The sequence below is a fragment of the Falco rusticolus genome, chromosome 5 (genome assembly GCF_015220075.1).
Source record: "Falco rusticolus isolate bFalRus1 chromosome 5, bFalRus1.pri, whole genome shotgun sequence".
Classification (NCBI taxonomy): Eukaryota; Metazoa; Chordata; class Aves; order Falconiformes; family Falconidae; genus Falco; species Falco rusticolus.
This window is the reverse complement of record NC_051191.1, coordinates 724,444-868,622: the sequence shown is the minus strand read 5'-3', so window position 1 is coordinate 868,622 and position 144,179 is coordinate 724,444. Positions and strand designations below refer to the sequence as shown.

Sequence of the window (144,179 nt, the reverse complement as noted above, 5' to 3'; positions counted from 1 at the left end):
AGTTGAATGAAGTACAAGCAAGAAAAGCAGGACAGAAAAAAGGAATCCTTTTTAAATTCTGTCTTCAGTAAGAGCTAGTGCACACTCATCACTGCCCAAGACTTTAGCCCTCCTAGGATCTGTCTTTTAGACACGCATAAAATTAACTTATTTTCTGGTGAGGTTGGATATATCATTGCTGCCTCAACTAAAAATTTTGTCCAAGATCAACCTGAATCACATAATACAGCTGTCTCAGCTTTGTACCCAACCTCATGAACTTATGAGCTGAGGCAGTCCTTCACAGGCTAAGTGTCCAGTAATCCTTACTCCCATACCTCCACAGGAATAAGACTCTCACATAGTTACCATCATTATATTGCCACTAGTTCAAGATATCAAAAGCCACACAATCACTGAACGGAGATAACTATAAGTTTCTAGCTTTATGCAAGCATTAGGAACCACATCTATTCAATTGACTGTCACCCTTAACCAGCTATTAGCTCTAGAGAAAGTGCAATAGGCAGAATGTGTCCACATGAAGCCATTAGCAAACTACAAAGCTACCGCATACTGTTTATACTGTTCTTGCATAGGCAGGAAATTAGCCTCGCTAGGAGATACTTTGAAAGTTTTCTATAAATAACATTGATTCTCCAGGAAGCAAAGATCAGAAAAAGGCTGTGGGTGCTGAAATGACTGTTCTGAATTCAACCACAAATACATTCCACCTTATCAGAGATGGAAGCCTCTGTACTGCTAGCACAAACACTATCCTTTTGTACTGATACACTTTTACACCCAATTCTACGCAAATGCATAGGTATCATGGATATTGGCATTTCAGATCAAAAAGGTGGTTTAGGCCTAGGCTGCTATGGTCTAAATATCTCCTCACCCCCTCAGATGAGTGCAAAAGTGGAGAATGACAGAGTCAATAAGCAAAGGGCATGGGGTGATGTGAAAGGAAGGAATCACAAAATCAACAACACAGGGCTTAGGTGGGGTGACCTCCAGCATTTACAGGTAAAGCAAGGAACTGCCTGCAACGCACCATTACAGAGAAATTCTCAAAATCCTTTTTAGTAAATCAACAAGCTGGATTGCCTCACTGAAGTGTCTCTATGCTAATGCACAGTGTGCGCAATAAATGCGATGAGTTCTAGATCTGTGTGCAGCCGCAGAGCTACGATCTCACTGGGATCATGGAGATGTGGTGGGATGTCTCCCATGACTGGACCATTGCAATGAAGTGATACAGGTTCTTTAGGAAGGACAGGCTGGGAAGACAAGGGAGGGGAGTTGCCCTTTAAGTGAGAGAGCACTTGGAGTGCAGGGAGTTCTGCCTGGGGATGGATGATAAACCTAAGGGAGCTGGCTGATGTCATTGCAAGGCTACACTATAATCTTTGATTGGGAATCCCAGTGGTGACTGGGAGAAGTGCCTGAAGACTAGAGGAAAGCAAATGTCACTCCTACTTTCAAGGAGGACTCCTGGAACCACAAGCCAGTCAGACTCAACTTGATCCCTTGGACGATGATGGAGCAGCTAATCCTGGAAACCATTTCCAAGCACATGAAAGAAGACAATCATCAGGAAGAGTCACCACAGACTCAGAAAGGGCAAGTCATGTTTGACAAACTTGATAACCTTCTATAATACAATGAATAGCCTGGCAGAAAAGGTGAGACCAGTGGATATGATCTACCTAGACTTCAGTGGGGCTTTCAATACTGTCTGCCACAAGATTCTCATAGAGAAACTATTGAAGCATGGGCTGGATGAGCAGTCAAGGTGGGCTGAAAACTGGCTGAATGGCCAGGCCCAGAGGGTGATGATCAGCAGCACGAAGTCTAGCTGGAAGCCAGTAACTAGCAGTTTACTCCAGCGGTCAATATTGGGTCTAATCCCGTTTACCATTTTCATTAATGATCTAGATGGCGGTGCAGAGTGTACCCTCAGCACGTTTACAGATGACAGAAAAGTGGGAGCAGTGGCTGATACGCCAGCGGGTCAATGCTGCCACCCAGAAGGACCTTGACAGGCTGGAGAAATGGGCTGACAGGAACCATCTCAGGCATTGTGAAGTTCAACAAGAACTGTGAAGCCCTTCAGCTGGGGAGAAACAATCCCAGGCACATGCCGGGGCCACCCAGCTGGAAAGTACCTTTCAGAAAATGACCTGAAGGGAGAGCATAAAGAGGATTGAGCCAGACTCTTCTCAGCTGTGGCCAGTGACAGGACCAGAAGCAATGGGCACAAACTGAAATACAGGTGATATCATTCTAACATCAGGAAACAATTTTTGACTATAAGGGTGACTGAGCACGGGCATAGGTTGCCCAGGAAGGTGATAAAATCTCCCTCCTTGAAGATATGCAAAAGCCTGGTCATGGGCAACCAGCTCTAGGTGGCTATCTGAGCACAGGGGCTGGACCAGATGACCTCTAAGAAGACCCTTCCAATCTCAACCATTTTGTGATACCATATTTATTGTTTCCTGCATTCCCCCTCTGCTTCACTGAGATATTGGGAGTATGTGTCATTGTGGTGATACCTTCCATTTCCTCAGCTGCACAGATATTTCGGGACAAATTTCCTCTTGGCATTTGCACAGTAAAGCCCTGAGTGTCAGGTTACAGCACCACACAGATGAGTAAGTACAGACCTGCCAGATGTCTAGGTTTGATCGAAGCAGTTCAAATTTCAGCACTGCTTCCAGGAATTATCATCTCAAGGACTTCGTGACCCAGAAATGAACTTTTGTATTTAATAGTCATCGACATATTTTTCTTCTGTGAATTAATCCAATCATTTTTGGAACACAGAACACATGTAAATCTTTAGCATCCAGCGTCCTGTGATGAGCAGTTCCACAGCTAAATAGCATGTTATGATGAATTATATTTTGCATTTGTTTTGAATCTACCATGGGCTAGGTGGCTTTGACAACCACTAATTCTTGCACAGAACAAGGATGGAAGAAGTTCCCTATGCAGTTTGTGCCATTCACAGCTTTATACATGCATAACCCAGATCAGTTCTCTCACTGAGACCAAAGAGCCTGAATGAGGATTCAGTAAACTGTTACTCATACAGGAACCATTCCATTCCTTGATCGGAAAAACAGCCATCTATTAGATAGAACATTTCCAGTGTTGCTATATTCTTCTTAAGATAAAAAGATCAATTAAAAAATGTTCAAGATGTCAGTATACCATAGATTTATACAGTAACATATCCATTTAGTGATGAACAGTTCAAGAAAGAAAAGAGCACAAGCAAAGGACGTTGCTGAGAGAGGATGATGTTAATTGCATCTAAGCTTCACAATGGAGCATGATGGCTTTAGAGCTGTGAATAAGCCTGGGAAATGCAACATTTCTACACAAGGCAGTGGAAAGGACTCTTGTGACAGAAACAGCAGCTGCAAAGAGAAGAACAAGCAGCATCCACAGAATTTGTTTTAACCATTCATGAGATAAGTCACAGCCACAGTGTTGATGTGCAAGACGATGGAAAGAAGAAGTTACAGCTGTAATACTCAATGACTTTTCCACTGCGTGTACAAATAAAACATGAACATAGTGAATAAAACATGAACAAAGTGAATTTTTGGTTCTCCATACATAAAAATTCGCATTATAGGCCTTTTTCATCAGCAGATATATCAAATGAGAACAAGAAAATGTGTTTCTCAATCACTTATTTTCAGAAAGAAGGCAAAAAGCCTCCAGATTTTTAGGAGAACATTCATAAAACCTCCTTGGCTATACCACAGCACACAGGAACATGCCATTTACAAAAATGTGGACTACTCTGGTCTTGCTTAAAATTTGGCAACCACTCAAAATTTGCTTATTCTGACTCCACAAGAAAGGCTCTTATAAAATCTCCATGTTTCTTGTCTTTTCAGACTGCTACCTTCATCAGTTCTATGCTTTTGCTGTTTGCCAAAGTAATTGAAGCCTGAAAAATAGCACGTTAGCATGGAATAGCAGCAGTCACCAGATTTTCATGGTAACTATCTCCAAAACAAGTTCATATTATTCAAAGATGTATTCATCAGCAGGAAATGCAGACCTGACAGCAAATATATGGTGCATGAAGCTCTTCCAAATAAACAATGATTTTAATTTGCCAAAGATAGCTCAACATATTACAGCAATATCAGGAAGCAATATGCACACTGATTATTTTCAGCAACATCCGTAAGCAATGTGCACACTGAGCATTTTTGCCCTAATGAACACTTTCAGGTCAAATACAAGAATTGGAATAGCAAATTAAGTCCTCAAAACAGAACAAAACCTCAGGTTCACCTCTGATATTTACAGAGGAAATGAAAAAAAAATTACAAGATTGAACAATAAATACAATGCTAAATACAATGATTATTGCAGTGAGTGTAGCAAGGCTGATAAATGAGGATGAATTACATCAACTTTTTTATTAGCCCTTTCTGCACTAACAGAATAATGTGGATATGCTAACCTGACACATTTGTCTCATCTGTGAATTTTTCAATTAGCAAATAAAAAAGAAGGAATGATAATAATTTTGCCATCAAAAGCAGCCTTTAGATATTTTTTTTAATTCCTAAAGAGAAGCAATCTGACAGAAACAATGCTAAATGGCAAATTACTGTCATCATAAATATTCTATTAAACTCTTCTTGCAGCCCTAGCATTGTAAAACCTTATACTTCAAATCTGAGCTTATTTTTTTGTTTATGACTGAATTTAATAAGTATATAATTTCTATATGGATTTGCACAATCTAGACTTAGCCCACAGCCCATTAGCGTTGTGGTGCACACAATTAGTACTACGCTAACTAATTTTCACATGCATCAAAAAAGCCCCTGTCATATATTGATTTAACCTTAACAAGTTAGGGCATATTTGTTTTCTCAGATTTCTGGCTTCACAAAGGGCAAACTGTGCCTGATTAACCTGGTAGCCTTCCACAATGGAGTGACTGTATCAGTGGACAAGGGAAGAACAACGTATGTAGATACCTTGGCTTCTGTAAGGCCTTTGACACAGCCCTGCACAACATTCTTGTCTCTAAATTGGAAACACTGACTCTTCCATGGATAAGGAATTGGCTAGATGGCCACATCCAAGGACTTATGGTCATTAGCTCAATAGCAAAGCAGAGATCAGTAACAAGCGATGTACCTCAAGGGTCTGTGTCAGGACAAGTACTGTTCAATATCTTCATTAATGACATAGTAGGATTGAATGCACTCCCCACAAGTCTGCAGATGACACCAAGTGAGTTGATATGCTTGAGGGAAGGGATGGCGTACACAGTGGCTTTGACAGGCTCGAAGAGTGGGCCGGTGTAAACCTCACAAAGTTCAACAAAGCTAAGTGCAAGGTCCTGCACCTGGGCCAGAGCAATCACCAGTATCAATACAGGTCAGGGAATAAATGGATTGAGACCAGTTCTACAGAGAAGGAGATGGGGATACTGGCGGATGAAAAATTAGATATGAACCCACTATGTGTGCTTGCAACCCAGAAAGCAAATCATATCCTGGGCTATATAAAGGGAAATGTGGCCAGCAGTTCGAGGGAGGTGATTCTCCCCCTCTGCTTCGTTGAAACGACACCCAGAATACTGTGGCTAGCTCTGGAGCCCCAGCACAAGAAAGACATGGACCTGTTAGAGAAGGTCCAGAGGCAGGCCATGAAAATGATCAAAGAACTGTAACACCTCTCGTATGAACAAAGGTTGAGAGAGTGTGTTGTGTAGCGTGGAGAAGTTATCAGGGAGACCTTCTTCCAGCCTTCCCATATAAAGGGGGCTTGTAGGAAAAAATGAGGAGACACTTTTTACCAGGGCCTGTATTGACAGAATGAGGTACAACAGTTAGATTTAGCCTAAATGAGGAATATATCTTTTATATGCTTTTGTTATGAGGGTGGTGAGATACTGAAACAAGTTTTGCAGAGAAGTTGTGCATGCCCCAGCCCTGGAACTGTCAAGGTCAGGATGGATGGGGCTTTGAGCAACCTGGTTAGTGGATGATGTCCCTGCACACAGCAGGAGGGGTTAGACTAGATGATCTTTGAAGGTCCCTTCCAACCCAAACCATTCCATGATTCTAAGACAGGAGCAAATACTGAAGGACTGGAACAAGGACAGACTTCATGATGCAACGAACACTAAGTGCTGCAGAATCTGTATCCTCTGGGCACTAAGCAACTGATAGGGTTAGATCTCTCTCTGGGTCTGTGTATCCATCAGGGGGTCACTTCTTGACTAGAGAATATAAAATTCTGCATTCGGTCATGGGCTGGCCAAGCACTGAGATATCTGGAAGTGAGGTTATGCTCTGCATATCATACCTAGCGGCAGAGTCAAATGCTTGCCCTCAGAGCAGATATGATAACAACTGGACATTGAGTTATTTTCAAACTAAATCTTGGACATCCTTTGAAAACATAAGTTTTGGGACAGAGAGGGGCATGATGGTACATCTCACCCCCTCCCCTGGGCACTCGGTGATCTCAGAAATCCCCATAAGGCTTTAGCTTCTGTGTAATGAGTTGGGTGGTTAAGCGTCCCTTGACCACGCTGGCAACTCTTGCACAGCTGAGGTAGGAAACTGCACTGGCTATAGCAGAAGCATTCCTTACCTGGACACCACCACCACCTGACAGCCTTGAAAAGCCCTTGACAGGCCTGCGATCACTCGTCACTATGACTGAGTGGTACAATACCACCATCAATGGAATTTTAAAAAATAATTCCCTTGATTATGAGTGTAATTGCAACCAGGACAGAAATTAGCAATTACTGAAGCCAATCATCTCCAAAGCTATAAACAGCTGTCCTAAGTGAGGAGGCCCTTTGAGGTAACCTGGACTGCAGCAGGCTGTGAACAGCATCACTCCCTGCGCAGGACGCCTTTTGGAGCTCACACATTCCCAAGTCTGTGACTAGGGAGACCACGACTAAAGGCTGATGACAGGGCCTGGGCTGACTTTTCTGCTTGTTGAGGCTCAATCCTTCCATGACTAAAAGCTGATGACAGCGCCTGGGCTACCTTTTCTGCTGGTTGAGGCTCAACCCTTCACTTATTGAGAAATGCAAAGGCATTCAATGTGAGTATTTCACCAGACTTGAGGGGATTTTTTAATAGGAACATGCCTTTGTATGTATCTCTATAGTTCTATCCCTTTGTGCCTGTGTGGATGTATGTGTGAATTGATTTAGGTACCTCATAATAAGTTTTACCATTTTGAATTGATAGATAAGCCACTTCTATTCTAAATACTATTTTATCCACTTTGCAAATGATAAATTAGTCAATCATTAAGTGCTGCTAAAATCCTATGATCAACCTTAAACTGTGAATACTCCTTATATCCTTTAGACATAAACCATTGACCAAGTCTGAGACTAGGATTTGATCTAGCCGTATCTAAACTGTAAGAGTTTAGAAAGCAAGGAGGTCCAACTCTGAGCCTCGTGACTCAACAGGAAGATTTTTCCATTATTCCTTACATTCTTTAGATATAAACCATTGTCCGAGTATGAAACCCTTTCACATCTTCAGTCTGTGTAAATCATTCCAGTTTAGTTTTAATATTATTCTTTTTTGTGAAAGTAGTAAGTAGTAGGTAATAGAGTGAACCTTATCATCAAACTTCATTAAGTTGCACTCCCAGAAGTTCCTATTAAAACTATCTTGCTCATACCTTTGATAGTGATTCTTTAAGCAACTTAATCACTCATTCATGACAAGGGACTGCCATTCAAGAGAAAGTCTCCTTTTCTTTTACTCAAGTGCTCTCTGATGAAATAATTTTGGAATCTCTGTCCACAGGGTCACAGGTCAGAACTCACATATCCATGACTGGACACAATTAATCTCAGGATGTGCAGATACATGTGCATACAATGTTGCTATAAATATCTACACAATTACAAGTAAAAGCCATGACCTGCTATACAAATCTAATTACTTCAGTGGTTTTATCATCCTTTGGCCAGTGTCACAATAAATCACTGCCTGCAGTTTTTGATTGTGATGTACCTGAAATGAAGTACATTTCTCCCAGCAGTGTTTGCAAGGAGTTTCTGTTGTAAGTCCTGTAAAATCAAGCTGAAATCTAAGTTAGTGAAGACTTCAACAGGAAAATGGGCAAGATTTGCATTTGCCATGATCCAGATCTGAGGTCTGTCTGTAGTCTATGTTCCTCTACAGATATTCTGTTCTATATAGTTAATTTTTAAAAAATTCCATTTGCACCGTACCAGTGAAAAAGATAGCTAATTAGTTTCTTAAATTAAACTAGCTCTGTAACAGACATTTTAGAGAAGTTGGCTATGTTCAAAATGCTTCACAGCCTCCCTTTATGACTCTGTCCAAAGCCAAAATCTGATTAATTGCATAGTAGAAACCTTGAAAAATCTCCAGACAAACAGAAAATGGAATATGCCAAAATTGGTCAAATCAAAAATCTTCCAGTGCACACATTTCAAAATAGTTCAAAGCACAATTTTTTATCCATAAAAAGACTAAACCAAAGCATAATTGATCAAACAAGAACAAGACTTATCTACAGCTACTTTCAACCAATGTTATCAGAGGCAGAAAATGAAAGCTACAATAACAATACAAGGAATTTTAACTTCATTTCAGTGGGGCAAGCAATAGTCCCACAAAGAAATATTTCTCTAATAAAATAGGAGTGAAATATTTTTAATACTTACTAGCTAAAATTAACTTTTAGCTTCAAAAGACTTTTTAGTCATGGCCAATCCATTGACATGCTATATTCTATCCACTACTTTGTGGGGAAAGATTAGCAAAATACAACTGCAAGAAGTTCCGCAGAAGCTGCAGAAAACAAGGCTTTAATTTGATGCATGACGAAAAATGAGCAAAACAGTCTTCCCACCTAAAATGACTAAGCTAAAGACAGTGCAGTATATTTGGAAACCTCTGACAGATTGAAAATCAATGCCATTCAGCAAGACCAGACCAAGAAATTGTTGCCTGGCTGCTGACCCCAAAATTCAGATGACTAGCACAAAAATACACAGAATAGAGAAGCAAAACTAAACCTTTGATTATAATGTAAGCAGAGACTAAGGCTTATGAAATTTTTCAGCCACTAACACACAGTAAATCATTGCAAAAAGGACATTTTTGCTGTTTAGTGATTTTCTTAAATATGTTAATAGCTTATAAAACTTCAACTATCTTTGCTTCACTGACACTTTAAAAAGAGTTCTGATAATTGTAATTTCTACTAATCATCTAGGTTCAAAATCTTTGCTCACATTCATCGTGTGTCCCAATTTTTTTCATGAAACAAGAGTCCAAAAGCACATGGGCTGGACATGAGCCCTACCGTGTATGAATGTTGAGAGATCAGAAATGAAATGCAAATAATTAATGAAAGTCCAAGAATTTTTAGTCTATGACTAAGGGATGAGATTATTCAACTCTGAGGTTGAGATTGACTTCCTTTAATAGAATGCATATATTTGAAATTTGAGCTTTGCACATGAGCCATAACTGTGGAAAGGAAATTTTTGCTGTGACGGAAGAGGAATATGGTGATGTGACTGTTGTTTGTAGGATCCTCACCAGCACTGGACATATTTTGTTACAGATAAATTACTGTGGGAGGGAAAAATAAGGTATTATCTGAGAGCATCTATGAAGGTTTATCTTATGGGAAGTACAACTGCTGGCCAACATACTGGCTAACATACTGACAACACAAACTTCTGGAACACTCAGTCCCCAAATATTCAGTCCTACACCCCAACTGATGCATGCAAATATAGACTAATTTTAGCTTGATAATAGACGTGTGGGGACAATATTCATTAAATGGCTGAGGCCATACAGCAACAAGAATGACTAAGTGCCACTTCACTGATCACAAAAAGCAAAAAAATGAATTAAAAGTCTCATTGTAAAGTATATTTGCAGGAACCAAATCTCACTTTTTACCAGGAAGGAAGGAGGATGTCAGACCTCCTGAAAGTATTAAATGCAGGGTATCAAATACCCAACCACAAACTCTTCAGGGAAGTCACCACACTTTGAATAATAACAGAAGTCCAGAAGTCTTTCATATTAGTCTCTTACATTTGCACTGACAAACAGCTCAGATACTACTGTTTAAAAGTACTTGTGACTGAGAAATCAAGTGCTACAGTCTGTGTGGTGTGGGATTATTGCCTGACTACCCAAGAAAAAGCAATGCTGTATTCTTCTATACCAACACATGCCTTCTGTAACCAGTGGTGTTTAAAGACACTGGCTGCATCAAAAGCAATGGCTGATCATTCAAGCAAATTCAAAGAAAATTGCTAGGCAGCCTACAGATGAATTTCACAACCTAGATTTATGCACTAGGAGGGGGAAGAAAAAAAAAGGAAAAAATAGATCAAATCCAGGCTTGCTATTTCTATGCACGGGGGAGGAATATCTCTGCTTTCCTCCTACTCTTCAGGGTGAGAAAAGTAAACTAACTGCAAGGTACTCTGTCACTCATAGCCTCATTCATAATAAATCAGACACATGAAATTCTCACATGAACAGCTGCAAACTTTCTGAACCAGCAGTGAGTGTGGCTTTGCATACAATCGCAAGACTTGGTATGTACCGCCAACTGATTAAACCATTCTCACACAGGAAAGAGCAAGAAGTGCTCACAGGCTGTGTCCAAGTTACAAATAACCCTAAGAAGCAAGCTTCGGAGTAGCCAGCCTCCTCATCTACATAGTAAATACCACAGTGATTCAAGTAGCTCAGTCTAGAATGAAGGCTCAGAGTGATTGGGGTTAAGATGATAGCGGGGATTGCTCTTAAAGGTTGTACGGACAAGACCTCGCTAATATCACCTCACATGTCACAGTCTGCCACTTGCCTGTGCCAATAGACTTGAAGCTTCCCAAGTTCAGACACTTCTCAACACCATAGTCTAAGGCATCCTGTATCCATCCTTCCCATCTTGCAATATGAACACTAACCTAAGAAACTGCAAAGTGGCCTTTACCCGTTATTTTGAGGCAAAGCCTGTCTCTGCAAGCATAGCAGGTGAATACTAGAGCCCAGTGTTGTAGTCTATACCAGCATCACACAGAAGAAGATCAAAAGTGAACTACTAAGACACCAGAAAGGATGATCTGATGCCTTTCCCTGCTCCGATGAGCTGCTTCAACTGCAAACAGATGCAGCGGCACTTGACTGTGCATAACCACTGGTCTAAGACCAGGTCTCTACTACTACCAAATCTCAGGATAGGGAAGGGTGATGTGGCCTCTATGTCAGGCCCTCACTTGACCACACTCCAGCCCTTCAGATGGAATCCTATCCTCCCAGTCAGGCTTGCCTCCTTCTCCTCTATGCAAAGCCTCTTGGCTTCCACAGTACCAAATTTCTTTGGTTCTCACACCGCTTTGTTGACCACCCCCACATATCAAGTGGGCCATGGTGCACACTGAGCAGTGGTGTGGGGACACTCTATTCCTGAGGCATGACAGTGCACAGGCAAACAAGGCAATGACCAACCCATATGAAGGGCTCATTTTCCTTTCTGTTTAAGAACTCAGCTGAGACAAAGCTTATATTAGTATTTTCCTTATTAAACATCTGGGTAATTCTCCGCCCCCCCCCCCCCCCCCCCCCCTTTAAGAGACCTGTCTACAAAAGGGCCACATGTATTTCAAATAAATGTTTTCTTCCCTGTGATCTTGCAGAGCCTATTGCACACTTCCCGTTCTAGCAGGTGCTGCTGTGAGTCAGTGGACAGGCCCACTACTGCTGTAGGTAGCCAGCCCCTGGTATGACACAGTGTTATTCAGTGACTGAAGTGAATGCCAGATCAATTCCAAGAGACTGAATTACACTGGCAACACCAAGTAAAACAATAAGGACCTTGTACACAGTAGTCCTGTTCAGAGAGTGCAAGGAAAAGAATAAAATTGTACCCTTTCATTCCTAGAGTTGGAACATCACCCACTGATGTGGTAGGAAGCTTGCCAGAAAGCCAACTGCTGCCAGTATTGATAACACCAAGGTAAATGCACATTACAGCAAGCAGCTGTGCTGCTGGAAGCACTCAGTGTTGCACCCTTGGTGCCAAAGACTGTTTTTCTCATGAGCACTTTGATACACATACCCTCTTTGGAAAGAGACAAAAGCATGGAGGACTTGGCACATTTGTGGTGAACATTAACTGAAATATTTGACTTTATTGTGGCTTGTATCTTACTGATAAGATCAGCTAGTGTAAATGAACTAGAAAGTCTTCCATATCATGACCACAAGCAGTATAGGAGCTAAGTAAGTGTACTGTGTTTACAGTGACAGCACATCGAGTATGACGTTACACTGCTCACACAGTAATGCATTTACTGAAGTTATTTAAAGGTTTTCTGGTAACTGCAATGTCATTTCAACACTAGAGTTAGTTATGCACAGTCACTAGAAGTTTACCATTAGGAAGTTTATATACCATAATGCGTTTCAAATCACTTTTATAATGTTATATCACAGTATTTGACAGTGCCATAATTTTTATTTTTTTTTTTTGTATCAGCATTGTGGAAGATCCAAGACAATCATTACTGGGAGCAGCAACAGGGATGGCAGGCACCTTGCCAAGCTGGAAGACTGAGGGGAGAAATGCTGCAGCAAAATATGACAGCAGGGCATAACCCTCCGGCCAAATGGGCCCCCAGCACAAGTCTTGTCTTGGGGCAGGCACCACTCATGCCTTCAGCAGTCTAGTGAAGGACCACAGGAAATAAACACACCAAATTCAAGCCAGAGGCATCATGGGCAGTAAGAGGAGTTCTACAAGAGACGAGAACAGGAGTAGGGAACAAAGACTGGAGAATATCCCATCATACCAACAGGTATCTGGTCTAATCCAAATTGGGCATCTTCTGAACTTGTTGCAACACAACCCTCATTTATCTCCAGCTACTCTTGCAGCATATGGAGCATCAGCTCACCTTGGAGTCAGCACAGATACGATACATAGACAGATTCCACAGGCTTTGTTTACATTTAATTTACTAATGACAAAAAAGAATGAATTTTGCTATTGGTAGATAAGGACTATCACATTGCTTTGTTACTCAATTTCTGAGATCAACTATATACCTCAGGCCCCTACATACTGCCCTTCTGGCATGTCCAGGAGTTGTATTCAAGGTAAAAGATTTTAGAATTTGACTGTATTTTAAAGAAAGGAAAATAAGTCAAATTTGGCAGAAGTGACAAAATAAATTCAGAATTTGGACAGAGAATATGTGGAGTCTATCTTTAAAAAAAAACAACAAACAGATGCAAACTTATGCTTTGAAAATTATGGATGGGGATTAAACGCTTCCATTCCTGTTATTTGCTTCACCCTTGATTTGTCATTGGTGGTTAAAAATCAATAATTATTATGAAATTAGAACAGGGTTAAAATATTGCATGATCCTAGCAGCATACTGTTAAACAAAAACTTGCAAAAATAATGTGTTTGATACGATAATTTGTGGAAATATTCATACAGTAAAATTTATTGGGACTAAAGTTGATTCAATGATCAAAAGAAAACCTCAGTAGCCCCTTGCAGTGACAACAGACTAGTCTGAAACTGTTAAATACTCCTTTTCCCCAAGAAGATTAATGAAGTTAACACCAATCCTACTACCTTAACTAAGGAAATAAAGGCCTTGCCATGGTCATTCTTGACAAAGGCTAATTCAATTTCAACAGATATTTTAACAAAATTACTGACTAATTAAGAGCATTACTAACCAGTACTCCTTTATTTTCCTTTGAGAATGTTAGTAGATTGAAATTTTTTTCCAGTTTGAGAGCGGTGATAAATAGATAAGCAGCTAATTTAGAGAGACATCCTCTTGGTAGTTGGAATGGGAAGTTTTACACTATTTCAGTGGCAAGCTAGGATCTGCTATGTGATAACTTAGCTATTACCTTTCAGTTACTTGACTAGAATAGCACTAGAATGCTTGCAGAGACATAGGAACCCTGATTGTCTGTCCATGATTTTAGCCACTTGCTAATCTGGTGAGTGCTTCTTAGAATAATTAGTTAAGCTTTTTTAAATCAAAGGCATTTTCTTTACAACTAGTGCAAAAACGTATATGGACAACAATATGTTCTCTGGAAGAACTAACACCAGGTCTTCTAATCCTAAAAATATCTGTAAAAAAGTGGGAAGTTTATACCTTATAATTGTTGGCAAACCCAATAAGATATTTTCTCTATAACTGCCAAGAATATATCTAGCACAAATGCTGAACCCATATGAATAACTGCCTATCCAAGAGCCAAGAACCTTCTTCCTTACTAAAAGCAGTGTAGATCAATTCACCAATAAATGAACAGACAGAGAGAGGGAAAATTATGTTTCTGGATTATGATTTACCTTGATGCCACATTTTTAAATTCCATTCCAGGAATTTACACTTATGTGCATCACTGTGTGTATTTGTATCTTCAAAAAGTTGACAAGATAAACATTATGGCACAATTAAGGAGACCCAGAAAAATTAAATTAGAAGAGAAAGCTCTAGACACATGCAAAATGCATCGTACCTGGCCCTGTAAACCCACTGGTGCTGTACAGTATTAACTCCAGTTATTGAAATACTTAAAAATTAAATAAGAAGTGAAGTAATCCCAAGACAAGCAATACTACCCAGGTCACAGTACTGGCCTCTAGCTGGTGAGCAGAACCACTTCTGTACGCATTGTAGTGTAACTGGGATGGTCTAAGCTATAAGAAAGTAGCATAAGGAGAGATAGTACCTTCTAGTAGACCAAACATTATGAAGTAGACCATATTAAGTAAAACAACAGCCCATTTTTCCTATTATATCCAGAGTCCGTGTATTTCAGCCACTCTGAAAACATTGATTCTTCCTGACGCTTGTTTTCATGCACTCAGTGCCATTTGATCCTCAGCCATAAGGGACCTCCTTCGTAAACCTACATCCCCTTGCAAGTTCATCACAGCCAAGTGCTACATCACCACAGATCAGTGGCTCCATCCAGGTCAGCTGGCCCTTAACCCTCCTCCTCACAGATTTCTTCAAGGTAACCTTGAAGCCAGCACCCAGGAATTTAGGCTTTATGCTGCACCTCCTTAGAAACCAGCCACAAGTCCCACATTAATTGTTCAGTTGGGTTTCTTTCCTTAAAGGTCTGATCAAGTGAAAGCTTTGCCTTTTTAACAGAAGCTGTTTAATCAGCTGGATACTGCCAGAAAACATCCTGAACATCTCCTTCAGTTTCCAATTTAGACACACAAAGTGCATCATCAGCTATTCAGCAGGAAAGAGCAGGAAAAAATATTTGGGCTTTGAAGTACTATAGTAATCTTATCTGCTCTGTTAACATCTAGACATAGCAGTATATGGCAAAGCAGTGCACCCCAAAGATTATGAGAGGGAAAAGCAGGCAGGAGGAATACAGGAATTTCAGGAAAGGTGGAAGGCAGGATCTCCAGAGAGACAGCCCTTCTTTTGAGCAAATTCAGATTTTTTTTCTGGCCTTTCTTCAGGAAAGCATCATTTCAAGCAGCCTTAGTTTAAATTAGAGGACCCACAGGACCAAAGGATCCAGACTCTATTACTGTACTAGAAGTATACCCACCACTAGGTGTCAGGCCAATTTAAGGTATTATATGTAAAAATTTCTTTATATAAAATCTTGCTTTCATTCTACTTTATTCTAACTATATAATGGAAATATTCATATATACGTTTATAACCTACACATACACATGTAACACTCAAGCTAACTTTAAGGGAACACGCCTAATTACATTTGCAGAAAAGCGTACTTTCAAGTACCCAGCACTTTTTTGAAACTCAAGTGGAGCACCCTGCTTTTACAAAAGGCACATTTCACAGAATCATAGAATAACTTAGGTTGGAAAAGACCTTTGAGATCATCGGGTCCAACCCTTAACTTAGCATTGCCAAGTCCACCACTAAACCATGTCCTTAAGTGCCACATGTACACATCTTTTAAATACCGCCAAGGATGGTGATTCAACCACTTCCTGGGGTAGCCTGTTCAAGTTCTTAACAATCCTTTTTAGGAAGAAATTTTTCCTAATATCCAATCTAAACCTCCCCTAGTGCAACTTGAGGCCATTTCATCCTATTGTTTGTTCCTTGGGAGAGGAGACCAACATCCACTTCACTACAGCCCCCTTTCAGGTAGTTGTAGAGAATGATAAGGTCTCCCCTGACCCTCCTTTTCTCCAGACTCAATAACCCCAGTTCCCTCAGCTACTGCTTGTAGGACTTGCTCTCTAGACCCTTCAGCCAGCTTCGTTGCTCTTCTCTGAAGATGCGCCAGCACCTTGATGTCTTTCTTGTAGCAAGCTGCCCAAAATTGAACATGGGATTCAAGATGCAGCCTTACCAGTGCCAAGTACAGGGAAAAGATCACTTCCCTAGTCCTGCTGGCTGCACAATTTCTGATACAAGCCAGGATTCTATTTGCCTTTTTGGCCCCCTGGGCACACTGGTGGCTCATACTCAGCTGGCTGTCAACCAGCACACCCAGGTCCCTTTTTCTACCAGCTGCTCTTCCCCAGCCTGTATTGCTGTGTGGGGTTGTTGTGTCACAAGTGCAGGACCTGGCACTTCTTGTTGAACCTCCTACAACTGGCTTCGGCCCATGAATTCAGCCTCTCCAGATCCTTCCTACTCTCCAGCAGATCAACATTCCAACCCAACTCTGTGTCATCTACAAGCTTACTGAGGGTGCACTTGATCCTCTCATCCAGATCATTGATAAAGATATTAAATAGAACTGGGCCCACTACTGAGCCCTGGGGAACATCACTTGTGTCCAGTCGCCAACTGGATTTAACTTCATTCACCATAACTCTTTAGGCCTGGTCATCCAGCCCATTTCTTACCCAAAGAGTGTGCCTGTCTAAACCCATCTTATCTAGAGGCCGTGGAGATGATGCACCTTCACATACAGAGAGCAGCGAACAAGCTTAAGTCCATGGACAGTACTTAATCTTTTTAAAATTAAAAGCCCCAACAGTTAAAATATGAGATGAAAAGGTCAAGGTAGAATACCTGCCCAGCCACTTTTCTTAAGCAATGAATCCATTACCACCACAGAGCCCCTGCTGGCTAGAAGATAAAAGTAGATGGACCATTTATCAGCATTTTGTCCAGGAAAGAATCATGTAATTGTCATATCACTTCTGAGCAGGCCCTGTCTGAGCACTTTGTCATTCAAATTAACACCACCCCCTTTACAATCACAGGGCTTAAAACACATAGAACAGGGATGTAACCTAAGGAAAAATATTTATTCAGAGTATTATGCCTTCAATCATAAATATGCATGGGCTCTTAAAAAAAAAAAAAAAAAAAAAGAGCTGGTTATGAAGTCTCCTGTAATCAAAATTTAATTCCCCCTCTCTAGGAGGAGTATGATGAGACAAAACTGAATGTGGAAAAACGGACCTGACTGACTCAGTCAGAAAAAGCTTGCAGAGGAGAGTCCCCCGGCCATACCTAACACAGCTTCTGCAGGCTCACCAGTGATGTAAAGCACTGCAAATAAGATCATGGGAGAGCAGGAAGGGAAGGGAAAAAAAAAAAAAAAAAAAAAAAAGGGTGGGCAGGTTGGAGCTGGGGTGGGGAAACCTTACACTGAACAACCAGAACTACCAATGGTCCAGGGAAAAGGAACTGTTCCAGAAGACCACCTTCCTTTCCACCAATGCAGAAAAAACAGCCTCCTTCTATCAAAAAAGATGACACTTCAGCTCTGAAATATGGTTGTACCACACTGCAACATACAGTCCTTTCACAACTAACCCAGAGTCTCTCTGTGTTTCCTGATCTCTCACCCTATAAGCATCACAGAAAACCCAAATCAGTGTAAACATCAATGCTGGGAGGGATGAAGAAATGAGGGAACTGCTACAAACTGATAGCAAGAACCAGCTTGAGATGGCTGATATCAAGGACAGACTGAAATTTTATTCCAAGTACAATGAATATAGCCAAGAGGGGGAAAGGGCCCAAATGATTCTCAGCAGAGCTATCAGAGATGACTGATAACAGAATGCAGAAATGGTCCCTTTACAACCCAAATCAACCTGGACCTCCAAGATGGATTTAATTTCTGAACTGAATCTTTTGAGTGGGATGAACCTCAGACCTAGACCCCAGCCATAACCTAGACAAAAGTTCTTGGGGGGGCATCTTCTAACAGCTTGCCCCTTTCTTCAGGGTCCCATTTGCAGCCCTACTCCAACAGAAGCTCTAGGATTTGGCGCTCTCCTAACCCTAAGGATGGGCACAGCCAGAGCATTAAGCCAAGAATCCCAGCAACAGCTCAAACCTGATGTTCTCAGGCAGAGATCTTTTGGCAACCCAGCCTTTCCTTTGGCAGCTCCCTTCAGCCCACAGCAAGTGGAACTCGAGGCTTTTCTTTGCTCCAAACCCTAGCCAACCCTTCTCTCAGCCTCAATCCTCAGACTCCAGCCCTGGCTGAGACCAAGGCAATAGGTCTGTTGGCAGCCTAAACCTTCTCTCGGTGCCCTCTCTGCAGTCATACTCTCAGCTGAACCCTAGACTTTGTCCTTCTCCTAACTCTGTGCTGTGAGCAGTCATAAAGGTGGCCTGGTTAGAAAGAAAAAGTATTACTGAACAAAAGATGTCTGCTGAAAAATACTGACAGAGAAAACCCAGCCAGCCTGGGAACCAGAAACATCCTTGAAAAGTACAGCTGGCCTCTCTGAATTAGAGAACTGAGCACCTAGAACCCAGAGACATCCTAAAACGCCATCAATAAGTGCAAAACCCAAGAAACTGTAACAGCAACTTACTTGAAAAAGTGAGAACAGGCTAGGAAAATAAAAATTGGTCTGAAAAAACAAAACCCTCTATTAGCTGTTCCAGGTGAAAAAAATAGACATTAATAGCATCTATTGGCTGCTTGAAGCAGTGGTATCCTACACCCTCTTATGTCTCTATGATACAAAGAGGACTTAATTTTTATCCAAAGTAGATCTTTTCACCGAGAATGTGCAAGTGTGCTACACATACTTTTCCTGAACTGGTTGAAGTCTCCACACAAACTTTCTGTGAGATCTTGGACTACCAGTAAGCATGCCTGACTGACTCCAAACTCCACAATGCACATCAGCTTTGCAGTGAGCTTGTTACATTATCAGTCCCCCTCCAGGCCCACCTCTGAGGTCAGTTCAGTTTGTTCTCTCACTTCTAAGATGGCTGGGTCCCCCTCTGGGATCAGTTTGTCCTCCACTCGGATGCTTTTGCCCCTTCTGGAATGTGTTTAAGGCACTTGGTACCATGTGCATGTATAAGTAATTTGCCATACGTATATCTGCTGTTACATTGTTGATAAGTTTGCAGTAACCTGTAATAGCATATACCTATTTGATTTTGCTATACAGTTGATTTCTGCCATACTATTTGTTGTTTCTATATTACTGATTGCTGGTAGTCATTTGTAATAGCTTGATATTTATATTCCATTTATTGATCATAGGTACACTTGCTAGTAAAGGTTTTTGTGGTATTTGCAGTAATTTGTAATAAAGTAGTGAAATTTAGAGGATAAAAAAACTCTGTCCTCATGCATTAAAGAATCCTACAAACCTACAGTCATGATCACTGCACACCTGCAGCCCAGGTACCCCTTCAAGCTGTGACATGCTGTCATGGAGTAACCAGACCCAGCTGCTCTGCAAGGAGAGCTGAGCCAAGAGCCGAAGATGAAGACAGGCAGCGTTCACCTCCCCAGCAAGAGCAGAACAAGTCTGGGCCAGAATTGCATCCAGAGATTGATCCCAGCAGATGCTGTCCAGAGATCACCCAGCAAGCCTATAGCAATGAGGCAGGTTCAAGACCAACCCAGGAAGCCAAGCCACAGGCCCAAGTCAGGATCAAAGAAGTCTGAGACTGGAAGCAGACACAGCAGCTACACAGCTGTAACATAGGAAAGATGCAGGGGCCAGCAGTAAAGCCACAGCTTAAAAGCAGCTCCCAAGAGACAGCTTCAAAGGGCATTTCTGATGGGGCACTGGGGATCTTATAGGTTCATAACAGCTAAGCAGAACAAAATTGCCATCTGAAAAATCGGGACGGTCAGAAACATAACATTAAGTAACTGCCCCATATCTAAGAATGCAATACATGTTAATATACACATACTCCTCCTGAACAGGAAAAAGGCTGGGGGATATTTAAGCCAAGTAAAAACCAACTAACCTAAGTCTGGATTCCTCATTTTACATCATGAACATTACTACAGATGTCAGAAAGGTATATGAGGCAATAAACTTCTGCAAGCATTGTTTATTATTATTGTATATCAAATCCACAGCAGAATTATAGCCCATTCTGCCTGCTTCAAGGCTGCACAGCTACAGGCGCATGAATATGTGGTCCTAGCTGCAGAATGATGTGCAGGCCTGGGGAATATTTAGAGGCACATGGCCTTGGCTATTAAACTGGGTTGTTTTTTTCCACCACTATCAGTGCAAGGCATATGTGGAAAAGAATCACAGGTGTAAAGGCTAGAAGCGTGCAACATGCTATGAGCAGATCTTACTAGTAGATCTTTGACAAATAGCTAGCACCAGTGCTTTATGTCTGTGATCATAAACTGAGAAGGAAGGCAGAGCTGCATTTCTGCATGCATTCTGTCAGAAAATGTATGGTGTATACAAATTACATTTTTGCCACACAATTAGTACTGGAAGCACAGAAGTATAAAGAGGTAGAAAGGAAAACCGATAGTTTGAAGGGATACATGCCTTATGGACTTTATTCAGTTGATTATAGACAAAAGTCTGAGGCTTTCCTAGCACATACCACCGAAGGCTAAAACGGCTACTTCACCCTTAGCTTATGCTCATCAGGGCACTATATATATTATCATACAATTCAAGAAAATGGCTGCAATCATATTTGCTCCTAGAATTCACGAATTGACTTTACTTTTCCCTGCTCAGGAAGAATGAGGACAGAGATACCTTCAGATATTTAAATGAAGGTTTTGAAACTGAAAGTAGAATCACTAAATAAAAAATGTGTAAGACTGGAGAAAGGCTTGAAAGGGGGAGGAAATATGCATGCAAAACATTAAAAACTGTGCCAAGAAACCTCAAGATGAGAAGGCTCAGGGGGAGTCTTATCAATGACAGATAATTCCTGATAGGGCAAAGTAAAGACAACAGAATAAGGCTCTGCTCAGTGACAGGATGAGCAGCAGTGGCACAAACTAAAATACAGGAAATGCCATTTAAACACAAAAGTGTTTGCTTGGATCACGGTCAAACACCGCAATAGGCTATCCGGAAAGCCTTCAGTTCATGAAGATGCTCAAAACCCAATTGAACATGGGCCTGAGCAACCTGCACTAAGTGACCCTGCTCTGAACAAGGGTTTGACGAGACAGAAGAGCTGAGGTCAGCAGGGACTTCGGGAGACTGTGATTCTGAGATTAATTACTCTTGAACTTGTAATGTAATAACAACACTAAAGCCCAAAACAAATGTATAAAACTCAAAGATCAAAAAGAATCATCTTCCAGGTCCATCTTACATACAGGTAAAACTTAAGCTCAGTGAAAAAGCAGAACTCATAGTGCTACATTATCTAGTTAGGTCTGTAGGAATTAGTTGTCACAACTGGAAAAATACCAATACAGTATCAGAGAAAGGTTAGTATAAACATACAACCTCTATAACAATTCCCTTTTTTGTTGTTGCTGTTTTTTCATGTAAGAAAGTTCAGGATCAGATTGTGTAAACTTAAAAAACCAGAAGTAATAGTTCAACTGCCACAAGAGGTCAGCTCACAATATTTACAGTTTTGTTGAACATGCCAATATGAGCAGTTTGCTTTGCTTTCCTGACTGCCCCATAGACTTCACAAAAATCAAATTTCAAATGAAGATTAGCAACAGAGGGGCAGTCTACTTCTCCCTGTTACCACCTCCCACTCCTGTCTGAACAAAGGTAAAAGCAACCTGTGCTGACACCTGCATACAGGAGAAGTTCTGTTCTGTGTATTCCAAGATAACATGAAAAAGATATGGAAATGTTACAAACACAGACTGGCTTCAGAAAAACTAGGAATTTTTCCCAGCCACTAGACATATAGTCATGTGCACTTTGGATTTTACTACCATTTATTCACAAGAAAGGCAAAACTGCCTGTGACTAAGTATTTTATTAGCTGTTCAGAAGCTCTCTGTGCCACTTAACATAGCCACACTGACATATGTGGAATCTCAGCACCTTCCATTAAGGCATCCAACTTCAACAAAGCATCAGCTTATCATCTATGGTCTGCTACTGAAGAGAAGGGAAGAAATACCATCATAGGATAATTCAGATTGGAAGTGATGTTTAATTCTTGGAGCAGGAGCTTGGACTGCAGCAGTCCGTTCTGAGGTTCAGCCAGGCTGGTCAGGGCTTTGTTCAGTCAGGCTTTTAAAGACACAGACCTAACAACCTCTCCAGGCAACCTGCAGTACTGACTCAGCTCATGGTGAAACAATTTCTTCTTTTATCTAGTCTGAGCTCTCATTTCAGTTTATGCCTGTTGTCCCTCATAGTCCTACCATGCACCCCACCAAAAAGCCTGTCTCCACCTCCTCAAAGGTATTGGCAGGTTGCTGTTAGGTCCCCCCACAGCTGTCTTCTCTGGATTGAAGACATTCCTTCGGCCTGTCCTCACTGGGCAAGTCATAGTCCCTGAACACATTGGTGGCTTAATGCTGAAAACTGATCCCACTTACTTGGACACAGCCATTAAGTTTCTACTATATGTTCATAGACCCACCTGTGGCACAAACTGAGAACCATTTCATACAGTAAAGGTATAATAACCAAATAAGAGGATGCAAGCAAACACCACTATTTCTATTCCAGATGTAAAAGGCAGAAGAGAAACAGATTACATGGGAACAGGCATATGAAATCAGTGGAAAAAGAATAACTCATTTAGACACATTTGGAGTCAAAAAAATAAAGTTACATTATGCAGACAATAGCTTTTTGGCATAATGTCCTCATAAATCTTTGCTTCTGGACATCACAAAATGGGGCTTGAGGTTTTTGGTACTGCATTTTGTCATTTGGGACTCCAGAGTAATTATTCCTGATTCCTAACCTGTAACCCCCAGAATATCTTTCTGAGATGGCATTTTGCCATGCCTAACCAAGTTTGTGTTGCTCACAAACAGTGTGAAATGGGAATTTTCTTTAGTGTGAACAAACCACCAGCTGAGAATGAGATATTGAAACCATTGACTCCTTTGTTTGGGTCTGCCAGCCTGCTATATGCATCATTTTTAAGAGGAAAAACGAGTTAAAACTCCTCATGAATGTGAAGTATAGCTAATGCTCAGTTGACACCTAGTGGTAATTTCCAGCAAGATTAAAGGAATAAAGTGTCGCATTCTCAGTAGTTAAACCCAGCTATCAGCCTCCTAAGAAAGCGCCGCAGACAGTTAAAGTGACTGCCTCTTCACAGAAGGCAAAATGAAAGAAAAACAAAGGTCAAGAAAGAATGCCATTGGCAGTAAGGCTCTGCTTGGTGAGATGGGGAGCTCACTGGGAATAAAACAGCACAGCTTCCAGAAGGCTTAAGGGCAGCTCATCACGGCAAACTCCAATAGTAAAGGAAGTAAAAACACAGTATCACTTAGATTTAAATGTCTTGAGACTCCCACTTGCATAGGTACAGCCAGAATCAGAAGTGCTAGACCAAATCCATATAATATACAAATCTGCTTCATAAAGAGTAAAGTCACCATATAGCCAGGTTATCGAAGATTTCCAGCTAGTCAGCTCCCATATATATATATATATGGGTTAGCACATGCAGACAGTTTACTAAACACTCTCTCCTCTCCCAAAGAATACAATAAGAAAACATGGGAACTATTATCATCATCTGTTCCCTTCAAGTCTGATGGCAAAGGACCAAGATTGTACATGACTCTCCTGAAAATGCTAAGTCAAGGTAAAGTACTGACAATTCTATAACTGTTTGCAAGACTATTAAGCTAGTGTTTATGAATATGCTGAGCAGAGCACATTGCTCCTGTCAGCTCCTCCTACATCTAAGGACAGTAAGGAGGCACAGCTCAGAACAGAAATCAGACAGTCCCATGATGTGCACTCCCTCATACCACAGTCCGTATACTGCCTTGCTATCACCCCATGCTCTCATGTGCAGGCAGCACTGCTGAACTTCTTGCATGTGTTCTGAATTCCTATCTCAACTGACTACTACATGGAGTTAAAACAACATTCAATTACAGTAGACTCAAATCTATCATTGCACTCACTTAAGAAGTTTCTATATGGTTCAATGCATCCTTCATTCATGCATGACATTACATCAATTCCAAGAAACTATAGTGATATTCATTATACATTGGACGATGAGGCCGTGGAAATTGTTACATCAAGTCAGAAGACTGACTGATCTGGAGTTACAGCCTGTGGCACACAAGAAATGCTTCAGAGAAAAGAGTAAAACACTTGAGCGAGACTTAGGAAAAACTGATTTAGAATCTATTCCACAAAGCACAAATCTTTAGACTCCAAAAGCAGCTTAACCACTTTAGCTCTGGGGATTCTGAGGAATAACCTGTGCTCCTTTAACTCTGCTACACATTTGTACTGTAAGTCAATGAGTTCTACAGCCCTACTAGGATATTACGAAGCCAGTATTTCCTTTTCAGACATATCACATATCTTGCTTTTCATTGTAGGGCTAGAGTAATGGCTGTGCTTAAGCAAATGAAAATAGGTCACGTGCAAAGAAACAGGAGAGTGTCCTGCAGGAGATGTTGTGTGGCAACAGCACAGGCCACACAGTTGGAAAAAGTGACAGGAGATCAGAAAAAGAATCAGAGCACTTCTGAGTCACTGTGTAGGTAGGTACACAAACTTATGCAACGAAAATAATTGTGCAGTGTTCCCAAGGAGGTAACAGTGAATACTATTACTATCTGGAAGAATATATACATTTTGCTTAGTAGATTCAAGATTGATTGCAAGAGTCTTTGCATAACTTTATCTTTGTTAGCACTCATGGAGTGTTTTTTGCTCTGTACTTTAACCACTCTGTCAAGACTCTGCCCAAAAGTATGAGTCCAATAAACATACCATCGTGCTAAGAAATTTCCTTGCTGCTTTGCTAAGGCAGATGCTATGTTACTACTTATGACACTGCCATCATCAATGCCTAAGCCACACCCCAGACTGCACTGACTCAGTGAACAACATGCACAAATTATTCTGGGCACTATTTTAGCTTCAATTTACATGTTTACATTATTACTTAGATATCAGACTGCCCTTAGGAAATACATTGTCCTCTTCAGGGGGAGTCATCTCCAGTTCCTTGGGTATCTCTGTTGGGTCATTGCAAGGTGCACACCAGGTCCCCAGAGTGCCTCCTTGGGGCACATTCAGCAGCCCCTTGTGCAAGGAAGCAGCTCTGAGGATGAGATGATGCACAGAGGTCACAGACCCAACAACCACTTTGCATGCAACCACACCAGAGATGCAGCCACACTACAGCACGCTCCAGTCCTCCAAAAGGATCATGGAGTGCCTCAAGTCTCACCATACCTTCCTAACACATCACTGTGGCCAGGCACCACACATTTGCCCACAAAAAAAGCAAAACATTAGTGACATAACCCAGATGAAAGAGCAACAAGAAGCCTTCCGCAAGAACCACAACTTCATGTCCCTCCATGTAGCCAGTGACCCAAGTAGACCTCTGCAGATTCATGACTGATGCACAAATTTGAAATCACTTACAAGAATATTCTACATGGCTGTCCAAAACCGGTTAGTTGTTTTCCTGGGAAGAAGCTGAGCTAATTAAGGACACTAGTATTTCCTGAGCAACAAAGACCGAAACCTTGTCATTTGCATACACCCGAATAAAAGTGTTGAAAAAATAGAAAAAAAAAAAGCAACCAGATCTTAGTCTATTTCAATACTGCATAGGATTCAGGTCACAAAAAGTGAGGCAAGAAAGTGTTAAGAGTAACAAAAAACACTGGAATAATTGCTTGAAGGAAGTTACCCTCACACCAACTGTATCACACAAACTGTAACACAATACCAAAGCATCAAGTGGCAAAGCATTTCAACTGCAGGTATCCCTAGCTGTAAAGTATCAGAGTACACTGAACATTTTTTCAAGAAAAAAATTTTAGATTAGTCTTCTTGAAAGTCTATACTTAAGTATGATTTCACACTCAAATGAAAGCTAGCTTCACTTGTCTTTGCCCAGAGTTCATGTGCTGTGTTTGTGGTTCCATTTCTGCAAGCTTTATCAGCCTGATGGGGGAAACACACCATTATATTCCACACCAGACTAACAATTTCCATTTTAGGGGAATTGTTTTATGTGATGCCATTTTCTTTCAGCCTGCTTTGGATGTTATGTTTTCCTGGTATACTCTCTACTGACTCTCCCTTTTATAGTTTCTGCAAGATGCCTCTCAATTTTCTTCTGTTATTAACTCTGTCTCTCAAGACTTAGGATACACAGCTATCATTGCTTCTGCTCACACCTATGAAATATAAGATCCAGGAAATCACAAAATCTTTGAGTAGTTGCAAGGAGGTTTATTGAATATTCAAACTACAACAAACACTAATACATACTGTACAGGCTACACAATGCTCTGTCTGCACAGGCCATAACACCTGGGAAGCTACATGACAAAAATCAAGATGTTGCAACCACCACCACACAGTGGCAGAAAAGTTACACCAAGCTGGTATTCCTGTTCCCCACAGTCCTCTTTCTAAAGACTGAGAAGGGGTAGTAACAAAGAGAGGCTAAAAATGGCTAAAATCAACTACTTTACATGTGTTTATGGTATGCCTCTGTTCAACACAGGAGGCAGAAATGTTTCACTAAGTGTTAACAAGCTGCACTGGCCAGGAGCATAGCAGCAGGTTCTCAGAAGATACGGGTAAGACCTGGCATGGCATGGCATGCAGGTTGAAGTCATGGCCAAAGAACAGGACCAGAGGAATATAGGACAGGCCCTGCAGAGAGACAAGACTTACCAGAAGTAGGCTGACACTTCTTGAGCCTCACTTAGCGGCTGAGTAGTCAGGGCTTTTTTTTCTTTTCCTGTCACACACAGAATGAGGAAGAAACAGAAACCAGAGGAGTACTTCCCTGTGTTATAACATAACATCTTAGACCTAAACAGTCCAGGAGTACAGCCCTAACCTGAACAATTACAGTTTGGTCCATGAGAGTCCATTTTACAAGAAAAATGGAATTCAAGCTCACATGCAAAAAAAAAAAATAAATCTCTCTACTCATCTAGTCTTCTCTGTTTCAGTTCTGACTTCATCTACAAAATGAAAAGGGAAATGACTTCTTGCTTACATGAAATCACCTATCCAAAGAGAAGATAAATATCTTGTGGTTTTTTTCTGTTATATTTTTGAAGGACTTGCATCTGCAGTGGTTAAACTCTTCTCACCACTGGCCAGCTGCACCTAAGGCATCCTGTTATATGGTCCCATTTCAAATCCCAAAGTATTAGCCTTTCAGCCACAGCTATGCACTGCCAAGAAGAGGTGAATCTGCCTGACATGCCTGGATGCCATGTGAACAAGCTCTCAGCAGATGCACTATCACTGTGATTACTCCCATCCTCATCCCGAGTCCCAGAACCAGAGGCAATCAGTCCAAAGAGATAGATGAGGTCACCAACTACAGTGAAAGCTGTGGTGAGTCAGAACAGAAAGAGTGGGGTTTCAACCCACCAGTTGGGAAATGCAGTCCCACAGCCTGAGACAGATTTGCTGAGCATGGCTGTGGTATAAGCATGGCTGTCCCAGAGAACTTAGCCTGACAATCCTGTCAGCTTCCAGGAGGGACTCAGCCTGTCAAGCCCAGAAGCTATAAAATGGCAGAGGCCAGCAGAATTAGTCTTGCTGAAACTGCAGGGCATCTACCAGCTTCAGGAAGCCCCAACTCATCCAGGATCCTTTGTCCCAGCCAGCCAAGCTCCTCAGGCTGGTGTAAGAGTGACCACATGTGTGCATGCATACCTGTCTTCCCCCGAATGCTATACCTTTTTCCCTTCTGCATCTATCAGCTCAACTGAACATAGATTGTACCTGACTGGTTACTACATTGGGTAAGAATGCTATTAAAGTCAGAGGCTACATAACTGCAGATGACTATTCCCAGAACTGAAAAGCACATCCATTCATAATTCAATACACCAAAAAGCAGCATAACCCCCTGGGGGTAGCATTCATTAGTTTGGTGAAGCCATAAACTGTTTCACATCCTCTGTGTTCTTCAGCAAAAAGAGGCTGGTTGCTAATTAATTGAACTCATCCTGCATGCAGACAAAACTGTTACTCCTCACCTGTAATCAAAGTTGTTCATCAAGTCAATTACTATTAAGACCGGAATTTAAATAAAGATCCAGCATCACCATAGACTTGCTACTCCACCAGTTAGAGGCCATTAGCAGTGGATTCCACCATGGATGAAACAGACCCACCACCCTAGCCTTTGCTGGCACTCTGGTCCTGAAAAGTGACTCACGGGAAGAGATATGAGGAACACCCCTCAAATGTCCTGTGAAAACACTGGTTCACAAACCCAGAGGGAGAAGTGTCATGAAATCTTCCATCAAACCCATCCATAAAGCCTACACATCAAGAACTGCAGTTATTGACTGGTGGCCAACATTCCCAGTATGAGCATCCAGCCAACTTAAAAAAAAAAAACCACCCAAACATATATATCTACAGATTGATCTGTGAGTAGCAACTGTCAGACCAGAACTACTGACAAAACTGAAGTCTCAGCTTTCCAATATCAGAATGAGCTCTATTAAAACCTCTGCAAAGCTCACAATTGTATATATCTTCACAACCCCAAGGAGTGTATAACAAGCCAATGGAAGGTCCACACCTTTGAAGTCTGAATATCAACATCAGAAGTGCTGTTAAAGGATGGTTATACTTCCCAGCCTTTACAGAAAACAGTTTACTTTACAACAGCTCAAAGGGCTGCAACTTTGGAGTTACCCACCTCATAAGCTCACTTTCAATCTACAAGTACGTAGATTACACTTCATTTCATACACACAGGATAACATCACCCTGAGAAATGGCAGTGGAGGGGTGCAAAGAAATAGACTAACTGATTACGGATAGTCATTGGAATTAGTGAAGAGATAAACATTACCAAAACAACAACCCTAAAAGTGCTAGTTACTAAAGGCCATAATGGGATCAACTGAATAATGTAACAGAAGACCTCCAGCCAAGTTATATTTCCAAATTTCAAGAAGTTTAAGAGGTGGACCAGTTTGAAAGCTAGGACTGTGGAATAAAGCACTTTGAGAAGACCCTAGCAGTAACAACTGGCTGAAGAACCACGTCTGTCAGAGGTGTCTGTTAATAGCTATGGAGCCTAGGGCAAATGGTTACTCAGAGTATTTCCAGGGAGAGGAGGATATAACACTAAAAACTGCAGACACCACCCAGCCAAGAGAGACCTGGGCTTGTGTTGTGGAGACACACTCTTTTCAAACAGTGCATAAAACACGGCAAGCTATGGCTGGTAGAGGGCAGAAGTGGAAGAAACACACTCAGCCCCAGCCAAAAGGAAGAGAACAAGCTGTTTAAACCAGCTGAAGATGAGGTGGCCCTTGGTTGTGGTCTTCATGGTTAGGCAGGACAAGCCATCCACACTCACTGATGAGGCATTAGAAAGAGTGCAGAAATATAAGAAACTTCCCAAACAGGAAAACATTAGAGAGGTGATCCAGAGGTAAAGTCCTTTGCCACTTTTCCCATGCTCTGATAAAAAAAAGCCATCCAAACAACTACACTTTACTATCAGAGTTCAGCCTTTCTGCCAGTCATCAAGACAAGACTGCTCAAGTCTATAACCCCTAATTACTTCTGTAGATATTATTTATATCTTCACCAGATTTTCCCAGGAAAACCGTACAATATAGAGGCTTACCGGGACCATCTTGTTCTTTTCATTCTCTCTAGTCTAACTAATTAACACACTGAAGAAGACTTTTGACAAACTCTACCAGACTCATGAAGACTTAGAAGAAGCTGTCATCCCCTTCAACCAGTCCTCCAGGGGTCTACCACCTGCAAATGAACAAAGCTTGGGAACAATGTTGCAAATGTTGGGCTTGAAATGCTTAGATTTCAAGCTGGTTCCTTAATTCAGCCACCTCAGAAACACTAGCACAGTATTTTTTGTTCTTTACCAACACAAATGGGAAGGGCGGGAGGCATTAATCCAGGCCCCAAGCTGTCAGCTCAGGAATCTACAATTACTAAAAATTATTTACTGAAGAATCTACAAATGATCCAGGTCAGCACACCAGCTGTACACAATAGGATGGAACAGGCAGAGCGACTGCAGCTACCCAACATTTAGTTGAGATGGTTAGAAGATACCTGAAATCTTCCGTTGTGTATCTGTGTGGGTTGACCCTGGCTGAACACCAGTTACTCGCCAAAGCTACTCCATCACTGCCCTCTTATGGGTTGATATAAGAACACTCAAGTCACTCATCACAGGCTAGAGACTCTACTCAGGGAAATTAACTGAACTTATTGCCAATCTAATCAGAGTAGGGTAATGAGGAAAAACCCCAAAATCTTAACACACCCTCTCACCACCCCTCCCTTCTTCCTGGGCTCAACTTCACTCCTTATTTTCTCTACCTCCTCCCCCTGAGCAGTGCAGGAGGACAGGGAAGGGGGGTTAGGGTCAGTTCATCATGCCTTGTTTCTGCCACTCCTTCCTCCTCAGGGGAAGGACTCCTCACAGTCTTCCCTGCTCCAGCATGGGGTCCCTCCCACAGGAGACAGTCTCCATTAACTTGACCAACGTAAGTCCTTATCACAGGCTGCAGTTCTTAACTAACTGCTCCAGCATGGGTCCCCCACAGAGTCCTAAGTCCTGTCAGCAAACCTACTCCAGCATGGGCTTCTGTCTCTCCACAAGGCCACAAATCCTGCCAAGAGCATGCTCCAGCACAGGCTTCCCACAGGGTCACAGCCTCCTTTGGGCAATCCACCTGCTCTGGTGGAGGGTCCTCCATGGGCTGCAGGGGGATGTCTGCTCCACGGTGGACCTCCATGGGCTACAGGGAGACAGCCTGTCCCACCATGGGCTTCAGGGCAGCACAGCCTGAAGGGGAATCTCTACTCCAGTGCCTAGAACACCTCCTCCCCTTCTTCTGCACTGATCTGGGTGTGTGCAGAGCCGTCTCTCTCACATACTCTCAACTCCTCTCTCCAGCTGCAGTTGCTAGTGTGCAGATTTTTCCCCCCCTTCTTAAATATGACATCCCAGAGTCACTGATGGGCTCACAGCCTTGCCCAGCAGCAGGTCCATCTTGGAGCTGGCTGGCATTGGCTCTGTCAGACACAGGGGAAGCTTCCAGCAGCTTCTCACAGAAGCCAGCCCTGCAACCCCCCCTGCGACCAAAACCTTGCCATGCAAAACTAATACAACTGATCATGGGGTTTTGTTCACAGTACTAAGTTCATACATTAGTATAATTTGCTTTCCCTGTCTCTTGTACCTTCTACAGGGACACCTGTCATCCATGTGAAAAACAAAGGATAAGATGCCATCTTGGTATTGACTACCAGCCAAAATAATAAAAAAAAAAAAATCAACTGAGGAATCTTGAAGTAGTAAATATAGCCTTAAACAGTAGGAATCCCATTGATAATGCCGCCACCAACAGTAAAGACCCAGTTCATTTGAACAAGTGTATCATAACTCCCGGGATATCTGATGTCATGCAGTTTTCCAGTTGTGATACATGAATGCAAAGGATGGAGGTAGACATCTGTTTTTATACGTGACCAGACAGAACAATTTATTAATCTCTGCTACATTAACATGTCATGTCTTTATATATGTCTAGATGTTCACACACCAGAGGTTCTATACTAGAGCAGGGGTCCTCAAACTACAGCCCATGGGCCGGATACAGCCCCCCAGGGTCCTCAATCTGCCCCCCCATATTTACAGAACCCCCCCGCCAGGCGTTGGGGGGGGCTGGAAACCAAGCAGCTGCAGATGACTGCCTGCCCCTTCATCCATGCGCCGGCCCCCTGCTTAAAAAGTTTGAGGACTCCTGTACTAGAGCATTAGTAGTCCCATCTGAGTCTAAAAGGATAAATACAATCCAATCCAAACTGGGTTATTAGTTACTAATAAAAAAAAAAAAAAAAAGGAGGAGCAGGTAATAACTCTTTTACATTCAAAGCACTCAGCCTCAAGAACAAGCCAGCTGCTACAGAAGTCTGGCAGATTTTATAAAAAACATGAAAATGAAGCCTCAAGGGAACATAAGTGCCTGGAAGTGAAAGTCATCTGGAATTTAAGGAGGAACAAGGGACATGGAGCTACAACAAAAACCTTCAATGCTTAACTAGGACACACTGAAAAAATTACAGTTGAGATCACTTAAAAGACTGAAAGGAAACCTTTTAAAGTATAAATCCAGGTTACATTTTAGCTCTAGCCTTTCCTTTCTTTCAACTTGTCTATAATACCCTGGCCTTAAGCTTGCTAAGCAGTTGACAGTTATTTGAGCCGGTTGACTAGAAAAGAACTAACACAGTAAAGGCTATAAAGGCAGCAAAACAGCAACTATCTTACACACATCTCAAGTGGTCTGCATTCCAGCATGCAGCTAGAGAACTCAACATATTTCAGGAGAAAGGCCTGGCCCCCAATTTTCCTTAAAGAAATCCACAGCTTTTTTCCATTTACATTCAATGAAACTGTAACACATAACTTGTACTTGCGCATTCTTATATAAAGCGCAACACAAGAAAGTCCAGAGCAGCAGTACAGCTGCTAAGAGCACAAAACAGCCACAAGTTTAAGGTCAGGATTTGAAAGTTGCATTAATATGACTTCATCAATGGCCCTAGTTTTAATTTACAACTGGCATTTCCAATCTGTATAAACTACAAAGATTGACCTTTAAAAATCTTTTGCTTAAGTCTAGCAATTGCTACAGCTTTGAAGTTACTGCAGAAACTTGATCACTAATATAAACTGAAATATTGTACTTGCATTCATACCATTTGCAAGATAAAAGAATCTTGTCAAAACTGCAGGAAGCCAGCAATGATGTTTTAAATCTAGAAAATATTTTTTAATTTTTTCTTTGTGCCTGAATCATGGCTTCTGCAGAATGGAAAAATAACTTTTGAGTGAAAGTAATCCATTTAATGCAGCTAATTTTTGTTTTAGTCCAGATGTAATGCATTCCACACATGCCAAACTGAGTCACTATTTCATAAAGCTATCTCATAGTCATGTTTGTTTTCCCGTGCTTCAGAGAGGGAGAAAACTAGCTCACCATTTAACAAGCACAGTCCTAGTTAACAGACTATAATTAGGATACTAAGACAATAGCTTCTTTGTGCATAAAAACTTAAGAAACATTGAATGATGACAAGAGCAACATACAAGCTTAAGACTAACACACCTAATAGACCACAAACAGTTTATCCAGGGCCACATGGCTTCAGAGGCATTACTAAACATTGTTTCTTAAAGTTTATTTTGAGAAGTTAGCGACCTGTAAGCCAACTATTTAATGAACATCATGCATGTCTATCAACCAGACATTGCAATCTAAGCAAAAGCTTCAAGTAAATCCATAACCTACCATAATCCTCCAAAACATATTTGCATAACTAAAGCGCAGTTCAAGTAAAGAGTTAGCTCCCTTAACACCTACACATTTAAAAAGTATATGCAAGTCCTTTATGTAACATATTCTACTGATATTATCTTTCTAATTGAGAATTATTTTAAGAAGTGATTACTAGCTTCCTACCAATACATCATTGTCTTGGACGAGCCACAGAGATACCAGAAATATTACCAGACCTCAGGAAAATTGCACCAACCACAAGTGAGGACACACACAGAGCAAGAGAACCTTCTTATCTCCAAAGAGCAACCTCTCACTATAAGGCTTGGAAGGAAATTTGACTTCCAAGTGCAGTAAAGGTTTCTTTTAAACAAACCCACAGACCTGCACCCACAAGGCAAAAGCACTCAGGAGTGCAGAGCATATGTCACCCTTAGGCAGGGTGAGCTACAGCTTCACCTCAGCTGCCACACAGCAGCCTTCAGATCCCCCCTTCACCTTCCCTGACCCCCCACAAACCCACCACACGAGGAAAGGCTGACCACCCCAAATGCCACATGAGGTGAGGAGGTACCTCAGCTGCTCAGGGAGCTACACATTAAGAACACACACTGACTACAGTTCTCTCTCCCCCCTTCACTAATGGTACACTATACACCTTTACTTTCTTCCTTGACAACGTCGAAAAAAACACAGCAACACACTCCCACACCACCCCCACTACACACTCACCCCCATACCTCAGCCGCCTCAGCCTCCAGACCCCTTTATAGCAGGGGAGCACGACGGGGCGGAACCGAGGCTCCAGCTCTGCGACTCTATTGGACAGCTGTGTTGTCAATCACCAGAAACTGGCCAGCTGCCAGCGTGCCTGGCCCCTCCGCCGGGCCTTTGAGCGAGTGACGTGAGCGCCCCCTAGGGTCAGTGGGCCCGTGCGCCCGCCCGCCCGCGGGGGCTGGTCCGCCACCGCCGCGTCCCCGGAGCGGCGCGGCGGGAGGGGCGGGAGGCAACGGGAAGGGCGGCCCGAGCAGGCGGGTGACGCCAGCCGGACAGACGGCCGTCCTGCGAGCGCGGCGGCAGGACGGGCCGGCGCCGCCTAGTCCTCATCCCCGCCGCCCGCGGCGGCTGGCGCACGGGGTGAGGTGCCCGCCGCGGAGGGCAGCGGGTCGGCCATGGCCAGCGCCGGCCCTCGGGAGGGGGAGGCGGCGGCGGCGCGGGAGGAGCAAGCCCTGAGGAAGCTGGTGGTCCGGCTGCGGAACGTCCAGGAGAGGGAGCGGCTGGAGACGCTGGTGCAGACCCTGAGCGACCTGCTGGAGCTGGCGACCCGGCAGAGCGGTGAGGCGCGGGCGGCCCGGCGGGGCGGTGAGGCGCGGGCGGCCCGGCCGCACTGCCCAGCCCTGCCCTGCCCCGCCCCGCCCCGCCCGCGGATAACGTGGCCTCTCTCTGTCCCCCCGCAGCTCCGCGGCTCTTCAGCGGCCAAAACGTGCATGTGCCCTTGCTGCTGGTGGTGGACCTGTACCCGGGAGCGGCGGGCGTGCAGCAGGTGAGGGCGGCGCGGGGGGCCGGGGCCTTGGCGCCTTAGGAACTGAGCACCGCCGTTCTTTCCCGAAATAAAAGTTACCCCTCGGCTTGTTGCTTTCTTTTTCGCTTGCCCTCCTCTGGGCCACTCTCTGGAGTGCCGTTGGCCTGAGCAAGGGCGCTGTATCCGCTGGCGTTTAAAGGGCCCGGCTGTCCCAGCGCTTTGCGGGCGCCGCTCGTCGCGTTTCTGTTTAAACGGCAGAAGGCGGTGAAGTAGGAAATAAAAATTCAGCGATGCGAAAACTCTATGGCATGGGCTTCTAAATTACCAGTAATAAATCAGGTAAATTATCTCGTATATTTCCGATGTGTCAATATTGAATTTTGCCGCGGTTAGACAGGCATCGTAGAAGCAGAATTCTGTAATATGAATTCATACCTATGCAGCCCTATCCTAGAAGGAGGGTCGCACTAGTCCCGTTTTTTTAAGGGGTGCGTGTGTGTGAGTCTGTTAGCGAAGAGTCGGTTCTGCCGTGTAAGGTTCTGCTTGGCAGCTCCTGTAACTCAGCATCGGCCCGTTTAGCTCAGGTGCGGCACTTGCACCATTTGATTTGTACTTCAGGTACAGCTGCCAGACTTGTATGAAACAGCTCCTTCCTGGCAGGCATGTATTAACTTTCTGATTACGTTATGCTTGAAGGATGTTTATGAGCTTCAGATTTCTCTGCAGCTTGCTTTTTCATTATTATTATTATTAGTTAAGCTCATTTGTATGTTTACAATATTTTGGGCATCTTTTTTTTTTCGGTTCAACTAGAAGGCAAAGCAGAAATTATTTCGCAAACGCCTCTCAAATAATAGTATATTTTACGTGGTTTTTTTTCCTCTAGTAGGCTTTGGATAGAGGGCAAAAGCATGAAATTAAAATATAGAATTGTACTTGTGTAATGATTCATCTGGAATAACAGTGATCTCGGGTTTCCTTTGAGGACTAAATATTTGTGCACAGTCTGAAGTTTTAACTTATTTTGCTATTCAATTGTCAAGCTATTAAGAAATATAGAAGGATGAATTGGCAATTTTTTTCAAGATAAAGCGTATCAGGTATATAACAACTTACAAAACCACCGCTCAGACATTAGGTGATGAAGTAAAAAAGCATGAAATCCAGCCACAACCATTAAGTCTGAAATGACAGCATAAGATTCTCAGAAGTGCATAAGGAAGATAGCAAATGTTTAATTTTCATTTTAACTGTGTTAAAATGCCTCTTATTTTATATGGAATTTTAAAATTAGTATTAGTCTTTGTCTACATTTGCAGTCACACAGTGTTTCAGTTTAGAAGTTTTCAAGCTACTTTGCATTATTATGTTGTATTAAATTGTAAAATTCATAGTCAAGGCAAAGCTCTAATCCTGTTCCTCATAAAATGTCATAGGCTGCTCTTCCTTCACATTAAATTACGGTATTTACAAACATCCACAATATGTTAGTAGAGCTCTGTCTTCTTGCTTCATTCACTGCATTTTTTTTACAGTCTTTGTGAATACAGAATTCTCACTTTATGGCAGTGGTGAAGTAATGTAGTCCTGATTTCAGTGTGGTCTCTCTACACTACTAATGAGTTTTCATTGAATAAATGGATTAAGCAACCTCTTTTGCTTTTACTATTGTGATAAAATTGACTCGCATAGGAGAATAAATACAATAAGAGACATACCTGAAGTGAGGATTTTCTTTCTTTCCCCTCCTTAACTGGTAAACAAAGAATCATGTTGTGCTGCTATTCCACTGGCTTGTACAGGGTACATTTGCTTGGTAGATCGATATTGCAAGTACCAGTACAGGCATAAACCCTGAAAACTTCTTTAGAAGTAGGAAAGTACTAGACTGGAAAGTCAGTAGTACCTTAAAGTAAAATAGAAGTCTTTAAGTAAATACAGTGGTTTCTTTCTGCAGTTAACTCTGGCAATGATTGGAGCAGCTTAGAAACTTTAGAGCAAAATATGTTTACACTTGAGTAAAGAGCAGTCAGCAGAGCCTCATTGTCTCACATAAGAGGTGTGACCTAATGTAATATAAATTCATTGCATGCTAGAAATGAAAAGGGTCTGATTAAAAATAACAGTTTCAGTGCTGCAACCAACTGTTTCTGTATATAGGGACCTGTTGAATTGTTTATAAGAACGTCTTTGTTTGCTGGTTTGGGTTGTTTTTCTTTCCCTGTAACCCTTAGGATTTCTGTTATTTAAAGGACCCTTATTTTCTTATGTCATTATTAAACAGATAAAAAGCTTTCTGTTATCTCAGGTCATGATTTTAATATTGTGAAATAGACCACATGTCAACAAGTCAGGTGTTTCCATTGTGGTGACTCCAAGTATTGACAAACATTTATAAGAACTGTAGATCCAGAAAAGACCAATCTAAAAAAAAAGTCATTAAGCTAATTTTCATCAGGTTCTAAATTTTACAAGAACACTTAGGTGGCATGAACTGGGACTTTTAAACTAAAATCTTTTCTAATCAATACACAGTGTATGAATTAATGGTCACCTCTACAATATCTTTGCTGTGCAGATTTGAAATTTATACCTGATTCGCTGTCACTGGTAAACTCTGGTTTGCTTGGATCATGGAAAATTAGGTAATTACATATCATCTTGGGGAGGACTGGTGGTTGCTAAGACTATTCTTTGCACCTGTGTTTAGTCAGGACTCAGTTACACAGACCAGCCTAATGTTCCTGAATGTCCATAGTAATTGGTTTGCAGTCTCATGTAGAGCAAGCCAGCTTGCTATCCAAGCAAGAGAAGAGCGTGGAAATTAGGCCGTGGTCAAGCTCAATCTGCAGACATTAAGGTTGTAATTGGCTAAAAATATCTGGCTCCACAAATCTAAATTGAAACAGAACTACTGCAGATAGTGTGGGTGTATGCCATATAAGCAAGTAGGTGAAAGATAAAAGCAGAATTTCATGCTCAACAAAGCTTTCATGAAAGCTGTCTAGATTCAAGCCTGTGCTGTTCCTATAGATGTCCTTACGCTACCAGAGTTGCAATTTCTGCTTTCTAGTCTTGAAGACTGTAGGGTTAGAGATCATGCGCTTTCCATGAACTTTGCAGTTAAACTCTTTGGAGTTTAACTTTTTTTAGTTTAACCATTTGCTTTCCTGTTGGTGGCTGCCCTGTCTTGACCCCTTTGCTTTACATAACTCTCCTGCCAAAAACTTACCCAGTTACACATACAGGTTTTGAGCCATAGTTAGATTATCTACTGTCTTGACCCTGTTCTTAAAGCGCACAAGCCTACTTCCATGGTTTTTTTCATTTTTTCTGTATGGCCAAGGGAACTTATATACCTCGTTTTAATTCATTTTTGTAAAATCTGCTTCATCTTGACTTTTGACATTTCACAATTCACTTCTCTTTCAATACAGCAGTGTTTTCTTGCTCATCGGTCAATCCTTTGTACAAATTTTGCTTACTGCATCTTCACTGAAGTTCATTCAATCATATCAGCCTGCAGGCATTCTTAAAGAGAGCAGATTTCTCCAATATGGAAGAAGAATATTTTTCAGTTTTGGCATTACTTAGAGATGTTTGATAGTCAAAGAATTTGCATAGGATAGAGCAGGTAGTTATTAAGAACAAATGCATTGGGTTTAGTTCATCATTCATTCCTTGTGATCTCAAAACTTTCACTGCCTTCATTACATTTTGAAAGCACACAGTATTGAGGATTGATGGTGAGAATATGAAATATATAGTATTGTTTAGGTATCTCATCCTCATTTAAAACACTGGACACCTTTAAAAACCTATCCTTGCTTCTTATAGTTTTCTATTAAATGGTAAATTCTCATGGAAACACCTGGTCCTCAATAAAGCTGGACTGCCTTTAATAGTGCAATGGTCTTCCCTGGCCCATGATGACATACTATGAATCACGTTGTATTTTTCTCTGTCAGCATCTCTTTCAACTGTGTCTCCTTTATCCTCAAGCAGCGCTGAAGCATACTGAGAGTGAAGTGTTCCTACAAGCAATGCATTTGGAATCACTAGCATATCTGTTTTACCTCCATCTTTTAAATTTTTATGCTGTTTGTCTTCTCATGTGTTAATTAATTTTCCCATATTGATTTAACTAGATAATTTTTCAGAACATGTTTTCCAAAAGCCAAGAATATTAGAAGACAACATTGAAGATCCAAACAGAATCTCTGTTCTAAAATAGCTGTATTTTTGTTTTACAGATGGGTTGGTCACTTCTTTGTAAATTAATAGAAATCTGTCCGAGTACTCTTCAGAGCATAGCTCCTAAGGATGTTGGGAAGGACTGGGAAGTATTGGGTGTTCACCAGTAAGTATTTTATATGCAGAGAGTGTTCAGGAATGCTTGGTTATCATGGCAGCATATATATGCAATGAAATATATTTATATAAAGTTATTACATCAGCTTCTAAATGTTGGAAGATTTTTGTAGGTTTATTCAGCCTTCAAAATGGGCTCACACAAGCAAGGATCTTATCTGTGCATATAAATACCTGGTGGAGAAAGTAAAAGAGGCTGAGCCAGGCTCTTGTCAGTGGTGCCCAGTGACAGGGTGAGAAGCAATGGGCATGAATTGAAATATAGGAAATTACACTTAAAAAGTTTGCTGGGGTGGTGGTGTGGTGGTGTCATTGTATGGTTGGGTTTTGTTTGTTGTTGTTTTTTTTTATTGTGAGGTTGGTCAAACACTGGAACGAGTTGCCCAGAGAAGTTGTAAAGTCTCAGGCCTTAGAGAGATTCGGAACCTGACTGAACATGGCCCTGAACCCCAGCTTAGAGCAGGGAGTTGACGTAGGAGACCTCCAGAGGTCCCTGCCAATCTCAACGATGCTGAGTTTCTGTGCTTATCAAGGTCTTCCATTTTAATAGACAGATGCAGTATTGCCTGAATTTGTCTGTGTGTGTGTGACTGTTCTTTCCAAAAGTGAGGAACTACATCCACAAGCCTAAAGTAATGTAAATGGAGAAGAGGAGGTTTTGTTGGTTTTACAGTGGTTACAGTACATGGTCAGTAGGGAAGTAAACTCCCTTGAAAGAAGTATGTGAAGTTTTTGTCAGAAAGCGAAAGTGATCTTGGTTGCTTTTCACTAGCAAGGAATAAGCGCACTGAAGATGTACAAGCTAGTTACAATTTCTTTGGCAGCTTAAAGGCTTGATAATTGAGAGTTATTCTGTGAGCTAGAGATGCTGCTGTTCATTCTTGGGTTCCAGAAAAATTACACTTTTGGGTGGGTCTTTCCCATAGCCTCTTCAGAGCCCACATAGTGTCTGCAGTTGAACGAAGCATCCTTTTCAAACTCAATCTTCACTGAAGATCTGATGATAACATTACTGTCCACAATTCCTTCCCACTACCAATATTTTAGCCAACTGTGTTTCCCTGTCTGGTATGCTGACAGTTTTCCTTGCTGTGGAGAAACTTGTTCTTAGTGGGAGAGTGGGCTCAGGCATTTCTGTCAGTGCCAAAGACAGAGCAAGCCAGCTAAATTATATCTCGGGTTCCTTGTAGGGGGATTGCAGTAGTACTGCAGTGTATCGGTATCATAATGAATACATGCAGTTTGCAGCAAGGCAGGAAACAGTTATGGTAGAGAACAGGTGGTCTTATTTTTTTATTTTTTTTGCAAGAGATTTTCAATTTTATTTGTGTAACTATTTTAGGAGAACAGCAGTCTTGAACTAGAAAAAGCATTTTTTTCATGTGTCTCAACCATGAGCCAACTCAACCATGTTAGTTGTGTTTACAAACAGTACTTTCGTATTGACTTAGGTGTTCTTGACAGACAGTGTGATAAAGAAATAGTCACTGTCAGTGTGAGGAGAAAGGAAAGAAATTCCTTCAATGTGTTTGCAACCTCTCTGCAAGGTCAGAGACTTCATGAGATGTTCTGTAATCTCTTACATTAAACTCTCATACAGTAGATAATGTTTAGAAAATTTTACACCCTCACTCTTAATTATACTTGAAATATGAAGTTATATGTAGGGAATTTTCTCCTTGTATTAGACATGCTTTAGTGTCTATTTTACCTTGCAGTATACTGAGCAAGCTCCTGTCTTTATATATTAGCACTTGCCTGAAACAGATCACACTCTATAAAATGCCTGCTTCCCAAAGCAGAGTTCCTTCTCCACAGCAGAACTCATGAGTCATTGGTAGATGAGGGAGAGACGTTTAATGGCTTCAGAGCATTTGATAACTCGGTGGGCCACAGCTACTTATGGAGCAAAGAGGTGAAGGAATCTTTACCTCATGTACAGTTTCTATGCATGTATGCATGTGTGCACACACCTGCACCCACACAATAAAATGCATTAGGAATGCTTAAGACTAGAACACTTTAATTGGGAAATTAAAGTAGGTTTAAGGGTGTCTGTTCAGCTACTCTACCAGCTTGGTTAGGGTGGCTCTTTGTTTTCCTTGATTCATCACCCTACTGCTTAGTCCATACGTGTGGGCTGTATGCTGGGACAAGAATTTGCCTCAGGACTGAAAACCCAGATACCACCATCTGTCCTTGTCTGTAGACTTAATAGTCCAAAGTGTGCATACAGAAGTTTCAGTGAAGTATCTATTCTCCATTTAAGAAAAACACCCCTGCATTTAACTGGATTTTGTTTTCCATTCTTACAATCATCCCACACAATATTCTGACTAACCTTAGATTTCTACAGTGGTTTTGTGTTCATGAGAATGTAAGTATGTAAGGCATGGTTTGTGTGAATAGATGAGATATCTTTTATTGGACTTACAATATCCTTTACCTTTTGCAAGACAGGAAATAATAACAGTGTATCTCCCATCAGACTTTGCCTCTTATATGTATTTTGATTATTATAGTTACGACACTAGTGCTACAACAGAAGGGAGAGAAACGAGCAACACCATAATATGAAGGGAAAAGAAAGAAAACAGTGATACATTCATTCCAGTTTATAAAGTTATACTTTAGCAAGGCAAATAACCTCATTGCTAGAGCTGGGGAATGAAATTTGGATGAAACTTTTAAGTGTTGCTTTTTATTTTTCAAGACATGTCAAGAATATCTAGTAAAGTGTCACGAACTACTACACAATCTATTTTTATTAGATATTATATATACCAAGACTCACATTTGAAGATTGTTAAGATTGCAAGGCCAAGCTCTCCAAAATCATGAAAATAAAAAAAAAAAAATGAAGGCTTCTTCAGGGTTTTTTTATGTAAGCCTGTCCATTTTTATTTAGTTTTTAATCACACGGTCAGGGGTTTTTTCCCCCTTTTGAGATATGCTTCATTCAGTGCGCAATCAGTGCTTACTCATATTCTGTCATCGACATCATTCGATGTTTGGCCTGCTGCCATATTTACTGTATATTAGCGATACCTCATGTGAAAACTGGCCTATTCATTTTCTTCTCAGCTTTTCTTAGTGCTCATCATTATTGTCTAGAGCTTTTAAAATGTTGTTTATTGAGAAGGTTTTACGGATTTGTAGTCACTGTTTTACAGATGGTAGTTTGAGCAAAATATGTTAAGAGCATGAAATGATTTTTGGGTGCCCAGTTTGATACATGCACTGGATTTTTCAGAGTACTCGGCATTTTTTGTCTCTTCCTGTTTAAAAAGTCAACTTTGACTGTGATGCAGCATTTCAGAGTTTAATATCCATGGGTCTCAACTCCACCCAGAAAGTAAGAAGTGTAGAACTGGTAGTCTATGAAATCTTTCTTTCTAGTGATTTCACCAGTGTCACATAAGTGCTGTTTGGTAGAAACTTAGATAGTGTAGAGTTCTTCAAGTTGTTGCTCAAATTCTTTAGCTGGGAAACTGCTGTTGCTCTTCCAACAAACCCTTGATTGTTCACTGTAGCTTAGTGCTTGCCGCAAACAGAACGTTGCCATACTGTCCATATTCTGCTGTGCTCCACAGCCGTGCTTAATGTAGAGTAACCCCACCCTGAATGAGACTTGTCCCCTGTAGAACAAATATATGAAACTAATTAAAACTTAGTGTGAAATTTATCAATTTTACTTCATTATTTTAATGAGGTGTGATAATAGTTAAAATACCAACATTATTGCATTGTTAACTTGAAAAGAACAGAAACTGAAATACAAGTTTTAAAAAAATAATTAATTGGGAATTTTTTAAGCTTTTGCTGATTTCTGTAACTATTTTTGGTTTTAAAGTAAATGTTTGATAAAATTTTTGTGTGTTCATATTTCTGTAGCCATAACTTTTTCCTTTTTTTTTTAATTTTAGGCAGATTCTTAAAATGCTTACCATTCACAAAGGAAATATAAATCTCTCAGTAATAGGACTGAAAGCATTAAATCTACTCCTCATGTCAGGTATTGAGTGTTTTACTTTCCTGCTTTGTCTAAGCCTTTAAAACACAGACCTGTGGTATAAAATATGTGACTGTACATGTTGGACCTGATTTTTCTCTCTGTTTTACTCGGGAAAATAATATGTCATTTCTACTTGTATACAAAATAATATTGCTTTGCACTTTTTTTTTAATCCAGGTAGAAATGATTCTCCAAATTGCAAGGCTGTGAAGAACATGACTGATTAATTTTGCCAACTTGTTATTAGCATAGACACAAATACTTGCTGTTAAGCAGATAAATAAAATAAGGAAGAAGTTATTTTTCCTTGCCAATTGATAGTCTGGCTTGCTTGCTTTAGTACTGATTAGTACTTTTGAAAACAGTAAATCATCTTGGACATTTCTGTTATTCTGCTCTGCAGAGACCTGATCTTACGAGGTACTGAGAACTTTTCTTGTGGTGCTGAGATTCTTGATCTTCCATTGAAATTAAAGAGAGACCCTAAGGGAGAGATTCTGCTAGTTTTAATCAAGCTAGCCTATAATATTAGCACAAATTATTGTTAGAATAGGAATATTTCCATTGACTGTAACCAGCTTTGAAATCAGCCTTATTTACAAACTAAGGATTAGACTTGACTTTAGGTAGTTAAAGATAATCCAGCTGTCAAAGTCCACTCTACTGCTATAGGCAGCAGAGTGAGAACTGGCACTTTCAGAGGATGGTCATACTATTCATTTGTCTATTTTCGAAGACAGTTACCTCTTGAACTTGTTTTCGTTTCCCTTTTGATTGTAGAGAGGTTTGGAGGACTAGCTTAGACTGGATGCCTAACTTTTTATCTGCTGAAGTTGGGTAATACAGGTCTCGTTATAAGTAGTTACACTGTGTCATTAATAATAACAATAATAGCAAAATCTGGCTATTACTGAATAACTGTAATGAACAGCTTCTTTCCTTTAAATGTGAGTATTGTAAAGGATCCTAAACTGCTGACTGGATATTCTGTAAGAGTTTATTTGTTGAATACCGCTCCTCCCCTCAGTGGTTGATCAACCAAACTCTCATTTCAACTACCTTCAGAAAAATATTTGAAATTTTACCTTGTCAGAAAAATCTCTTAGTATGCTTTACTTTGATACCTCTGTAAACTTGAATTGCACTGTAACTGAAGCTGACAGGCCAGTGTGAATGCCATATAGAAAGATCTTATCTTAAAAAACAAACAAAAAAAAAACCAAAACAAAAACCACAAAAAAACCCAGATGCAGCTGAAACACTGGAACAGACATTATGAATTGTATTGTTATTGCTGTAAGCTCGAGAAATTGTCATGAATACGAATCTTTTTGCCTATACATACTACAGAGTAATATTTTTATTAAGAGGTTTTTTTATGTCATAAGAGAGAAGTGAGATTGGCTTTTCAGTTCAGTTTCAGGCTGAACAAATGGCTGAGAGAGTGAGAGTAGGGCTTTGTGATACACAGATGGACCGATTTCACATTTCACTGTAGCTGACAGGTACATTTCAAATCCCCTCTTGTTTTCTTCAGGTAGTGTAGTCCTGCCTTCTTTCTTCCATCAACCTTACTACTTAGCAAAACTTTCCAGCATGCTATGACTGCAAAAAGGGGGAGTATTTTGATGGGTTAATTTTCTGCCAGTTCAGTGAGTTGAACTGGCTCATTGAGGGGTCAGACAAGCACCAAAGCAGTGCAAGGAGGGAGCAAGAGTGGAGAGGAGAAACTGTCTTTTTGGCAGCAATCTTTTAGAATATCTCAGTTGTGTTGTGAAACACTACCTTAAGAGATAACTTCCTCATGGGTTATGCAAAACCTGAATTTGAGCAACGGAGCAGATTTTAAGGACAGTATTAAAGAATTTTGGATTTTAATGGTCGTGGTTTTAATGTTTTATGTTTTATTTTATGAAATGTTTTAATGTTGAGTACAGTGCTTCAATAAAAATGTTGAGAACTAATCAGTGCAACATATAATCTCTTCTGCATTTTAGATGTAATTGCTTTCCTGCTCTTAGAGGAAGAGGTAGATGTGTTTTCCTTGGTATTTAATGCCATGCACAGCTTCCCTAAAAATGAAGAGATCCAGCAACATGGGTGTAAAGTGTTACACAAACTGTTTGAGAAAGGTATTTTTATCTTGTAGTTTATTAAGTTAGAAAAATATGTAAGTTGGAAGGGGATGGCAGACGTTTATTTAAATGAAATAATTTGTGCATTTCCAAATTCTGGTTTGTGTATCATATCTGTTCTTTGAATGAGTTACCACAAAACAGGTTTTCCAAGCAATATCACAAATTTTCTAAATTAGAGCAATGAATACAAAATTTTCAAAAAAGCAAAATGTCTCTTCATTTCTGACTCTAGAGTTAACTGAAAAGATGGGATTCAACATTAGTAACACTGGAACAAAGAGCAGTGACATTTTGTTTTAATTCTCAAATGAACAGGATTGCTTATTTAGACTGGCAAATTTTAGTAACATGTGAACGGTTCTAAAAAAAGCAAAATGTTTGTACTTTTGAAATATATGTGATTCTGCTTTTGATCTGGACAATGCTAAAAGATGAGTCTGTAACTGTATGATATTCCTGTGTTTCTTTTGAGAAATGAAGTTACCATGTATTGAATTTCTGCAAAGTTTTCAGAAACTGTGCGTGTAACAGCCAGAAGTCCCATTGTTGTAGCAGCTTGGCTTTGCATTGAGTTTCTTGCTTCAGAATAAATATTGAGGAGTGCTAGCGCTTTTACTAAGTCCGCTGTACTCCTTTGCTTCAGAGATAGTCTTCAGTTCTTCAGACTTGTTCTTTCCAGCACTATTTTGTATTGTTTTTTCCAAGTCTTCCTCCCACACATGTGTGCCTGGAATTATCTTCTGCATTCCCTCCCCTCTTTCGCTCACCCTAAGTACTTTTGTCCTGCTGTATTTTCTTTTCAGGCTCCATAAGGGTCTGAGCTTCTTAGATTTTCTGTGCATTGTTTTTTATAAGTGCCTGATTTTTACAGACCTACAGACTGCTCTGGGTACAGACCTGCAAACCTTCTTCTTGATGGCAGTGCTAAAGTAACAAGTTCCTAGGCTGCCACTGGCTACTTTTTCCTGCCTCTGATCCACCTTGTCAGTTACTGTAATGCGAATGTTTGCCTAGCCTTAGCTTGAAATAGATTCAGAAAATGGTTCTGCTTATGAAATATAAAATATGTAATTATTTTTCAACCTGGATCTGTTCCCTTATCTGGTTCATTGCACAGCCACGCAGTTATGTCAGTACAAATGACAGGGGGTAAGGGTGGAAAAACCTTAAGCCATTATTACAATGAAGGTAAGGTATTATTAAAGTGTGGCTGTAATCTTTATGAAAGAACTCCATTATCAAAAAAAGTTAAGAAGTTAAATAAAATCATGGAGTATGCAAAGTGGCATTCAGGCAAATTTTTTTCACTGTAAGCTTAGCCTTTCCTTCAGTTATATACTGTCTTGGTGAGGAACACCTGAAATTTGCTCTCTGAAAAAGGCTGAAAGGCTTCTTTGAAAATACTGATTCACAGGGAAGCGTTTGAAGTCAGAACTAAGTTACATAAAGTGTAGGCTAGAAAAAGGTCTTTATAAAAAGGAGTTGTAACTGGAAGATGATGTGTATGGAGAGTACCTTATATAAAGAAACTTGATGAAAACAATTGTCTTTTCTCATGTTGTACCAGAATATGAATTATTTCCTCAAAACATACTGTATCTCTCTTGCTTTTCAAATTAGTTCCAGAAGAGCAGCTGACTGAATTTGTTGAAAGCAAAGATCATATGGTCATACTGAAAGTATTTAAAGAGTTTCCAGAGAAAGAAGAGGTGATTCTTCCTGCACTTTATTCATTACATTCCTTAGCTGGTCCACGTAAGTGCATTGTTGGAAATTATTTTCATCTTCCGTCGCATACATCAGCTCACCTCAGTTTGTGGTAATCTTTCAGTGATTGTAAAAAATCAGTAAGAACTGGTTGGGAGCTGCCAGACAAAGAACTTTCCTGTTTTCTTTGGGAAATGCTGATTTGCAATTTTTCATGGGAAATTTTCATATTCAGCCATTCTGATAAAACTGAAATCTCTCATAAAATAACAGAAAGAGACTTTCTTCTGCTTGGAGTAAGTGGTAACAAAGATGCTTGTCATGGTTGCAGGGGTCAAAGTTCAAGACTGCCCTGTCTCTTTTTAATATTTGAAAAATAAGATGTATTTGTTGACTAAATAAACCTTCAGTGAGGCTCGGGTAGCAGGTAAAGAACGCTGTTGGCAGAGGCTGTTCCGCAAGGGCAAAATTGCCGATATGAATCCAGTGGCCAGGACTGAGATGGTATCTGGGCTCAGACAACCCCTCTGATGGTTCAGTGGTGGCTGCAATGAGGAACATTGTTAGCACTCCACACATTATAGGGTCTTATGATATTGTGCAGATCCTCAGGTGTTGTGCAGTAAGACTAGAAGAAAATGTCATTGTGTCTTGTCTTCCGATAATAGCAGTCCCTGTTGTGGGCAAAATCAGGTCCTGAGAGCATGCTTGATGATTTGTGTCAGTTTGTTGACAGCAATTTGATCTTGTTGACACAGAGGTAGCTCTTGTCAGCTTCCTGCTGGTAGTCGCAATTTTGGCAAGCGTAGAGCAGGGTCCTGCTCTCCATGTCTTCCACGAGGTACATAACGTACTCTTGCAAACATGATTCCTCACAAAACCTTACTTGTACATTCTGTCTGGGTCTATATGAATCATGCTAGCCCCATGTATTGCGCAAAATAACTAGTGTCCCACATTTCATCAGACTCCAAACTATTTAGTTTCTGTTTCTCAAAATTCTTGCTATTCCAGTTTGTGGTTAAAAAGTGTTCCTTGAGCCAGAAGTAGTTTTATCTTAGCCCAGAAGTTATTGCCATTTTCTAAGGAAAAGGGTGCCATATTTTAATTGCTTTTAAAATTAGTAAATACAAAGTGTAACTAAAGAACTCTCATTTCTGATAAGAAAGATTGAAAATAGAGAAGCAGAGTTAGCTTGCCCATGAATGTGCACATGAATGCACTTTTGCCAGCATTTATACTCTTGGTTTGTGACATCCCACAATACCTGCAAGAAAATGTATTCCTTTAAGGCCACATGGAGAAAATCATTCACTGTAAGTACACGCTCTAGTTTATCCAGTACTAAAATGTTTGTCTCCCTATACCCTGAAGTTCACATCTCTATTCCAAATGATTTACATCAAGGATTTGTACTTCACTATGCCTTCTTTCACTAGTCTGTATCTAGACTTTCTTCCAGCTTATATGTCGCAAGAAATCGAAGGGTGAGAGTTTCTTCCAATGCAACAAAGAACTCTCTTAAATCTCAGTGGTTTTGATGGAATGAGAAAATGCTTTGCTGCCAACTTTCCTCCAAAGTCTATAGCGGAGTGATGGGTCCCAGAATGTTAGCCATCTAAATGGTAGCCATAGGCAGCCACCCAGGTTTTTCCTCTATTTAATGGGGAGAAACAGGTACCTCGGGAGGAAATTTACCTGACCCGAAGGGAGGTAGGTATCTGTTACAGGTGGGATGAATCACCATATGGAGTGCTCTGGTCTCTTCATCAATTGTTGTGAGAACCTAGACGACCAGGTGTTGGTGGTTAAGATTAAATGAGCTTGTTCAGGGAAATGGTGGCTTCCTGCAAATGTAGCATTGCTTGGTTCTTGCAGGATTTAAACATGCAGTTAATTATTCTCTCTCCGTAGTAAACAGTTTTGGAATCCTGAATATTTTAATGTGTTTATAACTGCCACCTGTGAAATGATAACTTACTTTCAAGTGATGCAATACTGTTTTGTGGATCATACCTTTAAAAAGGTGTTTTCACTTGAGAAAGATGTGAAGAAATTGCTGTCATCATAAAGCATTGTGAAAGGTACCTTCCTTCACTATCAAATAGAATGCTTCAGAAATGCTTCCTGCTCAGAGTTTGCTTTTTCAGCTTACAGAGTGTCATTATTTAATATTCAGAGACACATTATTTTGAAGATATGCTGCTTTAAAAAGTCTAATTATCTTTAATAATACAGTTGCAAATATTTCTTTTAAGTTGTATACAGGAAAGCCAAGCTGTTGAAAGAACAATTAAGAAAGTCTATGGACCTCAGCAGAGTAATGCTACCTCCCCTGGAGTCAGTGACAGGACTCCCTTTCATTCACTGGGGACAGGATTTTGTCCAAGATTTTTTGGGGTTCATATTTTGTCTCCTACCCTGCATAGACATACTGGAGGGATGTTTTCATACACTGCGTTTTAACTACCATAATGCCTTTTTGCCTTAAATTACTGTATGTGGCATCTCTCTGTCCTCAGGAGGAAAGGACGCGTTCTGTCTGTTCACTGGCTCCTGTGAACGTCCGGTCAGTTTGTGTATCTGGCCTGTGTAATAGGCAGGAAAGAGGGTGAAAGTGACCAAGCACTGGCACAGGTTTCCTGGAGGGGGTGTGGAATCTCGATCCTTAGAGATACTCAGAAGCTGTCTGGCCATGGTCCTGGGCAACCTGCTCTAGGTGGCCCTGCTTGAGCAGGGGGTTGGACAAGACCTCCAGAGGTCCCTTCTGACATCAGCCCTTCTGTGATTCTGTGAAATAGAGAATTTGCAACGACTTTCAAAATATTGCAGGAGCATTGGATGAATGTTTCTATACCCTCAGGACACAATAGGCATATGGTAGAACTAATTTAAATGAAAAGAATAACTTGCTAAAATGTCCCCTAACATGAAAGGAAAACTTATGAAAACATGATTAAATCAAATAAATGACATCTATCAGAAAGAAAAATTCTAAACTGTTTCTTAATTTTATGCCCTGGGAATATTACTGAAACACTGTAAAATGTTTACCTGCTCATAATAATGTTATAAACACCATTTATAAGATTGAATTAATATTTATAAAAAAAAAAATGTTCAGCTTTAAGAAGAAAGTTACATAGAAACAGTTTGTGAAGAATTCCTGTTACGTGGCCTGATATAGAATGGAACAAATACATAAATGTTAATGTGGACTCTGAATTAAATTATTTCCAAGTGTTGGTTGTCGTTAATGTCTTCTATGGCAGTACCAAGAAAAAAAGTGCCACCTTTCTCTTGAGTTTCAGGGCAAAAACTGAGACATAGGCCCAGTTTTCTAAATAAATCTATTTAAATGAAGTCTGAATTAGAATCCAATCTTTTTTTTTTTTCTTAAGAACTAGAATCCATGCTTTTTTTTTTTTTTTTTTTTTCCTTAAGAAGCAATTTTTGTTTGTTTTTTTTCTCTAGCCAGCAATGTTGAAGTGCTCATGTCTGGAAATGTTCGCTGCTACAATGTTATAGTGGAAATGATGAAAAGTTTCCCCAGTAGTGAAACAGTTCAGGAAGTGAGTTGCTGTTTGTTGCATAAGCTTACATTGGGTAAGTTCCCAAAGTTGTTTGTAGTCATCAACAAGTGTTACAAGTAACAAGAGAGCTACTATTCCAGTTAATCCTCAGGGTGGTGTATAGCTCCATGTCTCTAAAGATGTAAACATACTGAGGTAACACAGGCCACAGTCAATAACGTATCATTTTGCGGTAAACTTTAGTAACAGTGACAGAAGCTGCCATGAAAGACTGGGTGTGTGTGGGGTGTGGAATGGGAAAAAAAGAGCGGGAGAAGTATGAGATGAGAATGTGGGATCAATAGATCCCATTCTATTTAAAGTTACTATAGAAAGGAAGAAAATTCCTTCAAGATTTCTTTTTTTGAAGTGGCGATGCTGAATGTGTGAGAAACAACTGGTGCTACAGAATTACCTGGGGAAGTACTTTCCAAGACTCTTTCCTCCTTGCAAAGCGTTTACCTTCAGAGACCTATGCTGCGTTCCTGCCCAGCTGTGGTGCCTGTCTTGGGGCCCTCTGTGCTGCAGCAGTGAAAGAACGACAGGATTCTGGACTTCCCTTGACTTGGGCAAAAGTTGTCTGGGCTTATGTGGGCTAGCGTCACATCAACAGAAAGGATGGCAATGTCAAAAAGGGGTTTGCTGTGCCTCTTAGCAGCTCTGTACTCTTTTGCCACTATAATCTGATCTGCATTTGCAAGGGCCATGTAATTGAAAGTTCAAGTGAAAATAAATATGTTTTTCCCCCAGCTGCATACAAAAACACTGAGTAGCTGCCTGAGCAGCCCCTGCTTCCTTGGCAGGTTCTACTTCATCAAGGACTCAGCTAAGGTCTTTCTCATAAGCTAGATTTCCTGATTCTTGCAGGTGGTGGCCTGAAGCTACTGCAGATGCTGGTACCAGTGCACGAATCCCCTTAATCAAGTCAGTCCCATCCTTTCACCATCTGTTTCTGCTTCTGCAGGCAGATATTGTAGAAAATAAAGATCAAACTTGAGTGCAACCAAGAGCAACTTGCAGTTCCCCTTCAGAAAGCCAAATAAAAATTTCAAGCAAATGTGGTGGCCGCTGAGGTGGTATTTGCAGTTTTTTGCCAGGAGATGATGTTACCCTTGGCTGGTTTCCTCTGCAAGGCTAACAGAAGATAAGCAGGGAAACTAAGCACTTGTGGGAACACAGCAACTCTGTTGACGTGCCTTGGTCTTACCCTAAGTGTAACCAGCCTGGTTTCAGTCACATGTTTGTTGTGTGTGTATGCTGACCAACAAGTAATAGTGGTGGTAAAGCAGCCACAAGATCTATTTCTTCTTTCAGCATAACAGATGCCCTTTATCTTAATAAGGAGCCGCTTCAGTAGAGTTACGGGAAGAGGTGTCCACAGCACCACACAGTTAGGGAAACAGATGTGAAATTGCTGGGTGCTGCTGGAAATAGTGTGGAAGATTTCCATATAGCCAGTGTGGCTTCCCAAATTATTCTGATGGACACCATCTTCCTAAATCCACGTTAACAGGCAGTGAAATGGTAAAGTCAGCATCTACAGCCTCCAAAATCACTGTCATGTATTCTTGCTAGTCTGGTAATGACTATATTAGATTTGACAGTCATCAGTATTTTGAGTGATACCTGGTTGGCCAGCCACAAGCCTAACAGAATTACTCATCACGTAGGTTAAGATTATTAACTTTGTGAGGTAACAAATTTGCACAAACATACCGTTTCCATTAAAATACAGCAGGAAACGGCAATGCTGATATAACATGACCGCACTACTACAGGGTAAGAAGAAAAATACTGTTTCCAATTGCACTTGTAATAGATTTTAAGGGCAGGGGTTTGGAGTGATGCATTTGGAAAAGACTTGTCTTAAAGTCTATTCTTAAGCATTCTGTTAACTTGGTCTGATTTAACTGAATGATAAAACATTGGAAAAGAGGTACTTATCTTCTGGTGAAAGATCTAGACATTGAAGGTAGTCAGCACCTGTAGGACTCAGGACCAGAGCTGAGGGAAAGAAATGAAGTTGGTCGTTCTTCTGTATGTAATTCCCATATGTGAGCATCAAAACTATAGACTTATTAATTTCATACCTTACCTAAAGGGTTTGAGAAACACTGATACAGATTTTAAGCTGACCTTTCACATTGCTAGTGTGATGCTCATTTTTACTAATCAAGAATTAAACGAAATGGAATATCAAAACAGAAACCATAGCTATCAAACTGTATTTTACAAAGTGAGTGTTGCTGTATTAATTTATGCATAATGCTTGTTTTTACAGCAAATGGGGAAGTTATTTTCATTTGCTTGCTTTTTGCAGAATTCCTTATATTCAAACTATAATATAAAATACTGTACAGCCTATAATAGAAGTTATACTTTAAATATATTTATCATCACAAAGTAGTTCTTCCTACTATTCCAGAATGCAGGTATTCTGTATTTATAATGCTGACCTTGATCTGTTTAATGAGGAGGGCAAAAACAGAGAGCAAAACGTGGTTAAACCACTTGCTTGATAGGACAATTCAAATCATTGCAGGAATTCAAGACCGGGACTGCATTCACTTCCTGACAGGAAGTCTGCAAGTGATACACTGACTATTTTTCTTATTTTGATGACAGTGTACAGTTCCTTTTGCATTAAACCTCAGTCTTTTGTAAAAATTACAAAAAAACTAGGTCCCAGCTGTTTTTTTTATCCTTGACCTCTTCTTTCTATAAATAAAACATTATTGTGTCAAGCCCTGTAATAAGAAATCCAATGTTTGCCACAAAGTTTGTGCATTGTGTGCTGAGAAACTTGTTAGATGTGTGTAAAGCTCTAGATATTCATGTTTATATTCATTTAATATTTTATGTATTTTCAGGAAATTTTTTCAATATCCTTGTGTTACACAAGGTTCCAGAAGTCATTGTGAAGGCTGTTAAAACATACCCTGAAAATGGAAAGTTACAAGCTGCAGCTCTCAGTTGTTTAGCTCTTCTAAGTGAGTAAATCTCTTCCTAAATACATAAATAACTTACCTCATTTATTTGTCCATTTGCTAATCTTTTCTATACTGGTAATATCTTATGGTGATTTTGAACTCCATTTCTTTAACATGAAAGCCTCAGGCAAGATAGGTTTGACAGAAGTAGATTTCCCACATGCTTATAGTTTGTTGTTTACTGCAACGTGGTTGTGTTCCTATCATATGCCCGACATCTTCACAGTGTTCAGAGGTGGTATATTATGTTGACAGATCTTAACAAAGCAACCTGTTTATTCATAGGCAAATACTGGATAATCCCTACTTAACATAAGATCTCTAGAGATAACAACACTAATGTGATGCTGTGTTTGCCATGTGTGACAGTACTCATTATATCGTGGCAGTTGATAGCAACACTAAATCAATGCTTGTGCTTGAGTTCTGAAATCAATTAAAAGATGTAAACTTTTCCTTGAGTAAACATCAGGTATTATTCTGAAAAAGAAGTTAGTGGCAAAAAGCTAAGAATCTGATCCTCTTTGTCTTTGAGTAATTGTTCCATAAAAAAGTCAGTAGAAATGGTGTTTAAGAGTCCTCAAAATAGCAAAGATTAGAAATCAATAAATGCTCCATTAAGCCTCAGGTATTATGGTCAGTATTGATACATACTTTTTTCCTTAAAGCTGAAAAATTGTAGGTATAAAATGATTTCTTTTAAATTCTCTTGCTGTTACTGTGGCCCGATATTTGTGTCTTAGCAACTGCAATTTGCATTTCATTTTTTAAGGGCACTGCTTCAGAGTGTAGATGGCTGTGTGATAAGTGGTATGTGCAAATTAATCACTCATGTCTGTGATACTCTGTATGTAAATACACAACAACAAAAAAGAAGTATCTGCAGGTCTTTTCAGAGCCCGAGTATTGACTGATCTGAAACTATGTACCTAATTTACTACACTGTAATTAAGGTTTTTATTCTCCTTTATAACCTTAAAGATGTTTTCGAAGTCTGTCACAGAGTTTATGTCTAAAGACTTCTCCCTTCCCAGAAAAGGCTAATCCTTCCACTGATTTTTGCACATAGGCAATGTGAGCACCTCTGTGATTACTAAGTGGTTTGTTTTCACAATAAGAATTTATTGTAAATATTTTATATTTCAAGCTGAAACAATATTCTTAAACCGAGACTTAGAGGAAAGAAAAGAAGAGGAGGAGGAAGAAAAATTGTGCTGGTTGGAAGCATGTTACAGAGCATTAGAACTGCACCGAAAAAACACAGATGTGCTGGTGAGAATTTCTGGATGATGGGGGTATGGAAAGACAGCATTGTGCATTAAATACAATGTCTAGCAACATAATTTTTTCCTGTATATCCTTGGTCAAACAAGGCCTTAAGGACTAGATTAGATTTAGAATAAATCTTAACCGTTCTTGCCTTTCTTATCTTTGTTGAAATCAACTGGTTTCAGTTACTCCTTTGGATCAAATGTAGGTAGTTAAGATGAGGCATATTACCTGAAACTTTGGCCATCCAAAGATTGTTGTTTATGTGGCTTCTCTGTATACAACAGCAAAACACAGCAGAAGAATTAATCTCAGCCTAAAATAGATATCAAAATGAAAATCAAATAATGAGAATGTGGCACATGTTTGTAACTCAGGCCTATCCCAACTATAAAGAATGTGACAGTCCACATCTTTTTGTATTTCTACGTAAAAAGCACATTGTACCTTTGTCATGGACTGAAAAACAGTCAAAGTATTTACATTTTTTCTTATAAAGGATTATTTTCGTAATTCTTTTGTCTCCTCTTGGTTTATATTTAGGAGGCTGCATGCTGGGCTTTGAAAAATCTGTTTCTGTATCAACGCAACCTTCATGAGAAGATTGGAGATGGAGATAATCAGTCAGTGTTAATATCTTGAACTGTATTTTTGGAAATGAAAAAAATGAAAGCCTACTATTAGGCCATTTGGAATCTCATGTTTCAGTTATTTTTGGTGTTTTCAAATATTTGAAGTGCACAGTGATCAATAGTACTTGGGAAAATTTCTTTCTTAAAATGTTTGCTAACCTTGACTCAGGCAAAAATAAAGGGTCAGAATACAGTCTCATAGAACTAATTTTTACAGTTCACAAGGAATATCCTCTTCAGTTGCCACAAGGATGGGGACAATTAAAGAATGTAAGAGCAGGGAAAACAGAGAAGATTAAGGTATCTAGTACATAAGGAGTATAGAAAGGCAGTGCTCATTTTCCCACAAATCAGATGAAAGGGCATAGCAGAGGGAGTGCTGCATCATCAGAGAGAGTCTAGACGTGGCTAAGACACAGACTTTCAATTTAGTTACAGTGTTTTTCAGAGTTGCTTAAAATTTTAATTATTTAAATTTTAGTATGCCTGTTTTGTCCCCCTTTCTGCATGTCAAGTCACTTGGAAAGCATAGTTCCATTGAATTCAATGACATTCGGAGTAGGTTAATATGCATAGTTTTCAAAGGGCTTTCTTTGTAAAGGAAGTAAAACTGTTGCTCTGGAAACATGTTAGATGCCAAGTACAATCACCTGAAGATTGAATTATATTGCTTAACACCTTTTTAGGAAACTGAAATACAATTATCAAGTAACTGCTATAATATGGTCAACGTGCAGCTATTTGTTTCTCTCTGTGAAAGGTTCCCAATAGACAGAGCAGTGATGCTCTCCATGCTGATGCACTCCTCTTCAAAAGAAGTATTTCAGGCAGCTGCTAGTACCTTGGCAATTTTGTCACAACAAAATGGTAAGGGAATTTAATTGTCTTTACCTTCTAGTTCAGCAAAAGGTTATTGCTGAAATAGTAAAGAATACAATACAGTATTCTCTATGGTTAGAATATTACGCAGTTGTGTTTAGTAGAAAGTCTATTCCTTGCTTTGAAAAAGCTATTGTTGGCTAGTATCAAAGAGAGTATGTGGAAGTGAAGAGCTCTTTGCCAGTTTATGTGTTGCAATTGCTATTTTTTGGAGCAGGAGATGGAAAAAGAGGGTGTTTGCTTTGTATGCTTGTTTAAACATTTATCTCATGTTTAAATTTCCTCAGGAGCACTGATTGTTGAAAATCACATGAGTAAGGATTACAACCCAACAAATACCATTTTCTTGCTTAACAGAGGGGATTTGAGCAGTCCTGTTGACTGCAGTAAATCAAATTGTGTAGAAAGTTAAGCATGTGCATAACAGTTTTCAAGATTGTTGCAGTCCTGATTATGTCCCTAATACAGTTTCCTAACTTTTTTCAATTTACAGACCCCCTCAAAATTTTTCAGTGGAGATGTGGACCCCTGGGTAGAATATTTAAGCCTAGTGAGAGTTGGCCTGCTTCTATTAGATACCTTTCCCAGAACCCTTTGAAATGGTTATGGACCTCAAGTGGTTTGTTGGCTGCATGTTGAAAACCACTGGCTAGATAGGAACAAAAAGACTATCAGTTAATTACTGTTCTCTAGGTGAGAAAGCGTTGTTTTATCACTAGGTTACTGAGCCACCCAAGTACAAAAAATGAAGAGGTTTTATAGTTATTTATGGGATTAATATGTATCTATATCAAGAAACAGATCTCATAAATGTATGTGTATTGTTATCATATATTATACCAGGTTACCGTATTCATACCACATTACTGGCAAGTGGGTCTCTGATTGCTTTTGGAAGGCTAAAGCAAATTTTTATTTTGCCTTTTTTTTTTTTTCTTTTTTTTCTCCCCTAAATAAATGCGGTTACACCAGAATTGAAAGAAATAAAGAAGCTTAGTAAAACACTCTGGCACAAGGCAATATTACTTGACTTAACCATTTGAAATCAATGTATTGAACTGGGAATGGCAAGAATTGGTGGTAGTTACCACGATAATGTAGAGTATTTTTGTAGTATTCTGAGCTGTATTGGTTACATTATAGCTACAACATGTGCTTGGGTATTTTAATTTTTAAAGAATGAATTAATGAAGTAAATAGAGTGAATAAATATAACTTCCATTTTTGAAACCTTATTTTGGACGTCAGAAACTTGCTTGGCTTGAAAGTTTTAAATTCTAGCTCTCCTACATGATCACAGAGCGCAATTAAGAAGAAAAATTGTTTAAGAATTAACATTTTTGAAAATAAAAGCAAAGATGTGCGTTCTCCTTCCCTTAAGTTAACTTTATGTAAGTAAAACCAGCAGATGTATTTAGACTTGTTCAGGAATTACAATGCTTTGATTAAGCTACGCAAACAGAAGTCAGCTTCAGCTCAAATTGTTTTCCATTCTAAATTATACTTCTATAATGTGTGTGTTTGATGAGGAAAAAAAGTGGAAAAAAGTTAGCAGTTCTGTTGTTTTTGAGAAGTATACATAAAGAGAAAGAGATATACTTACAGGATGGTTGCTGTTTTGTGTTTTAGTAAGTATTAGGAAGACACTTTTGGGGAAAGGCATACATATGAATGTTTTGGATATAATGAGGAAACACCCGCATTCTCCTGAAGTGGCTGAAAGTTCCTGCAGAATTCTGAATTGTGTTTTTGAAGGAAGGTAATGTACTTAGAAATATGTGGCCACTTCCAAAGTGAAGGTTTGTGAAATTCAGTGCTGTATGTGATTACATATCTATTATTGATTGCTTCATATTAAAATTGACCACAGGCTGACAACCCTGTTGAAGACATTGAATTTGGTAAGCCCCATAGTCAGATGCCCAGATGGATATGTGTAGGGAGCTGCATATTCTTCCCTTCATTGTTCTTGAGATGGTTTCAGTAGGCTGTCACTAGGTGGTCTCCCCCTCCTGTTAGCCATGCTGAGTTCTGCTGAGTGCCAGGAAATTTCCCACAATATTAACTCTGATTATTACAATAACATTATGTTAATATTACTTTTGTGTTGGCTTTTGCAAATACTCTAGAACAGAATTGGAAAATCAAACTTGTGACTCATAAATATGGGTATACAGGGTGGGAACATGATTCAAAGTGTCCTGCGAAGTTTTGTCAGCCTTCCTTGAAACCTTTATATATGCTAGGCTATCTGTGAAAAAATGACAGACTCAAGATCTAGTCACAGGATTCCTTATGAATAATTTTATTTTGTAAAGAAAATCTCGGAATTTCCATAACCTTGTTCACAGGAGTGAAAAGTATTATAAAATGAAATAATAAAATAACCTTAAAAGTGAATTAGTGGCCTCTGGCTACTGTTGTTTCTAGGAATGCTAATGACATTGAGATTATATTTTTTTTTCTTTAAGATTAGAACCTAACATGATTTATACTTTTCTGTTTGTTCTACAAGAATCTGAGTATTCATTAGTACTTCATGACAGTTGCAGAGCACTAAATCAAGGAAGATATGTCTTTTCCCCTCTCTGGACTGGAATCAAAGTGAAATACATGAGTCCACTACTCACCCTGAATTAAATACTGTGCTTTCTGTGTATCACTGTTCTGGACTGGATTGAAAATTACCTCTCAGTAGTCTAGAATGGAATTAGGCTGAATAGACTGAATTCATGGAATGGCATGAAAATGATGTATTTGCTATGATGAAGAAAATTGCCATAGTTTATATTTTGTAGCTTAAACCAGATTTAAAGTGTCCTAAAGAGTTATCACACAGTGTTCATTAAGAAAACAAATACATGTAAAGTTATGTAGAAGAAATGCGTTCTTTTTTTTTTTATTTTATAAACAATATTTTCAGTTTCCCTCATCTGGATGTAATGACAGTAGCTGTATCAGAAGTTGTAAAAGCCATGAGGAAACATGAAAAATCACTCTCTGTACAGCTGGAAGCACTTCGAGTCCTTTTACACTTTATGATGCCTGGTAAGTCATCAAAAAATATAATCGGTGTGGCATCATACACCAAATGAGAGAACAGAAATTAGATAGCTGAGTTTTAATTTTCCTTTTCTAATGAGACAGCCTTTAATGGAACTCCAGAAAATTTACTGGAGTTATGTACGTAGGAGAGAGCAGCTGTAGCTCTTAAAGAACATACAAGGTGGAGGAAAACTTGAGATGTTGAAGGTAACAGACCAAAATTATCACTGCTGATTTCCTCTTGGTTTCATCCGTGAAGAGCTAGCTCCGTTACTTCTGAGGAATTCAGGGAAACAAGTGTAGATTTATTGCTGTGATTGTGTAGTTTCATCACAGATATCCTTTAAGTGAGAGCAAAGTGATCGTGACTTCAACATTGTTGTACCACAAAATACAATTGTTTTAACGGTATCTCTTGGAAGGAACATAAAAATTGGCCCTCTGACACCAAAAAAACAGGCTGTGATTTAAAAATAGGAAATATATTATTATATACTATTTTCTACAGAGAAGAAGCCAAACTGACTAGCTTAGAGAATTCCTTTCAAAAAAAAAAACCAAAACCAACTCTTTAAGGGCAATCTACAGTGTGGAAAAATATATTCTTGTTAGTTCTATACCTTTAATAGAATTAGGGGAAAATTTTAACTCTTCTTACCAGTTTACTGCTGTGTATCCTGGGTTTTTTCCTCTGATAATAAATATGAGAGTACAGACATGGGGTACTGATTTTTTTTCAGAACAACTTTTTGCAAGTATCTCTCAGCAGTTTTACAACTGCACATTTTTTTCACATTTACAAAACCAGGTACTCCGAAACTAGTAACTTGGCTAATATGCAGACTGATTGCAAGTTTTCAGTTTCCTTCTATTCTTTGAATTATAATCCTGATTTTTTTTTCAATAAACAGCAGGATTATGACTTGCCTACATGTTAGAAAACATATATCAAGGTAGGTTTTTTGTCAGTATCCTGGAAGTGAGGCCCTTCTAAAGTGTAATCAAACAAAAAGAGTGCCAACTAGATGCTGGAACTTGCAGGTTAATCAGGGAATGAAAAGTAGTTCATGGGGACAATAGTAACTGGAACAAACATAAATGCTGAAGTGACTTTTACAGGATTTCTGGGTACTTTCTTTAGTGCCACTTGACTGCAGGTGTCAATACCTACAAGAAATGTAAATCTGAAAAGCCTTTCTCTGTTCTTTTATTTGTACTCACATTTAACGTCATCTGTGGGTAAAATGTCACCTATGATGTGCTGCCAAGTGAGAAAGCGCAACAAATTTCTCTGTAGTGTCTCCTTTCCAGAAGGAAGAGGCATTCTGAAGTAGGTATCAGGAACAGCAAGAAACCCCATAGCTCAAAGTAATATATTGCAATATACCTTAGGCAAAATTTTTTGGCGTGATTTTGCATTTTCACAGTAAGCAGTGAGCAAACGTGGTGAAATCATCATTTCAAACAGAATGTACTCACACTGCAACGTAAATCTGGAGGGACTCCAGTCTCTGTAATTACAGCATTCTGAAAAAGTCATAGGATCTGAAGTATGCCCTCTGAGTCACCTGTGTCTTCAATTTGATTGTTATATTGGTGTAATACTGGGGAGAATATTAAATCTGTTCTGCTGAGGAAGGCTGTTTTCCATTGTTGCAGGTACAAAGAACGAACACCAGAATGGTTCTTCCAGAGATGTGGGAGATGCTGCTTTTGCACTTACAGTAAAAGTCATTAAAAGCCAGTGTCTGTTGGAGGGAACTCATTCGCTGGTGCTTAATGCTTTGAACAGGGTATAGTTAAAGCTTCATTCTAATGAATTTTACACTTGCATTGGTAAATCATTTGTAAGTTTTAGTTCCACATTGATTTTTCCTATTGATTTGATAGAATTAATCTTAACTCCTGAGTTTCATTCACTCAGGATTTTGGGTGATTTCTTCTTATTTTCTGTTCTAGAGTGTATTAGATGATCCTTTATACAGTAACTCTAAAGGATATTTATAAAAACAAGGCTAGTATTTTTTTCAAGAATACAGTTTGTGATTTTTTTTTTAATGGACTAGTTTATACGTGAAATGTGTCCTAATACCTACATCTCAACTACACATGGAACTTAGTGGTTCTTTAATATGTCTTTCATGGATACATACTCCTTTACTTTCAACAGAACAGTATTTCTCAGTTGTCTCCATTCTTTTCACTGTTTAATTCTATGACTTTTTCCAGCCACTGGAAAACAGAATGATCACAGTGCCTTGAAGGAGAAGCTGAAAAGTTAAGGGCTGAAGCAGAGCCAGTCTAAACAAAGGAAATGCTGGGCACTTTGCACAGCAAATTAACCCTAAATCCTAGTGATAGGAAAGGTTTAACTTCATGGCTTTCAGAAGAATCCCACCTCTACAAGGTTTGCAAGTTTCACATGACCACAATCAGCATGTAGCAATTCACAATTTTTTTTTAATGGACTAGTTTATACGTGAAAAGTCTCCACAATTTTAGGCTTCCTAAAAGCTTTCAGTCACGACAGTTATGTCTCTTACATTTATTGTAAAAGTCAGAGCAAATAATGTATCAGCAAGAGCGCTAGAGTACCTAAAGGACATTTCTTGACCTGAAGATACAGGATATAGGAGTGAACAAGGGAGGCAAAATAATTCTTACTTCAGAATGTATTTTAGTCTCCAATGTTTTGTGACCATCCTGATTGCTTTTTCTGACCCAGCTGGTTTGTGTTTTGGGGTGCTACAATATCAACCAGAAGGGCTAGAAATTAACAAGTTTTAATGAAGAAATATTAGAGAAGGAGTAAGGAGGAAGATGGGCATGTCTCCACTGCAATATTTGCAAGTCACTGTGACAGCTATGCATGCTTTCAGATCTAGGCCTCATCTGGGTTTCCTCCATCTGGGAGTGGGGGAAAACTGGGAAAAATAATCACAAATAACGTGTTGAATTGCTCTATAATTAAAACCAAAGCTTTTAAAATCTTGATGGGGTGTGGTAGTAGGTATGTTGCCTCATATCTTTTTCTTTTGGCTTTTTTTTTTTTTTTTCAGTTGTCACCATGTTTATCCTTGTGCCGGTTCTCAAAAAAGCCAATTTTTGTTCTTTTTTACCCACAAAGGAAGTACATTTTCTCACTTTCCTTACACTAGCAAAATGATGTGAATTTGTAACAGTTGAACTAAAACTTTGAGGGGAAAAAAATCACGCTCTCCATTAGAAAACTAGCTAGGGAATATTTTCAGAATCCCAGGTGGAAATCTGGGGAGGTTGAGTGGCTAAAACTGATAGTTGAAAAGGAAACCTTTTTGAAATTGTGGTTATCATTACTTATTGTCACATCAGCTGTAATTTCATATACCTGAAGAACAATTGCTTGTTCTGAAAGAACAACTTGAAGAACAAGCAACTCTTCTGTTACCATTGTAAGCAGAACAAACTTGATCTCATTTTCTATTCATTTCTCCATTAGTTTATTGGAAATCCTAGCATTCAGAAGCGTGGATTAAAACTACTGGCTTCTCTAGCTGAGTGCACGGGTGCACTAGAAATTTTAACCCAGCAAGGAGCTACTGACACTGTGCTTCATACCCTACAGATGTATCCAGACAAACAAGGTGGGGAAGGTATTTTGTTAGTAGAATGTGAATGATGTAGTAGGAGGGTCTGATTAACCATAGAAGCTGTAACCTATGTATTACACTCTTTAATACTGGATGTGATGTAGGTTATGTGGCAAGAAAAGGCTGCAGTACTGCTTAGTCCTTGGCTTCGTTCACTTTAGTTATGCCTGGCCCTGTGACAGCTTATGCAAGTAACTTTCTGGAATATTAGTAATATAACACTACTTAGGTCATGGGTTTATTCCACTCAGAATGTCTGAATAATCATCATTATTAATCTTTCTTCTTTTTTTCTAGACATACAGTGTTTGGGTTTGAGTCTTCTACGCTCTTTGATTACAAGAAAGATTTTGTGTATTGCAACTATGCATGTCCTGTCAACAGTTCTAGTTTCTACTCTACGGCGATTTAAAGAGGTCACTGAAATCCAGATGCATGTATGTGTTACTTCTGTTACAAAGATGAGAGTGAAAGGAAAAACCTCAGAAAATTATTTTTATGTAGTTATATTTGAAATGTAATTCCTTATTTTAATTACTTCATTTTGATTTTATTGCAATTAGTAGATTCATATAAGTCTTTATAATTAAACAAATATGTTTGCCATAGAGATGGTTTTCTTGGAGGCATATATTCAATCCAGAATATGTAAGTGTATGTTTAGATGTTTGTCTAAGACTTCTGAGATCTGCAAACTAGAACAAACTTCTCAGTCATGGTTCATCATTCAATCAATCTATAACCATTTAATGAAGTAACCATCATTATAGTATTGATTGCCCTTCTTTGAAAAATAATAGTAAATAACTTAGTTCCCAGCCCTGTCAACAGCAATAGGCTTAGTGTAGGAAAGCTGTATTTAAGAAGGGTATTACTGGAATACTGTGTCAGACTTTGGATCAACTTCTGAATATGGAAGGAGAGTTTTTATTCTGTCATCAAACACAAGTTCAGTCCTCCTCATGTGAAAGTTCTACTTCCTCTGCCTCAGAAGCTTTCCCTGTTTGTTGCCAATTTCTTTTTTCTAGCAGAATGAGACTTGCCTGTGTGAGTTTCTGTACTTCTGTTTCAGATCAATATGAAAATATCACAAGTACAGCCTCCCTTCTTTATTGTTGTTCCCCCAAGCCTTCCAAGCTTAACTTAGCCACCCATGTGGAGAGAAATCAAAATAATATGGTAGAATAAGGAATTTGCTTAAACTGATTTAGTCTCAGTTAGGTTTGGACAGAGTCTGCAATTTATCCAGTTCACCCTTCTAGGTGAACTTAACTTCCAGAATCATGCGATAATTTTGAATTTCTTTTTAGCTTTTGGATACAGCTGTTAAGCTTTTCATTTAGGCTATATATTTTTTTGGCATTCAGGGATTACAGAGCAACACATTGGGACAAGGGATGCATCTTAATCTTGTATTCTTAGAAGGAGATTGTTTCTTCTGTACATTTTCAGGAAATCATGAGTACATTTGTTGCTGCCAGGCAGGATGTTGTCAGGTGCTGTGGTGCATAATTTGGCTTTTCAAAGTGTCAGTTAATATCTGTTTAAGTGAGTCAGCTAAACAAGCATGAAACTGTAGCTATATAAAACCAGGTGGTTTTGTCTTCTCTCTTGATCTTTTCCAATTTGTGAATTGTTGCATGTTTAAAAGGAAAAGAAAAATAACTAAAGCACATATCTTTTGGTTGAAGTTTGAAATTTTTTTTCACAACTTGTTTTAAAATTACACTTTTTGACACTGCTTATTTCAATCCTTTCTTTGTGTTCTTAGGGATTTCATGCAATCTTGTCAGTTCTTGGTTTGTCACCTTGTTTTGCAAAGCTGCTTGTACATGAGTCATTTGATGCAGTCATTTTCTACCAGATGTCTATGTGTTTCACTGACCAGCGAGATCAACAGGTATCTTCTCTCTTTTGACAGCTCCACAGCTGAAAAATTTTGGTGCTTTTTTTGTCCTAACTTTGATTGTTTGTCTTCCTGTTCAGTTTCAAAGCCTGTGTTGTAAATGTTTTGCTAAAATAGCTGAAAATGATGATTTAAAAAATGTGATGCTGGAAAAAGCATGTATTGAGAACAACAGTATTATGGCTGAATGTTTACTTCTACTGGGAGCTGATATTAATAAGAAGACAAAGACAAACTCTTTGATCTATCAGGTAATGTATGGAAATATATATAGTTCTATTGCTTTAAAATGTGTCCTTTTGGGTTCCTTTCTCTCTCATAAAAACATACATTTGGCAGAACACAACAGCAATACCCAGTACAATCTAACTATGACCTGATAGCGTGATTGCTACTCATAGTGACTTCAGGCTCGGTCTGATGTTCATTGGAACACCCTTAACTTTATTGAAGCTCATGGGGTCACTGTCACCTACGATGTGCCCACACTGCCAGTTCGGTTCTCATGCACGATCACTTTAAGTCCCATGCTTTCTGATTGTTTACCCTGTTCACATGCAAACCTGGATTCAATCAAGTACTGACTTAGCCTTAGCTTTGGAGTATTTTTGAGGAAGAAGACTTAAGCTCAAGCTTTGCAAACTCCCAGTCATTTTTTCAGCTCTAATCAGGCATAGATGGCATCAAGCCCATTAGAGCCCAGTCCATGAGCTGATACTCCAAATTCAGTTCTTTCCAAGCTCTTCGAGGCCCAAGTACAGATGGACCAGCAGACAACACTGTGTGTGCTTAGTCCCACTCTGTTCTAGACCTGCAAAGAAGACTTTGCCCAAAATGTCTTCCCTGCAGTGGTGGATTTTTTTTTTTTACTTTGTGTTGTACTTAAACTTGAATATATTACTATATATTGAATATATATATATATATTCAATATATGTATACACTATAAACTTGAATATAATCATTAGGTTTTGTGCTGATTTAACTGTTCTAGTTAGAGTTCTGACTTGTTATCAACACAGCTGAAGGAATATAACATCTTAGAATGCCTGCAGTCACACTGGCTGCAAAGAGCTTTATCCAGACAGTGGCCACATCCAGAGCAACTATTTGAAATATGTTGGTGTCTTAAATAAGGCCGTAGGCAAACATCCCACCTGGATTCAGCCATGCCAATGGAGAAACTGCTCCTACCTGCTTATAAGTGCTTCTTGCTAAATGTGACTGCCTTTAAATTATTTTTTTTGAGAAATGTTGTGTATGAGCACATCTTAATTTTGCTTCAGTGTCAAAGTTTTAAGCCAGGGGTCCTCAAACTTTTTAACCAGGGGCCAGCGCGTGGATAAAGTGGCAGGCAGTAATCTGCGGCTGCTTGGTTTCCCCCCCCAACCCCTGGCGAGGAGGGCCGGGGGGGTTCTGTAAATACGGGGGGCTGGATTGAGGACCCTGGGGGGCCGTATCCGGCCCGTGGGCCTTAGTTTGAGGACCCTTGATTTAAGCAGTCTGAGAGAACCCCACCGGCACTGCCTGAAGTGAATTAGGGAGTGTTCATTTCTTCTGGCAGAGCTGGCTGGGTAATAAAGCACAGCTGGGCTGGAACCGGCTGTCCGTCCATGGAGTGTGAGGTAGGCAAATCACTGTTAGCAAGCTACAGTTTGCTAAGAAACTGGAAGTATTTCTAAAAAATATTTGTAATATTCACAGTCAACCTGCTCTGTGTAGCAATGCAGGCTGAGAGATGGAAAAGAATAAAGCTGACTGAAGCCAGTGAACCTGAGCGGGTCCCTAGCACTAGGCAAGGCTTGATGAATCTCACCGTTGTTGCCTGTTCTCTCATATCTGGATGACATGGCAAAATAATCCCTAAGTGTCTTTTTACAACTGAACAGATAAACAAATGGAGTTGCCATTGACTGCGTGCAGTAACAAAACTACTTAAATTACCATTCATTTTTGCCTGGAAATTGTGTGCACTCACGGCAGAAATTACAGTTACAGAACTCCAGCATTTTTTATCTTTTGAACAAAGACTTCAGGAAAACGGAGGTTGGTACTCAGATGCCTTAGGCAGGCATATGCTCTGAGGTGTAGGGAATTGTGTAATTGAAAAAGAGGCACGATCCTAAAAATGCAATGCATTTGCATTTGAGGCAAATCTCTTAATGCAGTTTGAGCTGTTGTTTGAGTGCCTTGCATAATTTTTTTAATTGCTTTTCTCTGTTAGGTTTGTGAGAAAGGCCATAATCCTAAATTGGTGGAATTGCTATTAGCCAATGGTGCTCGAGAGCAGGATGTTCGGAGTGCTTTAACCATCAGTATAAAGAGAGGAGATAGCCAGATCATCAGCTTGCTCTTAAAGAAGCTTAGCCTTGATGTTGCCAACAGCAGTATATGTCTTGGAGGATTTGGTATTGGGAGACTAGAACCTTCCTGGCTCATTCCTTTGTTCCCAGATAAACTTACTCCATTAAGAAAACAAAGTGAGTATATATAGAATTTGCTATATGAAATGTGTTAATATCTCTTGGAGGTGCTATATGTGTTTTAGATCAAGACCTTTGGTTCAGGATCTCTTCATAGCATTCAGCTGATTATAGAAAGATTGCTAAACCTTGAAAATAGATTATTTTTTTAAAGCTATTTGGATTTCTTGGTGAGTATGCTGTCTTTTTGGTTTCTTATACATGCAGATGCAGGTTCTGCACTGGCAAGAATGGTGCTTAAATTCCAGATGAAGAATATTTCAGAGGATAGATCAAGAGCCTCCTCTGATCTAAACTTCTGTGAAGATGGAGTGGATAAAAACTATGATTGGAGTTTCATTTCTGACCCATTAGTGGACAGTGTTTTTCCTTTGAGTGATGATATTGATAGTGAAGGTAATTGCTTTTCTTTTCTTTTTTTATAATCCCCATCTACTGTACCAAGGCTAGACCATAGCCATAAATCAGTTGCTTATTTGTATTTGAGATAAAACACTTCCCATGAAAAAAACCCAACTTTTCTCTAAAAATTTTGGTTTTGATAACATTGGTAAATGGTTTATGGTGAGTAAGTATGTGCTTTATCCACTAAATTAGGACCTTAAAGCATTTTATTCAGTTACCTATTTAAAATCAGTTCTTCATACATTCAGTTTCTTGTAAAGAGAGAGAGGGATTCGTCCAACCAGATTTAGATATTGGCTGTTTTGATGTCTGCCTTTAAATAAATTTCCTTACTGATTTGTCCTCCTGTGATACTGTTTTGTACTAGGAAGTGAAGGTTCGCTTTTTACAAAAAAGAAGTCCAATTCCATTGCAGTGGCTGACTTTCATTGTAGGGAAATGGCATTTCTAAGAAGTTCTCCTACTTTGCCACGACATTCCTATTCTGTGGTAAGTCAGATTCTTATTCATTCCAGGCTTCTTCTAAGTCCATCTGGTTTACCTACTGCAAAATTGTTAATAAACAAGTGTCAGGAAAGGTCATGTAACCATATGGATTCTTGTCTCACTGCTACTATTTAGCATTTTGTTCTATTGCTGTGCTATTACTGTGCTCCAGATCATCATATAGATGAGAGTTTATTTCAGAAAAATTTTATAATCAATAAAAAATACATGTTCTTGTGAATTGCTCCTATTTCCAGTCTGACGTTCAAATGCAGACACTGAAACTGTGGGCCTATTCATAAAGACTTAACTACCCCTAAGTGAAGCTAATATTCAGAGTGCTACTGTGATCAGTGAAGAGAGACCAATTCCATAAGATGACATAAGAGGACAAATGTCCTCTGTGACCTGTTATTTTTAGTTGAAATGTATGGTTTCTTTGTGTTTCCCCTCAAAGAAACAACAATAAAAATAAACTTACTGAGTTCATATCATTTCAGATACCTGCATATGTCCATAACTGTTTTTTCTCTTCTGGGATTTTCCAGGGACCTGGCTCTGATTATGAACCATTAATGAAACAAAGAAGAAAATTCTTCCCTTCAGATGAATCCCCCAGTAAGTGAACTATACAGTTCAACATACATAACAGATTTTTCATCCTTAATGCTTTCACAAGCATAACATGCAAAAATTTTAGTTGGATTATATATTTGTTTACAAAGAGGAGGAGGATACATTTTGGAAATACTACAGTGGAGTACAAGTAATGCATATATAGGAAATTTCCTTTTTTTCCTGGGCTTCACAAATAGTTTATGTAGAATTAAACAGGCAATGATATTTCATGAGGGCCCTTACTAGCTTTCAAAACCTACTTCTGTTGTGCAGTGCATGTGTCCATCCTCTTCCCTACTGTATTACAAATTTCTGTCTCTTAATAGAAGTCTTCACGGATTTGAATCTTAACCAATATCCATTCACTGTCTTCTGCATCTTTCATCTCAAGCTGATTAATCTTAATTTTACTTATGTGATAAAATAAATCATGCTATTTTCCCATGTTTTTGTTTTAATAGAGGGCATCTCAAGATTTTCACCACATATAAGACCATCAGACAGTCTTTCTTCATTGATCTCAGAGAAAGAATATATTAAATCACTAGATCTTTCATCAAATGAGCTGGAGAACATTGATGCCATCAGCCAGAATAGCTGCTTAACTAGTCACCTGGAACATCTTGAGAAACTGGAGCTTCACCAAAATGCTCTTACAAGCATTCCAGAACAACTGTGTGAAGTAATTCTGCATATATAATTTTATATAATACAAGTTGAGATTAGTTAAAATAAATTGTCTCTAACAATGTACCCATAATAATACCGCTCATGAATATGGGTGTATATTTTTGCAGGCTTCATATATTCATTCAATTTTCATTCAGTGGCTTTATGTTCAGCTAGAAATAAAAGTATTTTCATGAAACTGTTTGAAGTCATTTACTGCAGAGAACTGCTTTAGGACATGTTATATGGAGTAATGTAATAACACAAATGGAACCAAGAAGTGCAGGTAATTCATATGTGTTAAGTTTTGTGAAAAAGAGCTAACTGATTTAGAAGAATGTTTTATCTTTTGTTCTTTAATAGAAGTTACATTGGTACGATTGCTGTTTTTCCTAGTGAGAGAAATACAAGTAAATTAATAAGTTGTATAAAATATAACTCAGTTTAAAACCTGTAAATTTGTATCTTCTTTTAACCCTTTAAAAACAAATTATCCTTTTCTTTCAGAACTTGAAATGCTTGACGTACTTGGATTTGCACAGTAACAAATTTACTTCTTTTCCAACTTATTTACTGAAGATGAGTTGTATTGCAAGTCTTGATATCTCTCGAAATGACATTGGACCTTCCTTTGCTTTGGATCCACGCCTCAAATGTCCAACTCTAAAGCAACTTAATCTTTCATACAATCAGCTAGTGTGCACTCCTGAATTTCTTACAAATGTTGCTGAAAATTTGGAACAACTATTGCTTGAAGGGTGAGTAGCATTAGTAAATGGACAGCAGCATAACAAACACAACAGAAAATAATATATTTGTCATCCAGAATGATGACTGTTATAGCATGGAAAGGATTGTTTAGTCAGCAGTGAAACACTGACATTATCTTCCAAATGTGTAAATTGCTACAATTTTCAGTGTTGTATTACAAAGTACATGAGAATATCTGAGGACCTTGATAGAATCTAATAGCTTTGCAGTTTCAGTAACATACAAAAAATGTTATGGTTAAGCGTTTTTCTACTGCCATACTATTCATCCACAGGACTGTCTGTGTTTGACTTATTCAACAAGGTTTTCTGTTTACAGAATAGTTTCTATTCATTATTCTACTATATCTACTATTCACTACTACTGGTCACCAAAGGTTCTTTCGGAATTGCATTTATTGGTATGGATACGTTTAGATTACAGAAGCAGAGAAAGTATGTAATTATTTTTTTACCAACACTTCTTATCATATCTGTTAGTGAGTGAGATAATTCATACCTAAACAGAATTCTGAAGAATGCTGTTATTGATAGCTCTGTGAACTCCAGATACTGTCTCATTCTTCTCCCATAACTTATTTTTAAAAAGATGGTGATATTTTTTACACAGAGGTTCACACAAAATAAAGATAGCAACATATGTAACTAAAGCAAGCAGTATTAAATATATGAATCAAATTCACAAAAGCAGTATTTTAAATTCAAAATCCTATTTCATTTCCTCATTAGCTTTATTTTTAATGTTATTAGCAATATTTCCCTTTCAAAACAGTGCTGTATGGTTCTTTTATCTCTGTATTTTCAGGATCTTTGTCTCTTTCTGGTGCTCTTCTTCCCAGAAATGCAAAGAACATAAGGTTCTTTGGAACATTATGTACTCATCCTGACTTGCATCCCCTATATGGAATTCCATAATTTTATTTTTTTAAAATGGATAATAATTCTGTGATTATAATCCTGCAAACATATCTATAGTAAACAGAACTACTCACAAACTCAACAGTCCTCTTTCTGTGGGATTGAGCTGCAGTATGTCATCAGGAAATGACAGTACATTCTGACATTTGCTCTCCACATTAATTAAAACAATCTTAGTATCAGTCATGCTATTCCATGTTGTCACATGTACCCGTGTCTTTGATGAGTGGTCAGTCTTTATATAGACAAAAGTCTTATTTTTGGTTTACAAGTGTAATGATAGCATTGTCAGATCAACACTCTTTACTTCTGCTTTGTAGCTAATAGTTTCTGAATAAAATGAGGATTACGTTTCTCTTGTTATTATAGAAACAAAATTTCATGCTTATGTTCACCCATATGCTTGAAAGAACTGAAAGTTTTAAACATTAGTAAGAACAGTATTTCATCACTTGCTGAAAATGTCTTCATGGACTGTACAAAACTGGAGCAGTTCAACGCCAGGATGAATGCCCTTGGTAAGTATCTGTGAAAATAGGATCCACCTTCTAGAAACCATTCCAAGTCACATAATCCTCAGCTACCAACATTTGGTGCCTTGGGAGAACAGAGAAGGGGAACATACATATCGTCCCTGTTTATACAGTTCCCTAAGAATCAGCTTTTGATAACTATTGGAAGCAGTATACTTCCATTGGGGCTTGATGGATATTTAATCTGACTTGGTGTAAGTCATTTTGTTTTTACATTTGTAGTGGGTGCTATAAAAATGTTTGAGTGTACTTGAGATCATGCATACTGTTGGGGAAGGTTCAAAGCAGAGGAAATCTTTCAAAGTTAGCTTGCAAATCTAATTCTAATACAGGTTTAGTACTGTACTGAAATACATATCATGTAAGCATCCTGGTGGCTTGTAGCAGGAATAGCATGGCCAGCAGGACCAGGGCAGCGCTCATCCCCCTGTACTGGCCACTGGTGAGGCCGCACCTCGAACACGGGGTTCAGTTTTGGGCCCCTCAGTGCAAGACAGACATCGAGGTGGGGGAGCATGTCCAGAGAAGGGCAACGGAGCTGGTGAAGGGTCTGGAGGACAAGTCCTGTGAGGAGCAGCTGAGGGAGCTGGGGGTGTTTAGCCTGGAGAGGAGGAGGCTCAGGGGGGGACCTTATCAGTCTCTACAACTACCTGACTGAATGTTCTAGCGAGGCGTGTGTCCATCTCTTCTCCCAAAGAACAAGTGATAGAACAAGAGGAAATGGCCTCAGGTTGCTCCAGGGGAGGTTCAGGTTGGATATTAGGAAAAATTTCTTCCCTCAAAGGGTTGTCAGGCATTGGAACAGGCTGCCCATGGAAGTGGTTGGATCACCATCCCTGGAGGTATTTAAAAGATGTGTAAGTGTGTCACTTAGAGACATGGTTTAGTGGTGGACTTGGCAGTACTAGGTTAAGTTGGACTTGATGATCTTTAAGGTCTCCTCCAACCTAAATGGTTCTGTGATTCTGAGCATTACCACACTGTATCCGGCATTGTCTTCTGAATAAGACAGAAGTTTTCATTCACTTGGCTGAACACGGGTGTCATTTGAGATGCCCTGAAATATCGCACATGGCTTACAGCTTCTGGTCCAGAAAAAGCAGGTCTTCCATAGCTCCTATGTTGCATCTCCAAGCCACATGCAGATAGCTCAGGGTACCACAGGGCAGATCACCTTCAGCGGAACCCAGTGTTTAAACACTTGAATTGAGTCCAGAGTGTGTTTCAGTGGCTTAGCATATATTATACCAAGGTGTCAAAATTAATTTACCTATGAAAAATACAAATGACATAAATGAGATTTTAATGATACTGCAGGAGTTCATAAGTTACTGACAGAAATTCTGTTTTCAAGACATAAGATCTTCCATTTTGAATTATTGTCACAGTATTTCAGAAGGTAACACTTAGACCTGCATTAAACACAGCTGAACCATTACAGTCATTTTTATATGCATAAGACCCACTCACTGGGTGAACTATAGGAATGTTATATATACTGACGATACAGTAAATGTAAGTAAGATTATTTCAGTTTTAATGCTAACATGAGATGAAGTATAACAGTAAGCAATGTGATAAAAACCAACACGTTAACTCAGTTCTAAACTTCTTCCATTTTGGGAGTTCAGTTTTAAATAAGCTTTAAAAAAAAAATTCAGATTCTGCTTTGGTAGCTTGTACAAAGAAAGACCTGTGTATAGGAGACGATAGACTGAACTTCCAGTCTGTCTTTGATTTTAGAAGATTCCAGTCTTAAAATAATTTAAACAGTTCTGAAAAGTAACAGGATTAACCTCTTTTCTGCTCTAGAAATAATACCTGACCTGTCATCCAGCATAACAAGCTTAAAATTATCCCAAAATCGTTTTATTAATGTTCCAGAAGCGATTCTTCTTCTACCACAGTAAGTTATTATTTTATTTATTGAAGTTAATGTGAAGTTCTTAATGAAAAAAATCTGATGGCAAGACCTTTGTTAAGCAGAAAATTCTGCATGTTTTACTGATTCTCAGCAGGTTAAAACCAAACCAGTAGCTTTTAACTGAAGACAGATCAATCACATTTTCTTTATTATTTTGAGAAATTCTGTACCTGAGATTCAAATCATTGTTGTTGAAAATGTATTGCTTGACTGCTGAAGCTGACAATTCTTGCTGAGAAGAAAAGAATGAATTTATTATTTTCTTGAAACCAACATATAAAGATACTGGCAATTTCTCCTTTTCAAGCTCTGCAGACTTGTGCACAGGGCTGCTGAGATTAGTTTTTCACTTCCCAAATATCACAAGATATTTATTCTCAGAGAATGACACTTCCTCTGGATGGAATTGTGATAAAGATGCATGTGACCTTTATTTTGCTATACCTTCAAAGCATTATTCATGTGAATATCAGACTTCTGCTTTTTTTTTGCATTTTTTTGTTGTTTTGTTTTTTTTTATAGAAGTTACTGACCTTAGCAAGTCACTAGAATCAAATTGTGGAAGGAGTGTTTGGAAGAGATGATCAGATCAGTTATCTAATAGATATGGGTAGATGTGAGTGCTGATGGCACCATGGGCCGGGCAGATTTCTGAACTTAATGAAATTTACATAGAGCACATCATTATTAACATGATATTACACTGTTTCAGCGTGCTAACTCTTATATTCACAGCAGCAAATTTAATGGATGTGTTGAAAAAGGTGCAGAATTCAGGTTCTCCATCTCCTGGCCCAGACAAATCAATAAGGAGTTGCATGGATTTTTTGCATGCTTCATGTTCCACAGTAACACAAACAGCATACTTGTCCAATAGATGACTTAGAGAATGTTCTTTTTTTAAGCAGTTCTTAAATACATCTGTAGTTGAACTATATGATTTATGCACATACATGTGTTTACAAACATACGTTAATAGAAAGATTCTGATAAGAGTGATGTATTCATACCATGTGATGTTGCCTAAGTTAAGAACAAGAAAGAGCAGTTCAGATCACCCAGCGAGGTTCCATAGTTTTTAAGTGGAATCTTGAATTCGAATGAGTTGATAATAATACCAGGAAGTTCCTGGTTGCTTTTTTTTTAATTTGAAATTTATACAAAAATCACATGAAAATACTTATTAATATTATGTTAGATTGCAATTAACTTTTTTAATACATCTATTCTAGTAGGTTAGACATTGCACATAACAGTGTACCCCACAGTCCTGCACTCACCTGTAACTGGAATCCTGAGCTAAACTCTATTATCTGTTACATGTGTATAAACTTACATTAACTATACTGTTTACAGTTGAGTATTTGCACTACAGGAGTGTACCATTTGTGTCTTCTACTAATCTGAATAGTCATGCATGTTTGCAAATCGTGGAAAGAAGTGGACTGTTATCACAATATGTACACTTATTTAAAGTAACTCTCTAAGTTACTGTCTCAAACATATACACACAGTACAGTGTGGATGTTTATTTTCATAAGCAGGCAATTTCATTCACAAATACATTGAAAGAATATTATACTGAACCAATCATATGTATTTTCTTATAGTTTTTTCTGAGGTAATGAAGACCTACTTACAATATCATCTTAATTACTTTTGCTTATAGTAGTAATTCTCTGTTGTCTTCTATCTACATTCCTGTCAGAAAACTGTCTGTTCCGATATCTAATCCATTTGTTTATTTATTAAAAATTAATACAGTTCCAGTTAATCTCAGTTTTATTTTTTTCATTTGCTAACTTCTCTCTTTTATTTTCATGTTTTTAGTTTGCGATCAGTAGATTTAAGCCAAAACAAGATCATAAGCCTGCCTGGACCAATGCACTGGAAATCATTAAACTTAAGGGAGCTGTTATTTAATCATAATCAAATAGACGTCTTGGACTTGAGTGAAAAGGCATGTGCATGGTCTAGGCTAGAAAAGCTACACTTGTCCCACAACAAGTTAAAGGAGGTAAAGTGTAAGATTCTACCTAAAGAAAAAGAAATCACTTTTCAATTGAATGCAGTTTTTCATTTGATTTTCCTGTCACCTGTAATATCACTGTAAATTCTATCAGTAAAAGGGTATGTAAGTTCAAACAATACTTCCTGTGAATGAAAATCATCGTATTCTATTAAGCTTTTCTGTCTGGAATGTGTCATATAATCACAATCAGTTTGTATAATGAATGCGTTATGAGGTCCTTTGTCTATTAGTGTGGGATAGTAGGCCTGTTTATTAAAAAAAGTTAAACTTCAGTGGTAAAAATAATACCTAGTTTTGATAAATATCTAATGTATTCATGCTCATACTTGTTTTTTTAAAAATGTTTAATTGCCCATTAAATGTTCTTTTATTTAGATTCCTCCTCAGATTGGCTTCCTAGAGAACCTGACTTCTCTGGATGTAAGTTATAATCCCGATTTGAGATTCTTTCCAGATGAAATGGGAAGATTGTCCAAAATCTGGGATCTTCCTTTGGAAGGACTCCATCTTAATTTGGATTTCAAACATGTAGGATGCAAAGCCAGAGACATTATCAGGTTTGTTGCCCTATTGTGCTTGAATATTCTTGTTTTGCTTTCTTGGGATATGCTTTGAAAGGACGTGCTGGTTTGTCATATGAAATCCAGCGTGCTACTCTATGGAAGGTATCATATCATATATCAACGCGCACAGATAAAATAGATTATAGTCATTTAGACTGTAATGGTATTCTTGAATTTGATGCTTCTCTAGACCATGCAATAAATGGTGCTTATGAATTATTTCTAATGTTTCTTGTGTTCCCAAGTGCATTGCACGGAACACATTTTTGGGTAACTACAAGCCAAAAACAGACACATTCTGAATTAAGCTTTAACTTTCAAATCAGAAATTAGAATAGACTGGTCTTGAGTTCTGTTGATATTCTTCTTTATTATACACTTCTGTGAGCTTTGCAAACTTTTTAATGCCAGATTTCTTCAACAACGACTGAAGAAGGCTGTACCTTATAACAGAATGAAGCTCATGATTGTTGGAAACACTGGCAGTGGGAAAACGACCCTGCTACAACAGCTAATGAAATGCAAACGAACAGAATTGGGCTCTCCAAAACCTACAGTAGGCATTGATGTAAAAGACTGGATCATTCAAGGGAAAGGCAAAATGAAGAAAGAGCTTATATTAAATGTGTGGGATTTTGGAGGTATTTCAAGAGCTTATTGTCCTTTGTCTTTTCTAACCCATTAATGCATTACTTACACTTATAGTCAGCCTGTGAAATTTTGAATTGTGTACAGTAGAATCATGCAAATTTACACCAAAATGCAAGTGACCACTTATAAATCAGTGAATGCTGTAAATTGGCAGCTAATCCGTCAAATTTAATACAAAGCCTCAGGAATTTCTCATCACCAGCTGTGGTCTGACCACTCGTTTCAACCATGGTGCTTCAGAGCTGTCATTTCAGAATAGTAAGAAACTGCTTGTAATCACCAGAAGAATCATCTTCCACTCAACTCTGTTTCTTCCTCTTATAGCCTGGGTCTCTCTAGGCTCTACAGTATCACTGTTCTGTAAGGTCAGAGATAACAAAGCGCTTAGGAGGAGTCTTCGAACTTTGAGCTTTTGGAAAACTTTCTAACTTTGAGGGACTCAGAAGCACTTCTAAAATTCAGGGGTATTTTAGGCTACAGAAAAGTTATTTTTAAACACTGGTCCCTGATCATTTAAATGCAGTCTGTGTCACAATGGGTAAGCACAGAGGAGCAGCATTCAAGCTGAATGTCCAGTTTCAGTTGTGATTTTGAGTGCTTAATCAAACAGGAGTCTGTTTTGAAGCTGCTGAAAGGATAGAAAGAGAGGGAAGAAGGAAGGAGTGAGGGAGAAATTCGATATTGGAGCTTTAAAAGAATCACGACCTTTCAGATTGTCTTTGCAGCAACCATGTTTATCCAGTTGTTAAATCTTACACTTCATGATTTAAAACCAACTTACATATTTCAACATACACTTCAGTCAATGAGCTACCACAGAATACCTACGTAAAAGGTGTGGTTATTACATGTTTTCTGTCAATTTAGGTAATTTTCTGTAAGCATTGATTCATTTGTGGATTAGTGATCTGAGAATAAGTATTCTGCCGCCTTTTTGTGATCTGAAGATGTTCAGTGAGAAAAGTACTAAACAGTAGAAAATTTTTATCATTAGGACAGGAAGAGTTCTACAGTACCCACCCTCATTTTATGACCCAAAGAGCTTTATATCTTGCTGTTTATGATCTCAGCAAAGGACAAACAGAGGTGGATGCTATGAAGCCATGGCTTTTTAACATCAAGGTAAGTCATAGATACGTACAGAATGGAATTCCACTGTCCAGGGAGCTGTTGATGAACAGCAAATTAACCACAAATATTTTTAGATAGAGGAAGAAGAAAGAAGCTCTTCAGCAAATAAAAGTAGTAAGATTAAATAAGAGCTGAGATACATCATATATTGGATGTGAAAATATTTGTAGACATACAAAGACATGATCAGCAACATTTTGTACTTAAAACGTACAGAACGATGTGCAAAAGAATAGTTTGTATGTTCTGGCAATATTTGGAGTTGACTAGTAAAAATGAGAAAGGGGTAGTATTAAAGGGATGACGAGTGAAACCTGCTTTTCCTTTTATGCCACTGCAAATTCAGGGGGAAATAAGAATTTGACTAATTTAAAACTGACTAGATGCAGGTTTGAAACCATGCCTTAAATGTATGTTTAGCATCCTATTGTTAACAGGAATGATTCCAGGACTGTGGTAGGGAAATTGATCTGAGAATCTGCCTATATATTTTTCTTTTGCTGTAAGTGTTTTATTTTCATTTGGTGGAATCACTCCATGGTGAGTGAGCATTACTTATCTTTTCCTTTTGTATTATGGTTAGCCATGGCTGGGCAATGCGATTACATAAAGATTTTGTATACTGATCTTTTTTGTTAAACTTGTGGGTTTGACCCTTTTCACCTTGAGCAATGATGCAGGACAGAGGGTTACAGTCAGTTTACTGTTGATAAAGGCTATTTCTGATGTGTTCTTTGCTGTGCAGTATTTCCTGATGTTCCATTGCTGCACTGTTCTGATGACAACTAGCAGACGACTTTGCTTTTCCTTTTGCTGGGCATTTTAAATGAAAAATACAGTTGTCCCTCTATTTTACTGACAATGTTATTAGTCTGCAAAGTTTGAAATCCGCATCTATACTGTTTCCTTTTAGAAAAATCTGATTTTTTTAGTATTTTTATTTTAAAATAGTCCGCTCCCTGTATGTTAAAAAGTATGTTTTGTATTTGTAGGCTGATGTATTTTTACTGCCTTATCCAGTCAAGGCTGTTATATGGGATTGCAGTTTAAACTTACTCTGAGTAAAGACATGAAACAGTATTTCAGATTTCAAACTTATTTAAAAGAGGTATATTTAAAGAGGGGGGGAATGGTTACTTTCATTATATTGAATTTTTTACTAAATTGCTCACATTTTATGTGGATATAAAACAATAAGATCAACAGTCACTATTGAGTTAATTGACTGTATGGATCTTACTAACAGGCTCGAGCTTCCACATCCCCCGTCATTCTTGTTGGCACTCACTTAGATGTTTCTGACGAAATGCAACGTAAGGCCTGCATGAGTAAAATTACTAGAGAGCTGTTGAATAAGCGAGGCTTCCCAGCAATCCAAGATTATCACTTTGTGAATGCTACGGAAGAATCAGATTCCATTATCAGACTTCGGAAAATCATAATAAAGGAGAGTCTTCGTTTCAAGGTAAGCTACATACTGTTAGTAATGTTGAACTTGTTTTAATTAAGTAAACACATTTTTTAAAACATTAATACATAAATAAACATAAATACATAAACATAAATAAATACATTTTTAGTGTGACAGCAAACTCATCTTGCCTTCTATAAAATGTCACACACAGCAAAATCATGAAGGAAAATCACCAGGGTTTTTTCAATTCCATTTTCTACCAAAAAAATCAACTTAGTAAATATCTCAGCTAAACTGTGTTTTCAAGCATTAGGGCCACAAACAGAATATTTATTTTTTAAAAAGCCATTTTTTTTTACAAAGAAATCTGATCAAAAACTTTTTTTGTTGGATGGCAGCATGTAATTGAAATAATAAGTATTGCAAGATTTCGGGGGAGCAGGAAATAAAATTTATTTTTTCTGAAAGCCCAACTAATTCTCCATTTACTGACTTCGTTTAACAAAGTATGAAACTATTCCTAGAAAAAGAAATGTCAATTAAAGCAGGAAAAGACAACCCCTTGGACTGAATGATCCTCCTACTGGAGAATCTGCACTTCCAGTTCTGTTGTCTCCAAAGTCAGCCCTACTGCTCATTCCCTGCTATCTCCTTAGCCACAGCGTGAAGCTGTAAGTGTGCATGACAAGCATGAAGAGACTAGCCCAGGCATGGAGCTTATAGACAGGCAGGTTCCAATCTGTAGCAAAAAGAATATACATAATTTTATTTTTTTCATTGATACTATATCAGTCATAACATGTTAAAGAGAAAAGGTGATGTCCTGGGCTACTGAAGTCTATGGCAGAACTTCATAAATCATAGCAGAGCCCAAATTTCTTCTGAATTACTGCTGAGAAAATGTGTTAGAGCAAATGCTGTATTTATGACCAGCTTCACGGTGGTGGTGATACAAAGGAGAGAAAGAGTGTGCACACCTCTTGTTTCTCTCTCAGAAACTACCAGCTTAGCCACTTCCATAATGTGCATAACTTCCTTCCACAGTTAAGGAATAGCTAACCAGTGCTAAGTGGCAATGAGGTGGCCTATTCAGATGGAATTGATTAATTCCACTTCTCATACATCCAGTAAGCATGAATGAGTTTGTAAAGCTGTATGGTGCCCTATATCTTACCATACTTCTTCAACACTCAGGAGAAGTTCTGCTTTATGAAAACATTTCACTCATAGGTACACAAAAATCGTTCCTGTAACCTCCACATCTCTTGTGACTATGACTTAAGCTGATCTTTAAACTTCCACGCAAATGTAAGGTAGCCTGAAGTAAAGGAGGTAGTTTCCGTAAATAATGTAGACACTTTGTGAAAGGAGTGTTATGAGTTACCTGCTTAGAAGTTAGACAAAGTGAGTTTTCTACATTGTCATCAAGTGCTCTGAGTCTTTGAAATTACAAGATACTAGTTACATTTTCACAAGGTGCTAATTACATTTTTGATACATAAAAATGCCACAGTGCATTGGTGTTTAACTTCTTTGAGAGGAAAATCACAAACTAAGCAACCAGTTTGGAAATGTTGGGGGAATTGTTTTCCATTTCCTTAAAAAATTGCTAGCTCAGCACCCATGGAGAAAGAAAAACCTGGTCAGGAGCCAGCTAACACCAAAGGTCAAAGGATGTGTCCAGAAAGGAGATCACACTCGGGAAATGGGCAAAGCACCTGACTCTGTTTCCCTTAAGTGTTACATACCTGGCTAAACTTATTTCTTCCTCTCCTTTTGCCTGCTGACTGTCAGCCGTGGAAACTTTTAACTGACGTACTACCCTTTTGCCCCCAGTTTATCTAAAGACATGTCTAGAGATATTACAGATGACAAGAAGTATCTTTTTTTTTTTCCTCATTTGCCTAGTCTTGTGTTAACCTGAGATGTATGACGTCATCTGTTCATACAGTGAATAGTTTCCTTTCACTTCAAGTCAAAGCTTCTCTTTGAACTGATGTCTTCTTAGAAGACATAATTTCTTTTTATGTACATGTAATATGGAAATATTTTGAGTATTCATTTATAGAAAGACATTATAATTTTGAAAGAAGAATTAGTTATATCTAACTTTCAGAAGTCATGTTAGTCAATACGTGAGTGAGTGTTCTTCCTTCTGCTGCTATTATTGAGTGGACATATCCACCTTATATCTTGGTTTATTGTCTGCTTTTCACATTAATAAATTAATACATTTAAGATTATTATTCCTAATTATACAGATCAGAGATCAACCAGTCGTTGGCCAACTAATTCCTGACAGCTACCTGGAGTTAGAGAAGAGAATTCTGCTGGAACGGGAAAATGTACCAACTGAATTTCCCGTGATTGATCAGAAACATTTACTGGAACTGGTACAAGAAAGCCAGTTACAGTTGGATGAAAATGAACTCCCTCACGCAATTCACTTTCTGAATGAATCAGGTAAAATATTACCTTCAAATGTATGTTTGTTAGCACTTGGTGGTAAATCCGCAGCAGACAGACTTGTACATGTTTTTAAACGCCACAAAGTGTTGAGCTGAAATGCTTACACTTGGTAACGTTAGTTTGATAATCCAGGTTATTATGTCGTAAAGGAATTCCATGATACAGAGGGTCACTACTGTAACAATTTATATCTCTGACCCCTCCTTGAAAACATCATACCTGCTGTTTCTGAAGAAAGATGCAATTGCTGTAGTAACTTGGATAGTATAGCAAGTCAGGTTACAAATCTAACAAACCACCTGAAAATAAAGGTAAAGCTGAACAAACCATGATTGCATTCTACTTTCTCGAGATATTGACATAAATTCAATAGCTGTATTTATTATTCAAATTGCTTATGTCAAGTCACAAAACAAAAACAGTCCAGAGTGGGGTGTTTACTTTGTTTAGTGGAGCTTGACAAATGTATTGCTAATTAAAATATTCTTTGCACAGGTGTACTCCTCCATTTTCAAGACCCAGCGCTACAGCTAAGAGATCTGTATTTTGTAGATCCTAAGTGGCTATGTAAAATCATGGCACAGGTTAGACTCTGATTATTTTTTGTTTACACATTCATGGAACTTTTTCCCCTGCCTGAAACCACTGTAACTTACCAGTGATTCTTCTTCACCATTTCTTTACTCTTTCATGATCTAGAATTTTCTCAGGTCCCAGATTGGTTTACCTGGCTCTTTCTGTTCCCTTTGCTTTCCAGACAGCTCTCTGTCTCAGTGGTTTTATGTTCTTAAGCTGCACCAGACACAAGAATACATACAGAATAGAAAAACTCCACGGATGCAAAGTAATTCCGCAATATGTTGCTATAGGTTGAGATGAAAGCTGGAACTCTGGGTTAGAGGAGTAAGAATGGGGGAAGAAGGGTCATTGTATGTTTGGTATTGATGGCAGAGGAGAGCGAGTGAGATGGTTTCACATGTTGAGACAAAAGTACGGCAGACTGACTGCTCAAGTGAAACAATGGTTGGAGTGTTGATCTAGAAACACTCTCAAAATATTTTGTATAGATCCAGATTTCCGAACTTCTGAAACTTTACCTTTCATTCAGTGCAGGAAATGGGGTGGCAAAAATGTAAGTTTTTTGCGCTGTTAAAGCTGGTGGAATTAAGAGTTTAAAAAGACCTAGAAAATCACAACACACAGTCAAAGCTACTGAAGAATAACGCACAGTGGCTTGGACAGGTCACTGCTGTCTTCTTGCTGGCTAGCATTATGGAAATGTTTGGTTTCACTGTGAAATGGAGTTCATTTTTTCCACCTAAATTTCCACCTAAATAATAGGATACCAAATATTCCAGGGAACAAAGTTTGTCAGAAAAATGTGATCTAATGATGACTATACGCCTGAAATTGTTGTGGGGTTTTTTTTTGAAAGATTCTGACAGTGAAAGTGGAAGGCTTTTCTAAATATCCTAAGGGAATTGTAAAGCGTTCAGATGTGGAAAAATTCCTTTTAAAGAAGAGAAAGTTTCCTAAGATCTACATGTCACAATACTTTAAGCTTCTGGAAAAGTTTCAGATTGCTTTGCCATTAGGAGAGGATCAACTTCTAATCCCAAGCAGGTAAGTGAAGAGCTAAACCCACAAATGACAGCCATAGAGATCGATCAAAATAAAAACCTCCCATCAGGCTAACTATTTTAACTGATCACCAAAGCAATTTGGTATATGAAAGCATGATATATACTTATTACACTACGTTTTAGTAAATGCTTTCAGATATGTTAAGCTGAACTTGTAGCAGATAAAACTTATATTAGCGTGGTAGGTAAATGTAATCTATAAATGATAAAAAGCGTCATGAGGATAATATTTCTTTTACACTTGCCATGCTTTGAGACTACAGCAGGAAAATTATAATTTGGCTTTACATTACAGTGTGCCAGCATTACAGATATTTATGGCAATATAAAATATAACCATGAATTTCTGTAGCCTGTTTGCTTGGAGTGAAAATCATAGTCAAGTTACTCAGAGGCAATATCTCCTCCAAACAGTCTAGCTCTTAAATGTGGTCACAAAAAAAGTGTTACGAATTTGGATGCAATCTTTTTGTTTTATCTGAAGCAAATAGCACAGTTGCTTTGCCTGAGTTACAGATTTCCCTGATGTGTTTAATAATGTTTATGTTGCTTAATGGAGAGAGTGTTGCATGGTTGCATTGATTAGAGTTTCTTCAAAGTTAGTGAAGTTCTGTTGGGTTTAAATTACAGCAGAACTTCACTCTAGCACAAGCACACAGAATAAGCAAATACACTATCTGTCTGCTCCCTGATCATTTTAATCATTCATTCATCAATAAATAATATATTTTACATAATAAATAATGTATTTCATCAGTCAGTTTGGAAGAAAGTACACTATTAAATTTTATTCTTTCAGTTTGTCTGATCACAGGCCTGTTATAGAGCTTCCCCACTGTGAGAATTCAGAAATTATCATCAGGCTTTATGAGATGCCGTACTTTCCTATGGGATTTTGGTCCAGGCTGATCAACAGGTTGCTTGAAATATCACCTTACATGCTATCAGGAAGAGGTACATACCTTTTATCTTCAAAAGCAAGAGTGAGCATGTTTGCTTTGAATGCCAATACCTGCATGTTAAAGCTCTAATACCCCACATTGTTTTGCTGGCCACTTCACAAATATGAGAAAAAGAACACTGGTCATTTCTGTAACTTAGAAATATCCAGGAACAGATAGTGCCTGATCTTTACAGTGGTGTGCAAAAGAAATTGAAGGTTGTAAGCAACCTATTTCTCTCCTTCACATTCTTTCAAATAGGAAAGAATAGATCTTCCACAGAAAACCAAACTGCTTTTCTTCAGGTTTGTTTGTTCTTCCTTTATGAAAGTCTAAGAACTTTGCTTTCATCAGAAGGGGGAAGGGGAGGGAGGAGGTGTCTTTGATTTTTTTCCAGTAGTTCTCCTGTCAAAGCACAGAATTATCTGGTGATCTTTGCCATTTCATTCATCTGTGGTTTTTTTTAATGTGTAATTTATGAATACTAGTGACAAGTAAAGTATGAAAAATATGCATTGCTAATGCTCTACAAATATGATTTATAACTGCCTGCTCTCCTGGCATTCAATTCCCTCCCAAGCATAGAATTCCAGTCGCATCTTGCTATTTCATGAGTGTGTGATAGAGGAAAAGTTTAAATAATTTACTTTATTTCATATGTTACATAAGATATTCTGAAAGTACCTAAGTGTTTCTGTAATCCCTGCATGCATCTCCTGCTATGTGACATACCGTCTGATTAAATATTGAGTATGTGGATGTGCCTTACAGAACCATATACCAATTGATGTATTATTCAGCTTTTGTGGGGTTATTCTGTCTGCAGTGATGTAGCCTTTATTTTATTTGTTATTTGGGTAGGCATAAACCTACAATTATAATTAAATATGTAAACTACCATGAATTATTCCAAATATTTTAAAATATGACCTTCATATTGGCGATCAGATTTTTAATCTAATTTTGTATTTTCTAGAGCGAGCTCTTCGTCCTAACAGAATGTATTGGAGGCAAGGCATCTACTTGAATTGGTCTCCTGAAGCTTATTGTCTAGTGGAATCAGCAGCATTTGACAACAACCCAGACAGCTTCTTGAAAATTACAGCACCTTCTTGCAGAAAAGGTTAATTATTCCTGAGCCTGGTTTTTGCTCCAGTTTGATTACAGCTTGGTATTTTGGTTTGTTGTGCTTTTGCCTTTGGAATGTAGAGTTTAGCTTTGTAATTACAAGTATGGCAGATTAAAGCTGTAATTTCCCTCTTTTTGTTTCTTAAAGGGTGCATCCTTTTGGGGCAAGTTGTGGATCACATAGATTCTCTTATGGAAGAATGGTTTCCAGGTTTGCTGGATATAGATGTATGTGGTGAAGGGGAAACACTGTTGAAGAAATGGGCTCTGTACAGCTTTCAGGATGGTGAAGAACACCAAAAAATACTACTTGATGACTTACTTAAAAAAGCTGAAGAAGGTATATATGCCATTTGAGGTATATAGAGGTCCATATGTATGTAGATAAATATTACATGACATCCCCTTTATGACATTTGGGTACTTCACATTATTTAAAAGTACTTCATTTCTGTAAGAAATAATTACAATATAAGTCAAAACCAATTTGTTCTTTTTTTTTTAATGTAAGAGCCATCTGTGTAAGTGTCGAATATGGGGCAGTTTGCAGCCTCTCTATATAGTCATGTATAAATTGCAATAATGAAAAGAATCATTTACTGATGATACTGATAATGCAACTTCATACATGGAATTGAATCCAGCACATAGTAAAACTGATACTAGATCTTTTGGCTGGACCACGTACAGCAGTAATTTAAAAGGTAATTTTCAGGATTACATTCTACATACTAACAGAATTCTTTCTTTTTATAGACAGAATGATAATTTCTTGGTTAGTTTGGTGTTGTATAACAGCAGTTGCTCTCAGATTTGATTGGTACATATACAGAATCTTGGAAATACTTAAACATGTAAGATACATTAAGTTGAATGGCAAACTTAATTATTATGCTGTTCCATATATATGTACGTGTATGCTTGTGTATGTGCGTACATATATATATACACACATATATGAATTTAATTTTAGGTATGTTGATCATATGCACTCACAGAGATCCATGTACCTTTCAGTGCCTTTTGAATGATGACTACCCTTGTGAGTTTTGTAATTACTTCATTTGTTTTTCTTAGGTGACCTTTTGGTAAATCCAGATCAACCAAGACATACCATTCCAATAGCTCAAATTGCTCCTGATCTGATACTGGCTGATTTGCCTAGAGATATAATGTTGAACAATGATGACCTGGAATTTGATGAAGCTCCTGAATTTCTCTTGGGTAGGCATTATTTTGTAGGGTTTTTTACAGACCTTATGAAAACAAATCTATGGAAGTCAGTTCTGCAACATATGGAAAACATTTTAGAGATTTCTTTTCTGTGGCAATGTATTTTTTAAGGTATTCTGAATTTCAGGTTATTGAGTTTTCCATTTTGCATTAACGTGTATGCTAAGGGCACTTTTTAATGTGTTTAGATTACCGATCAGGAAGCTTAACACAGTAGATGATCCACGCATTTTAAAATTGTATACTTTCAGCTATTTTTTTGAGAAATGGTGATATCCCTTAGTTTTTAATACTCTTCTCAATTTTATTGTTGAAAAGGTGATGGTGGGTTTGGATCTGTGTACCGTGCATCCTATGGTGGAGAAGAGGTTGCTGTAAAGATTTTCAATAAACATACTTCCCTCAGGCTCCTAAGACAAGTAAGAAATACTGCCTTTTTTTCTGTTAGTGCTGCTCTTGGAATACCAACCCTAGTGAAGAGCTTAAAAAGCTTAACTAAATTGTAAGACTTCACTCCGAAAAATTTCTGAGTTTACTTCAGAGTTACAGAGATTATGCTATTTGCATTATTTCATCTGATTTTACAATTTACAGGAGCTTGCAGTGCTTTGTCACCTCCATCACCCCAGTTTAGTGTCTCTGCTGGCTGCTGCAATCCGTCCCCGTATGCTGGTGATGGAATTAGCCCTTAAAGGATCTCTTGATCGTTTGCTTCAACAAGACAATGCAAGTTTAACTAGAACACTTCAGCACAGAATAGCTCTACATGTGGCTGATGGCTTAAGGCAAGTGTGACTTCTACATTGCTGTAAAAACAGGGTACAGCTGCAAGTAGGATCTACTGCAAATGAAAAGCTTCTATTTTCTTATATCTCAAGCAGAACATTCCCTGGGTCAGACAAATGCTCCTATTCTAATGATTGATTAGCTGATATATGACACAAACTTTTGCTACCTGTTTTTTTTCTGCTAATAAGTGGTGCTCATATAAATAGAAAAATAGCAAGAGCTCTGGGTGGAATTTCTATGTGATTGTTGATTTCTTATTAAAATGTCAAAGCAATTAATTTAGTGCATTTTTAAAGTTCTGGAAGTCCATGAACGTCCTCAGGACAAAACCTGCAAAGGGACCAATGAAGCTTAAACTTCTAAGATTCAGATTTCAAAGTGCCAGTGACAACTTCAGATAAGACTTGGTACTGCAATGTTTATGTATCAGTAAACAGCATTTCAGAACAATTCTGAAGTCAATATCCAATAAGGCAGTATCGTGTTGGTGATGTTTGACGTTTTGAAAGCACAATTCACTGTTGTGGGAATAATGCATTCAGTATGTGTGTATAGATGCGTCCCTGAATTATGAATGCTTTCAATAAATAGTTTTTTGATTAACAGGTACCTGCATTCAGCAATGATCATCTACCGTGATTTAAAGCCTCACAATGTGTTGCTCTTTACCCTATATCCCAATTCAGCTGTTATTGCAAAAATAGCTGACTATGGCATTGCCCAGTATTGTTGCCGAATGGGAATAAAAACCTCTGAAGGCACACCAGGTACGGAAAAATGCTTTGTTTTACAGTGCGTTATGCCAAAAAATAGCTAATATGTTTTTTTATGTAGTTTGTAAGAAGTAACTTAAATCTATATTCTAGTCAAAATCACAAAATACAGTCCTAGTCATATTACAAGTTGTGATGCCAGATTTATACCTCTTGGCCTTTCTTCCTATTCATGTCTTAACCCCTTTTAGAAGAACCAGGGAGTATACTAAAGGTTTGAAACAAGAACAAATTAAATCGCATACATTCATTGCAATATTTTTGCTGTCCTGTTTTAGTACAGTTATTGTGATAGTGAAATTATACTGATAAAATTATTTGTCACTTTAATTTTCAGTAATGCATAGGTAGGTATTAATTTCTTTTAAGGGCAATAAATACCTGCAGTGTTCCCTGACTTTAGAGAGAACATATTAGCATCCATTTTAAAGCACTGAACAATTTAACAACTTCAAAAAGTGCCTTTAGCTCTTGGAAATTGTGCATGAGGGTGTGACTTCAAGTGTTAAATTTTAGGCCTTCAGTAAAGACTGCAGACTTGCCCTTCATTTTCAGTATTCATTGATAAATTAATTATTTTACATGTAATGGTGCAGGAGCACTGTAACTGATGTACTGTCTTCTTTCTTTATACTGATGGCTGATATTTTTTGAGATCTGCCACGTGCAAACTATCGCCAGCCCAGAAATAGCGTGCCATTTTTGGTTTACTTCCTGTGACACTTTCATCAATAAGTGTTTGCTCTTAAAACGATAAAGATGGCTTCATCTTGGTATGAATAACTATTAACGAATGATTTATTTTTGCAGGATTTCGAGCACCAGAGGTTGCCAGAGGAAATGTTATTTACAATCAGCAAGCTGATGTTTATTCATTTGGCTTGCTGCTTTATGACATTTTAACAGGAGGAGGTAGAATAGTGGAAGGCTTGAAGTTTCCAAATGAATTTGATGAATTAGCAATACAAGGAAAGTTACCAGGTATGACTTGTTCCTTCAAGTTTTAACATTAAAATGGACCAGTTGTCCTGCCTCCTCCAAAAATAACACCTCTCATGTTTTACTGTGTCTGACGTTTGACATTGATCAGAGAAGAAGACTAAGCAACAGCAATTTTTAGAAGCTTCTCTGAATTTCATACAGTCTTGAAATAGGTGTCTATTCAACATCACATTGATTATAATTTCATTGCAATTTCAAGGGATCTATCTGGCTCCCTTTAAAAAGAAATAAAGGTTTTGTATACTTGGGACTTTATCCAGATCTAGCTAAAATGGGTGTTTCTGAAGTGCCTTCTAATACCATGTCTGGACTTGACCCTTACACGTTACTGTGATAATGCATATCATGCACTGAGTTAAACACAATTCCACTTCTGTTCTTTGATCCTGATACATCATGTTAAAATACCCATTATTGTGAAGCTGCATATCTTAAAATCTTTCCAAACCCCCTTGAAATATTAAAAAAAAAAAGTGCTACTACTTTAGAAGAGCCTCCACCCCTAAAGGTTTTTAAAAGGGAATTCCTATTATCTTGTCAAGAGTGTCAAGTCCCTGCTCAGCTACATGACATTCTTCATGCTCCATCTGCATTACAACATCTAGTTGTTGGCTCCTGGAAGGAAAATTAAACAGACTATCAGGCTGGACGGGATGTAGTCAGCTGGACAATGTGACTCAGTATTTGGCAACTTCTGTGTGAAGAGCTGTTGAGTTTTTATGGTACCACAAGTTTAACGTGGCGTTCTTATTTATTGCCCTGCAATAGTGGATATGCTCATGAAACATTCTTTAAGACTGAAAAGTTACTCCATGCAGGAAAGGGAAGCAACCATACCACTTAATCTGGCATGGCTTCTCCATTAAGAGAAACAAGAGAGTTTATAACATTTTCTACTCCTTAAGGAGCACAGTCCATTTCATAGCTCAGACAGTTTAAACCCCATCCCTGAAAAGGCCATCCCATGAACTGAAGACTAAGTACCTCTTGAGTGCAACTGTCCATTTGGCTGTTTTCTGTATTATGAGCCCTATGAAATAGTCAGAAGTATTAGTTTCTGGAGATAGGACAGTTCCATTTGTGCACCTGCACATGATTTGTGTATTTCCAACAAAAAAGGGGCTAGCTGTGTTCACAAGTAAACAGCATACCTACCATTTGCTGAACAGATTGTGTTCATTTGCAGGTATTTATCATTAATGTTACCTCTGTCTAATGTAGGACTGGAATAACTGCTGTGGGTTATGATGAGTTAAAAGGAAAAGTAACACAGGCACCATTATTCAGGAGTGATTTTTTCTTCGAGAGCTCAGCACCTATAGTCATAAGATACATATTTAAAGCACTGAGTGGAAATTTAAACTTCCATATCTGGTAAACGCTGTATGATATATTTTATTGGAAGTTCATCTGTATTCCATATACTGTCCAAATACAGAAGAATAAATGGGAAAAAATGTTCACAGGGATTGAAAAGACTATAGACTGAAATGACATGCCCTTGAATGGTCAGCATTAATCAAAACACAGCTCAGACATATATGATTCAGTCCCAGGTATAGAGACATTAAAGAAAAAGTTAAAGCAAAATCCATTTGCTCTAACTGCTTTTAAAGAAAAGAACTCCAACTCTAGCACTTCATGTTCTAGCAACTAATGGCAGATGAGCAATTCCAAGCTGTTCATGCTGACATTTTACCTAAGAGAATAATATTTCTTAGAGCAGCTCTGTAAGAAGTTAGACAAATTCCTAAAATAAGAAGAAAGTTATTCAGAAGTCTCATTTCTGAACTATAGTAAAGGCTGGTTAAGAAGTTATCTAATTTTATATTTTAGATCCTGTCAAAGAGTACGGGTGTGCTCCCTGGCCTAAAGTTGAAAATTTAATTAAAAAGTGTTTGAAGGAAAACCCTCAGGAACGACCAACATCTTCCCAGGTATTACTTAGTGTGTTTATTTGTGTTGTTGTGATGGATAATCCTACAAAGTTGTTGGGCTTTTTCTGCAAAGGAGTGGGACTTTGAAGTTATTGAGAGGCACAGGGTTTTTTCTGTTGTTCTTTCTGGAACTGAAACAGCCATGAAATACTGCCTGTTCTTGCCATCCAAGACAAACTGTTCCATTCAAATCTAACAACCATTTATTCTTAGTGTGCTGTTTTCCCCTGTGTTGCTGTGTAGTGATTATAGTGAAACAGGCTTCAGGTTATTCACGGTCTTTACTAAAGCTATGCAAAAAGGACCGTTGTATAGTATCCCTGTGGTTAACCTTCACTGTTCCGTGCATGTGAGAGGAGGAACAGCGGTGTGAATCTGAAACCTGCTGTCTGTTATCACATCAGATTGCTCTTTGAAATGGGTGAAATTTTCAAACATACCTTAACCCCATTGACTTCCTGAAATTTTAACAGAAAAATAAGAGTCAGCATGGAGTTGCTCAGTGCACAAAGTTTGCTTATTAATAGTGGTAATACAAGTTAGCAGACCTGCTGAGATACCACGTCCATATTCCATAAAACATTGTTATCCATTGCTTGTTTTTTATCGCTGTACAAGCCATTGTTATTACCATGTGCAAATTGTGGCTTTCTTCGTAGGTTTATGAGATCCTGAATTCCGCAGAGCTTATCTGTTTGATGAGGTACATTTCAATACCCAGCACATCAACAGCAGAGTGCATGGTAGCTGCCAATCAAAGCTGCAAGAAGGCAGGAGTCTGGATAGGCAATGGCAATACAGAAAAAGCACAACTTTCATTTGTTAACCTAAATACAGATGGACATACTTGTGAGGTATGTGGGAAAGTTGCCATTTATTCTTATTTTTTAGAAAATCTGCACCCAAATGTATTTCGGAAGAATTAATTGCATTTTAACAGCAGGTTATTACTTCTGGAAAGCTAAGCTTTGAGAGAACAAAGATTGCTTATAAATGAGTCATCGCTGTTATCCATGAAATCAAGGAGAAAAGCAGTTGCTTTTTCCTCTCGTCTTGCCATCCAGCCTGGACTCTCTCATGATACTGTCTTTCCACTACCGGGTTCCTTTCTTCCACTCAGGTGGAAGCTATTTCTACCACAGGGGCTAGAATAAGGAAGAATAATTATACAGCCCTTGTTATATCTACCTCCCCTAACAATCCAGCTAGTCTCTTACTGATTCCTCGCTTCCCATGGATGCCACGTCTTTGTACCACTTTGGGTGTATCCCTCCAGCTCTATTCATTTGATATTTGCACATCCCAGTCCTGTGCCATCAGAAAAAAGAAAAGGTTTTCCCCAGGCTTAACATGCAGTGAACGTGTGCCAGAACTGAGTGTGACTCATCATCAAAGTTAAGTTATATTTCCGTCTGCCATCTGTTGACCATGACATATTTGAATCGGTAGCTTTGGTATAAATTCTATGGCTTATTTTTCTAAAATGAGAAAAAGAAATATTAGACCAGTACTTTTATTGTTAGCAATTAAACTGAACATATATTGCAGTGTAGTTCCATTTGCTTAATTCTGTGATGGCTTTGAGACCTTCATTAGAATAGAGAGAACATATTTTTTCCACATTCAGCTTAGAGATTTTCCTGTGTTCTGTCTTAGGTGTTCTTTCCAGCACTTTAAAAGATAGATGGTGCAGTTGAAGGTGTATTCTGCTAACAGGGAATTCGATTTCTTAATGGGAGGTTACGCCTTGGTTTCTGTCCAGGGTCTGTGAAGTTTGTACTTTATTGTTATTACCAGTAGTTTACTAGCATTTACCCTTACTGAAATCATAACCAGGGGTTTTTTTTCTTTTTTTTTTTTTTTTTTTTCCTCACTCAGGATATTACAGATAGTAAAATTTTAAGTTTGGCCTTAGTGACCCTTTCTACTGAGAAGGAAAACTGGATTGTAGCAGGAACCCAGTCTGGTTCTCTGTGGGCATTTAACACAGATGATGAAACAAGAAGGCATCGTCTACAGAAAATGTCAGATTCCATCACTTGTTTATACTGTAATTCTCTTTCAAAGCAAAGGTATAAATGAATTTTAAATATTTTGAGTTACATTTTGAAAATAGGACTAAGCAGATGTTTAGAAAATTATATCTGTAAACTCATGCAGTTTTGTTCAAACAACTGCTGCTTTTGCCTGTATTTTCACTTAATTTTGCACCCAGTGTATCTGGAGACTACATTCCTGACCACGGGTGGTTGTATTTGCTTTTAGGATTCAGTGAAACTCTCGAAATACTAGAGGCTACTCATTTAAATTTTTCTTAGCTGATCAAGGCATTTCTAGAATTCATTATTTTATTTTATTTCAGCAAACAGAAGAATTTCTTCTTGGTAGGCACAGCTGATGGCAGCCTGGCAGTTTTTGAAGACAGAGCAGTAAAGGTAGACCTGTTCTTTGCTGTCTGTTCTATGAAATGCTATCAGTAATATGTAAAGCAGCTACCAATAGTAGCTGTATTTCATGCAGCTTATTTTTTAATTGCTTCTCTAAAACTCAAAATTTTCTACTGCTGTCTTAGAGGAACTGCACATGGTTTACAATATCTGTTTTAACCCATAGAGTTAAGAGCTGGAAATTGTTTCTCATTACAGGACTCTGAAAGTCCTGGCAAACTGACTAGAGTGGGATATTAATGGTTGTTATGAAGAGTATTCTAACGGTTTTCATCTCCTTTAATTATGCAGTTATAGCTTCTTTTTCTTTTGTTTCACACTAAATTTTGATAGACTAGATATCCTCAAAAAGACAATATTTGTTTAGGTTTTCTACTCACAGAACAGAGGAAGAAATCCTGGGAGCTCTTTGTATCAGCTGGTTCCTGAGGGTTAGCTCCTGACCATAGGCAATTTAGAGGAGTTATAAAGTTGCAATCCATTGTAGAACCAGAATATTGGCCCAGTGTGGGATGTCTCCAAGGGATACATGTGACTTTCCATCTAGTTCTTGAACTGCACTGGGGGTTGCAGAAAGTATCAATCCCAGCTCTGTCCTGTTCCTGCTCACGCACACGGATATCTGTGGGACATCTATAGTGAGACTACGGTGCTTTTCAGTCTCTAACATTCTGGAAAGATAAGATAATGGTTCCAAAAATCTGGCTGTGTAAATTTATTTCAGCAGGCTGTGTGGCCTTGTTTTAACAGTTTCTCAGTGTCTTTATACTCCTTGTTTCTAACAGAGATTATATTTTTTTCTTGCAGTGTAAAGGCGCCACACCTTTGAAGATACTTACTATAGGAAATGTTAACACACCACTGATGTGCTTAAATGAATCCTCATACTTACCTGAAAAAAATATAATCTGGGGAGGCTGTGGAACAAAGATTATTGCCTTAACTAGTGATTTCTCTGTTCAAAAAATCATTGAAACAAAGACAAGTCAACTGTAAGCTTTTTTTATAAGAGAGATTACTTGGCTCTTTTATTGTTTCATTAAAGATTTCTGGCCGTACTTTGATGTAATGTCTTCTTCTAGAGCTCATTCTTTGAGTTCTCTTGTTTCTGTTCTTTTCCTTCCATATTACAGGCAGAATACAATGTGCATTAAAATAAGATCACTGAGTAGTGTTTATTCATTGCTGCTTTTAAACAAGGGATGTGCATATATAAAGATTTATGAAGTCAATATCTATTCAGAAAGTGTATAAATGCAACTGATCGGTTTTTCTCCCCCAATTACATTTGTCCAGGCCCCGTTTACTTTATTTAGAATTATACACACATACTTAGCGTAGTATTTGTCCTTACATGTTTGTCAGTCTGATACATGTGCATATCTTTGCCCTTTATAGTTAAATCATGTATGATCCGACTTTCTCATTATCTGGAAATTAGAGACTGGAGGTTTTGGAGTGTTTGATACAATTCTCACATGGGCAAATCCTGCTCTGCAGTTAAGAGAAGTTTTTCCTGACTAGGGAAAACCGTATTTGGTTTTACACTAGTGGATACCATTATGCTGGGAAATTAACTTGCTTTGGAAGATAACGTGTTAATATAAAGCAAGAAACTAAAAGTTCAGTAAAATGCAGTTCAATGGCAAGATGCAAAATATGTCACAGGAATAATCTGAGTTTTGTGGGGGCAAAAACTCTATACAGTTTTGAAAACAAAGTTGTCACAGCCAGGTATCATTAGGGAAAGCAGCAGTGTTACTGAGTGTCTGCTACCAGGGGCTCGTGATTTTGAGCAGTTCTTCACGATGAAGAGTCAGTGAAATAAGCTAACTGTTAATTTACAGGACCAATAATATTTTGATACATGCAGGCACAGATCTGGCATGAGACACAAATTCATATGTGGAGGAAAACAGTCAAAAAGCCTGTCAGCTGAAGCGAAACGAGCAGAGCAGGGTGAGCTAAATGTCACTGCTGCTTTTTAGGTTTAGTCATCTTTGTGTTGAGTGACCCTTTATGGTCTAGTGGGCCCTGTGAGAATTATTGAATGTCTCCAAACACTGAAAGAATGTCAGGAGAAAGGTGGAGTTTGCCTTGCTATGATGGGAGCATATGTCATTTGAGAAGATAGATGGGAAAGATTTATTAATAGATTTGGGGCATTAATGTGCCTCCAAGGATATCATCATCATAACTCCATTACTGTGAGAATTTATGTCAAACTATAGGAATATTACAGCAAACCCATCCAGCTGTATCCCAGCTCAGTTCGGTTTTAAGGCTGCATGAGTCTGTAAGAGTCAGAGGGAAGCAAACCCCTCTCATGATAGTCAAGTTTTTCTACTACGTTTTTTCTGTGCATCTAACTGGAGTTCTTCTCTCTTCCAGGTTCTGTCATAATGCTTACAGTGATGCAAACATTATTTCAATAGCAATAGACAAATCCATCTACTTGGCCAAGAAAAACAGCCATTTTGTGGAAATCTGGGACAAGAAGGCGGAAAAACTTTCTGAACTAATTGACTGTGCACATTTTCTGAAGTAAGTGTTTTATGTCAGATTGATGGCATGATGCATAGAAAGCTGAATATCAGATTGCCTTCTCTAGCACAGTATCTTAACCTGCTGGAGGTAAGGAATTCTTTGGCCAAATGTGGAATTCCTTTCCCGTCTTTTGGCCTAGAACTTCAGAAGATCTCATGTAGAATCTCAGTGATTATATTTCACAATTTTTCTGTGATGTTGAGAAGATTCATTTAACTCTGCTCAAGAAAAAAAGAGAGTTTTTCGCTGTCCTTCAGATACTAATGCTTTTGAATCCAGTTATTTCCTGCATCCCTGGAGTAAGAATGTCTTCTCTCACTGTAAGGGGTGAAAAATAAGTTGACCTTGTAGAGAAACAAGTCTGAATTGGCAGAACTGTTAGCATACAGATAAGCGGCCACATTTGGCAGTGAAACCGCAAGTGTGTGGTAATTAGCAACTGGTTTGCTATATGTAGACAAATTCCCAGGTGCTCTGCTGCATGTAGGCACGTTCCAGAGCAGAACTTGGGTAGATAAGTGATTGTATAGAACCAGCATTTATGTACGCAATAAAAGTTGTCACTTCTTCACTGACTTGGGGTCCGTGCCTTCACATGCCACACCTTGCCAGTGCACAGATTCAGTAGGAGATGAGAGTTTTATTAATAGTGATGGCAACTTTCATTTGCGTTTAAATTGGTCCTCTTCCTTAATGTGCCACATCCGTTTCATTTTCATGGTGAGGTTAGGAGCAGCTCCAGGCGTGCCTCTCCCGCTTCGCAGTGACATCATCCTCCTGCAGACTGGGAGAGAACAGAGAAGTATACCTGCCTCCTAAATAAAGCAGACCAGCTGGCTCTTAGAAGTCTTAGAAGTAGTTTTAGAAGTAGGCTTACAAGTAGTTTTCATCCCCGTTTGTTTCAAGTCAATCAACTGATTAGCATGAGATTCTTGTGGCTTGTCTTGTTGAATGATTGTTTAGAAGGCTGGTATTGAGAGACTCGTTTTAGCAGTTGTGGAAAAGTGTACCACCAGATTTTAATGCAAATTCTCTCCATACTTGTAGGGACAAAATGGAAAAATTAAACAAGGAATCAAAACATAAACTGGCTTATTCTGGAAGAGTGAAGACAATTTGCCTGCAGAAAAATACTGCACTGTGGATCGGGACAGGAGGAGGACATATCTTGTTGCTTGATTTATCAACACGTTGCCCTGTACGAGTTATAGACAACTTCTGTGATTCTGTTAGAGTCATGATAACAGCTCAGCTAGGTAAGTAAAATCATTGTATGATGAGTGCTTTGAAATCAGTGCAAAGTTTAGGATTGCTGTGTCCGGTCTGACACGGCGTTCCAGGAACAGATACGCATTTTCCATGTTTTGTTCATTCATTCTATTCCACTACTGTCATCTTCAGCCAGTGTCAGACACTGGTGTTAGCTGAACGCCAGCAGGCTGTCATACCTGCGCCCACATAAAACAGCAGCTCTTCCCTGGCTCGTCACTGACCAGCACGTGAACACCCCCCACCTCCACCGGGTCCTTGTGCCGTGCCTCAGCACAGCTCTCACCGTCTTCTGTCCAGCGGTCTTCATCAGGGCCTGGGTCTGCCTGCGTTATTTCTGTCTGAAGTTTTACATTTCTGGCTTTTCTGTTTGCGGAGCTTGTTAGGTTTTCATAATTTTTCCTTAATTGCTTATTGCCTAGTTTTCTTTTCCCATCCTTATTCAGGAATAGTTCTTTTAGGTTTGGGTCACAGGCAGACCACAGCCGAGCTGGGAGAGCGCTGCAGACCTGGGCTCAGTGCACAGACTTGTACATAAGTGCTGTTTCTGTCACCAGGGCCAGCTGTTTCGAGCTGCTGTAGGCAGACAGTAGTTGTGAGGGTTTGGTGGTAATTACAGCCAGAGGAGCATAGTTGAGCATGGGGCACTTCTTGACTGTTGTCACTTCTTTCACCTGTACCTTTCCTGCACCTCTAGAGCCCAAAAGTAATAAAGGCCATAGCAGCTCAAAAGTTCATTGTACTGCAGTGGTGGTAAGCTCAAAACACACGTTCATTCAGAAAGTAAACTCTGGCACAACATGCGGATTCCCATCACCTTCCACTGTGTTTGGAAAAAAACTCTGGAGTTCCCTTGTCAGTGTGATTTGAAGTGTCTTTGCTGTCAAAAAAAGAAGCTGCCGTTGTAGACTCAGAGGCACAATGTAACCCTCCTAGCAAACTTTACAGTTGCCGGCTGCAGATGCTTTCTTATTACCATCATGAACTTAATTTGGGGGCTGTTTTTTCCTTTCTAGCACCAGGGGTATCCGTAGGCTACAGTTAGCTCATAGTGCTTGACAGTGTTGTGTGAGTCAAAAAACCTTCGTCTTCCCCTGACTTGCCTCTGCCTGAGACCGCGAGTTTGTAGAGTCTGTTCAGTCCTCAGCTGTTAAAGAGTGCCAGCTGTAGAGTCCAGATTCGCTAGCACAGCATTTTCAGTCTTTCTTGTCCTGATCGCTGATATTAGTACTATAAAGGGACATTTTATTTTTAGCATTTTGAAAAGAATAGTTACTATGAAAACAAAATTTCTGCTTCACTCAACTTTCCCTTATCAATGACAGTAATATTATATAGAATAATACAGTGTGATTAAAAAAGCCTTGAGTCTCACATTTTTTGTGCCTAGTCACCTCAACATTTTTAATCAAATTTTTATGTATAGAAAAGTTAATACTTCAAGAGGAAGAGTTTAGCTGCATTTACACAATTCTCAAGAATGGAAAGTAAGATTGATACATTCTTCTTTTGATCATCTTTTCCCAGCAATTATTTATAAGGGTTGGGTTTTTTCCTAAATTCCAGGACATTGTTTCTACTGGGATTTTCACAGTATCAGTAAAAATGGCACTGAGGCTGCTGAGCAATTCTTCAATAGTAAGTCATTGCTCACATGAAATGAGAGAATAGCGGGAAATATTGTTGTATCAAATAGTTTTATTTAAGATTAAAATATATAATGTCAATCAGATGTAAATATTTCAGGGAAAATAGATTGCTAGACATTGAGAGATCAGTTTTATCTGTAGTTCATATATGAATATGGAAATAAAATGTCTTTTTCTAATTCTCTCACTTAACACATTAACTTTTAATAGACATGAGACTTTACAGTAGAGAATGATTTATATGTAAATCATTTTGCAAGTGGAAATTTAGCCGTATATAGTGAGAAAGGACCCTAGTCTGAATAAGAAACATTATACTTAAGTTCCAGTCACTTTTGTAAGGAGCATGAATAGGACTGGTTGCAGAAAAATAATGAAAATGATGGAAAATCTGAATATGGAAGAAGTGGTGTATGGTTCCCACCAGCCCTCATCCACCATAAGTGGATTTACAGAAGTATCAAAGGAGAATGTAGTGCAAATCTCCACAGGGCAGGAAAAAATCCCTCTCTACCTTGCAGCAGTTCTGGGGGACCCACCAGAAACGTTTGCTGATTCAGAAGGGACGTGCTGTGGGGGACAGACCGCAGTGTGGTCACACAGTGCTTCCAAGACTGTGGCTTTCCCAGTAAGCCATACTCCAGTCTGTTCACAGCCCGGAAACTGACCCCCTCCTCGTCTGTTCCCTGGGGGAGCGTGTAGGACTTCGTGCATGAAGAGGTGTGTGGAGGTGTGGGGCGCAGTGCTGCAGTGGGGTGTCCGCAGGCGGAGGGCTTCCCTTCCCCACCCTCGGTGGCCCAGGGGTGCAGGCTGGCTCCTGTACTCCTCTGCTGTCGCCGCCCTCCTCGTGCTGCCCGTAGGGTGGGGAGCACGTGTAGCAGCTTCCATATACCTTGCAATTCCTTTATAAACGGGTCCTGTTGGAGTCAGCAGGAAGTTGATACTGAAACACCGGCACATTCAACTTACCCTCTGTGATCCAGCCCCTCCCGTCTCCCTAGTCCGACTTTTGTGTTACTCAGTAGGCAACTTCCGTGACCCATCCCCTATTTCTACTTCCCTGCTAACTCTCCTTTCCCACCTACATGCCATCAGTAGCTGGGAACACTTTTAGGTAGTTTGTATCATATTTGAATGTTTTGTTTTCTTCGTAACCAAGCTGATTGCTGGCACATACTGTTTCTGCTCTGCGCTGGGACTTCGTTTGCAGCCTGTCCCTTCCCTGTGACATCTGTTTCCTGTGACTCTGCTGCCTCTGCTTGTGGTATATAATAGGGTGCTTTGTTCTCAGGCTTGTTCGATGGGCCGGCTGGCTGAACCAGTGCTTGTGCCTTTGAAGCCTGATAAACCCCTACATTAAACAGAGACATGAACTATATTGTTTTCGTGTCAGGGTTTTCCACGGTTAGTGATTCTGAATAAAGAGGCAGGTTGACTGACCTCTGCTTTCTGTCCTTTTAGTGGCATGATGTCATCTACTCTTTCTGTCCTTTAATTTTAATGGGAACTTTGTAATTTAAACTTGACGTTTTATTTCTTTGGAAAAGGGAGTCTCAAGAACGTGGTCCTGGTTTTGGGATATTGCTATAAAAGTGACACTGAAGACGACAAATATCACAAAGGTACCTGAACTGTGTTTTGTTAATTTGTATTATTAGTGGAGTAGGCACCGTTATGTTTGCCTGCCCACTGAGAGTAGAGAGTTGATGATCACCGTTTGATATAGTTTTATTGAGACATTTATTGAGACTAATAATAGTTTGTGTCATCTTTTGCATTTCTGGGCTCCATACAAGCTAACAGTAACTTCCCAAAATGGATCCAAGGAAGCCACTGTTTGAAGTATATAATCTGCTGGAAATCCGTATTTGCAAAGTAAATGTCATTGTTTAATTGGAGAATGTATCAAGTGGGCTTCCAGAAGGGTCTGTGCTAGGTCAGGAATCCTCAGTGCTTTCACGAATGACGTGGATGAGGGAATCGTGAATGTGCTTTTTCAGATTTGCAGACAATTCTCAGCTAAGACAAAGCCACAAGCACGCTGGCAGGCAGGATCAGAATTCAAAATGACCTTGACAAATAGATCAAATGGTCTGGAAGGAAGTAGGATACAAGTCAGTAAGGACAAATGCAAGACCTTTAACTTAATTAGGTAGGGATAATTCATTGTACCAACACGAGGGAATGATCAGCTTAAACAGCAGTGCTGCAGAAAAAGGGTTATAATTGATTGCAGGCTGGACATGAGGCAGCCGTGTCACGTTGCTGCAGAAAAGGCAAACACCATTCTCACACCAATCAAGAAGTGGCGTCTGTAATACTTGAGCTAATTCCTGCACTCTGCTGAGTGCTGATATGGCCGCTGCTGGAGGAGCGTATCCATTTGGGACATTGCTGAATGATTTGGACTATTAGGAGTAGGCCAGAGGAGGGAAATGCAATCTGTGAGGGAATGTTGCAGGAAGTTAAGTCGGTTAATATAAATAAAACTTAGGGAGAACATGATAATAGGCTTCAAATATGTAAATAAAGAGCAAGGGTATAAACACTTCTACATAGTCCCTGCGGGTAGGATAAGGGCTGACCAGTTTCTATCACAGCAAGGGATATTTAGGTCAGACAGCAGAAGCTTCCTGACAATCAGGATGGTGAAGTGCTGGAATGGGAAGGCAGAAAATCACCATCTTTGCGTTTTTCTAATAACAGTAATAGCTGATGCTCTGGTCAATCCCTTCTTCGCCTTTATCTCATCCTAGTTTCAGTGACACCTAAAAATGTGGCAGTGACTGTATATGAAGTTAAGGGTGGCAAGTGTAGATGAGCTGACTGGAGTAAAATAAGAATCAAACTTACAGCAGTGTTTTTGATATTCTGATATTCCCTGATTATGACCCTAAGAACATCTATTGCCTTTGTAGCCTTTTTATTGTATTTAAGAGTGCCATTAATTACACGCAGAGGAACCGGAGCCCCTCAGTACCTTTGGGGCCTTAGTTTGTGAGCCCTTACTCATGCAAGTGTTCTCAGATATCCTTATTCCACTAAAAGCAGCGTAGATTCTCCATGAACGAAGAGGAGTTTGCATGAAGGGAGACTGAAGAAGTCACCTTTTCTCAGTATACTCACTTCCCTATAAAATCAGTTTTCATTTTTAGTTTATAGTGAATGGGTTTTGAGTCTTGTAAGCGTTTACAGTATATCTGCTCAGGGAAATAGATGAAAATTATGTAGGCACTTCAGTACTAGCGTCAGCTGCAGCTCAGGTCAGTACCTTATAGCACACAGGCACCAGAAACGGTTTTTCAAGTGGTTTTAAACCGTACACTCTAGGTTTAGGAACTGGATTCCAAACCACTGTGCAGGTGCAAATAGCGTGTAACCCGTAACTGCATTACCTCACACATAAAGTGTCACATAATTTGTCTTCCAGGTCCTAAGCATCGTGCTTCACTGAGGCAATTTACAAGTAATTAAAAAATAAGCAGATAAGCAAACCCACTTCTAATTATGCAATAATGAATCACCGTTGCAGTTATCAATATTTTTGGTTTTTTTTATTTTCCAGAACTACAGTCCTGCGTGTCAGTGTGGGACATTAACCTGCCCCATGAAGTGCAAAACCTGAAAAAACATATAGAAATGAGACAGGAATTAGCAGAAAAAATGAAGAGCCTTTCTTTGGACTGAAAAGTCACCCTGCAAGTGTCATCCTCTTTTCTAGTCTTTCATCCTAACATACTGTGCAGTATTTACAACTACTCCTTGCTGGTGTTTTTAACTGAAAACCAGGAAGAAAATTGCCATGAAAGAGGCAGTTGGTATTCATAGGGTACCAAGAAAAAAGAAGGATAAGTTATTTGTAATATCTGAAAGGACAGAAAACTGCTGAGAATTTCTGAATCTAAAGTGTTATCGTGCATCTGTTGTTTACTTTGTGAAGTTGTGCTCTCAAACAGCCGTGGAACAACTTCAGTGTAATGTTGTTCATCTGGGTTTTGATCTCAGTTAAACTGGGAATAAGCCAGGAGACTATAAAGGGCTTTTCTTTACTTCATTATCTCTACTGAGTCGACGTGTAACAAGAAGCAAAATTTAAGCCTCTGTGTTTATCGCAGTTTGCATGTATGAGTTTGCTCTGATGATTCGTGTTTTAGTAATGTCAGAGCTCATGACCCTGAGTCATATGTGAAAGAAAATATTGTATTTTATATAATAGCAGTGTTTATAGGAACATATGACTACATTACTCTTTGAAAACAGGCAGAATAATCTTTTTTCTTCCATGAATAATGGACATTTTTTCATTATGATCAGAAAAAAAGAAGTTGTGCTACAGTAATAGGAAATCTCAGAATTCAGTTTAAATAGGCCAACAGGCTTCTGCAAGTTGGTGTCCTCTTGCAGTACTGCAGTCTGCCTTGTTCTAGGAGATGCAGTCACATCATTCTGAACATTACCATGCACACCTATCTGTTGTGCAACTCACTTCGAAAAGCCAAGAGAAAACACAAGGTGTAAGCTCAGATCTAAATGCTGCTACAACCACACAACAAGCAGCATGCTGCTGAAGCCAGACTGCTACTACTTAGTCCATCTCACTGGTTTGCTTATCTCAATCTAAAAAACAAAAAAGGGAACTTCCACTTCAATATTTCTAACATGTGAAGTTTCCGTTTAATTTATATTGTTAATTTGGGGGCAAGCACGGGAACCTTGATGAGTGTAAGAATTGGCTTCCCTACGCATACAACTACCAGAATTTATGACCACACATCTTCATTCAAGAGATGCCCTTTGCTGCTTTCTGGCCTTAAGTCCAAGCTGCTTCTTACAGCCTGCACCGACCTGCTGCGAGTGAGTGCCTTATTTCTGTCCACCAGAAAACAGATGCTGTTGTTTGGGGTTTTTTTTTGATACCAAAAGGTTCTATAGGGTGCTCCTGAAGTCTCAAGGAGTGGAGTATCCAGAGCCCTTCCTGAGTCTACGGGGCTGAACAGGGTTGAGCATCCAAAAAGTTCTCAGTTCCATTTTTACAGTTTTGAGGAAACTATATACTAGGACAACAGTATTTATTGTGTCCAGCTGTATCATTGTTCTATTTTCTGCCATTTGTTGAGTGCATACTCAGGATTCCTTTCAGATATACACCCCAGGTTTTTATGTCTTATAATCTGCATACGTAAAAGAATTTGCTATTTATATGGGATTTTATAACTCAGAAAATATATCTTGTAATGAATACTTTTTTTAAAAATAGAATATATGTATTGTGATTATTATTTATAAGTCATTTTGAAATGTAAGCCTTAAACCATTTATTAAAATCCTGCTTTGTTAATAACAGAGTCTACTTTCTGATCACTGAACTTCCAAGGAGGAGCTTTCGTGTGCAGTTTTAGTGGAGCTTAATCCCTTAGGGCAGGATGATGCACGATCCCAGTTCTGTGGGTTGTGTTGACACAGCTGCATTCCCGCTTGTTCTCCATCTCATAGTGCACATCTTGGGCCCTTTTCCATCCCCCAGTTTGTCTTCTATTTAGTGTTCCTTACGGCCTTTCTCAGAGGTGGGAGGTGACCTGTAAGCAGTACTGTCCTTGCAGTCATTACTCACCTCTTCTGAGGTTCTCTGGAAAAGAATGATCCATAGGCTGAGACTCGGGCCTATGTGTTACGTATTTCAGGGATAGCGAAGAACAAGAGAGACAACAGCAGCCACACAAAAGACGAGGTCGTTACAAACCTGACTGAATTGGCCACTTGTGAATTATCAGTGGTGAAAGGGTAAAATTCTCCAACAGTTGTAACCCACTGACTATTTAGCAATACCGTATGGAACACGGTGATCCAGCTGCACCCTCCCCAAATACTTTTTAGCACCAGAAGAAGAGATCTGGAGAAGATCTGTGTTGGTGCTTCTTGTTCTTTTCCATTTGATAGTCTAAGTGCATCTCTGGCCATCTTGAGCCCTATTCAGCTCACGCTGCACAGCTGCCTGTCTGCTGAGCGTGGTGCTGCTTGGAAAGAATAGTGACAGGGCATACATATCCCGTCAAATAAAGCATCCGCGTCTCCCGAGTGCGGGAAAGCTCTGGAAGGAGGTGGCTGCACAACTGTTTGGCCAGGAGCTGGCAGGCAGCAAGTGCACGGGTCCAATTTAGAAGCGCCCCAGGGACTGGCATCCCCTTCCCAGCTCGGATGTGCCACCAAGGGGAAGAACAGCTCTTCTGTGCCACCACCATTTAAACCTGCGCTGTAAGGAAATCTTTTCCCGGCAACATCTCTACTGACAAACTATAAAGAGAAAGGGGAGAAAAAAAGATCCATGGCTTCATCTTCCGCTTGGTTTTAGTGGAGCTGCTTGGAAACCAGCAGGATGTGACCAGGTAAGAGTACAAGCTCTGAGAGACGTAATGCTTCCTGTATGCTTAGGACAGCATCCAGCACCTGAAAACGGAAAGAACCCTTACTTCAAAAAAGAGCCTGTTCACTCCTGGTTTGGCAGTCACTTAACACCTGAGCTGGGACACGTAATTAACCCCATGTTCCCCAGAACTGCGCAGCTAAAGCATACCGGGGTTCAGGCCTAAAGACAAAGAGGCAAGTTGTCTGAATGCTTGATTAAAAAAAAAAAAAAAAAAAAATCAGTATCTGAGCTATCTTCCCCCTCCTGTGCTATTGCTGTTAATTAGGGTCATTGTTGTTATTGGTTGCTTGCTGATAGATTACATATTCAGATTCACCTGTACGTTAATTTTAACCTTATTTCTTTTACAAGCAGCTCCTGGTTAATTCCGCTGTAAACAAGTTACACAGCCTGATTTCGTGTACTTACTGTACTATATCCTGGCATCCCTCTTACTCTGAAATCTCCTACTTCCTCATGTACCCTTATTATTAGTATCCTATTACTTCTTCATGCACCACTTTGGGGCAAAACTGGGACACGTAATGGGGGAGAGCGAGCGAGGCCTCCTGGGCGTGAGCTCATCCCCAAACACAGGCATTTGTCATCCCTGCCACGGAACAACCTCACCCATCTGCCTGGAGCGAGCAACACTTAATAACCCATTTTACGATGAAATCTTCAAATACCAGAGATGCGAGAAAGTAGTAAGGGAACAGAATGAGGCTCACTGAATGAAGAAAAGACAATGAGATTCATATTTTCCTATCGGCCTTTCAAAATAGAAAAGCACATGAGCAATTCCTCTTCTCACTTACCTTCTGGCCTTTAAGAAATCACTCATCAAAAAAAAATCTGGAAACAGCTCCCATTACCCGTCTTAAGAGAACCAGCGGTTGTTCTGGTTTTTTCTGTCTTAGTTCTTCATCCCCATTATGAACTCATCCCAGGACTATACTGACCTGCACGTTCTCTTATGTAAAAGCTTCTTCATGGCCTTTGAACAAGTATAAATAGAAATTCCATTTATTGGCTGGCTAGCGTACCGTTTTGTTAACTTTTCCAAAAATTTGTTTTTATTAGGTAGGCACGTTATCTAACAATTTTATTAGTTTATAAATACGGAGTGGCATAATTGCATGAGAGCAGAGAATCATACTTATTGTGTACCTGTACTTTAAAATTCAGTATTTTAACAGGAAGATAAAACCCCACAAGATGTATTATTGTCATATTAGTGAAGGGGAACCTCATTTAGCAAAACTTCAGAAGCAAATGCAAGTGAACTTTCCAGCACATCGCTTCAAGAACTTTCTTCACTGTATTTGTGAGCTGTGCAGGTACTGCATGAAGACAGCACTGCCTGTATCTATAGCCATCTCCGTAAGACTCCTCAGTTACAGCAGTTCCTGTTCGATTAAGTCATGAAACTGAAAAAAAAAATGACCAAACTGTGAAACAACTTTTTTCCCTGCGGTGACCTCATGCTGACCGGTACCTACCCTCTATATTTATTTTTTTTAATGGGCTGAGCAGTAAACTGGAATTATTTTGTAAAAGTTACTTCAAAATCACAATACACCAGTAGATCTGTTCTAAAAAAGTAATGCTTTTTTAGGACCGTCATGATATTATTCTAGTAAAATAAAAATGAAAGTAAAAGCAAGCTTTTTTTTCTTTTTCTTCTGTGTTGCTTTGCTTTCCTCGCTGCCGGCACAGGTGGCAGGTGAATCCTGGCAGGTTTGTTAAGTGCTGCAGTCAATCCCTACAAAGGCTGTCACTAATTAGTGAGGAGAGACTTAAAAATCAACATTACATCCCCGGCATATGTGATTATTCACTTCTATCACAGCCCATTAGCATCAATAACCTGAAAAGTTACAAGTGGATAGAAAAGGGGAAAGAAATTAAAATCCTCTGCAGTGATGCCCGTGTTCTGCCTTTTCTGCACCAGTTTTCTCTCTGCCTTTTGCCGCGCAGCACGGCTGGGAGAGGGCAGGGTAGTGCCCGGCGGGCTCGGCCCGCTGCCAGCGGCTGAGGCACGCAGGAACCATTTTGCCATCTGGGGAAAGACAAGGAAGGGCAGGGAGGGGAGAGAAAGAGGAACACCAAAGAAAGGAAAGCTGGCATTGTGGCAGCACTCAACAGCACAGTCCCCTGCCGGCCCCGCCAGCGGCACTGCGGGCGGCCAGGACCCCTGCTTGGGTGCTGCCACTGCCACCCCACACCTCCCGCCCCGGCGCGCCGACGGCTCTCCCTTCCTCCCGAAGGCAGCGGGAAGGGCAGCGAGGGCTGGCGGAGCACAGGGCTCACCAGCCCGTGTCACTGGTGCCGAGCCCGGGGCTGTGCCCCAGCAGATGCTTCAGGTGAGGCAGCTCCAGCTTCTCCTGCTCCATCGCCGGCTGAGCCACGCACGCCCGGCCACCACCCCACCATCCCCGCTTGGCCAGGCCACGGCTCCCGCTGCGGAGCGCCCGCAGGCCCGGCTCGCTCCCCTCGTCTGCACAGGCCTGCTTAACGAGGCTGCGAAAAGGAAAAAAAAATTACTTCAGGACGCGCTGCCCTTACAAGTCCTTTCTCAAGGGAAGGATGACCCATAACTAGTCACAGGGGGAAAGGAAAGGGCTCGGGCCGCCCGCAGGCCCTGGGTCAGCCCCAGGCGGTGGCAGGAGCGCGGTGACAGCGCACAGGGTCACACAGCGTCACCACCTCCCCTGCCCCAGGCCCGGGCAGCTCCGCAGAGCCCAGCCCGCACAGCACCAGCCTGCCGGGAGGGCTCAGCATGGCAGGACGAGCCTTCACATTGCAGAAAGCAATTTGCACAGCACCAATGGAAACACCTGGCTCTTCGCACTGCAGATACCGTAATGACAGCTCACTGATGCTCAGTTCTGCTTTTTCCTGCTCTGACATCTCCTTGGTCGCCTTGAAAACATCTGTTCTCCACAGATCAGCAAGAAACACCCGCTGCAGACACCACCCGTCAGGCTCCTGCGCTCTGCAACTTGAACTTTACATCAGCTGAGCTGAGGCCCAGGATCAGAAACGTTGTTTTCGAACCCTTAGCATCAGAGGTCACAATAAACACGCTTTCTTTAAAAGCTACAGAACTGCTCACAGAGCGATGAGCCCTTGGAAGAGCAGCAGCATTTGCAGCTTGCAAAGCAGAGGGTGGGCTGGTTTGTGTGGCGAAGCTGCAGACAGACGTGCAGCAGCCCCCCTGCAGCCCTCCCAGTCCTCAGCATGTCCCCTCCCTGGCTGCTGCGGGTACGTGCAAATCCACGACAGCCTGAAAACAGGATGGGAAAGGGAAATACCTGCTCAGTTTTACTTAGGAAAGGCTGTGTGGGGCTGAGGGACATCAAACCCAGCCACCTGCCCAGCGCAGGAGTGTTTCCAGGGGCTGGTGAGGCACAGGGCGGGCAAAGCCAGCTGCTCCTGGCAGCACCCGGCCCCCCGGCAAATGCACCGCGCTCTGGTGGGAGCCCACCCTGCCCACGGCTGCTGGGGCACCTTCCCCTGTGCCTGTCACCGGGGCAGGGAAGCAAGACCTCTGTGCACGCCAGCCAGGAGACCACTGACCCCCACGGCGTTCAGGTGAGACCTTGCACGATTGTATGGGGAAACCAGTTCCGCACACTAACTGTTCTCTTAAGTTACTGCAAGCGTTTCCTGATGAACACCCACATAAAGCTCATGTAAATTTTGCCATTTTGAAGCCCACTGCTCAAACTCCAGTCTGCTGAACGGTGTCCACAGGCGGGCAAAGCAGTCAGGCTGACAGCCCAGGGCTCAGCTAAGGAGATGCCGACCCCAGGGTGCTCCATTTGCCCCCGTGGTTCACTATCCAGGTCCAAGGGACTCCACCTGGACCATCAGGACAAGCTACTGGAGGGTCCTCTCTGTAAGGGAGTGCTGACCCCTTCTCCACCCTGGCCAGGCTCTCTGGGTGCTGCTGATGGAGGACTGAAAGCCCATCCAGTCCCCCTGCGGTGATGCTGGTCACCTAACGAAGAATATTTCCCCTCTCCTCACGCCCCCCCAAAACTGCTACAGCAACAGCTCTTTTGCATTAGTCTAACACTGTCAGGTTGAGGCAAAACTCAAAGGGTGCTTTTAAATCACATGTGCGCAAGTAAAGGTTTAATGAGTTTCCTTAATCTGGAAAAGTTTAAAATTGGAAAAGTGAATTTCTGAACTTTAAAGAAGTGTCCCCCACCAGAGCCCAGGCTCCCAGCTGAAGGGGAGCGACAGCAGCCCCTAATGGGCGGCGAGCCGGAGTCCTGGGCCGCCGGCCCTGCCCAGCAGCCACGCTCAGTTTTAAATACCAAGGCTGTTCATACTCACTTTTAATAACCAGCTACCAGCCAGGTAATTAAGCTTCAGTAAGCAGTAATCTTCAAGTATTATCCATGCATTAAAACTCATTCCTCCCCGCCCCCCCCCCCCCCGGCTTTTTTTTTCTCCTCCAAAGCATGTGGATGCAACGTGCTGAGCACCCTGCAACTGGAAAGTCTCGTGACAAAACATGCTCCCACCTTGTAAGTACAGTAAAGTTTGCAAGGAAAAAAGAAAAACCACCACCAAAAAACATTCAGTTCACTGGTTTTACAGCTACTACGGCTAAACCCAGGAAGGGACACAAACACTCGGGCTCTGCAGGGGCTCAGAAATAGCCAGTGCAGAGCAATCAGTCCTGCTGGAAGACTCTGCAATCCCCATTGTTGGAGCTGAGGACAAAAAAAAAAAAAACAAAAAAAACCCCCCCCCACACACACCCCCCAACAAACGAACTAGGAAAAAAAAAAAAAAAACACACTAGGAAAAACCCCCAATATTGCATGTCTGCAATTCCAATAAAACTGGTGTAAGATACATACAGGACTGTGTGGACTGCTCCTGTAAGCTCCCAGCACACAGACGCCCAGGCTGGGTGGCTCTGGGGGACACGTCACTCCTTGGTGTAACTTGCACCACAAGGAGCATGTGGCACAGGCACACACGGCGGGGCGCAGGGGGAGGCTCCTGCTGAGAGGGTGCCCGTGGCCTCGGGCCCGGAGAGAAGCTTGCCTAAATCCAGGCCTGGAGATGAGGGCTCACAGACTGGGAATTATGTCGAGTTCTGCTCCGTCTCACTCAGCCATTTTTCTTCAGTCAAAGACTCTACCCTGGACAAACTTTTAGTTTAAAAGTCCTTTGGGCTTTGACCAGCACCATTCTCCTTCTGCGCAGGCATCTCCAGGACATCAGGAGAGCAAAGCGCAAAATTGCCGTTGCTGCTCAGTTGCCCCATTGCCACTGAAAGATGGAAATACCAGCGTCCTGGTTTCACCCAAGACCTGTATTTCTCCCCCTGGAGAAGCCACAGGACAAAGGCTGGGAGCTCCCCAGCTCCACCAGCAGCTCCTTGCAGACCCACATGCCATGGGGCTGCGTGTTCCCACAGCCCAGCTCCACGCAGGTGCCCCCAGCTCCCTGTGCCCACGGCGAGGGTCCTGCATGGCAGCCACAGGGGCTCCCTGGGGAACGGCTTTTGGGCTTGGTACAGGCAGGGGAGCACAGGGCCCTTGCTCCGAGGAGCATTCCGTGACACCTCCAGCCTGCGAAGGCACAGGCAGACAAGGGCGCAGCAGCGTGGAGGAGCTCTGCTCACCCTGAGCCCGCCCGGCATCTGTTTGCCATCCGCTCTGGCCACCACACCACACCAGAGTCCTCCTAAACTCAACCCAGTCTGGTTTTCTGTTCTTCACACCTCAAGGTGCCGGCCCTGGGGCTCTGAACATTTCTATTCATACACACAAAAGCAGCAAAAAAAGACAACAAACAAGCCACAGTGAGATTTTGCTTGAATTCTGGTATGTCAAAGCCAGGGAGAGGCTCGTGTTACAGAGCGTGGCTTCAGCTCACCTCCACAGAGAGCACGCTGCGCTACCCAGCTTTACGGGCTTCTGCTTGAACAAATCTATGGACCAGCTCTCAGGAAACCCTTCTGGAAGGCAGGAAAAGGTGAAACACTGCCTTGCTCCCGGGTGAGCAGCAACCAGAAACACTTTGGAAAGGACACTAAGCCATGGCAGATGGAAAAGATGAAGCATTTCGTATCATTTTAACTAAACCAGCTGAAACGCATGCCAGTGCTCTAGTGAGGTGTGCAGGGACAGAAGGTGGACGGATCTACAATGCCAGACCTTTGCCAGGGCACCAAAGGCAGTAGGCAGCATCCCTTAAGGCTTCTTGAATCGTTAACTACTGTATGTCAACTACATATGCAGGCAAGGGTATTTTCTCTAAACAACAGACCACTACCAAGGCCAAATACTGGACATGTTTTGCATTAATTAAGTGTTGGTAGGAAAAAAAAGGTTATCTACGAGAAGTAACCTTGCAACTAAGCACCAATCTGAGTAAGCAATGTGTATAGTAGATGTATCCTCCCACACCCTCACCTTCTGGAGTGCCTTTTCAAAACAGACCCAGATCTTTGCAAATATCCCCAAACAAGCTGTTCTCACTTCCCCTCTTCCCAGAAAAAAAGCTGTGGTGCTTGGTTATCCCTGAGTAAATAGAGAGCAGAAAGTTTCAGTATCATCAATGCCACCAGAGATGTGACCAAGGTGATCACATCCCTCCTGCTTCACTATTACTGTATCGAGTTACACAGGACACCCTTCCTACCGGCTCTTCGCACAGAGAGCTGGGCAGCAAAGCGACAAGGCCACAGCTGCCTCCCTGACCCTCCTTCTGTCTGTACAGTTAATCACAGCTGCATTTATACCAAATACGTATCTGCCTCTGCCTGTTCCTAAGCAACTACGGTGACTGCTTAGGGATCAGTTGGCCAAACTGGTCCCTGAAAAGCTTAAGAGGATCTCAGGCCGGGCAAGGCAGAGGAGGGCGAGTCCTTGCCCTGCTCCACGTAGGCCCCGTGGCCCACCTCAGGGACACAAACAGCCACCCAGAGCAGAGCCAGCAGCTGCAGAGAAAGGCCGGGCACTGCACCCACAGGCAGGACCTCACCAGGGAGCCTTTGAGATGGGAAGAGCTAAATTTTCTTTGAAATTAGTCACCCACTTCTAAGATAAGAATTTTAGGGGAGGGTAGAGCAGCTTGCATTTGCTTTTTTAAAGAAAGTCTGCTATGCCAGTTAACCCGACCCCTCTCCTGCTACAGACACACGTGCATTTCTTCCTCACCTCCCTGCCCATGAGAGCCCCAAAAACATCTGCTAGAAAAAAAATCAGGGGGAAAGAACTAAAAGAGCCTGAAGTACAGAAATGTCCATTCATACACCCACTTCACTCTCTTCTCGTGGTCTGTCCTGCAACAGGCACCAACGCACACACCAGCGAAGATGGCAGAAAGATGGAGCATCAGGCGGCACGAAGACAGTAGCCGCTAGATACGGTACAATCTGTCACAGCCCGACTTCCACAGCCTCCCCACCACACTGCTCACCCACCCCCACCCCAGCACATCTCACATGACCCAAGAGCACAGTGCATCACTTGTCTAGAGGACAGCATTATAACGAATTGCATGAATTTACCCCTTATGTCAGCTCACAATCAATTCCCCCCCCCCCCAAGAACTCTCTCTCACAGCCGTGGGCTCTGGCAACCCCCTCGGTGTTTACCCCGCTGGCTTGCTTCTGTGCCCCCTCCACACAACAGCCTGGAGTTCCAACTCGCTGGAACATCTCACCCTGTCTTCTGCTGTACCGCAAGCAAACGCCCTTACTGAACTACTGCAGGTGTCGGGACTGGCTACATCCTTCCCTTTTTCTTTCTCTTATGAGAAATCTTTTGTGAAATCCATCCAGAAACACAGTAGTGAAGTGTGTCACCCTAAGACAAGAGATCTTTACAGCGACTTCTTACTAATGCTGTGTGATTCTGGCTCGCAATCAACAGGGCTGAAGGTGGTCTGTCCTGTGAAAAACCCAGCTCTGTGTTTCCTCTCGAGCTCTAAAAACAAGAGTTACTTGAGAAATACCTGCTCCCATCCCCTCGCCACCTTCTGGGGCTGGGACTGGCTTTCCGCAATGCCAGGGTGCAGTTCAGGGGACCCAGGGGACAGCCACATCCAGGCCCAGCACTGCTGCAGGTCCTGGAGGCAGGCAAGGTGACTGCTCCTGCTAACGCAACCTACACCTGTGAGAGCGCGGCAGCAGCACAGCAAAACCCAAACCGTGCCAGCTGGAAGCAGGGAAGACTTTTTGCCCAGAAAAACAGCTGAGGGAGACAGGGGAGCCAGAGGAGTCTGCACACTATGAACACACCTGACAAAGGTTAAAAATTTCTTCCCATGTTCTCCCTCAACATCCTGCAAGAGCTAAGGCAAATATACAATATTTTGACCATCTTTCCTGACCCGAAATTTCTTCATCTACGATCCCCCCCTTTCAGAAAATACACATCACCATCATCAGAGTTTCTGTTTCCCTTGGGACACCCACTCCACTCATTTTTTTCCATACTACACTCACTTTTACACAACATAAACACACGCAACCAAAAAAAGGTTACTGCAATAATCCACTGTTTCCTCTGGATCACCCTTGCACGTGTGGATTAAGCTGATGACACCGTGCGGTACAAGGGGAAGTGGTACCAGCTGTAACAGCCAAAGCCTCCGTGGGGAGAAAGCAATCAGTGCAGCAACACCGGTTCAGCCGATCCTGTACTCATTCTGCAATGCAGCATCTCACAGCTGGAAGTTGATCCCACATTTTCTTCCATTAGCAACCAGCCATCACACAAGCTTTGTTCTAGATAGAACAACATGCACATGCCACACCAGGATTTAAGACAAACCAAGACGCTTGGCTCTTTTATGTGAGAATAGAAAATAACATTTACGTTCTGGTACAGAAAGTCAACGCAGATCAGCATCTCCCACCAGCGCAGTCTGTTCCAGGCAGGTAAGAAACAAGTGTTAGGACAAAGCCCAAAGCAGAACCAGGGAAGAAACCTCAGCAGGAAATGCCAAAGAGAAATGGGAACCAAAAATTTACAGCTTTATATTTTCTTGCTTATCAAAGACAAGAGTTTCTCAAGTTGCTGGAGTTCTAATTAGTGTCATTAAAAAAAAAAAAAAAAAAAAAGAGAGAGAGAGAGAGAAAACCCCAGACCTGGCTGTCAACCCCAAGGACCTGGCTTCCTTGAACCTCTGTCTTTCTCAACAGTTGAACTGAACAAAGGTCTTTCCTCACTTTTCACATTTTATTTACTATTTAATATAATTCCTGTTTAGGAAGCCCTTTGCATAACAAATCAGCTACATTATTTACACTGTGCTCATCACCATGATCCAAGTGTCCTGCAAAGCACATTAACAGAAGTCAGCAAAATCTGACAACGCCACGGAGATATTTTTATTTTTCCATGATTAGTCCTCTCAATCGTAATATTCATTCCATGGTAAGGCCAGGGTCAGCATCATCTCCCCAGTATATTATTAAATCAGTTTTGCTAAGAAGGAATCATATTACTAATTTTTTTTCCCTGGTGGAGTAACTGTTTAACCACAGGTGTATGCCAGTAGTTCAGCGGTAAGAGAATGTTTAGTTTCTCAAAGCACCATCTGCATTACAACACCCATTCTCAGTAGCATATTTACAATATAAAACTGATATTGCTCTCTTATTTTACAAAAACCTTCACGAACAATAAGGATTAACTCTGCAGATCCCTTCCTATCATCTGCAGCAAAATGATTCAGATTCCCTGAAGTCACCTACCACCAACTCCACCACTCACTCCTTGCCTGGGCTAGCAGACCTCCCAACTGCCCCGAATTCCACATTTCTACAGTATTTAGCTGAACCAAAACAAGGCAGCTTCTTGCTGTTTTTCCTCCCCATTCCCAGGATTTACACACCACGGCTTACGTACCTGCAGCAGGAGTACCATGAAGGATCCATCAAAGCAATTTCTTTACCAAGAAAGAGGCGTACAAAGTTTCCTGATCTTTTGCTAGGGAGTCTTGCCTTTTATCAAAACTACAGTCAAATGCCTTATTTAAAAGGCTTCTTATTCTAAGTCAAAAAACTGTGCACACTGAAGCCCGTTCTCAAAGTCCTTGGGCACTTCCACATCACCACCAGAAGTGACAGTCTCACTGTTGGCAAAGCAGCTGTGTGAAAACAGAGGAACTACTCTGCTCCACATTGCGTTTCTTCCACTAAAGAATGGTGGGACTACAGAAAGGCAGCGGCTATAACCAACATCATGGCTTGGGCTCCACTTTACTCCCTGAGTTCTCTCTCATCTCCCTCTTCTTCATGATTTTCTAGAATCACTCCCCACCTGCAAGAACAGCACCTTAGCCCCTGGCCCCACCATGAACATGAAAATGAACAAGAAAACCCAAACCCCAGTCCGTACACCTAGGAAAAACCCCAGCTCTATTATTGTCCCTTTTTGCCTGCTGCCTGGCCTTTCCACACATCTTGGGCTCTTTTCTTCTTGGAGTCTGCCAGCCTTCCCAGTCACAGAAACCAGACTGCAAGGATGCTCCAGTGGTCAATGGCAGCCATCACAAAGACATTCAGCTCGACCATGAATACTGAACTGGCAGCAAGGTTCCTTTCATCTCCAGAAGATGGCCCACCTCACTGGTCTCACAACCTCCTATGACTCCACGTGCACTCAGAAAGACAAAAAAGTTACACAAATTGTTCTGTTGGTTTCTTGGGGTTTTTTTGTAAAGGCTTCATTTTTTGCTGCCTGTCAGCACTGTCTCAGCATATTGCACAACATTTTTCTTTATTATAAAAAAATGTCTTCTGTATCAGGCAGGAAGAAAGAAAATTTTATCAGGAGGCTAGTGTGTACTATTCTCTGTCATTAGAGGTAAGTGGTTGCTTGTGTGGCCATCAGGAAGTGGGACCTAGTCAAATAGAAACAAAGTGTTAATAATGGCTTATCAGAAACGGAACCTCCCCTCCCTCCCTCCAAACACATACTTTCTTTATTCTTGGGCATTTCTTGTATGCTTTTGCCTGGTCTCTCAAACAAAAATTATATATATCTGCTTGCCTTCTCTCCTCACACTCACATAATCTTGCCAGGTGGCAAACTTCAACCAAAACTGAGAGGCAGAAGGTCATTAAGGCTACCTACAGCCTTAAATGGGAAAAATAAAAAGTAAAATAAAATCAATTAGTAACTAGGTGAGCAATCCTACCAGTGCCCAATGAAGGGAAAGGTAAAGACTGCTCAGCTCTTTCACATATCTTGGCAATAGCCTGTCAGGCTAATCAGTGGAAACACTGAATCCCTGCAGCACACGGTGCCTCTTCTTTGGTCAGCAGGCCAAATAGAAGAAGAATATGTTAGGGAGACTGACGAGGCCTGGGAAAATATGTAATTTTTGTAACAATATGAAAATAAAAAGAATATAGCAAGAACAACAGAGGGAATGTAGCAGAGAAACCTTTAAGAGACTCTGTTTCATTAATTCAGCTTCTTAGAAAACACCTTGCCTCCTTATGTCTTAGGTTCCCCAACTATTTTAAAAAGCTGTTTGAATCTCTGGTCACATGCATGTCAAGGGGAACGTTTATTGCAAGCGTCTTAAATTTTACTGGGACAGAGTCCCAGAGTTGTCCTTATCATCTATCCTCAGGTAACTGTGTCACTTATTTAAAGGAAGTTTTTCTTACTGATGTGGATCTGTTAGAGCCCAGTCTGAAACGGCAAAAAATAACTTCTGCTACAAATCTTCCAAAGCCATGTAAAATTCCTGCAATGTCAAACAAGATCTAAATTGTAACAAGTAGCAAAACTGTATTTACAGAAGTATTACAACAAAACTATACACGATACTTAAATGGGATACAGTGCAGTAAACTGGTATATAAATCACTGAGACATTAAGATAAAAAAGGAAACGTCAGGGGGAAATCTAACATTCTGAAATGCATCAATAAAAGCAAAACCCAAGCTATCCAAGCAAATGTAGTTCCCTCTGCCCAAGCTTCCTGGGTGAAATTAATTCTGTGGGACAGAAGTATCTATGTGGAAAGGCAGCTCTTAGTTCAAGGTCTCTTTACTATGCTCTCTTCAGGAAAAGAAATAACTTGTAATCAAGACACCCTATCATGTCTTGACTAAGTGAATCATGACTTTTCAAGGTAGTTTATTTTCTTTGAAGGAGCAGTATATTGACAAGGTACACAAGGAAAACCCTTCCAATTATTTCAGTGGAAAAACTAACAACTTTTGGCACTGATTTAGCATTGGATCCCAATTATTGGAAACGCACGGAATATAAGAATCAGAACTTAAGAGGTAAAGCACTGATAGTTACCTGTAGTTGAAAAAATTCCCCCAATAATGCCACAGAGCCTCACTAAGAACTGCCAGAAAGGCATGTGTTCTTCTGTCACCGTCACCATAAGTGAACTGATATCATATTTCATGAATATTCCTGACACCCCATGGCTGCCAGCTGCATGGTTAATTACTCTTTCCTGAGAGAAGAGAGTGAAACACAAGTTATTCACAAGGAAAACAATCTTAACAGACGTGATGACAAAGAGCTACTTCATCAGAGCTAGCAATCAACAGGAGACCATCAACAGGGAACATCAAGATAACTTTGGCCAGTACCTTCTAAAAGTCAAACATGATTAAATATTTACTTTCCTGGTCACTTGTCTTCTGTGCTGCATGTCAATGTTTATTACCATGCCTTGGTCTATCCTCTCAAGATTTGCTCACCCGGTCCTTTATACAAGGATGTTTATAACAAGGTTGCTTTTGGTACCTATGACTGTAAGTGCCACAGTCTTGGTCTAGTCCGTGAACTCAAATGAGTGCACTGGTCTAATACAAAGCCCCAACTCTTCCTACTTTATGTCCTATTAATCACTTAAATCAGGATGAGACCTTCAGGAGACATTTAAGTTGCTGAACAGCCTTAGCTACAGCAGTTTTCCCACGGGGTGCATATAAATCAGAGAATACTAGATTGGAAAGGAGCTTAAGGATGATTTGCTCCAACCTTTCCTGGCAAAAGCACAGTCTAGACAAGATGGCCCAGCACTCTGTCCAGCTGAATCTTAAAATTTTGCGTCCAACGTTGGGGAATCCACCACTCTCCTGGGGAAATTATTCCAATGGCTGATCATTCTCATTGTGAAAAATTTCCCTAGAGGTAACATTTACCCGTTACCCCTCATCCTCTCCACATGACCCCTTGTAAAAAGGGAGTAGCCTTCTTTGTAGCCACCCTTTCAATACCGGAACACAGTGGCAAGGTCTCCCCTAAGCCTTCTTTTCTCAAGGCTGAACAAACTCAGTTCTCTCACCCTTTCCTCATATGGCAGGCTTTCCAGTCCTTCAATCATCTCTGCGGCCCTTCTCTGGACCCTCTCCAGCCTGTCTGTATCTTTTTTGCATAGCAGGGACCAAAACTGAAAACAGCGTTCCAGGTGTGGGCTGACAAATGCTGAGTAGAGTGGGATAATGACTTCTTTATTTCTGCTGGTGATGTCCCTGTTGAAGCAACCCGGGATCCTGTTGGCTGGCTTTGCTGCAGCAGCACACGGCTCATTTATACTGAGCTTGCTGTCCACCAGGACCCCCAGGTCCCTATCCACACAACTGCTCCCCAGCTGGGTAGATCCCAGCCTGTGTTGCACTGCTGGATTATGTTTTCTCAGGTACAAGACCTTACACTTGCCGTTGAAGGTTCTTGTTAGCTCACTCTTCCAGCCTAGCAAGGCCTTCCTGCAGGGTGGCTCTCCCTTCCAAAGCGTCTACTTCCCCACTTCGTTTCGTATCACCAGCAAACTTCTTCAGGGTACACTTGATCCCATCATCCAGATCACTTACAAAGATATTAAACAGTGTTGGTCCCAATACTGATGCCTGAGGGACCTCACTTGTGACAAACTGCCAGTTTGAAAAGGAGCTTTTTACCACCACCCTCTGGGTGCAGCGCAGATCACCTGTCCAGACTGGAACCCATCAGCTTCTCAAGGAGGCAGCTCTGGGAAACTGTACTGAAAGCCTCGGAGAAATCCAGGTAGACAAGACCACTGCTTGCCCCACATCGACTGAACAGGTTACTTTGTCATAGAAGGCGATGGGGTTTGCCATGCATGATTTGCCCTTGGTGAATCCACGCTGGCTTTTGCCAGTCACGTGCTTCCTTTGATTTGTGATAGTCCCCAGGAGGGTTCTTTCCATAACTTTCCTAGGGACTGAAGTAAGACTGATGGGCCTGTAATTTCCTGGATTCTCCTTTAAGCCCTTCTTGTAGATGGGGGTGACATTAGCCTTCTTCCAGTCTTCTGGGACATCCCCTTATCTCCATGACTTTTCAAAGATTATGAAGAGCGGCCTCGCAATAACATCAGCCAGTTCTCTTAACACCCTCGGGTGAATAACATCAGGGCCTGTCAGTTTGTAGGGGTCAAGCTCCTGTAACAGTCCACGTACCAACGCCTACTTCACTGACCATGGCTCTGTGTTTGTATCAACCTGGATTTTTGTTCCCAAGGTCTAGGGCCCAACAGTGCTGGTAAAGACAGAGGTGAAGGAAGTCCTGAGAACCTCTGCCTTTTCAGCACTGTTAGTGACAAATTCGCCTCTCCTGTTTGACAGTGGGCCAAAATTTTCCTTCTGTTTCTTCTTGCTATGAACCTAAGAACCCTTTTCTTGTAGTTTCTGACATCTCTGGCCAATTTCAGTTCCAGCTGAGCTTTTGCTTTTCTAATTGCATCTCTGCACACCCTGGCAATATCGTCGTAGTTCCTTATCAGAAAGAGGAAGTCGATGAGGTCTTCTACAGACAGCTGGAAGTAACCTCACTATCACAGGCCCTGGTTCTCACGGGGGACTTCAACCACCCTGACACCTCCTGGGAAGACAACACAGCCAGGCTCATGCAGCCCAGGAGGTTCCTGCACAGCGCTGATGACAACTTTTTGACGCAGGTGACAGAGGAGCCAACGAAGCGAGGTCTGCTGCTGGCCCTTGGACTCACAAACGAAGAAGGGCTGGCTGGGGATGTGAAGGCTGGGGGCAGCCTCGGCTGTGTGACCACGAGATGGTGGAATCCCATGGGTTAAGGCTCTGGAAGGTAGGGGTGTCCAAGCAAGCCGATCTGTAATATACATCTATTTCTGGCTGCACCCTTTCCTCTAACTGGTACAATGGAAGAAAAGATAACTTAGGCACCAAAGCTTTTCACTTGCACCCCCAGGGCTTTGTCACTTTCCTTGATTCTGCCCAGGTTCCAGCCTGTGGTGTCATTCATGCCTACATGAAACAGTAGCAATGTAACAGAAATGCAGAAGTTTAACTTAAATTAGACCAATGCTATTTTTTTCCCCAGTGCATACCTATGCACAAGGCATAATCCACTACTTTGATAGAAAAAATAAAAATAAAAAGGAAAAAGATCAACATCTTTCACTGTGTGGTTTTCTTTCACTTGTACTTACCCTTTCTGTCACTGAAAATTGATGAGTTTCTGCTGAAATTTTGTATGTATGGAGTTTGGTTGGCACAACTGTGATAAAATATTGGAACATCTGGTTGTCTAGAAGAAAACAAATCTCGCTGTTGAATTAAGTAAAGAGTCAAAGACCATCTGCGACATTCAGAAATAAACCAAAGAAATCATATTTAAAACAGTTAATCAGCTAAGCCATTTATACTAGGGACATTCTTCAAGGAGTCCCAGTACTGCCAAGACTACTTCAGCACCATCTGTGTGAACAAAGTTAATTTCTGTGGGCAAGCCCTATAATCACATTTGGACTCTGAGAAATTCACATCTTACCCACATAATAAAAAGATTAATTAAGGTCAGGCCACTCACAGCTTCAAATACAATACACAGATTGTGTTTTCCAGGGCACTAGAACTGAACAAGTTTCACACAGTCATATTTTGCATGATACATACATCTTGACAGTTGTTTGAATATTTTAACCACTGAATTGTCTATACAATGCTGGAAGTCCTTCTAAACTGTTCATGGGTTTTCTCTTGATTAGATGTATCTTCTAGAGAATTCTTCTGGAGCAATCAGCATACTTATGTATCTATGATTGCTCTATCTTCATGCAATTCCCTAAAAGAACAAACACTGCTAGACTGAAGCAATTTGTTTCAACTACACTAAACCATTCTGGCTAGAACAGCCAATGGACTGACTGACTTTGAGACAACAGCATCTTTAGAATGTTCTGGGGCTTCACTCATGGGGGACGCAAGCCAGAGGATGAGATGTAGATAGCTCCATAAAGTAGGTTACTATACGCCTTAATTTATACATGAGGAAATGAAGTGATACACAAACACTTCCTGTAGTAGCCTCACAAAAGGCACTGTGGAAGTGACAAACTCAACGCAGGAATAGAACCCAAGATTCCTGATGCTATTTTCTTTAAACCAAATCTGACTTACTTTTCCCCGTTATGACAACAATCAGATCTATGAATCTCCACTGTAGCATACTGCTGCAAAATCCTTTGCATATGTTCATACTGTAACTTCAACACAATACAAATCTGGAAGAAACTGCAAATCAACCTCAGCAAAAGAGCAAGCGATACTGATACCAAAAAGAAACTGTGCATTTAAGATGCCATGTAGATAACTGAACAGTGCATTTACTCACTACCAAATTCAGGAGGACAGGCTGTAAATCACAACAATCATGAAACATGATAATATTTTAAATGTAATGATTGGAAAAATATAGAAAAGAAGATGCTTTTTTAAACACACAACACTTACGATCTGATGCTATTTTTTCTGTTCCATCCAAAGGGTTAATAATTCCTGGAATAAGCTCTCCAAAGGACAAATGATCTATTCTGTGAGAGAAGTTATAGGCTGAAAGACAATACAGAAGAATGACAAAACATTTTAAAACTATGAGGTTCTGTACTCAGAGAAGATGCACCTATTTCTCACACTGGAAAAGATGCTAGTTAATTCTATTTTAAACACTGGTGTGCTTTTCGTTGGATTTGTGCCCATGACTCATCAATATGTCCACGAACACGTTTCAAACAAAACTCAAACCAAAATTTTTAACCCAGAAAAAATTCAGTTTCTCTAGAAGAGAACTACTAAATCAAATTATAACTCTATCTGAATCAACCCTGGAGCTGAAGAGAGTTAAAATTTCACGACGGGAAATTTCTAGTTGGCCAAATACTTAATGTTATTCTACAGTTTGGGTTCTTGCAGGTAATGGTATTAAAAAGACTAAAATTTCATGAATTAAATGTACAGAAGAAGCATAAGGCAACTTCCAAGTTACATTGCTGATTTTACAAAGGTATTTAATATCTAGAAGATTATATACTTGTGTTAACATAAATTCATCGGCAGACATTTGGGGGTTTAACCAATACCAAGTTTATTTTTCACAGTAAGTCACTCTTGCCTCACAAGCAGCAGCAATATGCATTTAGTACCTAGACTCATAACCTAAAAATGAAGTTTCTAAGGACAAAGGTCAGAAATTTTTAGCCTTCTAAAAAATATTTTGCAGGAAATAGGTACTTTGGACTGAAATACAAGAATTTCATGTGGTATCTGTGTTACAACAAAGTACATCTGAGATTCCTGTGTTGTCATTACTGTAGAAGCAACCTGAAGATAATACTAATAGCATTAAATGTATAAAAGTAAGTCTCTGCCAAGGTGGAACACTGCAAAAAATACTCTTTGATTTCTTCTACAATGCAATTGCCCAGCTAGAACATCTTTGCAACGGCAACCTATGTTAACATATGAATTAGCAGACAGCAGTCTGAATGAAATTATATTCATACAGAGATGACAGAAAGAACTTACACTCATGGCTTACAAGGGCTGCCAAGTGTGCATGGCCTCGAGGGTGTGGTATTGCCCTAAAGAAAGCAACATATGTTTTATAAAAAAATGTGTTTAATGAATCCACACAAAAGAAGCATTTTTCCTGAACAGGACTACTTAGAAAAATACCTCTCCCCCTCTTATTTCAATAAATACTTTTTATATATGTATATATAAAATACGTGCATATATGTACGTTATAAATGTATAACATATATACATGTAAATATGTTATATGTATATGCTTTAGAACTTTTACATATATAAAAACTGTGTGTATCTACATAAAAAACAAATACAATCTTTTTATTACTGCCCAGTAGAGAGAGACTGAATGACAAAGGTACAGGAACGTTAGAATCATGAAAATCCTTACACAAAACTAGCATCTTGCATTTTTTAGAAATGTCAAAAACACATCAAGTCACTAGACTACTAGAAAAGCCATCAAGGCCTACGACATGAAAAGCTGCAGAACTGCTCAAGTGACTAATGAAAACTTGACTGTAATTGTTCTATGACTAAGCAAGTTACCTACGCTCTGTATTTGTTCCCTGACTAAGCAAGTTAATGTTCTGGACCCTTGTTCGCAGACCTGCAAACAAAGTACAATGCAGAGGCTGGTAACAGTGCGAAGGGCAGGGGAAATGCAACTCTGTCTGGAAAGTAGAGCAGTCTCTCAGCCACACTTCACACCTACCAGTCCAGCCAACAATGCAAGAAACTTTCCCTACTTTGCTTAAGTTAAATCATTACCAAATGCATGCAAGTGTTGGACAAACAGAAGGTGGACAAAGACAATGAGATCTGTCAACACGGAACACAATAAGGGCAATAAGGTACAAAGGCAGCCAGTGAAAAAAGCCTTAAAAAAAAGCCTACAAGAAAAGAAAGAGCAACTTAGCAGAAACACAAATGTAACAATGAGCAAAAGGAAGCAAAGGAAAGCAAAAGATTATTCAAGGTTGCAGAACTAGAGACAGGAAGAGAGAAGTGATGGCAGAACAGGTAAAAGGCTGAAATGATCGGCTCCAAGAAAGGCTTAAGAAGTTGGACATCTAGGGGCAAATCAGAGAGGTGGTACAAGACCAGACAGAATTGACATTTGGAGAAAGAAGCACACAAAAACAGCAGCTGGAATTACGTGTGGATAAATTAGAGAGTACAGATCGCACGCTAAGATCTCTGGTGACAGAGGCTGCAGGAAGACACAGCAGAACTGAGAGCACAGAGAAAAGTTAACAGAATAAGCTAAAGCATTGACAAAGCGTATCAGAAAGTCTCTCCTCAAATAAAGATGAGCTGGCATTTAGCTCCCAAACGATGGCTCTATAACTATGTTATCTCAGCACTGAAATGGCACATATCTACACTTCATCAGGGTTAGTGAACTGTGTACTAACAGAAAGGAAAAGTTTGGACAAGCCCGAAGAGTTGAGGCAAGTACAAGCAGTCTACTCCACATCATATGCTTACAGAGGACCTATCTGCAGGAGTTTTCATCCTGTAAGACACTGGAATCCGTAGCCACTACATTGCATGTAACAACACACTGCACCACATTTTTTTAGTAACTTATGAATAAATTTGGTTCTAAGTGTTCAAGAAAAGGTACCACATGGAAAATAATACCAATCATGTGTATGGCAAGGTTAATAAAAAGTCATTAACTGAAAAGCGTAAAAGCATACACACACATAGACATGCGTGCACTACATATAATGTAGAAGGCAATTCTTTTGTTTTATTTTCAGGAATTGAAAAGAACATACTTGCCCACAGTTATGTGAAAGTTCCCTGCCACTTTATTGACATAAAGATGACCATGAATTCTGCATGCATCTGGAGACTGTAGTGAATTATCTTCCCTGTTTAAACAAAAACAACATCAAGACCACTTCAGAATATTCACTAACAGAAATAACAGCAATACAGTTAGACTTCTTTTTCCTAGCATAAAAATATAGCACTATCATCTACCTCTTTTTATCATGTTCTTCTGGAATTACAGCAGGGATGATGGAAGGGAGGGAAACCAATAAAGGTCAGTCTGATGAAACCAGTAAGCTTTTGTTCATACTTGTATTCAGAGATCTGGCCTATAAAGCTAACTTATGATATCTGAACACGAGAACAGAAAACATAAGACCATAAGTATACTTCGCTGCCCCAGGGATGTTTTTTTTCCAATTACTTCTACCGAAAATGGGTTCTTGGGAAAGTTTTAATGCTACAATGAACAGAACAAAATACCTTAGTCACATTAACAACACTGTAGCAAGAACAGCTTTCAACATTTATTTTTCATGAAACCTTCCTCTTCCCACACTTGTTGGGATCTCCACAACTCAAAACATATTTCCAAATCTGCTCCTTAGAGGGAGATGGAAAAAAAAAAATGTATTTTTTTTAAAATCACTTCAAGCCTAAATACCACCTCAAATACTACATTAGCAAGTATCACAGAGGCTTCGACTTAATGAATATGAAAACATCAGCTAAATGAGAAAAAAGATTTTTTGAGCCCTCTTCAGCCTTGCCTTAGGAAGAAAGGATGTATTTGGTCCTCAGACAGGGAGATTACATCGGAAGTGCATGCAGCATTTTTGGTGTTTGTTTTATTTACAGTTTGCTTGTTTGGGGTTGTTTTCTTTGTTTGTTTTTAAGGGGAAAGGATTTTCAGCTTTCACATATAAAGTGTTCTCCTCTAAAAAAACCCAAAAGCAAAACAAAACAAAACACAAACCAAAAAAGCCAACGAAAAAAAACCCCAAACACATAGCATTTTGTGTGTAGTTGGAATAAAGTGAAAACAGCAAGGTTTCTCCACACAATTTTAACAGTGCCATCTTAGACCATGTTTTTGTTCAAAGGTTCATTCTATTAAAACCATAAAGTTTTAAGTCACAGCTAATAGCAGGACCTTTTTTAAAAGTTGCTGGACAGAAAACTATTCTTTCATTAAAAAAAAATACTTCAGTATTGCTTTGGCATTACTAATTCACATTAAGAAGGAAGCATCAGATAAAACTGACTAAAAGGTGTGTGTGTATATTTATGTGTGTGTCTGTATTATGTATATATACACACATATGAGAATACACACAGAAAACCCAGAAACCTTCTTCAGGTTAGAAACTCCACAGGTTTTCATAAAACAACAGCTCTCCAAAGCAAGTATTAAGTATATTATTTTAAAACGCAATAAAAAGCAGCAAGGTCTTCTTTTCTTACAACCTTATCTTCTGGGGGGGTAAAAAAAAATATAATAAAATCATAACCACAATAAAATGTGAAGTCTAATTAAATAGGGCAGGGGGAGGGGGAACAATGACACAAAACCCCGATTTTTCTTACCGTGGTGGCAGTGCTGTAGAAGCACTTTTAAAAGCACTTTTGAATATCACATCTTGAAGAGAGTGTTCTTCCTGCAGCCTACTCTGAATCAGCTGCAGCATCCTAAAGTTTACATAGACAAGTGTGAAAGCATGCAACAGTAAACAAAAAATAACTTCACAATTAATTATTAGCTTCAGTTGCAGGTTATAAATCAAAAAGTTAGCAGGGTTCATGTCAGTATTAAAGCGATACATTAAACTTTGAGAATGGCATTTTATACAGAGCTTAAAGCTCCGGTGTACCCAGGAGTGTATGACCAAAATACTAAAACTAGCCAGACCCCCAAATAAGCTTCAGGTTCTATTACAAACTATCACTATAGCAATCACCCACGCAACCAAGCTGTTCCCCTTTAAACCATAAATAGTGTGTCAATTCAGTTATGTGAAAGACTCAAACTCATTTGCTTTGGCAAGAATGTATCTATTGGTTACTATGGTTCAGCTTTGACATTTAGATACCAAGCTATTGGTGTTACCCATCCGAACCCATAATTACAACTTGTGCTACCAAACATTTGTTTGGAAACATGAACTGAATGAGTCCATACATCTTGGCTTGCAACTGCATGACCCAATTCCACAAGTACGTCCAAAGCCAGTTTTTTCCATAACAGGGATCTCAAGTCATGAGAAAAGCAAAGTAAATTAGTATCTTTCAACAGGTTTGCACTCTTCAATTACCAGCAGGAGCTGTTAGACCCAAACAGTTCTGTCTTGTGACTCTGGTGTACCTCAAAGTCACTTCCAGTACAAATACTACAAACCATACACATGCATCTCAGTGATTTACCTTTGCCATTCTTTTTGTTGTGGGCTGAGCTCAAATACCACCTGAAACAAAAATAACACATCTGATAAAACATGCAGGAAGCATTGAAGTCCCATCCATGAAACCCAGAAAAGAACTGGGGTGTGGAAAAGAGCGGGCAGCTACCATCAACTTCACACTCGGTACCACGTTCTGCAGTTTATGAAAGGACTTTAAATAATACATTTAGTCTTAAAAGTATGGACATTTCTGCCTCTTCCCCCCCCAGAACTGCTCACTTGTTTGCATTTACAACTTCAGCATCTTTTCTTAAAGCTCTTGTAACTTGGGTCAGCAGTCTCTGCCCTTCTAGTCTAACGTGGGCTAGAAGAAGCAGTGAGTGGCAATTTAATTCTAAGTGATAACAGACATGCACAGGTTTGATGCATACAGCAATGAAACAAGCTAAGGAGCAACCTTTGAAAGACAAAGGTCCAGGTGCAGATTGTTTATCTCTAGGGCCATCCTACACTGAGCACTACTTGAAGACAAGCTACCAGACCTGCCATACTTCAATCAGCACAAGAGTATCACCAGTAACATCTGTGCACCACATAACACAGATGTAATCCAGGCAGTAAATTCAATTGCAATTAGTGCTCAAACATACCAAGAACATCCTCACTGGGGCAACTGCTAGCATGCAGCAGCTATAGCAGCACGGAGATGACTGTCCAGACAAAAAGAAGCAGCGTTCCAAGAACAAACAAACAAAACCAAGCCCCTTCCCAAGTGCGCCCTTCCATTCAGCCATCTCCTCCTGCTCATACATGAGTAGGAATGTGGACAAAACGTTTAATTTGGACTACCGTTCACTTATTAGAGAATGTAATAATTACAGCAGGAGGTTACATTCCCTAATAGATTTCCTGTAAATGATAGATTACTTTCATACAGCCTAATTACTTCAAAGCTTATTGTATATGCAACCAAGACAGCTTTAAGAGCACAAGCTTACAGTTCCAGAGCCTTCAGTTCACAATACAGAAATTAAAAGGATACTAACCCAACTTAGAATCTCTAATGCCATATTATAAGGCTATCATGGTGACTTTCTACCCCTTTTTAGAACCATAGTATTCTAGTTAAAAAGCAGCTACATCAATTCTCTTTTATAAGAGCTCCGATAATTTTCTTTCTGTATCAAATACTGTTAGCATTTACCCCTAGAATGTGCACAGGTAAAACCACTTAGCTGTAGAAATCCCTAGCTTGCTAAGAAGCACTGATCTAGGAGTCTGCTGTATTTGCAGAGAGTGAACACCCAGAAATCCTACTGCTAGCCCATTTCCCTAGCAGATTCCTGGGGCAAGTGCTGCAGACCTCACTCAAGCATCAGGCAATACTCAGGGAGGTTCTGTGCAGCCCAGATGTGGGGAAAAAAAACCGCACAAGCAAGCAAACCAGCCCAGCAGTGCTTTGCACCAAGTAACGAACAATTTCTTTTTTCAATAAAAAGGTAAGAATCAACTTACTGGTTCATAGATTAGCCCATCTGCAGAGGCAACCATTGTTTCTGCTAAATCCAGAACATCAGCCCCCACATCTTAAACAGGGAGAAAAATATGAAGTCACACAGATGATCAGAAGCAAACAAAAAAAAGTTCAAGTTGAAATGAACAGTACAGTAGTAAATTTTCAGTATAAGTTACTGTTCCTTCAATCTATCTAACCTTCAACATGAACTAAAAACAAACTTCAGACTTGCATATTTTCTCACTGACGTAACACCTACAGAGATGTTGTATGAACCACATATGCAAGCTTTCTAGGATCTGTTATGCATAAATATATTTTCCTGTTTCATAAGCACTGAATACAAACCAAGACTAGTCAAAACAGAGGATAAAGTTTTATTTCTCAAATTAAAAATAAATAAAAAATAATACAATCCCCACACTGATGAACCATACAATTAATACAAGGTTTAACCTAGCCCAAAAAAGAAAATGAGTCCTGAAGATCTGCATGCTTTCCTGGTAGAATTAGTGTTCTCTCTCAGTTCAGGACAACCAAAACCAGTCCATACAAATATTAGTTCATTAACTAAATGATGTCAAAATAATAATAAGCATTGCCTTTAAATGGGAAGGCATCCATATGTTCATGAAAAGGATCAAATTACCTGATGGTTCCAGTACTGTTAAACAGTAGACCAGGTTAATTTATTTATGAACTTGGCAAATATTAAGAGTTGTGATAAATTCCTGCTGCTGAATTGTGTCTCACAATGAGCTTTTAGAATATTCCAGCTAGAGAGAGACAACAGATCCTTCTCTTTCTGACAAAGCAAAGTTCTATGAGATGCAAATGAGATGGCATAAGTACTTTTCTTCACATCTCCTACCAATTCTTTAGTGAGTATACACCATCAAGATCACTACATGCCATCAGGATCAGAAGAAATATGTTAGAATATTTTGAACAATATCCAACTATTGCAAGCAAACAGATACTCTGAAGAGCCTTTAAAGTGTTTCAAAACTTTCACTGATGGAATACTTACATTGACACCTCATGGCAACTGTAATGTCAATATTGATTCTTAACTTACTGGAAAGTAAAAAAAAAAAAAAAAAAAAAGGGTAAAAAGCTAATAAGTAACATTGAATGTAAGTACCAAGAGACATATTACTAAAATTCTCAGATTACTTGCAGAAACACAGTCAAATAACAAAATTTACACCAACAAATATAAACTTAAGCTGTTTGAAATTTGGGTGAACCAAGATGGACTTTTAATTATTAAAGCACTCGTAACAAGAAATAAAAGCATCACATTTCCCTGCTGAATTTTACTATGAAACACCTAACAAGATTTTGTGTAAATATCACTGGCCCAAGAGTTTGTTGGTCTCTTTACTAAGAATGTATGGTTTTCAATATTTTAGACACATTTTTTTTTTCCACAGAACTAGAAGAGTGCAGTAAATTCCACAGAATGTGGTGGACAGGACAATGTAGGAGTTACAAATCTAAACCTGAGTAAATATTTGAGCACCTTCTTCCCATTTTGTCCTTAAGACAGGCCATTGCATTTCCAACCCTAATCAGAATTTCTCAGGACAGTGACATTCAGGATAAGGCTGAGAAGCTGCTAAAGCCAGTTCCCAGGAAATGCTGCCATGTCATAAAGATCATTGGTTTTGCCAGTACTGCTTCTGGAAAAAGCTCTTTTCCCAAAAATGCTCCCATATTATAATAGTAAAATGCCTTGTATGCTAAGATCTTTACCCTGAATGTTTCCATAACAAGGGGAGGTAAAACATACTTGTTCTTATCAGGGGAAACAAAAAAAACCACCCAAACCAAAACCAACACCCAAAAAAACTCCATCACATCAAAAGCCTGATTGTGTGGCATTCCTCAATATTGTGGATGTATCCTACTGGTTTTCATGTTAGTTTCACAAGTCATTTAAACTATAATGAATAAATCCCCTCACTATAGTCATATGGTCCTATCACCTCCAGGGAGTTTCTTCTGGGAGCTTAGCTGACCACTACCAAACCACACAAGCAAGAGATTAAACAGTGGCTCAAACTTGGGATCAGACATGGTCAGCAGACAGGAGAAAGAAAAGCAGCTGAAGTGATACCAGTCTCCATTGGTTTAAATTGTCAAGCACCACAGGCTGAGTGATTAACTCACAATCAAACTGGAAAAACTGCAGCAGGACATCTCCCAGCTCCTGTAACTGTCTCTTAACTGCTAGACTATCCTTCCTGTGTGATAGCTTCACGAGGGAAATAACCTAGTTTAGTAAAGACCTGAATGTCAAACTCCCTTCTGTCTGACGGGATTTACTCTAACTTGAGTTTTTGATGCATCTCTTTCATTTAAGGTTCGCGTATTTTTTATTTTTTCATTGAAGAAACCTTTGGTATTTCTGACGTACAAGGCATCCAATTAATATACGTATCTTTAGCTTGTTACCACAGCAACCAGTCAAACAGCTTTTAAAGCTATTTCTGTTCCAGACACATGATATTTAAAGGTGTTCAGTGCACAAAATCTCTATTAACTTCACGTGGACTCATGGGTGCCCGACTATCTCGGGAAGAAAGGTGAACACAGTCCAGACAAGCACAGGAAATCAACAGCAAATGGATTTTCAGCTGATCTTGGGGGCTGTAACTGGAGACAAAGATCAGCAGCAACCTCTAGATATCGCAGCCGAAGTTCTGAGTGCTTACTGTTCACCTCCAGCAGCACAAAGTATAATGGCAATAAACTAACTGTATAAACTAAAGCAAGCATCATGCAAACATGGTGGCTTTACCTAGCTGATGTGGAGTTACATATTACAATGTCCTCCGAATTGTTAGCAAATAATTCCTCAGGGGACTCCTTCACCAACCAACCTATACTATTCTGACTTCTTCATTGCAGAAATCTTAATTTCTCCTCTTCATAGATTCCAGGAAAGAAAAAAACCCAAATTAATCAACCAAAGAAAAATCAAGTTCCTCTAATATGTCATTTTTAATTTCAATCATAAATTGCTTGCAAGTCACACAACCATTTTACATCTATTCTTTCCTGAAATGCAGATAACTTAAATTATAAAAGGAATTATAATGAAGAAAAGTTACCTAGTAAAATCCTTGTCTACTTCATACTCATATTTCATCCATGTGTCCTGGTACACCATGAACTCCATTATAGTCAGGAAAGCTATCGTCGTAAATGCTATCAGAGAAACTGAGTGGCCCAACAAAAAGAAATATAAGTTTAGATTGTGAGAAGTATTATTCAGAAACATAAGCAGAACAAAATTCTAACATTCCAGAATCTGATCATTACCAGTACAATACCAGTATCCATAAACTACTCTTGGAAAAATGTTTTCATATCTACAGCATTTACTTTTACGTAGGGGAAAAGAACAAGTCTGACCTTTGTATCAAGAAAAATCTTTTTCAACAAGTACAGTCAAATACTAGAACGATGGGGAGGTTGTGAAATCCCTATATGGGAGATTTAAGAACAGGAGGAGGATTTAAGATACTCCTCCACATATAAAGGAAAATACCCACAAATCACTGTCAGGGATGGTCTAGGCAAACTCAGTCCTAAATTCAAGTATGGAAGAAGGATAAGGTGCACCTCGAAGTCCCTTGAAGCCTCCACTTGTCTACAACCTAAGTTTTTATAACACATTTTTTATACCTAGCTTTAGAGCCAAGAAGCTAGCGGACAGAAGAAATAATATGCATTATATGCACTGTCCAGTTAGAAGAAGGTGCCTTGATCGTATTACTTGTGTATAGCTCCACAGTCAAGACTCCCACCCCAATTTTTCAAACCCTTCTCCCTCTGGCGATAAGCAACATGTAGCTACCCATTCTACCAACAGCTAAATAAGTGAAGAACTGATTTGAAATTATTTTTAGGAAGAAATCTGGTATATTTTAACGGTATGTGAGTCTCACTTATCTCCAAAGCAGCCTATTCATCACATTTGCAAAGTTGTACAATGCAAGGAGAAGACCATCCTGCTGCACATGTGTCAGAAACACAGTAACAGATGCCCAGAAGCACCTGCTACACCCCTTTTATTAAATCATGGCTTTTGTTAAGTTAAAAAAAAATCCGTTATGGAGCATGGTAGCGATTTGTGCAGCTTATCGACAGTGTATGTTTTCCATGTGCACTCTGTGGAGGATTTCTACAGAGTCTGTGAAGGGCAACTTGAGAAAAAGCAAGCCCATTGTTGATAGGCTTCAACTCACTACACAGTGGTCTACAGGCCAGAGGTGGCAGCAGGGGAATAAATGCACTGTCCTATGGGATCAGAAAAAAAACACTGACTGCAGCATTGACCGTTGCATCGATCAGCAACATTCAAGTTCTAGCTTTCAGCTAAAACTACGTAATGATCACGTATATGAAAACCTTCATGTCAATGCATACTGCGAAAGCAGATGCACTAACGGGTTTATTATTCTGGCTATCAATTTCCTTTTAGAACCCAGCAGGCCAGACCCACCCCAGCTATGCAATAGGAAAGCTGGAGCCATACTGTCTACCCAAAGCCACAAGGAAACAATTAACTTGTAGTTGCTTTCTGGGTAAATCTGAGCAAATTTTTGTGTATTTGTGCATCTGAACTGGAAAATAAAGTCACTGGAAATTCTGCAAGACTGATCTTCTTTTCTGAAGGCTCTCCCAGCCCCAGAGCTGGAGTCCCAGCCTGTTTGAGAGACCGGTACTACTTTTGCAACAGGTGTGAAGGCACTGAAAGCCTGAGAATACAGTCTTGATATGTTTTGCATCCCTGTCACACCAGAAAGTAAGTGTGACACTTCAATCCTGAACAGATCGGGAATACTGTAATTCAGATTTTTATAATAGCATACAATAAGACAATCCTATATTGTCATTTATAAGGTTGCTGGGATAGACCAAAGAATGCTAAACTAACTTCTGGTGCTGAGAAATCCTTAAGGGATCCTTTACCAAAGTGTCATGCAGGATGGTGCTATACTACAAAAAAGGAATTTTTAAGCATTTATTGTTTTTCTGCAAATTAGAACATAAAACCAACTCGCTTGCTTTCTCAGGAACTAACATTAATGCAAAGTTATTTAATAGGGTCTTAGAGATTATTTCCTATACAATAATCCTTTAATTATTAACAGTGCAATTCAGGAAACATAGCAAATACAGATCCTTGGGATATTTACTTCTACAGTACAAGTAGCACAATGACTTCAAAGGCTTATCTGTAGATTGCAATTGCTTCTTGTACTTTTTATTCAACTGAATTTCAGACATAATTGCACGAGAGAGATTTTTGTCCTCCATTTCAAACTAACTTCTAGCAGTTTCCTATCTAACTGCAAACAATTCCAACAGTCCAACAGATGAAGTCACTGTTTCCAGATCAGGCTACCTCTAACCCAACCCAACTTAAAGGCACAATTTTCTGTTCAGATACATATAGAAAAGGTACTTCCTACAGCTACAGCTTTTTGAGAGAAGCTCAAGTGACTACAAAGGACAATATAAGTACATGCCCTGGAGTAAAGTGTTTAGTTCTTCAAAGGGCTTTCCTTACTCTTAAAATCAACTACACTTTCAAGACAGAAAGCATTAGAAAGCTGCTCTTCATCCTGATGCTTAACTTAGTCAGCTCTTAGGCACCTCTGAAGAATGTTTTTCCTCTTTTATGAAAGCATAGAGTTTGAATCCCACCTGTATTTCAGCTCATGCTGACACGGTCTCACCCAGATATCTGACACAGAGAAAAGGCCTAATGAGACAACAAATGAGAAAGTTTTACCACAGCCCTGGGACCGTGCACTTCCAGTTGTAATTGGTTAGAAGTTTTTACAGTGAACCTTTACAATGATTTGCGTCTCACCAGTTTTACAGAAAAATCTCCCTTCAGATGAGCGATGAATGCATCTGTTTGGATGAGGTACTATGTCTTCACTTGAAGGAGATGAGCTCAGTCCACAAAAGAAATCAAGAAACCAATTTTGGCTAATTTCAAGTGATCACAGATACCCATCTTCCTCCTATTGAAGTTTCTATTCCCAGAACATACTAGACTGAGATAACAGCCAACATGAATAATGTCAGCATCTCAGTAAGGCCTACCTGTGCCTCCACTTGCTGAAGTTTCCACATAGCTTTCAGGAACCTTTGGAAAGGCATCCAATTCTTTCATCAAATTCAAGGTCTTCTTCCGATTCAGTCGCCTCATCTTCAGCACGCTCTTCCACCACCTCCTTCATATATTCCCTCTGATTTGAGAATAAATTGTTGTGATTAAAAGACAAAAGCAATATTACTCAAATTGATTGGCTATAATTATAAAGCAATAATAAGTTAATTAAAGCCTAAGAAATATGTCTTGAAGAAACATATGCTAATCAACTGGGTGATCGCTCTTGCTTCAAGAAAACTGTTAAAATTGACCTGGACACTGCTGCTTACATTCCAGACACATCCAGCAAATTCACCATTTAATTACTATGATTAATTTCTCTCTCAATTAAATTCTTACTAATATTGGATATATTTAATATCAAATTAACAAAACCAAACTCAGTCCTGAAGTAAGCTTGCTAAACAGACCTGACAATGCACAGAAGTCACTGACTTAGCAGGGAATACCTAACAGGCTGAATAAACTTGGGGAGGATGTTAAACTGCTCTGGGCTCCTATTTTCAGCCAATACGGGCATGCTATATGCATGCTAAAGGAAAAAAAAGTGCATTTCATATTTTCACACCTGTAGAATTTCATCATAATAATAAAATCAGCAGTTTTTTCCTCTACAAAAACGTCCCCAAAGTAAATTAAGTATCAAATCCTAGCTCCATACTTCAGAAACTTTTTTTGTCCATGACACGATCTCTGCTCCACTTGGAGTTGTTGATATGTTAAGCAGCAAGATGCTGAGAGAAGCAGCCTGCCCAGGAAATAACTGTCTTAAACTGTTTCCAAATCATGTAAATACTCTCACAACCCAGTCCTGCCAATACTCTGCGTGTTTTAACAAGTTGGCACTGCTGTTTTCCTTCTGAGGAAATGCTGCACTTCGCCCAGAATTTCTGAAGCTACAAAAACCATCGTGCATTTACTGTACTCTGAGAATACGTCATACTATCATCCCCTATTTAAAGGCAACAAGGCAGGCAAACTAAGCGATACTGCCAACATGTGAGATGGTCCTCATCATCATCTTGTAGAAAGAGATATTAACTCATCTCACCTGTTTCAAGAGCATATCAAGTCTCCAATGCGTCCTAGTGAAATTATTCAAGAGCTATTCCCTGTTCTGCCCCTCTCTGCTGCTGAGCAGGCTTCCTACTGTGCAATAACAAAGCAATAGGCTTTACTGGAAATGGGAGTTCACACATGAAGAACCCCGATCTATGCCTGCAATTTCCTCACTACACAAAGTCGCTTCAGACCTCAGTGAGAAGATACAGGCACTTGGTGGAAGCATCAGTCAAATAAGCCTGCAGGGACCAACAAAATACTGCACGTGTGGCAGAGGATTTGAAGAAACCACAGTTAAAGTAGGCAGAGAAGATGGGTGCTGAAATTGAGTTTTGGTTACACAGCATCAGGGGTAAAAAAGAAAAAAAAAAAAAGGAAGCAAGGTCCTGTTTTTTTCTACACTACATAACTGTGGTTTAACCAATTACCTCAAATCCACTCAAGAGTGGATTAAGGAAAAGTTGGAAAACTTCAGAACACAGATATAGCAGCTGTTTGGACACAGTGACTGGAGCCGTAACACTCATTAGTAGGCGAAACACCACACAGGGCTGCCTGATCCTACACAGACAGCACTGAAGTCACACAGTCAACTTTGCACTGTTTCATTTTCCGCGTCTTCTCTGCGACTGCATGTGTATGGACACACCGTAAAGACGTGCAAGACAAATCCAGAGAGTTTGAGAGCCCTTCACTAAGAAACTTTCTAAATTGTTCTGCACCAGTAAGCATGTGGATTTTTGCACTCTAGCTAGAAGTGCCCCATTTGGTCACGGTTCTGTAGTCCCACGAAAATCACTTTCTGTTACAAACGAGACTGCTGCCCCTTTCCCCCTGCCCACCTCAGAAACATCACATACAAAATGTAGGATCCGTTGCTATGAAAGTAACATGTTATGGATCCCAGAACCAACTACATGGCAAAAGAATCGTTATTACAAGCTAAAAAAACAAAAAAGGGAAAAGCATAGCGTGAACGCCACTGGCGACCCGAGCGCCCGCTGGAAGCGCCCGCAACCCAGACCCACCCGAGGAGCTGGGGCAGCCGCCGCTTACTCGGACAGCCTGGCAGCGGGGCCGGCGGGCCGCGCCTGTGACCCTCTTCTCCCGGACCCGCTCCCGGACCCACGCCCGAGCGCCTCCCGGGGGCATCGCCCCAGCGCCGGCCGCACCCCCCCGCCCGGCGGCCCGCGCCGAGGAGGCCCCGGCAGGCGGCCGCCAGCCCCAAGCCCGCACGCCTGTGCGCGCCAGGCCCGCAGCCAGGCACCGGGGAGCCGCGGGACAGGGCAGGCCGCGCCGGGCAGCCACCGGGACGGGACGGGACGGGACGGGACGGGACGGGACGGGACGGGACGGGGCAGGCCGCGCCGGCCGCCTGCCCCCCCCCTCCCCTGGCCGTGCCCCTACCTCTGGCTTCTCTCGCCGGTACCCAGCGCCGCGGGCGAGGCCGGAGCGGGGGGGGCAGCCGTAACGCCCTGCTCGGCGCCCACCTCGCTGAGCATGGCCGCTCGCGTGGCCCGGCGCGGGCTCGCTCCGCCACCGCCGCCCGGCGGGAGGCCCAGCCCGGCGGGAGGCACAGGCCGACGGGAGCGGCGGCGCCGGCCCGCCCGCGCGCATGCTCGCCGCCCCACGGGCATGCGCCGCCCGCCGCCGCGGCCCGGGGCACCGGGTGCCGCCGCGGGGAGAAGGCCGATCGGCGGCCCCGCGCCTACGGGGACACAAGCCGTACGGGCGGGGAGCGGTGGGCGCCGCAAGGCGAGCGCGGCGTCCCCTCGCTGCCGGCCGCGGGAGAGCAGAGCCGGCAGCAGCCCGGGGCTGAGCCCCCCGAAGCCTCACTGAGTCCCGTAGCCCGAGGGCGCAACGCGGGCTGCAGCTCCGCGGAGCTTCGCGCGCTGCCCCGCAGCCGGTGGGGCGGGCGTCCCGGGCAGCGGGAGCGGCGGGCGGCGCCCCGGGGCGGGGAGGGGAGCCCGGCTGCGCCCAGGCGGCGGGAGCCGGTACCCAGGGGAATTCGTGCTGCGGCGAGCTGCTGCGCGGGAAGCGGTGCTTCAGAAGCAAACTGGAAGAGCCCCGTAACCCAGCCTGCGGGGTGGTACTGGTTTAGAAGCTACGAACGTCAAAGCACGGCAGCGTTTGAGAAGAGGCAGTATTGTATCACGATAACTGTGAAGGAAAAGGCTTTAAGACAGCAGCCTGTAATGGTTGGGAAAGACAGATTTTTACGCTCACAAGCCAGTCTTCGGACCTGATGTGAAAAAGGTGAAAGGGCTCGTTTGTGGCCAAAATCTCTGTTCTCATCCCTGTGTTGGTGGAGCTAAAAGGCACTGCCTCTCACCACAAATCTTGCCCCTCAGTAACAGCAGTGTTCTTTTATCCCCGCATTTTACCTTACAAGTGCAGAAGTGCCCGTGTCCCCTGTGCCACTACCAGCACAGACTTACAAAGTCAGTTATCACAGGGTTATGTTACACTGCTGCCACTGTGCCCGCAAGTTCACGGGTAGCTGACCCAACCTAGACATCTTCCTACAGTTGGTATCTTTTGGGAAGTGCTGACATCTTAGATGACATCAAAATTACTCAAGAAAAAGTGATCCGTGTAAGATTAAAAAAAATAATAATTTAAAACATTATAACCAAGCATTTATATTCATAGATCAGAAAGAAGAGAGACTGAAGACTCCAGTATTTTTTTATAATGAGGCAGGCAAATAAAACTGACACATCCCAGAAACACAGTGATGAGTTTCACAGCATCAGTGCAGATTTGCTCTTTATAATAGTTCAGAGGAAAAAGTAGATCCATGACAAGAGAGTTCCAAGTGGCATGCCAAAGTATATACAATTTGAGTAAAACAACTGCTTGTCTGGGTATCTACAGCATTTGAGAACAAAAGGAACCCAAAGCCAATAAAGTAGTACAGACCCAAAGAGTATTTTTTTTGCTTTTTAGGGATAGGCAGACTGGGTTTTAAGGAAGGAAAGAGGATACAGCCACAGACTCATGTTCTCACTGAATTCTGATTGGTGTGTTTTGATAATTTTTGCAGCTATAGTAACAACTGGATCAGAGAGACAGAAAAAAGGAGGTGGGAGAATGACACAACAGATAAATAACCAGGCTGAAAATATGTTTTATCTGTATGTTTGTTCCCTCATCTCAGAAACAGCAGGCAGCTTTAGCTACACTTAAAACTCTTATTGACATGCCAATGGTTGTAGGGTATAATTCAGCAGCCAGGGATTTCGCTGGCTAAGCTCTATTTTCCCTTGAAACACTCTCAGCACAGAGGCCTGGAAAGAGCAACTGATAGATCTGGTTATTAGCTGTGCATCAGAGATGCTCAACAGATGTTCTCACACAGGCTATGAATTAAAGCAATCCAATCTGCTTGCAGACAAAACCAGCATTAGTTCTCAATGCCGCCTTGAGATGCCTCTTACAGAGAAGTGTCATGGGACAAAACTGCTTGCAGCTTTGCACCATTATAGCTGTATTTTTAACTGCAGATGTCTCCATAGGATTTAATGGGGAAAACACAGCAAACATTTTTCAGAATGCAAGAAAAGTAGAGAAAATTATATAGTGATAACAGTGCATTACAATGACACTATATATTTGACTGTACTGTGCGGAAGCAACATAACAGTGATCATACTGCATCCATCAAGTACCAGACTATTCTAATTCAAACTGTGCTCCTTTCTTCATGCCCCTGCATGTTTGTGTTCTGCTCTCCTGATCACACCTCAGCGGTGGCAGCCTAGAAGCACCTGCCAAATTACCTTCAGGAGCAGAGAAGGGGGAAGAAATCCAGCTGTCAGCTGCAAGCCATGCAGGCGAGCCAAGGGGCTGCCCCTCAGCTGCTGCTTTACACACATTTGTTTCACTACAGTATTTAACAAGATCCCAAAGCACCCCGAGACTCGAGTGCAGTCATCTATGTAAAAATATAACTGCCTTCCCCCCCAAAAAACAGCACTTGTTAACACTGGTGATTTGTGAAGTTCCTTGATGTGTGCAAACAGGGGAAACCCTGTCAGATGTCTCATAGCCATACAATGTAGCAAACCACAAATGAAGCAGAACAGAAAAAAATAAAACCAAAAATAAAAACCAACCCAGGAATGTTAGGCTATGAAGCACACCGATATCAAAGACAGTAACAGAGAAGATGGTAGGCCGAACATGAGGAGCGAACGTAAACATGCAGATTCCCCACCTGCGCTTCACCACACTGCAGCGTTAACATGCTGGAAAGTATATGCAAGATGCACGAAATTAAAGATCTGGCTAAAGCATGTCGAGCCTAAACCCAAGCCCCCATCGTTTGCTGCTGCTATGGGCAGCGGCACAGGTGGCTCACGACGGCTGAAAAGGCACCGGGTTAGCGAGGGAGGGCGAGAGCAGCAGGCCGAGCGGCAGCAGGGGCTGGGGGTCGGGGGCTGCGCGGCCGGGGGAGCCCGGGGGCGGCGGCAGCGCGGAGGGGCTGAGGCGAGGCAGGGGGAGAGAGCAGCCGCTTTACCGGAACGTGAAGGCATCGAGGTGGCATTTAAGAAGAAGGAGGAAATACAGGTGTAAAAGGTAAAATATGGAGATGAGGGGGTGGGAGTGGCTGCGAGGGGGGTGGAGGGCCAGAAAGTCAGTCCTGGGGCCGAGCGGCGAGGTGTAAGGGCCCGGGCGGGGCGGAGGGGCGGCCGCCGGGGCGGTGAGGGTGCTGAGGGGCGGCCGCCATGCCGCGGCGCTGGCGGTGGGCGGGCCCCGCCGGGCCCCTCAGCCAATCAGAAGGAGCCACGCTCGCAGAGCCCAGCGGGGTGGGGCCGCCGCCGCGCCTGCTTAGCGCCCGCGGCGGGGGCGGTGCGGGCCCCACGCAGTCGGCTTCCCGCGCCCGCCCTGCGCCGCCCTCCCGCTCCGCCCGCCCGCCCGCTCGCCTCCCTCCCGCTCCGGGCGGCGCTGGGTGAAAGCCCCCCCACCCCCATCCGCCCGCCCGCCCGCTCGCCTCCCTCCCGCTCCGGGCGGCGCTGGGTGAAAGCCCCCCCACCCCCATCCGTCCGCCCGCCCGCTCGCCTCCCTCCCGCTCCGGGCGGCGCTGGGTGAAAGCCCCCCCACCCCCATCCGTCCGCCCGCCCGCCCGCTCGCCTCCCTCCCGCTCCGGGCGGCGCTGGGTGAAAGCCCCCCCACCCCCATCCGTCCGCCCGCCCGCTCGCCTCCCTCCCGCTCCGGGCGGCGCTGGGTGAAAGGCCCCCCCTCCGTCCGCTCGCCGCCCTCCCGCTCTGGGAGGTGCTGGGTGAGCCCCCCCGGGCCGCTCGGAGCGGGGTGTTGTGCGCCGCCGCCTGCGTGCCGCAGGGCCGCCGTTCCTGCCGTTTTACGGCTGGGGCGGCTGTGCCTGACGCCCGCCCCTCAGGCGCTGAGGCTGGCCGATCGCCGGCCGATGGCGGCGTTTCTACGTTCCCTGCTTCACCGGTTTATACAGTCACAGGCTGCCGGAGTCTGTGCCTCCTGCCGGTGAAGTAGCCCGGTGCCGGTCAGCCTTGCGGGGCCGCCGAGGCCGGCCGGGCCCTGGGGTGGGTGAGGCGGGCGGCAGGTGCGGAGCGGGGGCGCTCGGAGCCGGGGCGGTTACCGGCCCTTGGCGGGGGGATCACTTTGCAAGGCCGTAACGCCAGTGGCTGTGGTGGCATTTATTCACGGCCCTCCGCCTGTAGCGGGCGTGAATAAAACCAAGATGGCAATGAAAGGAGGCCTTGGCCGCTTTTCTGTATCGCTTTTCCCATTCAGCCCCACGTCTAGTCTTTTGACAGATCCTTGTCTGAAAGATCTTCATGAACATTTCTTTTCATGCGGTCTCAGAAAGCAGAACAGTCCAGTTCACTGGGAGGAAAAACACATTAAAGCTACTTGGGGTATCGAACAGTCCTGTTTACCATTAATGTATTGTGTAAACCGGACAACTTTGTTCTAAAGAGCCACCACTGTTTTAATATGTAATCCAAATGTATTTAGCACTACAAATCTTTTCTAAAATAAATTAATCCTAATTCTTCTTTTGAGTATTTCTATGACTTGGCTAATGTTTAAAATGCAAATTACACAGCTGCTTCGTCAGGCTCATACTTCACCCGCAGGAGAGCTGGGGCGAGTGCTGTACTTGAGTGAAGTACTGTGAAAGCTGCGGTTTAAAATATTACAGTGTAATCTTGGGTTTTTTTCCTTTTCCCAAGAATTTAAATTGTTTGGTGTAGACAGATAACTGATTCGATGTTGTGTCTTTCATTCAGCAGAGATTTGCTGTGTGTTGTTGATAGATTGTGTGGTGTGTGTGGGGAGAAAGGGAACATAAGTCACTGAGCTGAATTCCTGTCTAGAGTACAAATGGCAGGTTAGTGATAAATCCTGGTCTATCACCGCTTGGCTATTTTTAGTAATTAGATCATGATTACGAAACAGAAATATCTTGGTAATTGATCAAGTTACATAAAAATGCTAATCCTTTCGCATAATGGTTTCTTGAATAGTATAAACACCGAGCAGCACAAGGTCAGCAACTCTCAGGAGACAAAGACTCTTTACACTAGTGCACATTGTGACCTTCAGTATTTCTTTGATTTTAATGATCTGTTTTCCATTCTTTGGAACACAGTTTTACTGAATGGGCTTCTCAAAGTTTCTTTGAAGTTGTATTCACAAATAATCATTATTTTTTACTCTTTTGTTACAAGTTTGCTGTGTCCCGGTATAAAGCTTAGTCTTGAAAAGTACCACTAGTCTTAAAAATCTGGATGGTAGGAAGGATTTGGGCTTCTGCAGGGCTACCTGGTTGAGAATGGTGTTAGCTGGCATAGTGGAGAGATATGAACAATTTACCTTTGATAGAGGAAAAGGGATTGCTCTTTTTTAATTGCATAAAAGACACTAAAGTCTTTTTCAGGGTTTGGGAGAGGTTTGGATAAGCCGTATGTGAGCTGATGTTGATACTAGGTTATTCATAGATAGTAACAAGATTGACATAGTCTTGCTAATATTTTATCAACATTTTTCACATTGTTGTGACCCTTGTGGTGTTACAAATATACTAGTAGATGCATGTAAGTTGATGCTCAATCAGCAGAATAAGG

The 144,179-nt window shown here is 40.5% G+C and overlaps 2 protein-coding genes across 4 annotated transcripts; one reads left to right on the top strand and one right to left on the bottom strand.

The window, feature by feature from the left end:
- Positions 1-34,739: 34,739 nt before the first annotated feature.
- On the top strand, positions 34,740-107,702 carry LRRK2 (leucine rich repeat kinase 2). 2 transcript variants are annotated; one of them, XM_037388193.1, is made up of 51 exons: positions 34,740-35,102; positions 35,225-35,310; positions 39,543-39,649; positions 43,587-43,675; positions 45,673-45,807; positions 47,434-47,568; positions 50,995-51,126; positions 53,963-54,082; positions 55,230-55,354; positions 55,895-55,974; positions 56,744-56,850; positions 58,492-58,621; positions 59,786-59,910; positions 61,567-61,700; positions 63,386-63,530; positions 63,834-63,973; positions 65,308-65,436; positions 65,523-65,693; positions 67,667-67,922; positions 68,133-68,321; positions 68,698-68,819; positions 69,365-69,434; positions 69,896-70,116; positions 70,611-70,861; positions 72,161-72,309; positions 74,137-74,230; positions 76,079-76,265; positions 76,656-76,837; positions 77,255-77,484; positions 78,489-78,616; positions 79,872-80,090; positions 82,301-82,502; positions 83,004-83,092; positions 83,944-84,131; positions 84,951-85,105; positions 86,069-86,215; positions 86,369-86,560; positions 87,298-87,444; positions 87,772-87,872; positions 88,048-88,238; positions 88,849-89,009; positions 89,826-89,996; positions 91,854-91,954; positions 92,614-92,808; positions 93,833-94,026; positions 94,317-94,389; positions 95,209-95,393; positions 96,793-96,945; positions 97,996-98,204; positions 101,414-101,488; positions 103,432-107,702. In XM_037388193.1, exons 1-51 carry the CDS (start codon positions 34,940-34,942, stop codon positions 103,551-103,553), a joined length of 7,602 nt encoding a protein of 2,533 aa, XP_037244090.1. In that variant the 5' UTR covers positions 34,740-34,939; the 3' UTR covers positions 103,554-107,702. The 2 variants fall into 2 exon arrangements, with proteins under 2 accessions (XP_037244090.1, XP_037244091.1); XM_037388194.1 differs by lacking the exons at positions 34,740-35,102; positions 35,225-35,310; positions 39,543-39,649; positions 43,587-43,675; positions 45,673-45,807 and having other exon boundaries at positions 47,448-47,522.
- Positions 107,703-115,070: 7,368 nt separating this feature from the next.
- ERGIC2 (ERGIC and golgi 2) lies at positions 115,071-141,650 on the bottom strand. Of its 2 annotated transcripts, none has more exons than XM_037388998.1 (14): positions 141,593-141,650; positions 135,939-136,084; positions 132,926-133,034; positions 130,837-130,883; positions 129,806-129,876; positions 128,313-128,353; positions 127,479-127,580; positions 125,894-125,989; positions 124,101-124,156; positions 123,030-123,128; positions 121,727-121,824; positions 118,582-118,744; positions 117,935-118,014; positions 115,071-117,159 (listed from the first exon to the last, which is right to left on the bottom strand). In XM_037388998.1, exons 2-14 carry the CDS (start codon positions 136,042-136,044, stop codon positions 117,094-117,096), a joined length of 1,134 nt encoding a protein of 377 aa, XP_037244895.1. In that variant the 5' UTR covers positions 136,045-136,084; positions 141,593-141,650; the 3' UTR covers positions 115,071-117,093. The 2 variants fall into 2 exon arrangements, with proteins under 2 accessions (XP_037244895.1, XP_037244894.1); XM_037388997.1 differs by lacking the exon at positions 141,593-141,650 and adding an exon at positions 138,478-138,663.
- Positions 141,651-144,179: the final 2,529 nt, after the last annotated feature.

Excerpts from the sequence above, each read along its gene's own strand:
- LRRK2 (XM_037388193.1), top strand. The coding sequence starts at position 34,940 with ATGGCCAGCGCCGGCCCTCGGGAGGGGGAGGCGGCGGCGGCGCGGGAG. Across the intron at positions 63,974-65,307 it reads TCACTGAAATCCAGATGCAT|GGATTTCATGCAATCTTGTC; the intron begins GTATGTGTTACT and ends TTGTGTTCTTAG. Across the intron at positions 96,946-97,995 it reads GACTGTGCACATTTTCTGAA|GGACAAAATGGAAAAATTAA; the intron begins GTAAGTGTTTTA and ends CCATACTTGTAG.
- ERGIC2 (XM_037388998.1), bottom strand. The coding sequence starts at position 136,044 with ATGAGGCGACTGAATCGGAAGAAGACCTTGAATTTGATGAAAGAATTG. Across the intron at positions 130,884-132,925 it reads GTAGACAAGGATTTTACTAG|TAAGTTAAGAATCAATATTG; the intron begins GTAACTTTTCTT and ends TTTACTTTCCAG. Across the intron at positions 121,825-123,029 it reads AGAAAAAATAGCATCAGATC|ACAACCAGATGTTCCAATAT; the intron begins GTAAGTGTTGTG and ends GTTTTCTTCTAG.